This window comes from Carassius auratus, chromosome 9, assembly GCF_003368295.1.
Source record: "Carassius auratus strain Wakin chromosome 9, ASM336829v1, whole genome shotgun sequence".
NCBI lineage: Eukaryota > Metazoa > Chordata > Actinopteri > Cypriniformes > Cyprinidae > Carassius > Carassius auratus.
Window position 1 is genome coordinate 34,544,486 of NC_039251.1, and position 140,078 is coordinate 34,684,563.

The 140,078-nt window shown below is 41.1% G+C and overlaps 1 protein-coding gene and 3 long non-coding RNA genes across 5 annotated transcripts; 1 reads left to right on the forward strand and 3 right to left on the reverse strand.

The window, feature by feature from the left end:
* The first annotated feature begins 14,650 nt into the window (after window positions 1–14,650).
* On the forward strand, window positions 14,651–17,362 carry LOC113109396 (uncharacterized). Of its 2 annotated transcripts, none has more exons than XR_003292963.1 (4): window positions 14,651–14,793; window positions 15,659–15,728; window positions 16,558–16,732; window positions 16,829–17,360. It is a non-coding gene; the product is annotated as an uncharacterized LOC113109396 (long non-coding RNA). The 2 variants fall into 2 exon arrangements; XR_003292964.1 differs by having other exon boundaries at window positions 14,661–14,995; window positions 16,829–17,362.
* An 11,503-nt stretch (window positions 17,363–28,865) lies between these two features.
* Window positions 28,866–30,326, reverse strand: LOC113109133 (uncharacterized). The gene is made up of 3 exons (XR_003292848.1): window positions 29,643–30,326; window positions 29,510–29,572; window positions 28,866–29,428 (listed from the first exon to the last, which is right to left on the reverse strand). It is a non-coding gene; the product is annotated as an uncharacterized LOC113109133 (long non-coding RNA).
* Window positions 30,327–53,553: 23,227 nt separating this feature from the next.
* Window positions 53,554–113,368, reverse strand: LOC113109134 (interferon alpha/beta receptor 1a-like). Its single transcript, XM_026272703.1, has 7 exons — window positions 113,207–113,368; window positions 107,500–107,629; window positions 98,666–98,856; window positions 89,118–89,281; window positions 64,808–64,955; window positions 64,304–64,452; window positions 53,554–55,546 (listed from the first exon to the last, which is right to left on the reverse strand). Exons 1-7 carry the CDS (start codon window positions 113,262–113,264, stop codon window positions 55,250–55,252), a joined length of 1,137 nt encoding a protein of 378 aa, XP_026128488.1. The 5' UTR covers window positions 113,265–113,368; the 3' UTR covers window positions 53,554–55,249.
* On the reverse strand, window positions 80,274–82,952 carry LOC113109135 (uncharacterized). Its single transcript, XR_003292849.1, has 2 exons — window positions 82,646–82,952; window positions 80,274–82,560 (listed from the first exon to the last, which is right to left on the reverse strand). It is a non-coding gene; the product is annotated as an uncharacterized LOC113109135 (long non-coding RNA).
* Window positions 113,369–140,078: the final 26,710 nt, after the last annotated feature.

Consider the following 140,078-nt stretch of genomic DNA (forward strand, 5'->3'; position numbering starts at 1 on the left):
CACCATGTTTCCTAATGATATCTCCCAAGGGTAATATATATAGCGTGAAGAGTAGCGGCCCTAGTACTGAGCCTTGAGGTTATCCATACTGCACTTGTAACACCTGATGGACTTGCTACATCATTAGATGAATGGCATCTACGTTAATATTAGTCTGTTTCTCTCTTATTCCGAGGTCACCGTAGCCACCAGATCCAGTATGTATCCAGATCAGAGGGTAACTACAGTCACCCAGATCCAGACCGGACCTCTACAGCCCTGAATGACAGTGGAGACCAGGACAACTACAGCGCCAGATACAGATCCCCTGTAAAGACCTTGTCTCAGATGACCACCAGGACAAGACCACAGGAAACAGATGATTCTTCTGCACAATCTGACTTTGCTGCAGCCTGGAATTGAACTACTGGTTTCGTCTGGTCAGAGGAGAACTGGCCCCCCAACTGAGCCTGGTTTCTCCCAAGGTTTTTTTCTCCATTCTGTCACCAATGGAGTTTTGGTTCCTTGCCGCTGTCGCCTCTGGCTTGCTTAGTTGGGGTCACTTCATCTACAGAGATGAAGTGACCCCAGGTTGCTGACTTCAAAACTCTGCTCGCCTCATTTGATCTCAAGCAAGTGTCTACTGCAGAGACTCACAAATCAGGCAAACCAACTGGACCTCATCTACACGTGCTGTTGCTCTGTAGAAACCTCTTCAGTTGCTCCACTGCACACCTCAGACCACTTCCTCATTACTGCTAACCTATCACTTTCTCCTGAAGTGGCTCACACTCCAACGCAGGTCACCTTTTCGATGGAACCTATGCTCAATCTCTCCATCTCGCCTTTCTTCTGTGGTTTCATCCTTGCTTCCTGCACTCTCTCAGTTTTCAGCTCTGGACACAAACAGCGCTACGGACACTATTTGCTCCACTTTAACATCTTGCTTGGACAACTTTTGCCCACTGTTGTCTAGACCAGCACGCACCACCCCATCTGCCCCCTGGCTGTCCGAGGTTCTCCGTGAACATCGCTCTAAACTCAGGGCTGCAGAGAGGAAATGGTAGAAATCAAGAAACGCTACCGACCTCAGTGTGTATCAGTCTCTCCTCTCTTCCTTCTCTGCAAATGTCTTCACAGCCAAAACATCCTACTACCACAACAAAATTAACAGCTGTTGTGACGCTCGGACACTCAAGACTTTCTCTTGTCTTGTTAATTCACCGCCACCACCTCCTCCATCGACTCTTACAGCGGACAACTTTGCAGTTTTCTTCACAAATAAGACAAGAACCATCAGTGACCAATTCTCCACACTGCAGACTGAGGACAACTTCACAATGAACGACGCACACTCTATCCTCCTTCTCCCCACTCTCAGAGATGGACGTTTCCAAACTTCTCCTGTCCAATCAACCTTCTACTTGTCCACTTGATCCGATCCCCACTCACCTCCTTCAAGCGATCTCTTCTTTAGTCGTACCGTCACTTACTCACATTATCAACTCCTCTCTTCACTCTGGAACATTTCCCTCAGCATTCAAGCAGGCTCGGGTAAGCCCACTGCTCAAGAAACCATCTATAAATCCAGCACTTCTTGAAAACTACAGACCGGTATCCCTTCTTCCATTCATTGCAAAGACACTTGAGCGAGCTGTGTTCAACCAGCTTTCTATGTTCCTTGTACAGAACAACCTCCTGGACAGCAACCAATCTGGCTTCAAAAGTGGCCACTCAACTTGAGACTGCTCTGCTCTCAGTTACTGAAGCCCTGCGACTAGCAAGAGCAGCTTCAAAATCCTCAGTACTCATCTTACTGGACCTGTCTGCTGCTGCTTTTGACACCCTTTAATCACCAGATTCTCCTGTCCACCCTCAGAAAGATGGGCATCTCTGGAACCGCACTCCTGTGGGTCAAGTCATACCTCTCTGACAGATCCTTTCAGTGTGTCTTGGAGGGGTGATGTTTCTAAGTCACAAACCCTTGCTACTGGGGTTCCTCAAGGCTCAGTACTTGGACCACTTCTCTTTTTCATCTACATGACGTCATTAGGATCTGTCATTCAGAAGCATGGCTTTTCTTACCACTGCTACGCTGATGACACACAACTCTACTTCTCATTCCAACCAGATGATCCGATGGTAGCTGCTCGCATTTCAGCTGTCTGAGTGACATTTCTAGCTTGATCAATGACCATCACCTTCAGCTTAACCTAACGAAGACAGAACTCCTGGTGATTCCAGCTCACCCATTGGTTCATCAGAATTTCTCTGTACAGCTGGGTTCGTCAACTATTACTCCTTCGAGGACAGCCAGAAACCTAGGAGTTGTGATGGATCACCAGTTAAGCTTCACAGACCACATTGCTACAACGACCCGGTCCTGCAGGTTTGCCTTATACAACATCACGAAGATTAGACCCTTCTTGTCAGAGCAAGCCATCCAACTTCTTGTCCAAGCTCTAGTTTTCCCTTACGAAAAATAAGTTTATTCAAGTGCGCTATTAGTATACTTCTTTTAAACTAAAAATAGGAAATTATACTTTTAGTTTACTTTTTATGTACTTCTCAGAAATATACTTAAAATTAAGTTTAAGTATGCTTGACTTATACTTACAAAAAGTTTAAATATATTTACGCTATACTCCTAGAATCTGTGTTTTCATTGTTTTATGGTAGAGGCATCTTCTGTACAAAATTTTCAAAAATACACAAGTAAAAAATAAAAAGAAACACCACCCAGCAGGCACAGTACATCAATGTGACGTCAGGAAGACGTTGGACTCCAACTAATCAAACGCCAGTCAGATGTCATATTTTGGTTGAAAATTAAAGTTGGGTTGATATCTAAACCCAACTTTGTTTGACGTCAAACTCGGACATCAGACAGACATAGAATTTTGGTTGGAATAAGCACCACACTGCAACAATAGGTGAAATGCATGGCAGCACATTAAATATCTCAAGATCTCAGCAGAGGAGGATTAAACAACTCCACAAACAGCATTACCAGCTTCACTTATTACTAACCAGACTGACTTTATTTCTGTCAGATGTCTACAAAAATTAACAGAGGTTTAACTCTAATGTGTTTAATTTCCATAACAGCATTACAGTTAAACACCATAACAGTGATTAGTGTTTCCATTAGTTGGGCTCTTAACACTTATTATATATTTTGGCTATTGTGGCTGCTGTGACAGTTTGTTTGTCAAGCACATTTGCAGCATCAAAGAAAGCTAAAGTGACATGAGATCAGATGATGGCTGTTACCTGTTAATGGTTTTGTAATCATCATGAAATAACCTGATTCGCTGATGTTTTTTAACATTCTTGATTTGTTCCGACAGCACTTAACCAACTTATACTAGCACTTTTCCTTTTCTTGTCTTTCCATTTATTAAAAAAAAAAAAAAAAAAAAAAAAAACCTGGCTATGCGTTCTATACTAGACTAACTGAGACTTGTCATGGCACTTATATACCGTTGTTGTTCTCTTGTTGACCTGACTGCTTATATTGTTCTCATTTGGAAGTCGCTTTGGATAAAAGCGTCTGCTAAATGATTAAATGTAAATGTAATGTAAATGTACAGCGATATCGTTGACTTGATTGCAAATAAATGCACAGACACTATTTAAACTGAACAGAGATGACATCACTGAATTCAATGATGAACTGCCTTTAACTATCATTTTGCATTATTGACATACTGTTTTCCTAATGAATGTTGTTCAGTTTCTTTGACACAATGTATTTTGTTTAAAAGCACTATATAAATAAAGGTGACTTGACTTGACGTTCTCAGGAGAGATCTCTTTGTTTTTTTTGTTTTGTTTTTTTGATGAACTCAGAATTGAAGGGGTTCTGGTTTTGAAAGATTTAATAGCATGTCTAACACAATGGTCTGCTATTGTTGAATATGGTATATTTAATGTTTCAAAAGCCTCCAGAAACTCGTGCCATGCTGTTGGTCTTCATTCATCTGCATTCTTCTGTGGAGCTGTTACACTTTTAACTAAGTCCAGTATATGTGAAACTTCGATTGTTCTACCTTTAAACACGAACTCTCCCGAGTCAGTCCATGAAGCGATGTTTTATGTTTTAGACATTTTATCTAAAATGTAATGAATATTTTTTAATCTCCTCTGTGGAAAATTCTTTAAAACTTCATCCACAACAAAATCTATAGCATCATGGCTATCTGTGCTAGTAGGTGAGAGTTGTACTTTATCACCCCCATTTGGTGTTGGAAAGCTTAGTGTTAATGTATTTGTTTCCTTGTCCCCCAGCCTAGCCAATGTTAAATACCTCTGCAAAACAGAGGTGTACATCTTGGCTTTCTCATATGCCTCCAGATCATTATTGTACAAAATATTTCTTATAGTCATATCCAGATCATTCTCCACAACCTGCTGTAAAGACTTGTGGTGGTTGAATGTTCTCAACCTATACAACTGGTGTTGTGGAACAATATACATATCCTCTGCATAATTCATCCCAGACATTATTTAGATGCAATCAAACTTGATAAAAAGGGAAACCCACCTTGCTGGTTAATCATCTGCCTCTTTCTCCTTAGCCCAATCTTTTTATTTGCGACAAATGTGATCTCTGCTTTTCTCCTCTTGAGCTTCTGGTATTGCTGTGTAGTGAGTGGTATATTACCATGGATGATGTTGAGAGCTAGTTCACGCATTGTAGCTATGAACTCATCTGAAGCTGACTTTAAAATAACATGTCTTTGTTTCGGTGTTCCACCAGGGCACCATACAGACTTTAAAGAGTTTGGTGATTTTACATCCAAGTTAGTTCTGGCTGCAGATAAAGATTTAAAAGTTGGTGATTTTAATATCCATGTTGATAATGGAAAAAGATGCATTGGGATCAGGATTTATAGACATTCTGAACTCTACTGGGGTTAGACAACACGTTTCAGGACCTACTCATTGTAGAAATCATACTCTAGATTAAATACTGTCACATGGAATTGATGTTGATAGTGTTGAAATTATGCAGAAAAGTGGTGAAATCTCAGACCATTATTTAGTTTTGTGCAAACTTCATATAGCCAAAATTGTAAATTCTATTTCTTGTTACAAGTATGGAAGAACCATCACTTCTACCACAAAAGACTGCTTTTTAAGTTATCTTACTGATGTATCCAAATTCCTTAGCATATCCAAAACCTCAGAACAACTTGATGATGTAACAGAAACTACGGACTCTCTCTTTTCTAGCATTTTAAATAGAGTTGCTCCTTTACACTTGAGGAAGGTTAAAGAAACCAGTATGACACCATGGTATAATGAGCATACTCGCACCCTAAAGACAGCAGCCTGAAAAATGGAGCGCAGCTGGAGGAAAACAAAACTAGAGGTATTTGTGACGACAGATTACCTGGAAGATTTGTTCCACCTGGTTCACCACTGATTGAAGGAGGAGGAGTTTCACCACTGAGGAGCTGAGGAGTTGTAGTGTTGTAGTGTTGTCTGAAGCTCGCTGTAGCTGAGGCCAGTGTTGTTGCCCAGGCTCTGCAGTGCCTTATTGAGAATGCGGACAGCGGCTTCAGCAGCCCCATTGCGGTGAGGTGAGTCAGCAGGGTGAATTGTCCACTCCCCCATTTGGTACCTTTTTTAGCCGACATCTCTTCCATTGAAGTCCTATTCTGAGCATCCAGGAACTGGTACAGCTCTCTTAGGACAGGTTTGGCGCCGATGAAGTTCCAGATCTTTCTTGGGTGCCCTCTTATTGCAGTAAAGCATTGGTAAGCCATCATAAAGCTCTCTGTCGACATTGTGTTGACCAGGTCTGCATGAATTGCCCTGCTGGCCATACAACTGAAGACGACACCCCACACTTTCATGGAGACCCGTTTCTTGATGTCATCTTTGACAAGGTACGGTCCAAAGAGGTCGACTGTAGTGAACTCGAATGGAGCTGCAGGTGTGGTTCTTTCAGGAGGTAGGTCAGCCATTACCTGTTTGCTCCTTCTTGCTCTTGACTTTTTGCAGAAAAGGCAGTTCTCCACTACATTTTGGGCAGTTTTCCTCCCTTGGATGACCCAGGCTTTCCTCCTCATTTTCAGCAAGGTTGCAGCCACACCTTCATGACCCTCATTGTGTGCCTCCCGTGCCACTAAAGTAGAGACCCATGCATTGAAAGGCAAAAGGGGAACTGGCATCCTCCCTGAAGCCATGGATTCTCCCACCACAGACTAGTAGCCCAGATTCTGGCTCCCTGTACACAACCAAGCGGTCCGTAGTAGTGACTGGAAATGTTACCCCTTCTTGAGCAGCAAGATAGATGTCTCTTATTGCCTCTTGACATTCTGTGACGTTGATAACTCCTTTTGTTGGAATCGCCTCCCACTTTGGGGTCTCAATGGACTTTGTTGCAGATGTAAACCTTTTGGCGGCTCTCCAGATAAAAGCAACTGTCTTGATTAGACACTTTAGACTACTAAAGCGCCTCTCATCTACTAGGTTTAGGACAGCTGCACCAGCAGGAAGTCGTCCCGCAAGACTTGGAAGACTTTTCACTTGAGCTCTGGTGAGTGCAGCCACAAACGACTTCTTTTGCATATTGTTAATACTTTTTCAAGCTGTTACAGACACATCATTTGATGACATAATTGGCCACTTGCTCTCTGGAAGATGTAGAAACTCTGGCCCTTGCTGCCACTCTGAATGCGCATCAAGTTCCTTTGGCCCAGCTCCTCGAGTGATAATGTCGGCTATGTTGAGTGGTCCAGGGATCCACCACCAGTCCTGTAGCTGTGTGCTCTCTTGGATCTCTCCAATTCTATTAGCGAAGAAAGTCTGAAATCCATAGCTTTCACGCTGGATAGCTCCAAGAACAGTCTGACTGTCTAACAAATGGTACCACCTTTTTATCTGGATCTGGGTATGCTGTTCAAAGTACTTTTTCAGGCGACTTGCAAAAACTGCACCACAAAGTTCTGCTTTGACCGCATCCCCCTTCTGGTCTAGAGGTGTCAGCTTTGCTTTTGACTCCACTAGTCGAATTGTTAATTGTTTGTTGCAGTTCCACCGCAGGTAGAGGACAGCACCATAGGAGCTTTCACTACCATCTGAAAAAGTGACAGCCACTGGTTCAGTTGTTACCTTTGGTGGAGTAAGGGCTCTTGGGAACATTACTTTGCTTAGCTGGACGTACTCCTCAAAAATTCCAATTGCATCTTTGTGGAGCTCATCCGACAGGGGAAGGTCCCATGTGTCCTTGACCATGCTGCACTTTGGTTTTGCCTCTTGGAATGCACTTCCGACCAAGATAGCCCCTTTTTGCTTTAATGGTGTTGTAAGGCCAACTGGGTCATACAAGCCAGCAACTTGACTCAGCAGTTCATGTCTTGTCAGCGGGTCTGGTGTCTGTGCTCGTACTTCTTCTAGCAGCAGGTTTTGTCCAAGTCTCATCTTTTTCCTCCGCCTGGAGAAGTTGACCCTCACCATGACATGCAACATGTCTTGATCCACAATGATGCTGAGACCGAGTGCCTTGTTCTCTTCCTCCTTAAGCTGGTTCGGCAGGACAACAATATTTGGTGATGCCTTTTCTCTTTCTCCTTTACTTTGGCCTGAGAAGACCCAAGGCTTCAATGCAAACCCTCCTGCTTTTAGAATCAGCTCCACATTCTTTGCAATGACTTTGAGCCTTTCACGGCAGTTATGGGATGTCAAGATGTCATCAACATAGCTGTGCTCATGTAATACTTGACATTCCTCTGTGAGGTGGCTGAATTGAGGCAGGTTAGCGGTCTCCCTCATAGCAAGTTGTGCTATGCATCCTGCTGGCTTGTCCCCGATATTCACTCTGGTTATGGCGTATTGTTCTAGCTCATCGTCCTCTGAATCACGCCACAAGAACCGGTGTAGATGGACTTCCCTCTCCTCAAGCCACACAGAATTATACATTTTTCTGACATCTCCTAGAGCGGCGAAGGAGCCTTGGTGGAACTTGAGGAGGACAGCTCGAATCGAGTTGAGAACGTCAGGACCTTTCATCAAAAGGTCATTAAGACTTTGGCCTTTGTACTTCTGACTGCTGTTCCAGACAAGTCTTACCGGAGTTGTAACAGAATGGGGGTTGGGTGCAGTAAGATGACTAATATACCAGACAGGTCCATTCCAGTTGGTTAGATCCTCCTTGGTCCACTTCTTTGCAGCCCGGCGGTCAACCATTTCGTGGACTTGAGCTCCATAGGCTTTTTTCCACTGCGGTTGTTTGGCGAACTGTCTCTCTGTTCTGAGGAAGGTTGCCTCCACTGCTTTTCTGTTGTTTGGCAATGTAGATGGGTCCATGAGCCAAGGATTTCTTGCATGCCAATGTGGACTATCACTGTGGTCATCAGCACCAACATAAGTCAGGCCACCCCTTACAACTTCCAGCTCCCTTTCTTCAGCCAGAGTCATTTCTTTGCCACCAGGTTGACAACTGCCGCAGCGACATCCTCCACATTTTGGAGTGCAGGGGGCGCCAATGCTATCCCATCGCCACCACTCAATAAAATCCCGAGTGGTAATAGCAGAATAAGACGACTTGATGGTAGGTTTGGTGCAGATAGACCTGGCGAAGTGCGCTCTGGACTGGTGTGCTGTAACTGTAACCTCTTCAAATAGACCAGGGTGTGTCCCTGCAATTGTCTTTCCCAATGGCCCATCCCATAGTACAAGGTCCCCAACGGTTCGTATTTTCTGTGGGACCAGTCGCCCTTCTTTATGGCTTATCAAAAGCTGTATCTGTCTTGGTCTCACCAGTTCAGTTTGGGGGACATCTGGAAAGAACTTTTGGAGTCTTTTGGCTGTCACATGTTTATGGATATCTGCAATGCTGTCTAAACAAGGGTTATGGCTTCACTTCTAAGCTTCAAACGATCAGCTGCATTATGAGTTATGTAGTTTGTATCCGATTGCCAGGTCGATCAAAGTCCCAACTTTTTGTCCTGCATTGGCCGTGACCTCTAAGAGCATCATGATGACTGGCCACTCCACTATTCCATTCTCTGCTAGAAGACTGCTTTGGTTGGACAAATGAGAGCTACTGACTACGGTGTTGCAAAAGGCATTGCGACACTTCTCTGCAAGTTCAGGTGAGAGACTTTTAACAAATTCTTCTTGAGCTTGGGTGTAACACTCTCTTGTGTCACCTCCCACTTTGCCGTTGTTATTGGACCCCTGGACAACATTCCCTTTGAACGTACCAGCTCTTGGGCAAAGGTAATAGTGGTGTTCTGCAGCACACTGTTCTATGCAGTCTGGCCTCCTGCACAGAAACTCTGATTTACAGTAGTCACCTTCATTGTGAATCTCCAGGCATTTTTTGCAGCATTTCTTTTCTCTGACAACTTAAGAGTGCGAAACTTCTGGCAGAAATATAGCCTTTTCTTATGCTTGCCATCTCCGCAGACCACACATCCTTGAGCCTTGTTGCTTAATTGGGTGGAGGTTCTGGTTCGAGCTTGCTGAGGTTCAGATTTTGGTTTTGGTTCCTCCTCTCTCAGTTGGTCCAGCTTCTCATAGATGGCTTCTTGACCTTGAAGAAACTTGAGGAGGTAGTCAAATCGCTTGTCCTCCTCTGCTTCATCATCTTTGCCAGCTACATGAAGAAGCCATTCCTTCTTCAGACCATCAGGAAGTTTACTCTCTATCGTTTTTGTTACAAGAGGGTTCTTTATTGCGCTGGTCTTGCCAAGCTCGTTCAGATCGACCAGGGCTTTTTCTACAGATTGTATTAGCTCAACAATCCTACTAGGCTGGTTACCTTTAACTGCTTGGAGTCTTTGGAGTTCTTCTACTATTTCAAGGGCTAAAGTTGTCTTATTACCAAAGCGGTTCTCCAAGACCCGGAAAATGTCCTCAGCAGTTATGCAAGTTGTAAGGCAGAGGTCTCGTATTATCTTCTCATCCACACTGTCGAGAAGTTGGAACTTTGGGGGGGGGGGGGGTGGAAAGTTTATGCACCTCCTTCGCAGTCTTCACAAATTTCTCTAGCTGTCCGATCATGAAGTGATATGCATCTGGGTTTCAACTTGGGTCCACAGCTCCCACGTTTTCTGCTTGCGACTCTGCTGTTGTAATTGATTGTGTCAGTTCATATTCCCCGAAATTTGCCCAGAATGTCTTTTGTATGAGGTCCTTTAGCTCTTGCAATATTTCTTCTCACACTCATTAGCTGTTTTGACCAAGTCCCTCTTTTGCTGCTCACTCAACTACTCTGCATCAGAGCTTTCTTCAATACATTGCCCCTCTACATCATCGTTGGCTTCCTGGACTTTGCCAGCTTCTTCAGAGATCTTCTTAAAATTGTCTCGAAGCTCCTCTTCCGACATCATTGTATGCATTCGTAGCACATTATTGGCCAACCTAGAAAACTGACGTTTCGCTGATGTCCTTGTGGTCTTTAGCTGTTCTACCAGTAATGAATCAGCAATTTCAAATCACAGCAACAGGACGGGAACATTCTTTGTCTCTTTGGACACGTGTGGTCACTCTTCTGGTCCTTCTCCAGTCTTCAGAGACGGTTTTTCACTGTCAAGTTCTGATCTATTCCTTGTGCAATTCCCCACTTGAAAAGGACAATCAATCAATCAATCACCTTTATTTATATAGTGCTTTAAACAAAATACATTGCGCCAAAGCACTGAACAACATTCATTTGGAAAACAGTGTCTCAATAATGCAAAATGATAGTTAAAGGCAGTTCATCATTGAATTCAGTTATGTCATCTCTGTTCAGTTGAAATAGTGTCTGTGCATTTATTTGCAATCAAGTCAATGATATCGCTGTAGATGAAGTGACCCCAACTAAGCAAGCCAGAGGCGACAGCGGCAAGGAACCGAAACTCCATCGGTGACAGAATGGAGAAAAAAACCTTGGGAGAAACCAGGCTCAGTTGGGGGGCCAGTTCTCCTCTGACCAGACGAAACCAGTAGTTCAATTCCAGGCTGCAGCAAAGTCAGATTGTGCAGAAGAATCATCTGTTTCCTGTGGTCTTGTCCTGGTGCTCCTCTGAGACAAGGTCTTTACAGGGGATCTGTATCTGGGGCTCTAGTTGTCCTGGTCTCCGCTGTCTTTCAGGGCAGTAGAGGTCCTTTCTAGGTGCTGATCCACCATCTGGTCTGGATACGTACTGGATCCGGGTGACTGCAGTGACCCTCTGATCTGGACACAGACTGGATCTGGTGGCCACGGTGACCTCGGAACAAGAGAGAAACAGACAAATATTAGCGTAGATGCCATTCTTCTAATGATGTAGCAAGTACATAGGGTGTTATGTGAAGTGTTTCGGTTCCAGTTTACCTAATTAATGCAGCCTAAAAATCCTTTAACGGATTTGGATATTAAAAGCATATTAGTATGTTATGTGTATGCCAGGTTAAAGAGATGGGTCTTTAATCTAGATTTAAACTGCAAGAGTTGTTCCCAAAATACTGTTAAGTACTGTTTTCTTTCCTTCGAGCAATAAATACGGTAAAATAACGTTAAATTTTATCTAGGTCATTTCACCGAACGTAAATAAACAGGTAAGCACTGCTTTTTAAAATAACGGGTTTATACTGTTAAAATTTTGACGTAAATTAACAGCCATTTTTAACAGTGTAGGGTGCTAATACAAGACGTTACGCAACATTACAAAAGTTTTTATTTTTTGAATGCCTCCAGATTGCCCAATTCTCAATGATGTAAATGCTTTTACTATATTTTAATGTAAAATATTGCATTTATTAAAAAATATTAAATAAATAAAGAGATTAAAAAATAATAATTCTAATGGAGAAATAGCTCATTAAAAGTGTATAAAATATTGCATAGTATCATAAAATTCCTGGAGAAAAAAAAGTTACATTTCAAGGCTTCGGTCACTTTTGACTGCGAAGAAGGTAAGTGTGGCTCCTAAACGAATAGGGCCAGAGGGTTAAGAAACCTGTCCCTTTTGAAGCTATTATTAAAAGTCAAGTCACCTTTATTTATATAGCGCTTTAATCAAAATACATTGCGTCAATGCAACTGAACAACATTCATTAGGAAAACAGTGTGTCAATAATGCAAAATGATAGTTAAAGGCAGTTCATCATTGAATTCAGTGATGTCATCTCTGTTCAGTTGAAATAGTGTCTGTGCATTTATTTGCAATCAAGTCAACAATATCGCTGTAGATGAAGTGACCCCAACTAAGCAAGCCAGAGGCAACAGCGGCAAGGAACCGAAACTCCATCGGTGACAGAATGGAGAAAAAAACCTTGGGAGAAACCAGGCTCAGTTGGGGTCAGTTCTCCTCTGACCAGACGAAACCAGTAGTTCAATTCCAGACTGCAGCAAAGTCAGATTGTGCAGAAGAATCATCTGTTTCCTGTGGTCTTGTCCTGGTGCTCCTCTGAGACAAGGTCTTTACAGGGGAAGTGTTTGTAAATTATTTATAATGTTTATTGAGATAACAGTACAATGTTGACATTTCAATGATTTATAAGTGATTAATAATATATTAACTAGTAACTATTAACCATTAAGGATTTTGTTTGATTCAGTTGTTTACTGAAGGCCCTGACTGAAACCCCAGGGTACTCAGGGTACTTACTGTCTGACAGCAGGTTCACTCAGACTCTGCTCATCATCACTGAAGAGTCCAGGAACAAAACAAGCAATCTGACACAGAGACAACAATATTTACTCTGCAGTTCCAGGTTCATTAGAAGGAAACAAGATAGAGCAGAGGTAAAATGCAGATAAAAGACAGAATAATATATATAACAACAATAATAACATATGTAATATACAAATTCTACTACTAATAATATAATCTTAAAATAACAGAATCTATATTTTTAATTTTAGGATGAGTGTGACTTATGTTTTGATGTCAGGGACTTCTTAAATTTGGCGAAATATATTCTGAAAAAGGCATATTAATGTATTTCATGAGCTTCTTTCATGAGCTTCTTTTCATGAGTTCACCTGTATTTCTAAGTCAGTATCTCCCTTCAGCCACATTTCTGAAGGGAGATACTGACTTAGAAATACAGATTTACTGAAGAAGCTCATGAAATACATTAATATGCCTTTTTCAGAATATATTTCACCAATTTTCTTTTCAAAAATCTTGGAGTTTCACTTTGTTCTGTATAGTTTCTTTCTGTCCACCTGAAATCACAGAACAATTTGTATTAATATCTGTTTATCATGAAATATCAAAACTCATGTGAACTTGTTTTCAGCCGATTAACGTTACACTCTCAGTGTAAGTGACGTCATCGATTCAGTAAATCAGCCTTTTCTAAAAAAAAAAAAAACACTGACAAATCACCAGCAAAACATTCAGAGCCATCAAAATATCTCATACACACACGACGATTTGATGAAAAGCCCAGAGTTTCATCAAAAAGAGCTCAAAATTAGCCTAACATTACCTGAAAACTGCTAAGATAGATGCTAACGGACTTTTTCGAAGACACTAAACCATTTCTATAAAATAAATTTAATTGAAATGTCAATAACAAGTAAGAAACGTGTCAGAAACATTTGTATATCATATTTGTGTGATTTTAGCGACTAAACTTACCTAAAACAGCGTAAACCGCAGCGAGAGACGGAGATTACTGCTTGCCAGTAACGTTTTTTGTGTTGACGCCCCGTTTCCATGGCAACTCTGCTCCCCGCACGCGCAGAACTCACCGCACACACAGCATTCACACAAACAAACATCTAGAGTTAAAACATTACATTTATAATGTACAGCCTCATTCAATAATCACTCACTATAGTAAGATTAATATAGTAGAATATAGTAGATTCTTTCTGGCAGCCTGTAAAAGAGTGAAAAACACGACGATAAAGCAGTCAGGACTTCTCTTTAATAAACTGCTTTTACATTTTCCCTCCGAGAAACTGCTGGACACGAAAGGCTTTAATATTAATTTACCGTGACCGTTGTCTAAACAAGTTAACGGTAACATTATTTGAAAATGAGCCAGTCTCTTCAGCTGCCCACAGACTGTATAAAAACACACCGCGTGCCTGTGCTGTCTGGATTCATATCGAACATTAAGCAAGCTTACCTGTACTTGTGCCAAGGGTCCAGAAATGAGCTGTGTCCGGTGCAGTACGTTGGGTATACCACCCGTTGATCTCCCGGTCAACCAAAAATCGATGGATTTTCAATCATATTTCCCGGTCAACTATATTTCGATGCATTTTCTATCATATTTCCCGGTCAACTATATTTCGATGCATTTTCTATCATATTTCCCGGTCAACTATATTTTGATGACTTTTCAACAACCGCATCGTTTCTCTGTCCACTATAAATCAATTACTTTTCAACACATTCAGGGATCACCCGGTAACCAAATATCAATGCTTAATCAATCATAAAGATAACTATGGATCAATGTTGTTCCAATATTGTTGCCATCAACATTAATAACATCAGGTTTTCATCGATATGATAATGGTGATTCAACATTTATTTTGCATTGAAATTTCAATATCAACCATAATGATGATTCAGATGGAAAAACCATGTTTATTCAATGTTGGCTTGCTGTCTGGGAAAGCTGCAGCGAGCACATGTGGATTTTCATCCGTCTTTATATTGTGATTTAACTGGTGAGTGCACCTTTGCCTTGCTCCTTTCACACAAAATACACGTCTGCAATTGCAAATAACTGTGCAAATAACTTTGATAAGTGGATGCTGAGGCTGTAACTGTTTAATATGTCCATTTCAGTGCTAAAATCGTCAACGTTCCAACGGCATCATAGATTGGAGCTGGATAGATTCAGATATCCCCCGATTACAAGGTGAGTTTAATCAAACATGATATAAATTCTGCAAAGTAAGCCTTTAACACAATAGCAACGAAGTAATATTGATGTATCTGTAACACGCTGAAATTATCGTCTTCTCGTTTGCTAATTTTAGCTTGCTATCTTTTCATTTAATGCCTAATAGTGTATATTAGACAAAACGTTGATTTCAATAACGTTGTGCTTGCGAATTTGGGTAAGCTTGTTCTTCTAATTTGTACATAACTGTATTCCGAGGGAAGTTTTTCTTAATAGTGTTGTCGTTTTGTTACTTTATTGTTGGCTGTATTTTGGATTGCTTCGATCCAAGTTGGCTTGATAGAATAAGTTACGCGATATAATAATCAGTAAGAATAATTCATGTTGATTTATTTTGCGTTGTTGGTTTGTATTGCAATGTTACTTTACCCAGTACAGTAGGCCAATGGCAGTTTTATTTTTGTGGAGATTTTCTTTTGTTATTGTTGAGATTGTTTGAGTTACGTTTTTTCGTGCCTAAAGACTGTCCATTTTGACTTGTCAGCATGTTTGGGTGTCAGTTATGCGGCAACAATGCAGTACTCCAGTGGTCTATGTGAAGTACATGAGGATTCACAGCAATACCCCTAACTTGTTTCTTCATTGTTGCATCCAGGACTTTAACAGGAAAATTTGCTAAATTAGCAGCTTTAAAATCACATCTTTACAGACAACACAATGACAAATGTGATACACTAACTCAGTTTTATTCCCATCTTAAAGTCCACATCATTGCACCATTGAAGTCCACTATATGCAGATAATTCCTTCAATATTTTTCATCAAAAATATTGTTAGTGTATTTTGTCTCTGTGTCCTCATCATTGTTACTATTTCTTAGGCATCTTCCACTGCAGCTGATGTAGAAAGGACACTTGAACTACCTTCAACTCCTCGACTGATACTCTTTGGTATGTATAGAACTATATGAATGTATAGTCTATTTTATTACATAAGCCATTAAGAATGTTTTTTCTGTATTTCAAAAAACATGGTAAATGCTTCTGTACAACACTGAAAGGGACAGGTCACACAAAATAAATATTCTGCTATCTTTTACCCAAACTCATGTCATTCCAAGCCCTTAAGACTTTTATTCATCTTTGGAAAACAAATGAATATATTAATACAATTCTTTCAGCATTTTTGTTAATCAATTGAAAAAAAAAAACTTTGATGCTTCAAAATGTTTCATACATTTTTGTAAATGTATGAATTTTATTTGTTTATTCGTGTATAAACATTCATCATTGAGCATACAGCAAATAAGCTCAAACATGCTTGCTTGACGTGAAGTTTGTTCTGGTCTGTCAGGCTAGCGCGTTTGAGTTTCCATTTAACCTGGATTTGACTGGACTTTTAATGAACAGAAATGATGAAAGAATATTAAAAATAGTTTCATTTGTGTTTTGAAAATGAAAACTCTTTGAAAGTGAGGGGGACTAATTAATTACTTTTTTTTAACCCTTCAACTGTACTGAGCAAAAATATTGAGTTAAATAAATCATAAAAATTGCAGCAACTATTTCACAATACACAGTATAATGCACATGTTGACTTCAGTGTCTATCCAGACCAGTCAACAATCAGCATTTTGAAATGCATATGTTATGTTAAAAGAACAGGGCTTTGTGACTAGGTAAAATCATTTCAGTTTCCCTTGCATTTGTTTGCAATCTGGCAGTAGAAAATTAGTGTTATATGACTGTCTGACATTGTTTTTTCTTTGAAATGTTTTAGGTGAAAAACCAGGAAGCTGCATTCATAAATGGATGATTAGTTTTGAGGGGCAAATAATCTGTGAGGGCATCCAGCCAAGTTTTCTGTCTGGACTTGCTGCTGTGTTTTCAACTTTCTACAATTTCAATGTGGAGTACCAAGCTGAGGCTGCATCCACGTTGGAATTTATTCAGAGGTTAGATGCTTAGAATCATATGATTATTTCTATTCACATTCTCGTTATGTAAAATTTTACCCACACTAATTCTGAATGTATGCATTTGTTTTTCAGGTGCTTCATTGGAATAAATCCTGAAAAAGGCACCAAGGGTGGACAAGTCCTATCAAAGCGGACAGGGAAGGTCGGCCACAAAAAGAAATCAGTCAACACTCGGGTTGCCAGTCTACTTAAGAAGCTAATGGACTTTGAGTGGGACTTCATATAAGTGAACTCACTCATCCACTGACATACCACACACACACACACCGTACACATACTCTTCACACATGATAAAAACATGTTTTTAGTGTGTTTAGTCGCACAATTTTTTCAGGTGTTCATTCTTGAATACCTACATTTTGACTTCATTCATCATTGAATTATTTCTTCATTCAGTAACTCTTATTCACTAATAATTTAGTAATTCTTATTCTCTCAGCAGTTCGCTTAAGTCACTCATTTAGTTTTTTCTAATGTTATGTAAATTATTTGTTTATTCAGTTAAACGAAAGTTTACTCTGAGGCTTAAGTTTTAGTCATTCCACTTGCATCAGCCACTAATTTTGAGAATATTTTGTGATTTAAAGTGGCTTTTTTTTTTCAAGTCTTAATAAAACAAATTTGAAGTTACACTTTGTGTTGAATTTTTAATGTTTCAAAGGCTATATCTGTATGTTGTATTAAAACATGGTTTTATAGCAAGACTTCAAAGGGTTAATTCATAAAATTAAAGAAATATCTAGAAAAATAATTCCACCTTTTTTTCTTAGCAGTGTGTAGTTTGTAGTTTACAGTTAAAAAAAAAAAAAAAAACATCAACTAACTGTTAATGCTTTTGACAGTAATTTATTGTTAATTTATAAAATAACAGCTTTATGCTGTATTTCCAAAAACAGTAACAAACTGTAAATTTCAACAACAGCAAGACACTGTTAATTTAACAGTAACTTGCTGGCAACTGTGCTGCCAGTTACTTACTGTTTTTTAACTTGACAATTTTTAAGAGTGTATATAGATATATAAAGAGGTTTTTGGATTTCCATAGTTTTTTAGACCTCATCTCTTCATTTTTTAAGGTTTTGTATTTATTTCATTGCATTTTGCAATGTTTCGATGTGAGGTAAACGTCAACAGATTTCCCCTGCTCAGGGAGTAGGGAGCAATGAACAGTTGGAACACAGTTCATGCACGGAGTTCATTTCTAACGAGCTGATTATCTGAATCAGGTGCGTTAACAAAGAGAAACTTGCAAAATATGCAGAGCAGTGGGGCGCGAGGACTGGAATTGAGAACCACTGATTTAACCCATCCGAAGTGCACACACACAGAGCAGTGAACACACACTGTGATCAGCAGTGGTCATCATTTACGCTGCGGCACCCGGGGAGCAGTTGGGGGTTCAGTGCCTTGCTCAAGGGCATCTAAGTCGTGGTATTGAAGGTGGAGAGAGAACTGTACATGCACTCCCCCCACCCACAATTCCTGCCGGCCCGAGACTCAAACTCACAACCTTTCGATTGGGAGTCCGACTCTCTAACCATTAGGCCATGACTTCCCATTCTAGACATTCTAAAAGATTACTTTTTGTCAAGGTTTAGATATTTTTGGTTAGATAAGTATCAGGGGGCTGTTCCATAAACCAAAATTAGAGTACAAGGCAGGCTTATTTCGGTTAGTCAGGCTTATTTTTGGTAGATTCGGTTTCATAAATCAAACTTAAAAAAGTTCAAACTCAGTTACCCCGGCAACTTATGCTGGCAAATTCACCTGGTCCGGGGCAGGCTAACTGTCAGGCTAAGTCTGAGTTCAGGCTTAACGAGCATACCATTTATAGTCACCTGCTGGTATTTTGATGTCATTTTATTTTACTTAACCACTATTAATAAAAAAAATAAAATAATAATAAATAAAGAAAGAAAGAAATGTACTTTACTAATAAATGTAAGAAATTATAAGGTATAAATACACTAAGAAATGTTCAGAATTTGTGTGTTTAATTGGTGAGTTTGGTTAATGAGTTTGGTAATGAATTAATTAAAAGTATATAAATAGGGAGCTGAACTCCTCTACAAACTTAACCATGGCGTGTCCTTTCATAGATGAGGTGGTGGATGAGGGAGCTATTTCAGAGACATGTCAGACCCATTGGCTTCTAATGACAGCTACCTGTATGAGCGATATAGGTTCTCAAGAGATGGGATTGCATATATTTGTAGATTACGAAGCCCATACATTGCAAATAATACACGCCACAAGAGCGCTCACAGTCCCACAGATGGTGTGCATTGCACTGCACTTTTTTGCCAGTGGAACATTTTTGTACACAGTTGGAGATGCAGAGAATATCAGCAAAGCATCAGTTTGCCACTCTGTACGAACTGTGTACCTTTCTTTAAGAAGACTACTCAATGTGTTCATCACATTCCCTGGCCACAAAGCTATTCGTACCATTAAACATGCCTTTTATGGAATAGCTGGTAAGTTCAAATAACTATAAAACAAGGAAATATTTTTTGACTGTTGATTTTACATGGGACATATTTAAAACAAACAAATAATTTTCCTAGGTTTCCCAAATGTTATCAGTGCATTGGCCTGCACCCATGTGTGTATTAAGTGTCCGTCTGGTCCACATGAAGCGGACTTTGTGAATAGGAAATCAGTACACAGCATCAATGTACATGTACGGTCCCACTGAGATGATATTGAAGGCTATGCTCTAGCACTGAGTGTTGTGTACTAAGCTGGGCACCAGTGTTTAGTTCATTGCAATTAAAATGTAGAGACCTACAGGTTTAATTTATTTTAGATGATTAGTGATGCAGATTCCATCATCACAAATGTAAAGGCCAAATGGCCAGGCTCTCTGCATGACACTAGAATCTTTAGAGCCTCATCTCTCTACCAGCAACTAGCAAGAGGTGTGCTAGTAATCACTTAAATCACAAAACGTCTTAAAAGAAGAAAAAAACCCTACATTTTGTATAATATATATATATATATTCATTCTGTCTATGCAGGAGAATTTTCAGGAGTTTTGCTGGGAGACCAGGGATACCCATGCCTGCCTTACCTCTTGACTCCCTATCAGGAGCCCCAGACAGAGCACCGCACCGCTACAACATTGCCCATGCACGCACAATAAGAGGTCGTATAGAGATGGCATTTGGGCTGATAAAGTCAAGGTTTCAGTGCCTGAAGCACCTCAGAGTGACTCCACCTAGGGCATGTGACATTGTAGTTGCTTGTGTAGTGCTCCATAACATTGCTTGTCTGAGGAGAGAGAGGCAACCAATGAATGAAGAGGAAGACTGGGGCAATGGAGCAGTATTGGAAGAAAACGAAACAGGCAGACTTATGTCACACCCAGGGGCGGGCTATGCTTTGCCCTTCTCAACTTCCACCTCGGGGAGGTCCCCAAAGCCAACCCAATGGCCAAACAACACGAGAACAAGTAAGTGATAAAACAAATCTTTATTTAAATATTTAAAAATAGCTTGGGGAATAGGGAAAGGGCAATTTAAAACTAAACTCTGACTCGGCCCTCCAGATGGGCTATGGCCGGGAAGAGGTCAGGGAGCAAGGGGGCCACGGGGATCCGGGGCGTGGGACTCGGGGCCCGGCCAGAGTCTTAGGTATCCGTAGCGCCCTCCTTCTTCCTCCTCTTCGCTGAATACAACTCACGGTAAGTACTGGTTCACACAGTTCGTTCTCGGGGTGCTCACTCTCTTTCTCTTCCTCCACAGGCAACGGCTGGGACGCAAAGGCACAGTTAATTCGGCTTGGTTTTGCTCTCACCTCTTCGCTGATTGCAGCTCACAGTAAGTACTGGTTCACACAGTTCGTTCCTTGGGTGCTCACTCGCTTTCTCTTTCTCCACAGGCAGCGGCGTAAGTACAGGTTTCCTCGGTCTCTCCTCGTGTTACCCACTCTCTCTCCTTTTCTCTCCACAGGTATCAACTTGGGCACAATAGCACAGTTAGTTTAATTTGAATGGCTCTCACCTCTGGGCTGGACACAGCGTACTGTAAGTACAGGTTTCGCTCTATTTCTCCTCGCGTTATCCACTCTCACTCCTCCTCTCTACAGGTATCAACTTGGACACAAAACACAGTTACTCTGCTTTGGATGGCTTTCACCTCTGGGCTGGACACAACGTACTGTAAGTACAGGGTTCGCTCTATTCCTCCTCGTGTTATTCACTCTCTCTCCTTTTCTCTCCACAGGTATCAACTTGGGCACAATAGCACAGTTAGTTTGCTTTGAATGTCTCTCACCTCTGGGCTGAACACAGCGTACTGTAAGTACAGGTTTCCTCTGTTTCTCCTTGTGTTACTCACTCTCTCTTTCCTTCACTCTCCACAGGTATCAACTTGGGCACAATAGCACAGTTAGTTTGCTTTGAATGGCTCTCACCTCTGGGCTGGACACAGCGTACTGTAAGTACAGGTTTCGCTCTATTTCTCCTCGCGTTATCCACTCTCTCTCCTCCTCTCTACAGGTATCAACTTGGACACAAAACACAGTGTACCGTGCTATCTCCGGAGATCTGAAGCACGCTCACAACATATACTGTACTGAACTAGGCTAGAACCAGCAGTCTCCTTGTCCTCCCGCGACGAAGTGCGTGAAGGCGGGGGTTTATCTGACAGGACACACGGCAATACACAGCAACCCACAGCAATATACAGCACCACGTCAAAATTATAGGTTTTCACAGCACGAAGACTCACCCACCACACTCAGTGTACGAAAAGGACACCCGTCTTCCTTCACTTCGCTTAGTTCGGATCTGGCGATGGAATATGCGGCCTAGCTAGTGATGTCGTCGTTGTGACTACTTCAATAAGTATTCCTTCGGCTCTCCCACCACGCTATATTAGGGGTAGGGCCGCCCTCCTCCTCCTGGGGAGATCTACACAACGCCAGGTCAATATACAGGGCACTTTCGGCTTGCTCTTAGTACTCACATCAATGCCGCTTCCAATCCCCCTTTTCACGTCGTCTCAATTCGCCGAATAATCCGTTCACTTCTCAACCTTTAAGGTTCGCGATGTCTTCACAATCATACAATTCCAGCCTGAGGGAGAGAGAGAGTTAGACAGCCACCAGCAGCGCACCAAGACGGGCACGACACAGTGCTTCACACACACCAGAAAGAGCTCCCAGACTGTGAAATAACTTGGCCTTAAGTACTGCCTTGTCCAGCGTATCCTCCAATCACCAACCGCTGTCCCTAACGAGGCACAGGTGCATCGAATTCCCTGATTTTCCCTCTTACGGCGCTACCGGAAGTTCCGGTGTTCTGTTTTTCCGGTCCGGGCGGAAACACTTTCTAGTCCCTAGAACGTCCTCGGGCTGTCCACTCACCATAGCGGGCAGGGGGTCGGCCTCGGTTCTCTCGCTGGGATCGTCTCACGGGTGAATCGGGCTCAGCTTGTTCAGGGGCTGCTTCTGGTTCTCTCGGGGCGATCGGGGGTGGTGCCACCACGGGTCTCCCCGGTACCACAGCCCAACCTTCAATCCAGGGGGCCGCTGGTACAGGTTCCGTGGGGACTTCTTCCACGGCTTCAGGGTAGTTAGGGCATGGGCGAATCATGTTCCGGTGCACCACACGGTCGGGGCCTGACTTCCCTTCTGGCCGGATGGTATAGACCGGCTGTCCCGGCCTCTGCTGCCGGCAGACTACATAAGGGGTGGCCTCCCAACGGTCACTCAGTTTCCCCTTCCCCTGCCGCCGATTATCTCTCACCAACACCCTCTCTCCTGGCAGTAGAGGGGCTTCTCTAGCAGTCCGATCATACAACCGCTTACTTTTCTCTCCTGCCGTCTGTATCCTTTTCGACACCTGCTCGTAGGCGAAATGCAAGCGCTGGTGATGGCGCCCCACCCACCCCGTTACACTTGCTTCCTCTTGGTCGGCTGTCACTCCTAGGACCAGGTCAGTAGGCATTCGTATGTGTCTGCCAAACATCAGGTACGTGGGGGCGTAACCCGTAGTACTATGTATACTGTTGTTATAGGCCTGTAGGAGGTTTGGCAATGCACTCACCCAATTGTCCTGCCGTTGTTGGTCCAAGGTCCCCAGCAGCCCCAATAGGGTCTGATTGAATCTCTCACAGCCGCCGTTCCCCTGAGGATGATACGAAGTGGTGTGAGTTTTCGTGCAACCGTACAACTGGCATAGTTCTCTAATTACCCTGGACTCAAAGTTGGCTCCTTGATCGGAGTGCAGAAACTCCGGGCATCCGAACGTCTGGAAGACGGCCCGCCATAAAACTGTAGCGGTGGTGGTTGCAGTCTGGTCGAGGATGGGGATAGCCCAAGCGTACTTTGTGAACAAATCCGTTATTACCAAGATGTTCTGGTAGCGATCTCGTGGTCGGCCCAGTGTCAAGAAGTCCATAGCCATGATAGGAAGGGGGGCCTTCGCATGGATGGGTACCATTGGCGCTCGGACCTCCCGTCTGGACTTAAACAATATGCATCTCGGGCAAGCTTGAATTAGGGCGTGCACCGATGCCTCTAGCCCAGGCCAAAAGAAGAATCTCCTAAGCAGGGACACGGTCCTCTCCTGTCCCTGGTGCCCCAACTGGTTGTGGTACGCCAAAACTAACGCCGTTACCTCATCTGCGGGTACCACGATCTGGCGTACTTCTTCGCCCAACTTCGGGTCACTGACCCTTCTGCACAGAACGCCATCTCTCAGCTCCAGCCTGTCCCATTGCCCCAGCAGCCTCCTCCCAGTATCCGTCTGGGCTAACCTCTCCGCTGGCGTCAGCCGTCGGCCCTGTTCCAGCCATTCTCTTACCAGCCGCACATCTTGATCCCTGGCCTGTCTCTCCCTCCACCGACGGGGATCCCATCCCCAGTTCTCAGGCACGGCCTCTTGTCTGCTGCCTGGTGCCTCTACTGCTCCTACCATATAGCCCTCCTCCGGGCTGGCCCCTCCGGGGCTTTCCGCTTCGGGCAGCCTTGAGAGGACATCCGCGTTCGTGTGTTCACGCCCTGGTCGGTACTGTAGTTGATAGTCAAAGTTGGCCAGTTGGGCCACCCACCGCTGCTCCACGGCTCCCAGCTTCGCCGTCTGTAAGTGTACTAATGGGTTATTGTCTGTAATGATCGTCACCTTGGCACCCCAGAGGTAGTCTTTAAATTTCTCACTTAGGGCCCACTTCAATGCCAGCAGCTCCAATTTGAAAGAACTATAGTTTGCATCGTTCCTCTCGGCTGGGTGGAGGCTCCGGCTGGCGTACGCGATGACCCTCTCGACTCCGTCCTGCCGTTGAGCCAACACCGCTCCCAGCCCGAGATTGCTGGCATCTGTATACAAAAGGAATGGTTTTGTGAAATCTGCGTATGCCAAGATAGGGGCCTGTAGCAGCTCCTGCTTCAATGTCTGGAACGCCGACTCACAATTTGCATCCCAGTCTACGTTGGGCGACCCCCGGGCCCGGTTACGACCTGTGCCAACCAGCAACTGATTAAGGGGTTTAGCAATTTTTGAAAAGTCCTTTATGAAACGCCTATAGTATCCCACAAATCCTAAAAAGGATCGCACTTGCCTCACTGTCCTCGGGGCCTTCCAGTCTTTCACGGCCGATACCTTTCCAGGATCTACGGACACTCCAGCCGCACTGACCACGTGGCCCAGAAAGTTGACTTCTCTCCGTAGTAAGTGACACTTATTGGGCTGTACTTTCAATCCGTACTTCTCCATGGCCTGAAAGACTTCCTCGAGGTGCCTCAGGTGTGAATCAAAATCTGGGGAGTAGACAATCACATCATCCAAGTAAACTAGTACTGACTCCATTAACTGACCTCCCAAGCACCGCTGCATCAGCCGCTGGAAGGTGGCCGGATCGTTACAGAGCCCAAAAGGCATCCGGTCCCATTCAAATAGTCCAAACGGGGTTGTAAAGGCAGTCTTCTCCCGGTCTGCTTCGGCCACCTGCACCTGCCAGTAGCCACTGGCCAAATCTAGGGTAGAGTACCATGCCGACTGCGTGAGGCTGGCAAGCGAATCTTCGATCCGCGGCAAAGGGAAAGCGTCTTTCTTAGTCACGAGGTTCAGCTTACGGTAGTCCACGCAGAATCTCCAAGCCCCCGTCTTCTTTTGCACCAGCACTATGGGGGCCGCCCACGGGCTGCTGCTTTCCCTGACAACTCCTTGCTTCAGCATGCCTTGCAGGAGTGTACGTACCTCGGTATACAAAGTGGGCGGAATTGGGCGATACCTCTCCCGGCTGGGCCCTGCATCCCCGGTAGGTATATGATGTTGTACCACCTGGGTGCATCCGTAGTCTTCATCGTGGGTGGCGAACACATGCTGCCATCTCCGAAGGAGGGCCTGTAACTTCTGTGTCTGTGCTTGTTCTAAATCCTCCCCTTGTAAGGACTCACCCGCCAGGTGGCTCGGCACACTCCTCTCCATACCACCCCATGGGGTGTCTACTTGTGTCAGGGCCACCTCGATGACAGTGGGGCACACCTGACGAAAACTAATATCCCTCTCTTCCCTTACTTGGTGGGGTGTAACCGTTGTCAGACGGGCTAATCGTTGGTGCCGATGTAGTTGCACCGCGTATGGGTGTACATTCCGTATCCTCACGGGGACTCTCCCCCGCCGGACCGTCGCTAGTCCTCGTGCCACTTCCACTTGTGGACAATCCACATGGGGCTCCACCAGCACCCACTCTTCTGGGCCCGCTCTTCGGGGCGGTACTCGCGCCCACACAACAGCCTCACTTTTTGCGGGGACAGACAAAGCAAAACGACACATCACTCTTCCTACCTCTTCCTGTTCTCTGCGGACTTGGCTCATTTGCACCCTTCGACAGTCAGCTACCACACACTCCCACTTGGGCCTCTCTGCAGGTGGTATCTTCGATACGGGCCTAGCCCGAAATAGCTCTTCCCAGCAATCAGCGAGGACATTCATGCCCAACAGGGCTCGATGTGCACCCAGACAATAGTCTTGCACGATAATCACACCTTTCTGGGGGACCATCACTCCGTGAACCTCTAGGTCCGTCAATCGGTAGCCAATATATGGGATGTCGAGGCCGTTTGCGCCCTTCAGAGTAAGCCAGGGGGCCTCCGCCCCTGGTGCCCCTTGTTTCCCAAACACTTCTTCGGATAAACTCTCAGCAAATAACGTCACTTGGGAGCCTGTGTCTACCAGGCATTGAATCTCCTTGCCGCACACTCTCACCTTCGCCACGGGGCTACGCCCAATCATCTGGCTCCTAGAGCCATATCCTCTTCCAGGGTCTTCTCGAGGGGTCCCGGCCGACCTAAAAACCCCCTTCTGACGCCCTGCGGGGCCCACACTGGCGGCTATAGTGACCTGGTTTGCCACAGCGGTTGCAGATGGGTCGCCCTTGCTCGTCCCATTCAAAACGGGGCCGATTAAAGTGGTTCGGGCGCCTGAACGGCTCTCGGCCTCCCTCTGAGTACACTCGGTCTCGGGGCGCCGGCCGTGGTTCCTCCCGCGCCTGTCCTTGGCGCAATTCTCCTACGAGGGCTTTACACAGTTCAGACATCTGATCGCGGACATCTTTCAAAAGTTCAGCCTTCAGTGCTTGCTTCCAGTCAGGGCCTCCGGGTTGTGCTGGTGCTACTTCACTGACGGCCGCACACACTGGGGGACCACTCACCTCAGTCTCATCACCTTCCAGGGCCAGTGCCTCTTTCTTCAGATCTTCGAACGTAAGACCCGGGTCCCTTCGAAACTGGATACGTAGGCTCTGTCTCACCGGACCCTCCTTCAGCCCCAGAAGAAACTGGTCCCGCAATAGAGTCTCTCCATCTCCCAACCCGTGGTCCTGACGGGTCTGTAGTCGGGCGAATTGCTCTCGCAACCTCAGGGCGAAAGCTCTAATCGGTTGACGGGGGCCCTGCTTACAATTGAAGAACTGGGAGCGAAGGACAGCTACGGGGGTGTGGTCACCATACTGTTCAGTGAGGAACTGGAACACGGTTTGGGCGTTGGCTCTAACGGCTTCGGGGGCGGCATGCACCTCTCGCCGCGCTTCTCCATCCAGGGAGTTTAACACAAATTGAAGCCGCTGGGCTGCACTAAGGCCCTGTAGGTCGGCCAGGTACTCTAGTTGGGCCTTCCATTCAGACAATCGTACCTCGGATTCTGTCCCCCCATACTTTTGGATCCAGGGGCTCCCCATAAAAACGGGCATAGCACGAGGTTGGGCTGAAGGCCCCGCGTCATCGGTCATTGGACGGCCTTGGTTACTCAACTCGAGGTGGAAAACCCTGCCGACTACGCCAAATCTGTCACACCCAGGGGCGGGCTATGCTTTGACTAAGCCACACCCCTTCTCAACTTTCACCTCGAGGAGGTCCCCAAAGCCAACCCAATGGCCAAACAACACGAGAACAAGTAAGTGATAAAACAAATCTTTATTTAAATATTTAAAAATAGCTTGGGGAATAGGGAAAGGGCAATTTAAAACTAAACTCTGACTCGGCCCTCCAGATGGGCTATGGCCGGGAAGAGGTCAGGGAGCAAGGGGGCCACGGGGATCCGGGGCGTGGGACTCGGGGCCCGGCCAGAGTCTTAGGTATCCGTAGCGCCCTCCTTCTTCCTCCTCTTCGCTGAATACAACTCACGGTAAGTACTGGTTCACACAGTTCGTTCTCGGGGTGCTCACTCTCTTTCTCTTCCTCCACAGGCAACGGCTGGGACGCAAAGGCACAGTTAATTCGGCTTGGTTTTGCTCTCACCTCTTCGCTGATTGCAGCTCACAGTAAGTACTGGTTCACACAGTTCGTTCCTTGGGTGCTCACTCGCTTTCTCTTTCTCCACAGGCAGCGGCGTAAGTACAGGTTTCCTCGGTCTCTCCTCGTGTTACCCACTCTCTCTCCTTTTCTCTCCACAGGTATCAACTTGGGCACAATAGCACAGTTAGTTTGCTTTGAATGGCTCTCACCTCTGGACTGGACACAGCGTACTGTAAGTACAGGTTTCGCTCTATTTCTCCTCGCGTTATCCACTCTCTCTCCTCCTCTCTACAGGTATCAACTTGGACACAAAACACAGTTACTCTGCTTTGGATGGCTTTCACCTCTGGGCTGGACACAACGTACTGTAAGTACAGGGTTCGCTCTATTCCTCCTCGTGTTATTCACTCTCTCTCCTTTTCTCTCCACAGGTATCAACTTGGGCACAATAGCACAGTTAGTTTGCTTTGAATAACTCTCACCTCTGGGCTGAACACAGCGTACTGTAAGTACAGGTTTCGCTCTATTTCTCCTCGCGTTATCCACTCTCTCTCCTCCTCTCTACAGGTATCAACTTGGACACAAAACACAGTGTACCGTGCTATCTCCGGAGATCTGAAGCACGCTCACAACATATACTGTACTGAACTAGGCTAGAACCAGCAGTCTCCTTGTCCTCCCGCGACGAAGTGCGTGAAGGCGGGGGTTTATCTGACAGGACACACGGCAATACACAGCAACCCACAGCAATATACAGCACCACGTCAAAATTATAGGTTTTCACAGCACGAAGACTCACCCACCACACTCAGTGTACGAAAAGGACACCCGTCTTCCTTCACTTCGCTTAGTTCGGATCTGGCGATGGAATATGCGGCCTAGCTAGTGATGTCGTCGTTGTGACTACTTCAATAAGTATTCCTTCGGCTCTCCCACCACGCTATATTAGGGGTAGGGCCGCCCTCCTCCTCCTGGGGAGATCTACACAACGCCAGGTCAATATACAGGGCACTTTCGGCTTGCTCTTAGTACTCACATCAATGCCGCTTCCAATCCCCCTTTTCACGTCGTCTCAATTCGCCGAATAATCCGTTCACTTCTCAACCTTTAAGGTTCGCGATGTCTTCACAATCATACAATTCCAGCCTGAGGGAGAGAGAGAGTTAGACAGCCACCAGCAGCGCACCAAGACGGGCACGACACAGTGCTTCACACACACCAGAAAGAGCTCCCAGACTGTGAAATAACTTGGCCTTAAGTACTGCCTTGTCCAGCGTATCCTCCAATCACCAACCGCTTTCCCTAACGAGGCACAGGTGCATCGAATTCCCTGATTTTCCCTCTTACGGCGCTACCGGAAGTTCCGGTGTTCTGTTTTTCCGGTCCGGAAGCAAACTTCCCGAATTTTGGTTCCGCCCCTAAAGATCGTCACCTTGTGACACTTATACGAGACACATATGCAAATGATTATTTTGCTTAATATGGTCTAAACCATGTGTAGCCTTTAAAATGTTCCACTGGCCCCTCAACTTCCTCCTTAGTTGAACAAACACACAGAAGTCAAAGTATTTAATGTGATTTGTCTTTATTCAGAGTGAATCTGCCTGTTAGGGGTGAAAACACACAAATAAATGTTGTGGAAAGTGATCAAAAAGGTAATGTTTTTTTTCTTTTTTTTTTTTTTTTTCTTTTTTAAACTTCCAGCTCCAACTTCCTCATCTTCAGTTTTTTATACTGGATGTCGATATCAATTGCTTCCATTTGTTTAAAGAGGTAGCGTTTATACACTCCTTTTATTTTTTTCTGGGTTCTGTAGCAACATAGATTGAAGTTATTTCATTGAATACTCTTGTCACATTGTTTTCATTTCTTAATACTCACTTTGTCACATGTGGTCCCAGACTGAGAGGGCTCTAGAACAGTGTCAGCATCCTGAAAACACATTATGATCATTTTATCACACAAGTACAGTTTATAATATTCAATACAGTATCAGATGGAACCTGTGACTACCTCAGGCCTCCTTGAACATACAGACACAGTCTCCTCATCCTCCTCAACTCCCATCACTTCTCCCTGTGACCACTGATTAAACTCAGTTAAACTCATTAGCTTACATGACTGATTTAAAAGGTCTCATACTCACAGGCAACATGATGTCTGGTGGATCCATACAGCATACAGAATCTTGATAGAAAAACATTTTTTTTTTTTTTTTTACCAAAATGCACCATTACAGTAGCACAAGTACCTCTACGTGACATTACTGCTATGATGTACTTAGGCTTACAATGCCTGAGGAAGGAGGAAATCAGTTAGTCAGGAGGAATAATGATAATAAAACACACACACACACACACACACCTTTTATATGCTCACTATACTACGTGATATCATTTTAGATGATGTCCCCCCCTCTATTCCCTCAAGGACGGCCCTCCCTTTATTAATTTCCAAAGCCAGCGCCTCTGCAGGAGTGAAGATGCTGGTGGTGGCCCTCCCCCAGTGCCAGCAACATCAGGCTTCTTTTTGGTCGCTGCAATTAAAAAAATACATAAAAAAAACTGAATAGTTGTAACTTCAAGCTGGCATTACATTTATACATACCATTAGATTTACTTACCATTCTGAACTATATTTTTATATTTTATTTTCACCTGCTGCCAGATTCTTTTTCCTTCACTTAAGTTGCTGCTGTTTGAAAGCAATTAACGTTAATGTTATTCACACACAAACTTTGCAATGTATTTTTACACACATTATGACACACATTCAATGTTGATAAAGTATTTTAAAGAGCTTACACCACTACTTACACATTGAGACGATCAGCAATTTCCTGCAAACCTTTCTCTCTTGCTTTATTTATTGCCGCTGTCTTGCCTTTTTTGGTGATGACATCTTTAAATTCTTGATATGTTTCCAATAGCAAATGCTGTTCTGTTGCCATGGTAGCCCACAGTAAATCGATTGACCCATGCTCGACTTTTCAGGACTTTTAAACAATGGCGTGCACGGGGAATTATCTAGAATTTTAAACCTGACTCAAATTAGTAAGATCACATGATCCTCAACTTACTGTTATGGAACCAATTTAAGCGCGGATGTTTAGCTCGGCTCATTCAAGTTAGGTTTTGGACTTTAATCCCCGCTTTTCTAAGTGGCTTTTATGGAACAGCCCCCAGGTTTTACATTATGATTACAGTCAAACATTAAAATCTTGTTAGAAAGGGAACACATAGAAAGCATTTTTGTTACTCAGTATTTAATAATTAAAAAATCCAACAAAATACGGAATGAAAAGTGATCATTCAAAACACTATACAAACATTTTGTAACCAATTAATATTTTATTCAATGTACTTCAATAAATGTTAGAGAAAGAGAATGGGAATCTCTTTTGATATATATTTTTGATATATGATTTATTGATTTTATAAAAAAACAAACAAACAAAAAAAAACATTTTACTCTGATGCAGTCTTGCCAGTTCATTTGTGTGTATGTGTGTGAGTGTGTGTGTGAGAGAGAGAAAGCAAGCCTTTTGTTTTTTTGTTTTCATTTATTGATTTCACATATTCTCACAATGTGCTCTCTTGCAGTCTTACCGGTTCATTTCTGTGTGTGTGTGTGTGTGTGTGTGAGAGAGAGAGAGAGAGAGAGAGAGAGAGAGAGAGAGAGAGAGAGAGAGACCCTTTTGTATTTTTTCCATTTATTGATTTGGTGTCTATTTTGCACTCCTGATATTCTGGAGAGTCACCCCTTGACTGCTGCACACTTTTTTCCTGACCAGTGGCTGATTCGTAGTTTTTACCACCAAAATATTGTCCTGCTTCTTCAATAAACAAGCTACAGGTCGTCCAAAATGCAGCAGCTAGAGTCCTTACGAGGTCAAGAAAATATGATCATATTACCCCAATTTTACAGTCTCTGCACTGGCTACCTATTAAGTTCTGTATCAGTTAAAAATAATCATTACTTACCTATAAGGCCCTAAATGGTTTAGCTCCTGCGTACCTAACTAGCCTTCTACCACACTACAACCCATCACGCTCCCTAAGGTCACAAAACGCTGGACTTTTGGTCGTTCCTAGGATAGCGAAGTCCTCTAAAGGAGGTAGAGCTTTCTCACATTTGGCTCCCAAACTCTGGAATAGCCTTCCTGATAATGTTCGGGGTTCAGACACACTCTCTCTGTTTAAATCTAGATTAAAAACACATCTCTTTCGTCAAGCATTCGAATAATGTATCTTTTTAATTGTGAGTGTAGTTGCATCTGATCAAATGTGCCTTTTTATTCATTAGCTTGTGTGGCAAAGTAGGTAATCTCCCTCCCCTGGTACTTAGAGACGGCCTATCAGGGCTCAGTCATTGCTTTATAAAGGCTGTGATTAGGCTACCTGGGATGCGTCATTGTTGGCCCCGCCCATCCGGTACGTGTGTGCTTCCGCCTAACAAAGGTATGTTTGTAGCTGGTCTGGCTAATGCTGCAATGAGCTCTTGGACCTCGGCTAACTATATTAATTTATTGTAGCTGGAGTCGCCTTTTTGCAGCTTGAATAGCCAATTATTCCTGGCTTCGCTGTGGTTTTTAGGCTGTTTTTGCCACCTGGTTAGACTGATTTCATTCAAGTAATCTTCTGAGACTTGTGCTGTGAGCAACTGTATGAGGTGTGTGTAACGCTGTAGTCAATACCTGGTATGTATAGATACACATGTATATGCATTTCTTTTTAATGAACACTTGTGTTTTAAATTTAACTAATGGGTTGTTTTTAGTAGGACAAAGTTTTGGGAACATCCGCCTGTTTGCGGGTGGGGAAGATCGCCTCCTGCATAATAGCAGATTAAAGACTGTTTTGCTGTTTTGCTGTTTTGATGTTTAATTAAGTTTTGTTGTGCTCGTATCATTGTATGGTTTTTGGTTATTGTTTGTTTTCGTTACAATTGATTTTTTTTTGATTTTGTAGTGATTTGTTAAAACTTTTGCTTTAAATATATATTTCTTTCCTTTTCATTTCAGTTTTCTTTAAGTGACCATTGTTCATTTTTTACATTTTGTTGTGTGTTTTGGTAATTGTTTCAGTCAATCAGGCTTTAGATTAATTTCGTTTTGTACATTTGAGTAATTTGTGTTCTTTGTGTTTTAGGCCCCTGAGTCGGGTGGCTAGCTGTCCTAGTATCCTGGTGGTGGTGGTGGTGTTTGGAGCACGGAGTGTGGATTGTCGTTTGTAGTCACTCACCTCACTGTGTGTGTGTGTGTGTGTGTGCTTTTACGAATAGCCACTTTTGCAGCTAGCCTACCCTGCTAGGGGTAAGCCTTCGTAAAACTGATTAATGTATGCCTGGTCGAATCATATCTTTGCCTGATCTTTTAAAAGGTGTATTTTCTACTTTGTGAATTTAATAAATAGTTTATACGCTAGTGCCTCTGTCTCTGCCTCCTATGGTAACGAACCTGTGTGTCTAAATTCCATCAAGTATTTAGTTCCCCTCACTTTAGAGGGGTGGCGTAGTCGGTAGTTATATCATAATTAATTAACTTCAAGTTGCCACGCCACATTCTGGCGTAGTCGGCAGGGTACCGTGTTTGGCGGAGACACTGGTATTAGTGGTTGTATTTTTTTGTTTGTTATTTTTCTTTTATTTTTCTGTTGCAGTGAGATTGGTAAAGAGTAGCAGCAAAACAGCAGCGCACGTCTGGTGGATTCTGATTCTTTGTGAGTCTACTCCCTCTTGTTGGTAAGTGTTACGGCCGTCAAAATTATGGAAGAAGAGTTACAGGAATTGAGGGAAGTAGTAGCTCAGTTGCGGGCAGAAAATGAGAGGTTGCGTCAAGAACACTTTCTTGCGCTTCCTGGCCCTAGTGATGCCCCTTCTATTGTTCCTGGTCCTACTGTTGCTGCCCCCCTCAGCCAAGTAGTGCACAGGCAGTCCTGCCAGAACGATTTGTTTTTGTACCTCGAGACAGGAAATGTCAAAAATTCAATGGCAGGGTTGGTCTGAGCATTGATGAGTGGGTTGAAGAGGCCAAAGCTTGTATGCAGGCTCGTCACCTGTCTGTTTCTGATCAAGCTTTCTTCTTGTTTGACCACTTGGAGGGGGAGGCAAGGGAAGAGATTAGGTACCGTTCGGAGATTGAGCGAAATGATCCAGATAAAATTATTTTGGTGTTACGGGAATTATATGGTTGCTCACAGTCATATGTCTCATTACAGGAGGCATTTTTTTCTAGAAAGCAGCAGGAGGGTGAATCATTGTTGGAGTTTTCCCTAGCTTTGATGGGTCTCCTAGAACGTGTGACGCAGCGATCGCCATATGTTATGCCAAATTCACAAGTTTTGCTACGCGATCAGTTCATTGAACATGTTTGTGACGTGGCCCTTCGCCGAGAATTAAAACAGTTAATACGTCGTCAGCCAATGTTAACATTGTTGGAAGTTCGAAGCGAAGCTCTTAGATGGGAAAGGGAGGGAATGTTGGGGAGTACGAGAGGACGAAGCAATTCCGTTCCATCCGCCTATGGGATTCAGTATGGTGTACAAGGTGAGTCACGGGTGGGTAGATTTCCTCAGCGCTCTGAACTAGGTGAACTGAGGGAAATGCTGAGATCACAGCAAGAGCAATTAAATAAGCTAACTCAAAATTTTGCTCGCTTGCAGGCCCCTCAGTCACGTAGTCAGCCTCCTCACCGCGGCCCCATTATATGTAGGAGGTGCCAACGACTTGGCCACTTTGCTAGAGAGTGCGATGGGGAGCGTGTTCCCCCTCGTCCGCAACCCCCTTTGCCCACTGCGTCGTCATCTGAGGGTAGACAGCCTGGTCCATCTGCGTTGTCGGGAAACTAGTCCCCACCGTGTCGCCGAGCCAAGGCGCGGTTGGGGAATTGACCGGCTCTAGTGTTTCAAGTATGTCTCATTTTATGTCTTCATGCCCGCACCTTACTATTCGAATGGGTGGGGTCCAAATTTCATGTTTGGTCGATACTGGCTCCATGGTGTCCACAATAACGGAAAGTTGGTTTCGTAAATATTTTGAACCATGGGGTCTGGATCGACTTAAGTCGTGCCAGTGGCTACAACTTCGGGCTGCAAACGGTCTTTCGATTCCATATATTGGCTACATGGAACTGGATGTCAAATTGTGTGGGCAAGTGATTTCGGAGTGTGGAGTGCTTGTTGTCCGGGATCTTCCTGGTGGGATTTGTGACCAAGTCCCAGGGGTACTCGGGATGAATGTCCTGAGCCGTTGTTACCAGGAGTTATTTGGACAACATGGCCCTGCTCTTTTCGAGTCTGCTGTAACCGTTGAGGCCCCTAGCTTTGTCATGCAGGCACTTCAATATTGTCACCGTTTGGAAGACCAGGGTTCAGCAAGGCACCCTGGTCCAGTTAGGTTACGGGGTCGTGAGTCATGTCGCATCCCAGGTGGCACGATGAAGTTTGTAGCAGCGACTTGTTCTGAACAATATGCAGCGGGGTTAGTACTGTTTGAGCCCCCAGAGTCTGGGTTGCCTGCGGGATTGTTGGCTTCTCCAGCGCTGGTACAGGTCATAAGAGGCACTGCCTACTTGCCTATGGTAAATGTGGGAACTGCGGATGTTATGCTGCATTCTAAAACCATTTTGGGAGTGCTAAATAGTGTTTGTATGGTAAGTCTGCCTGCTGGGGTAACTGAAGTGAAATCTGTTGTAGCCACCGTAGGTTCCCAAGCCTTAGCTGCGACTGCCACTGTACAGGAACAGATTGAAACAGTTGATTTGTCTGTTTTGCCAGAAGTAGAACAGGGCCAGGTCAGGGCTCTTTTATATAAGTTCCAGTCAGTATTCTCATGCCATGATGGTGATGTAGGATGTACCAACTTGATTTCTCATGACATTCCCTTGCTGGATTCTGTCCCTGTTAGGCAGCGGTACCGGCGTATTCCACCTTCGGAATATGAGGGGGTGAAGTCCCACATTAACCAGTTGTTGGAGGCCAGCATTATTAGGGAGAGCTGTAGCCCCTACGCTTCTCCAATTGTTCTTGTCAAAAAGAAAGACTGTACTTTGCGCATGTGCGTTGACTACCGTCAGCTCAATGCGAAAACAAGAAAAGATGCCTTCCCGCTCCCGCGCATTGAGGAATCATTGGACTCTCTGACAGGGGCCTGTTGGTTTTCCACTATGGATTTGGCTAGTGGGTACAACCAGGTCCCTGTCACTGACCAAGATAGACCCAAGACTGCTTTTTGCACCCCTTTCGGGTTGTTTGAATGGAATCGGATGCCCTTTGGGCTTTGTAATGCCCCAAGTACCTTCCAGCGCCTAATGGAACGGGTGTTTGGCGATCAGCAGTGCAGTTCCTTACTACTGTATCTGGATGACATCATAGTGTTTTCTTCCTCAGTGTCTCAGCACCTAGAGCGGCTAGAAGTTGTCTTGAGTCGTCTGGAGCGGGAGGGGCTAAAGGCCAAATTGAGTAAATGTGCATTTTTTCAACGGGAAGTCAGATATTTGGGACATGTCATTTCGGCGCAGGGAGTGTCTACTGACCCTCGGAAAATTGAGGCTGTAGCTAAATGGCCATGCCCCACCAGTGTGTCAGAATTGCGCTCATTCTTGGGTTTTAGTAGTTATTACCGCCGCTTTGTGGAAGGGTTCGCAAAATTGGCGGCCCCGCTGCATAAGTTGGTGGCCGAATGGACTGCCGGTAAGTCCAGGACTCGAAGGAGTCATGGTTTTTCTGATGCCTGGACTGAACAGTGCCAGCTGAGCTTTGCTGAGTTGAAGGTTAGACTTTCTACTGCTCCAGTGCTTGCTTACGCTGATTTTTCCCAGCCTTTCATCTTAGAGGTAGATGCTAGTTATGGGGGATTGGGGGCGGTTCTATCTCAGGAGCAAGGGGGTAGGGTACGACCAATCGCGTATGCTAGCCGCGGTCTACGGCCCACTGAGCGCAATATGTCCAACTATAGCTCCATGAAGTTGGAGTTTTTGGCACTCAAGTGGGCCATGACCGAGAAGTTTAGGGAATATCTTTTAGGGCATAAGTGTATTGTCTTTACAGACAATAATCCCCTCAGTCATTTGACCACCGCTAAGCTTGGGGCTACCGAGCAACGTTGGGCTTCCGAGCTCGCCGTTTTTGATTTTGACCTCAGGTATCGGTCAGGTAGAAGTAACAAGAACGCCGATGCATTGTCGAGACAGAACACCCCTGCCCCATTGGAAGTAAGAGAATGGCTGCCTGGGACTGAGGTTCCAGCTGGTGTGGGGCAAGTACTGGTGGCAGAGAAAGCGGCACCGGTGACCCAGTCTGTGGTTTTGGCCTTGCCTAGTTTTGCAGGTGATCTGAGGGTTTTGCAGGAGGCGGATCCGGTTATAGGGGAGATTTTGCCTTTTTGGAAGCAGGGGATACGGCCAACATTGAAGGAGCGTAAACTGCTATCTAAGCCTGGCTTAGTCCTACTGCGTCAGTGGGATCGGTTGTTGGAAAGGCAAGGAATTTTACATCGACGTATTTTCCGTCCGGATGGTGGTGAGGAGATTTTTCAGCTAGTCCTTCCATCTGTCTTGCGGGGAGAGGTTCTGACTCAAATGCATCAAGGTCATGGGCACCAAGGTGTCGACCGTACCACCGAATTGGTGCAGCAACGTTGTTATTGGCCAGGCCTGACATCAGATGTAGTTCAGTGGTGTCGAGACTGTGAAAGATGTCAGGCTGCCAAAGATTCACAACCTGTTGCTCAGAGCTTTATGGGCCATTTGTTGGCATCTAGACCGAATGAAATCTTGGCAATTGATTTTACTCTGTTGGAGCCTTCCCGTTTGGGGCTGGAGAATGTCTTGGTGATGACTGATGTCTTCACCAAGTATACGTTGGCAGTCCCCACCCGGGACCAACGGGCAGAAACGGTGGCCCAGGTCTTAGTGACCGAGTGGTTCTTCAAGTTTGGCGTCCCTGTTCGTATTCATTCCGATCAAGGTCGGAATTTTGAGTCTTCCCTCATCCAACAACTGTGTAGCCTTTATCAGATTGAAAAGTCCCATACGACCCCTTATCATCCGGCTGGTAACGGGCAATGCGAGCGCTTTAATAGAACCTTGCACGGTCTTTTGCGCACTTTGCCCAATCCCAGAAAGGTGGACTGGCCCTCTGCGTTGCCTCAGTTACTCTTTTGTTACAACACCACTCCTCATCAATCCACTGGTGAGTCTCCTTATTTTTTAATGTTTGGCCAAGAGCCTCGGCTCCCTGTTGATGTCTTATTGGGTAGGGGCCAGGAAAGGGGGTCTAGTGGTGTGAATGACTGGGTTTTGGAGCATCAAACCCGATTGCAGGTGGCGTTTGAAGGAGCTAGACAACACTTAAAGGCAGCTGCAAATCGTCGTAAGGAAAGGCATGACTTGCATGTTCGGGATGTCCCACTGAGAGAAGGGCAGCTGGTCTACCTCCGTAATTATGGCGTGAGAGGCCGCCGTAAGATCCAGGATATCTGGAGCCCGGTGGTATATCAGGTTGTGAGAGCACCTGAAACAGGAGGTTCCGTTTATACCATAGCACCTGTGGATGATTCGAGTAGGGTAAAGCATGTCCACCATTCCTTGTTAAAAATTAGGATACAAAAAGATTCTCCTATTTCTGGCGTTTCAGAAATACCAGAGGTAGTTGAGGCACCACCATTGGAGGAGTCCTCATCATTGGACGAAATGGATTTGTGGGCCTTGGTCCCTAAAACTCCCCAAGTAGGGGGTAGGCCAGTAATGCAGGACCTGGTGTCGTCGGGTCCCTCTGCAATGCAGAGAATAGCAGAGTCTACTGAACCAATTCTCTTGGGGGCCGCTGGACAATCTGGTGTAAAGCCGGCGACCTCATTGGTTGTAGAGCCCCTGCCAGCAGATGAGCCTAATCCTGGTGCCGGTCCTGTGCGACGTACAGGGAGGGCTAACGCTGGGCAGCATCCTAACCGTTATCATCTCCCACGGGCAGTAGGTGAAGTAGTACAGCCAAGGGCTACTGTATCCAATTCGGTTTCTGCCCTGTTTAGACCTTGGAATTGAGTAGTATGGTCAGTGGTTAGAGTTGTTTTATCGTCGGGGCGACGATAAAATGGCTGGGGCAGATTGTGGCAAAGTAGGTAATCTCCCTCCCCTGGTACTTAAAAACGGCCTATCAGGGCTCAGTCATTGCTTTATAAAGGCTGTGATTAGGCTACCTGGGATGCGTCATTGTTGGCCCCGCCCATCCGGTACGTGTGCGCTTCCGCCTAACAAAGGTATGTTTGTAGCTGGTCTGGCTAATGCTGCAATGAGCTCTTGGACCTCGGCTAACTATATTAATTTATTGTAGCTGGAGTCGCCTTTTTGCAGCTTGAATAGCCAATTATTCCTGGCTTCGCTGTGGTTTTTAGGCTGTTTTTGCCACCTGGTTAGACTGATTTCATTCAAGTAATCTTCTGAGACTTGTGCTGTGAGCAACTGTATGAGGTGTGTGTAACGCTGTAGTCAATACCTGGTATGTATAGATACACATGTATATGCATTTCTTTTTAATGAACACTTGTGTTTTAAATTTAACTAATGGGTTGTTTTTAGTAGGACAAAGTTTTGGGAACATCCGCCTGTTTGCGGGTGGGGAAGATCGCCTCCTGCATAATAGCAGATTAAAGACTGTTTTGCTGTTTTGCTGTTTAATTAAGTTTTGTTGTGCTCGTATCATTGTATGGTTTTTGGTTATTGTTTGTTTTCGTTACAATTGATTTTTTTTTGATTTTGTAGTGATTGTTAAAACTTTTGCTTTAAATATATATTTCTTTCCTTTTCATTTCAGTTTTCTTTAAGTGACCATTGTTCATTTTTTACATTTTGTTGTGTGTTTTGGTAATTGTTTCAGTCAATCAGGCTTTAGATTAATTTCGTTTTGTACATTTGAGTAATTTGTGTTCTTTGTGTTTTAGGCCCCTGAGTCGGGTGGCTAGCTGTCCTAGTATCCTGGTGGTGGTGGTGGTGTTTGGAGCACGGAGTGTGGATTGTCGTTTGTAGTCACTCACCTCACTGTGTGTGTGTGTGTGTGTGTGTGTGTGTGTGTGTGTGTGTGTGTGTGCTTTTACGAATAGCCACTTTTGCAGCTAGCCTACCCTGCTAGGGGTAAGCCTTCGTAAAACTGATTAATGTATGCCTGGTCGAATCATATCTTTGCCTGATCTTTTAAAAGGTGTATTTTCTACTTTGTGAATTTAATAAATAGTTTATACGCTAGTGCCTCTGTCTCTGCCTCCTATGGTAACGAACCTGTGTGTCTAAATTCCATCAAGTATTTAGTTCCCCTCACTTTAGAGGGGTGGCGTAGTCGGTAGTTATATCATAATTAATTAACTTCAAGTTGCCACGCCACACTTGGGTTAAACTAATTTTACTTTGTTGGAACAGCAGCTATGCTAATGATGTCTCTATGTGTTTCTCTGTTTCTGCTGGGATTTACATCCCGTGGTAACTAGGATTTACACAAGCTCCAGTCTGGATCCAGAACACCTGAGAAGAGATGATGCTGACCCTCAGAGGACCTCAGATGATGCTAACCCTGAATCAACAACAGAACTAACTAATATTGCTACAAGTGTGACTGCATCATATAATAATTATTAATTAATAATATTAATAATGTTCATCGTCTAGCTGACTACGTCTTGTATTAATTTTTTCTAAAAATCCTGTCAAACGTGCACAAACTGACAGTCACCACCATAACCTACTACTAAATATTGTAGAAACATTATTTTCTGTAAAGTTGCTTTGTAACGATTGTATTGTAAAAAGCGCTATACAAATAAACTTGAATTGAAAAAAAAAAAGATTCACTGAGTTTTCACATTTTTTTTCATATTTCCCATTCATTTCCTATGAAAGCAGTTCTGAGACGATACTGCTCAGGTGTTTTAGCTTTATAATCAATCATAAGGTCAAGTCAAGTCACCTTTATTTATATAGCGCTTTAAACAAAATACATTGCGTCAAAGCAATTGAACAACATTCATTAGGAAAATCATTCAGTTTGATCATTGAATTCAGTGATGTCATCTCTGTTCAGTTTAAATAGTGTCTGTGCATTTATTTGCAATAAAGTCAATGATATCGCTGTAGATGAAGTGTCCCATAATGTAACTATTAGGTTCACTAGTTGCATCTTGATATCATTCCATGAAAAATGTTATGTTTGAGTTTACATTTGGTTTGCTAATATATTAATTTTGGTAACATCTCTGGGATTTTACCAGATTTTTAAACCCCAAATAATTTGTGTTCAAGCTAATGGTCCTACTGGACTTACCCTGAAAAAATGAATTTTTGACAATATACAGGGCACTCAAATTTTTGTGATGAACATATTGTTTGAAAACTCATTCAACCTCAGAATTACTGCTAGCATGTTTCATAATATCATCTAATATCTAAATATTCATTTTATTGAGTGGGAACAAATGGTCATCATTCAGGTTATGTGGGATACTTTCGATAAATTTAATATCATACATTTTCAACAATTCACCATACAGTGGTTGACAAAAACCAAAAATGCACACAATGCTTTCAACATCTTTATAAAAAATGTTTTTCTCGAGAGCACGAAGGACCACTGCTATGGGATTATTTTCCCGCCAAATGTATTGCAGTCACAGGGCGAAAAATAACAAGCAAAGATCAAATATTTAAAAACGTGTAAAATAATAACGCACAAAACCAAAAAACAAATGCAGTTTTTTTAATAACAAAAAGCGCAGTCGTGGCTCGAACAATAATAAGCGTAAATCAAAAATGTAAATGCATTTAAAATTCTATTGCACAAAACTGAAGCATGAATTCAACATTTTCCAAATCTCAAGCAAAATCAGGTTTCCTGCTCATATGTTATTTTTTTGTGTGCTTGTGGTTTTTTCCCCTTTGCTTTTGTTTCCACGTTCTGCGCTTGCGTTTCTAAAAGTTGCAGTTTGAGTTTCATGTAAATCAAGGGAGGCTTCAGCGTCACCATTAGCTGCAAGTTCTAGATTGACAGCTGCGCCACTAGCCAATCAGTCCAAGGGGGAGTTGACGTCACTCCAATGCGACTCGTGGCTGCTGTGGCAGGTGTGTGTGTGTTTGTGTGTGTGTGTGTGTGTGAAGTAGAGTGTGATGGTGACACGGGAGTGGATTTTCAAATCTCTCCCGTCCCCCTCCCGCAAAAAAAGATCCCTTCCTATCCCAATCCCACGAAAAAAACTGGTAGAAATTTCCATCCCATTTCCCAGAATGACTCACGATCTCTCCCTCTCCCATGTTGTATTTATTTATTTTTTCAGACGGAATCTTTCAGTTAAAGTGAAAAAATACAGCACAGATCACAGCATGCCCACTTTAGGCTAAATAAAGCCTCAACAAGTGTTGACATTTCCCAACACCACAGCAGTAATGACTTTATGAACTACTTTACTTCTAAAATCGATACTATTAGAGATAAAATTGCAACCATTCAGCCGTCAGCTACAGTTTCGCATCAGACAGTGCACTATAGACCCCCTGAGGAACAGTTCCACTCATTCTCTACTATAGGAGAGGAAGAATTGTATAAACTTGTTAAATCATCTAAACCAACAACATGTATGTTAGACCCTATACCATCTAAGCTCTTAAAAGAGGTGCTTCCAGAAGTCATAGGTCCTCTTCTGACTATTATTAATTCCTCATTGTCATTAGGATATGTCCCCAAAACCTTCAAACTGGCTGTTATTAAGCCTCTCATAAAAAAGCCACAACTTGACCCCAGAGAACTAGTTAATTATAGACCAATCTCGAATCTCCCTTTTCTGTCCAAGATACTAGAAAAGGTGGTATCCTCACAATTATATTCCTTCTTAGAGAAAAATGGTATATGTGAGGATTTCCAGTCAGGATTTAGACCGTATCATAGTACTGAAACTGCTCTCCTTAGAGTTACAAATGATCTGCTCTTATCATCTGATCGTGGGTGTATCTCTCTATTAGTTTTATTGGATCTTAGTGCTGCGTTTGACACAATTGACCACAACATTCTTTTGCATAGACTTGAACACTTTGTTGGCATCAGTGGAAGTGCATTAGCATGGTTTAAATCGTACTTATATGGCCGCCATCAGTTCGTAGCAGTGAATGAAGATGTATCATATCGATCACAAGTGCAGTATGGAGTACCTCAAGGCTCAGTTCTAGGGCCGCTACTCTTCACGCTTTATATGTTACCCTTGGGAGATATCATCAGGAAACATGGTGTTAGCTTTCACTGTTATGCTGATGATACGCAGCTCTATATTTCCTCGCAGCCCGGTGAAACACACCAATTTGAAAAACTAATGGAATGCATAGTCGATATAAAAAATTGGATGACGAGTAATTTCTTACTGCTAAATTCAGAAAAAACAGAGGTGTTAATCATAGGGCCTAAAAACTCTACTTGTAATAACCTAGAACACTGTCTAAGACTTGATGGTTGCTCTGTCAATTCTTCGTCATCAGTTAGGAACCTAGGTGTGCTACTTGATCGCAATCTTTCCTTAGAAAGCCACGTTTCTAGCATTTGTAAAACTGCAGTTTTCCATCTCAAAAATATATCTAAATTACGGCCTATGCTCTCAATGTCAAATGCAGAAATGTTAATCCATGCATTTATGACTTCAAGGTTAGACTATTGTAATGCTTTATTGGGTGGTTGTTCTGCACGCTTAGTAAACAAACTACAGCTAGTCCAAAATGCAGCAGCAAGAGTTCTTACTAGAACCAGGAAGTATGACCATATTAGCCCGGTCCTGTCCACACTGCACTGGCTCCCTATCAAACATCGTATAGATTTTAAAATATTGCTTATTACTTATAAAGCCCTGAATGGTTTAGCACCTCAGTATTTGAATGAGCTCCTTTTACATTATACTCCTCTACGTCCGCTACGTTCTCAAAACTCAGGCAATTTGATAATACCTAGAATATCAAAATCAACTGCGGGCGGCAGATCCTTTTCCTATTTGGCGCCTAAACTCTGGAATAACCTACCTAACATTGTTCGGGAGGCAGACACACTCTTGCAGTTTAAATCTAGATTAAAGACCCATCTCTTTAACCTGGCATACACATAACATACTAATATGCTTTTAATATCCAAATCCGTTAAAGGATTTTTAGGCTGCATTAATTAGGTAAACTGGAACCGGAACACTTCACATAACACCGTACTTTCTACATCATTAGAAGAATGGCATCTACGCTAATATTTGTCTGTTTCTCTCTTGTTCCGAGGTCACCGTGGCCACCAGATCCAGTCTGTGTCCAGATCAGAGGGTCACTGCAGTCACCCGGATCCAGTACGTATCCAGACCAGATGGTGGATCAGCACCTAGAAAGGACCTCTACTGCCCTGAAAGACAGCGGAGACCAGGACAACTAGAGCCCCAGATACAGATCCCCTGTAAAGACCTTGTCTCAGAGGAGCACCAGGACAAGACCACAGGAAACAGATGATTCTTCTGCACAATCTGACTTTGCTGCAGCCTGGAATTGAACTACTGGTTTCGTCTGGTCAGAGGAGAACTGGCCCCCCAACTGAGCCTGGTTTCTCCCAAGGTTTTTTTCTCCATTCTGTCACCGATGGAGTTTCGGTTCCTTGCCGCTGTCGCCTCTGGCTTGCTTAGTTGGGGTCACTTCATCTACAGCGATATCATTGACTTGATTGAAAATTAAAACAGACACTATTTCAACTGAACAGAGATTACATAACTGAATTCAATGATGAACTGCCTTTAACTATCATTTTGCATTATTGAGACACTGTTTTCCAAATGAATGTTGTTCAGTGCTTTGGCGCAATGTATTTTGTTTAAAGCACTATATAAATAAAGGTGATTGATTGATTGATTGATTTAGTTAAATACTTTTTTTTTTCTTTTTTTTCCTTTTTATTATTGAACTGAAAGCAATCTTAATGCACATTGTGCATTTCACACACGTTTTCTTTTTTTTTTTTTTTTATTTGAGCATAGACATTGCTCTCTACACCTAGAGTGGCACTCTCAGTAGATTTATTTTTCATACATGGAGTTTCTCGCTCAAGTTCACAGTTTAAGAGCAAGTGAGAGCACAGCCTCCATCTGTCCTGCTGTTCAGTGTCCACACACACTTCAATAGCGCACATTTCTGTAGGTCAACATTAGATTGAACGGCCATAAAAAGTTATTACTACATATGTCTTTTCAATGAAAAGCTATATTTGAGGTCTATGAATGATAGATGGGCTTCTGGATGTACTGCCCGATGTAGGCTACTGTACCACATAGACCAGCCGTTAATGATCTGTCCTTCACCAGCCACATTAAAGCAAACAGGAAAGCATAAAGACACAGGGCGAGTACAATTGAGTTCAAAATTAAAATATAAAACTACAGTTTATACTTTATTTTTTTAAAAGGCAGGCCATATTTGTGTAGAAAGTTGGGGATCAAAGTGTTATTACGATTCCAGGTCCCACCAAAATTTTTTCCCGTCCCGTCTCAACCCCAATCCTGTGATAGTGATTTTGTTTTCAATCAATGTCAGCCTCTAGTGTGAAGATGGATAACCAGCGTCAGCAGGCAAATCCCGGACGATCTCAGGTAATTGGTCTTAAATATTTTGTTAGTGGGTGACAGAAACATTCCCTTTGTGTGATATTTAATGCGCTTCTTGTCAGCAAAGCTGGTTGTGTAATCAGCTGTAAATCTCAATCACCGTATGACATATGAGAATGATCACTGTATGACATGAAAGTACCGCACGAGCGACCCGAATGCATTGGATCCGTATGCTCTCTTATTGCTCTCTCTCGCGGTACTTTGATGTCATACAGTGATCATTCTGTGCAGCTGCTTCAAGTCGAACGCTAATGCTGCTCCTTGTGAAAGCGCGCAGGTGATGGAGATTTACCGCTGATTACACAACCAGTTTTACTGACAGGATAAATTAAATATCGCGTGTGATTTATCGTGCAGCCCAACTGCCTAAAATATAAAGTATTGGTAAATAAACCAAACTAACAAGACACGTGTTAACAGGCTAGATATCGGCCTATTCGGACTACATAGTGCTTGCAGAAAACAACATAATACACTAAGGAAATGTTTCTGTCACCCACTAACAAAATATTTATGTCTTATTACCTGAGATCATTACCTGAGATTTGTCTGCTGACGCTGGTTATCCATCTTCACACACCTGCCACAGCAGCCACGAGTCACATTGGAGTGACGTTAACTCCCCCTTGGACTGATTGGCTAGAGGCGCAGCTGTCAATCTACAACTTGCAGCTAATGGTGACGCTGAAGCCTCCCCTGATTTACATGAAACTCAAACTGCAACTTTTAAAAACGCAAGCACACAAAAAAATTGTTTTTAAATATTTTATTTATGCGCATTATTTTTCGATCTGTGACTGCAATACATTTGGCAGGAAAATAATCCCATACACTGCGGACCATTGAAAAAGGGTTTTGAAACCGCAGATCAAACCCATGTGTATCCTTTACCCCTCTATAACCGAGAATTTTATCAGTAGCCATAAGGTAATGTTCTAAAATCAGAGAGAAGTACTCTCTTTTTATACACAACCTTGATGTGTTATGCAATGTGAGCATCTTTTTTTTCTCACAATGTTGTCTGTGCGGGCCAGTATGTGTTGAGTGCTGTCAGATGAATTTACATAGCTGTGAACAAGACTGATCAATGGGTCCAATCTGATAACTTTGGAATTTTCCAAATTCAATGTTATCCCCTTTGCCTTTAAACACACTTTTCCTTTTGCAGTTCTGTACCCACATGTTTTAGGTCCAACAGTATTCTGTGATATATTAATCACTGCCAATCTCATCTGTCAGCTCACCCAGATATGGACCTAGTGGGCTTCCCAGTCTCCTTCTCTAGACACATAGATGACACTATCAGTATCACTATAGAGAAGCTTATCCCTCAACTTGTCCATTAGATCGTAACTCTAGTCGAGCATGAGCTGTTGTAAAAGCACCTATAAAGACATTAACATCTCGAGTCTCGTAAAAAAGACCATGCTGCATGTTTGTCCTATACCAGTGCATCGCTGTCAGATAAAAAAAATAATAAAGTACTTAATCTCGTACTGGCATCCAAAGATGAAATGAGCAAAATCTTCTGGGTTTTTTCAAAGTTTAGAATTAGTGAGATTTTCTCTTAAACAGAATAACCCCCAAAGACTGTTCAAATGTAATTTCATAACTGTCCGTTATGGCAGGGTTATGAGTTACTATTAGGGATAAAATTGCAACCATTCAGCCATCAGCTACAGTATCACATCAGACGGTGCACTATAGACCCCCTGAGGAACAGTTCCACTCATTCTCTACTATAGGAGAGGAAGAATTGTATAAACTTGTTAAATCATCTAAACCAACAACATGTATGTTATACCCTATACCATCTAAGCTCCTAAAAGAGGTGCTTCCAGAAGTCATAGGTCCTCTTCTGACTATTATTAATTCCTCATTATCATAAGGATATGCCCCCAAAACCTTCAAACTGGCTTCTAAAGAACTAGTTAATTATAGACCGATCTCGAATCTCCCTTTTCTGTCCAAGATACTAGAAAAGGTGGTATCCTCACAATTATATTCCTTCTTAGAGAAAAATGGTATATGTGAGGATTTCCAGTCAGGATTTTGACCGTATCATAGTACTGAGACTGCTCTCCTTAGAGTTACAAATGATCTGCTCTTATCATCTGATCGTGGGTGTATCTCTCTATTAGTTTTATTGGATCTTAGTGCTGCGTTTGACACAGTTGACCACAAAATGCTTTTGCATAGACTTGAACACTTTGTTGGCATTAATGGAAGTGCATTAGCAAGGTTTTAATCATACTTACAGTATTGTTCAAAATAATAGCAGTACAATGTGACTAACCAGAATAATCAAGGTTTTTCGTATATTTTTTTATTGCTACGTGGCAAACAAGTTACCAGTAGGTTCAGTAGATTCTCAGAAAACAAATGAGACCCAGCATTCATGATATGCACGCTCTTAAGGCTGTGCAATTGGGCAATTAGTTGAATTAGTTGAAAGGGGTGTGTTCAAAAAAATAGCAGTGTGGCATTCAATCACTGAGGTCATCAATTTTGTGAAGAAACAGGTGTGAATCAGGTGGCCCCTATTTAAGGATGAAGCCAACACTTGTTTAACATGCATTTGAAAGCTGAGGAAAATGGGTCGTTCAAGACATTGTTCAGAAGAACAGCGTACTTTGATTAAAAAGTTGATTAGAGAGGGGAAAACCTATAAAGAGGTGCAAAAAATGATAGGTTGTTCAGCAAAAAGGATCTCCAATGCCTTAAAATGGAGAGCAAAACCAGAGAGACGTGGAAGAAAACGGAAGACAACCATCAAAATGGATAGAAGAATAACCAGAATGGCAAAGGCTCAGCCAATGATCACCTCCAGGATGATCAAAGACAGTCTGGAGTTACCTGTAAGTACTGTGACAGTTAGAAGACGTCTGTGTGAAGCTAATCTATTTTCAAGAATCCCCCGCAAAGTCCCTCTGTTAAAAAAAAGGCATGTGCAGAAGAGGTTACAATTTGCCAAAGAACACATCAACTGGCCTAAAGAGAAATGGAGGAACATTTTGTGGACTGATGAGAGTAAAATTGTTCTTTTTGGGTCCAAGGGCCACAGGCAGTTTGTGAGACGACCCCCAAACTCTGAATTCAAGCCACAGTACACAGTGAAGACAGTGAAGCATGGAGGTGCAAGCATCATGATATGGGCATGTTTCTCCTACTATGGTGTTGGGCCTATTTATCGCATACCAGGGATCATGGATCAGTTTGCATATGTTAAAATACTTGAAGAGGTCATGTTGCCCTATGCTGAAGAGGACATGCCCTTGAAATGGTTGTTTCAACAAGACAATGACCCAAAACACACTAGTAAACGGGCAAAGTCTTGGTTCCAAACCAACAAAATTAATGTTATGGAGTGGCCAGCCCAATCTCCAGACCTTAATCCAATTGAGAACTTGTGGGGTGATATCAAAAATGCTGTTTCTGAAGCAAAACCAAGAAATGTGAATGAATTGTGGAATGTTGTTAAAGAATCATGGAGTGGAATAACAGCTGAGAGGTGCCACAAGTTGGTTGACTCCATGCCACACAGATGTCAAGCAGTTTTAAAAAACTGTGGTCATACAACTAAATATTAGTTTAGTGATTCACAGGATTGCTAAATCCCAGAAAAAAAAAATGTTTGTACAAAATAGTTTTGAGTTTGTACAGTCAAAGGTAGACACTGCTATTTTTTTGAACACACCCCTTTCAACTAATTGCCCAATTGCACAGCCTTAAGAGCGTGCATATCATGAATGCTGGGTCTTGTTTGTTTTCTGACAATCTACTGAACCTACTGGTAACTTGTTTGCCACGTAACAATAAAAAATATACTAAAAACCTTGATTATTCTGGTTAGTCACATTGTACTGCTATTATTTTGAACAATACTGTATATGACCGCCATCAGTTCGTAGCAGTGAATGAAGATGTATCATATCGATCACAAGTGCAGTATGGAGTACCTCTAGGCTCAGTACTAGGGCCGCTACTCTTCACGCTTTATATGTTACCCTTGGGAGATACCATCAGGAAACATGGTGTTAGCTTTCACTGTTATGCTGATGATACTCCGCTCTATATTTCTTCACGGCCCGGTGAAACACACAAATTTGAAAAACGAATGGAATGCATAGTCGATATAAAAAATTGGATGACGAGTAATTTCTTACTGCTAATTCTGAAAAAAACATAGATGTTAATTACAGGACCAAAAAACTCTGCATGTAATAACCTAGAACACTGTCTAAGACTTAACAGAGATGGCTGCTCGGTCAATTCTTCGTCATCAGTTAGGAACCTAGGTGTGCTATTTGATCGGAATCTTTCCTTAGAAAGCCACGTTTCAAGCATTTGTAAAACTGCATTTTTCCATCTCAAAAATATATCTATATTACGGCCTATCCCTGCATTTATGACCTCAGGGTTAGATTATTGTAATGCTTTATTGGGTGGTTGTTCTGCACGCTTAGTAAACAAACTCCAGCTAGTCCAAAATGCAGCAGCAAAAGTTCTTACTAGAACCAGGAAGTATGACCATATTAGCCCGGTCCTGTCCACACTGCACTGGCTCCCTATCAAACATCGTATGGATTTTAATATACTGCTTATTGCTTATAAAGCCCTGAATGGTTTAGCACCTCAGTATTTGAATGAGCTCCTTTTACATTATACTCCTCTACGTCCGCTACGTTCTCAAAACTCAGGCAATTTGATAATACCTAGAATATCAAAATCAGCAGATCCTTTTCCTATTTGGCGCCTAAACTCTGACCTTGTCTCAGAGGAGCACCAGGACAAGACCACAGGAAACAGATGATTGTTCTGCACAGTCTGACTTTGCTGCAGCCTGGAATTGAACTACTGGTTTCGTCTGGTCAGAGGAGAACTGACCCCAACTGAGCCTGGTTTCTCCCAAGGTTTCTTCTCCATTCTGTCATCGATGGAGTTTCGATTCCTTGCCGCTGTCGCCTCTGGCTTGCTTAGTTGGGGTCACTTCATCTACAGCGATATCATTGACTTGATTGCAAATAAATGCACAGACACTATTTAAACTGAACAGAGATGGCATCACTGAATTCAATGATGAACTGCCTTTAACTATCATTTTGCATTATTGACATACTGTTTTCCTAATGAATGTTGTTCAGTTGCTTTGACGCAATGTATTTTGTTTAAAGCGCTATATAAATAAAGGTGATTAAGATTTTAAATGTAGATTAAGTCAAATTAAGTCACATTTATTTATTTAGCACTTTAAACAATACAGATTGTGTCAATGCATTTTTACAGTGTTAAATAGAAAAAAATAATCATTTATTTCATTGTCCTGCACTTTTTCTACGTCTCCCTTATCTAACACCCTTAATTCAACTCATCAGCTTATTAGTAGAGACTGAAAACATAAATTGGGCATGTCTGATAAGGGAGACAATACAAACTGTGCAGAGCAGGGGGTCCTCCAGCCCCTCCATGACAAGCCCCAAGCTCCATAATGGAGCCCAGACCAAGAATTCAGTGCATAAATTAGCATACTTTAAAGAACTTGAACTTTTCTGTTTTGAAAATGTTTTTTTTTTTTATTGATCTAAGGAAATATTCTAATATTATATATATATATATATATATATATATATATATATATATATATACAGTATTGTTCAAAATAATAGCAGTACAATGTGACTAACCAGAATAATCAAGGTTTTTCGTATATTTTTTTATTGCTACGTGGCAAACAAGTTACCAGTAGGTTCAGTAGATTCTCAGAAAACAAATGAGACCCAGCATTCATGATATGCACGCTCTTAAGGCTGTGCAATTGGGCAATTAGTTGAATTAGTTGAAAGGGGTGTGTTCAAAAAAATAGCAGTGTGGCATTCAATCACTGAGGTCATCAATTTTGTGAAGAAACAGGTGTGAATCAGGTGGCCCCTATTTAAGGATGAAGCCAACACTTGTTGAACATGCATTTGAAAGCTGAGGAAAATGGGTCGTTCAAGACATTGTTCAGAAGAACAGCGTACTTTGATTAAAAAGTTGATTAGAGAGGGGAAAACCTATAAAGAGGTGCAAAAAATGATAGGCTGTTCAGCTAAAATGATCTCCAATGCCTTAAAATGGAGAGCAAAACCAGAGAGACGTGGAAGAAAACGGAAGACAACCATCAAAATGGATAGAAGAATAACCAGAATGGCAAAGGCTCAGCCAATGATCACCTCCAGGATGATCAAAGACAGTCTGGAGTTACCTGTAAGTACTGTGACAGTTAGAAGACGTCTGTGTGAAGCTAATCTATTTTCAAGAATCCCCCGCAAAGTCCCTCTGTTAAAAAAAAGGCATGTGCAGAAGAGGTTACAATTTGCCAAAGAACACATCAACTGGCCTAAAGAGAAATGGAGGAACATTTTGTGGACTGATGAGAGTAAAATTGTTCTTTTTGGGTCCAAGGGCCACAGGCAGTTTGTGAGACGACCCCCAAACTCTGAATTCAAGCCACAGTACACAGTGAAGACAGTGAAGCATGGAGGTGCAAGCATCATGATATGGGCATGTTTCTCCTACTATGGTGTTGGGCCTATTTATCGCATACCAGGGATCATGGATCAGTTTGCATATGTTAAAATACTTGAAGAGGTCATGTTGCCCTATGCTGAAGAGGACATGCCCTTGAAATGGTTGTTTCAACAAGACAATGACCCAAAACACACTAGTAAACGGGCAAAGTCTTGGTTCCAAAACAACAAAATTAATGTTATGGAGTGGCCAGCCCAATCTCCAGACCTTAATCCAATTGAGAACTTGTGGGGTGATATCAAAAATGCTGTTTCTGAAGCAAAACCAAGAAATGTGAATGAATTGTGGAATGTTGTTAAAGAATCATGGAGTGGAATAACAGCTGAGAGGTGCCACAAGTTGGTTGACTCCATGCCACACAGATGTCAAGCAGTTTTAAAAAACTGTGGTCATACAACTAAATATTAGTTTAGTGATTCACAGGATTGCTAAATCCCAGAAAAAAAAAATGTTTGTACAAAATAGTTTTGAGTTTGTACAGTCAAAGGTAGACACTGCTATTTTTTTGAACACACCCCTTTCAACTAATTCAACTAATTGCCCAATTGCACAGCCTTAAGAGCGTGCATATCATGAATGCTGGGTCTTGTTTGTTTTCTGACAATCTACTCAACCTACTGGTAACTTGTTTGCCACGTAGCAATAAAAAATATACTAAAAACCTTGATTATTCTGGTTAGTCACATTGTACTGCTATTATTTTGAACAATACTGTATATATATATATATATATATATATATATATATATATATATATATATATATATATATTGGATTTAGCTGTAAGGTTTAAGGTCTAATCATCAAAACTTATGACATATTTTACATGCATTGAATCTAAAATACATGCAAGTTTAAATTTTCCAAGTGTAAAAAACAACAAAAAAAAACTTTCATGATTTTCAAAATTATTCAAATGTTTTGAGATGCATATAAATATATATATATATATATATATATATATATATATATATATATATATATAAATAATGTGACGAGCACTCCCAGAGGAATCAGCGTCGCCCTGGAAACCAAAGCAAAACACCTGCACGTCCTCGTCACCGGCTGATCGGTCACAGCTGCTCCCCATCAGCCAGCACACTCAAAAGGAGCACATGCTGCACTCAGAAGATGGTCTCGAACTGAATGCAACGCTGGTCTAATCCCTCTCTCATTTCTTCACAGAAAGCAGCGAGTGACCAACAGCCCACACACTTTGGAGCACGTCAGGACACCCAATTTCACTTTGATTGGCACCGGAGAGCACACGGGAAGCACCAACCAGCAGAAAGCGGATCCGGACACTTCACCAGGCACCCTTCACTTGTCAATAAATCCACCCTCCGGGGCACTTAATTCACGCACCTCTTGTCGAGTGATTTTTCACCCTGTGACAAAATATATATATATATATAAGCATAAATATTGATGTAAACAAATCAGGTGTTAAACACACAGAAGTGCTGTTTTCACTGACTGATTGCTTCTGACAGTTGAAGCACTGGGTGTACAAATACAGCACAGAAAAATGAGTATAACCTTATAGGAAATATGACCATTAAAAGACACTGTCACGATTACATTTAGTTAAGTTCCTGTCTTGTCTATTATGAACTCATTAATTTCCATGGTTTCTTATTAGTTAATCCTTGTCCAGCTGTTCCTCCTTAGTTTTCTAATTTATCATGTGTGTACTTATAGTCCTATTTCTGTTCTATCAGTTGTTGGTTATTTTAGTTGTGATATGTGCTATATCTAGTCTAAGTAAAGTCTATTTTGAATTAGATGTCTTTGTTTACTGTTCTCTTTCCTCTACGGTGTGTTACAGAAACAAGAACAAGTCATTTACATATGATAGTGGTGATTTTAATATTACACAGAGGAGATTGAGGAAACAATCAAACTAACGAATGACAGTTAATTCTCTTTTAAACCCTGCTGTTGTTAAAGCTAACAAAGAAAGACATCAAGTGACAACTAGACAAAAAAAGGTTGTTGAGACAAACTTTAAATTAGCTTGAGAAAGCCTGACCAGAAAGTTAGAAGTTTAAAGTAGTTCAAAGTTTAAAGTAATTTAAAGTTAGATTGATAGATTAGTTGAAAGATATATTAGTTCAAAAGAAAGAATGATAGATTAGTTTGAAAGAATAATAGATTAGTTAGAAAGATATTAGTTAGAATGATAGATTAGTTAGTGAAAGATAGATGAGTTCAAAAGAAAGAATGATAGATAAATGAGTTCAAAAGAAAGAATGATAGATTAGTTTGAAAGAGAATGATAGATAGATTAGTTTGAAAGAATGATGGATTAGTTAGAGTGATAGATGAGTTCAAAAGAAAGAATGATAGATAAATGAGTTCAAAAGAAAGAATGATAGATTAGTTTGAAAGAATAATAGATAGATTAGTTAGAAAGATATTAGTTAGAATGATAGATTAGTTAGTGATAGATGAGTTCAAAAGAAAGAATGATAGATAAATGAGTTCAAAAGAAAGAATAATAGATTAGTTTGAAAGAGAATGATAGATTAGTTAGATTACTTAGAGAGATAGAAGTTAGAAGCATGTTGCTAGCATGATAAGCATGTTAATAGCATGTTGCTAACATTTTGATAACATGATTGGCATGTTGCTAGCATGACTAGCATGCAACTAGCATTTTGTTAGCATGATTAACATGTTGCTAGTATGTTTTAGAATGGATTAGCATGTCGCTAGAATGTTTCTAGCATGATTAACATTACTAGCATGATTAGCATTTCGGTAGCATGTTTTTAGCATGATTAGCATGCGACTAGCATGTTTTTAACATGAATAGCATGTCACTAGTATGTTTCTGGCATGATTAGCATGTTGCTAGCATGATTGACATGTTGCTAGCATGTTTCTAGCATGATTAGCGTTTCACTGGCATGTTTCTAGCATAATTAACATGTTTCTAACATGATTAACATGTTGCTAGCATGTTTCTAGCATGACTAACATGCGACTAGCATGTTCCTAGCATGATTAACATGTTGCTAGCATGTTGCTAGTGTATTTCTAGCATGTTTAATATCCGACTAACATGTAGCTAGCATGTTTCTAGCATGACTAACATGCGGCAAGCATTTTGCTAGCATGTTTCTAGCATGACTAGCATCTGAGTAGCATGTTTCTAACATTATTAGCATGCTGCTAGGATAGATAGATAGATAGATAGACAGACATAGAGTAGTAATTTAATTGACTCTACGGCTTCAGGGAGTTTAGATTTGAATTTTTGGCTTGTGCACTAATGGGTCACCGTAGTCCTGGCTCAATTTGAGCACTCTGCAATGTAAGTCTATGGGTTTTTTATGATTTTTAATATTAATTTTTAAGAAAACTGAATGTCAAATCTTTCTCAAGCCAACTTAATGAATTAAGATTCTATAAGAATCATAAGAAATCTGAGTGTTAAAACACAGATATGACAAATATGGCTAAATGTACACAATAAGTGGACAGATGTTGGAAGAGAGAAAAGGCGAAGCTGCAAAAAGCCAGAGTCCTGTTGTCTCAAGCACAGAGCTCCAGCAGCGTCCCATCATGCAGCTTTTCTCTGTGCTTTTGGCTGCTCATCTGTAGGTCAGTGTGTGTGGTGGATCTGTGACTGGAGTCCTCCTCTGTGGAGTAAATGCCTGAGTCTCCACTGCTGTGTTGGCTGTGTGTACTGGAGTCCTGTTCTCCAGCGTTTGATTCCTCATTCACTGCCACTGCATCCAGCTCAGTCCTGACCAAGACCAGCGGCACACACACAGACACTGGATACTCTGGAGACAGCAGCTGTGGCTTCTCGGACTCACTGAACAACAGCTGAAGAGACACAGAGAGAGAAAAGTCAGTCCTGTTTGTAGATTCATATTCAAGAGCACCAAACAAAGAGCCTGGATCTGTTTGCACCTGCTATTCACCCAGTTATGATCATATACTCCCTCCCTCCTTGGTTCCACCTATTGGCTGTTGACTGCCAAAAGCCAATAAAATATGTTAAAAAAAAAACAGCCAATAATATCCAGAGTATCTAGGCAAATTATATATATATATATATATATATATATATATATATATATATATATATATATATATATATATATATATGAGAGAGAGATCTTGTATTTCTGTCTTGACAACTCTCAGGGGCGAATGTCATGGTAATGTACATGACAATAGCTGGGTTTCCATCACCCTGCTTTTATGCGCATTTTGAAGTGTCGCTTCAGAATTGAGTGATGGAAATGCTGAATTTTGAAAAAAAAAAAATGCCTTAATTTGCAAAAACTTGTTTTTTTACTTGTGACTTGTGAAAAATAATTATTACGAATAATGGGAGATGCAAATGCATTTTGCGAATAAATTCCTTCAAGTGCATCAAAACAAATCATGTGACTGCGCTATGGTACGGTAAATCCTGACTAACCAGTGGAGCGATCTTGTTCCACAGCATATGTAACATTGTTATATGGTCATTCGGAATTGACAGAGTGAAGTCTATCATCAAAGTATTTCTGTATGATTCCCTCCCAGAACTGTTAAATGACTGCGTTCCCAAACAGTAGCATCCAATGTTTCTTCTCCTCGTTCTGAGGTGCAAGTAATTTATCATATTGGAAAAATTGTATATTCAGTAGCTTCTCCTACTTTTCTTAGTGATGTATAGTGAAAGTTTATCAGAAAGTGATGATTTTGTTCATTTTGACTCGTTGGATGAAAACTGTGCTTGTTTCCAATTTTTTTTTTTTGCGATATTTCAATTTTGCGTATAAGCTAAATTTGCATCTTTGGATGGAAAACCGGCTAATGTTAATGTATTTGGTCTTGGTGGAGGAGATCTGCTACGCTGCTGCTGTCAATACGTCCACGACATGCTGCTGTGAGAAACACTGTTGCTGCACATATAACATAAATGAAATAACCCCATAGAGTTTACATGAACACCTCAGAGCTGATCTATACAGGTGGAGCTGGGGAAGGTGGAGGGTTTCTGATAGGGATGCAACAATACCACTTTTTCAGAACCAATCATGAAAAGTAGCTGCCGATACCAATTCAATCCGATACCACACGGTTTAGTTTTTTTTTAAATTAATGTACAATTTCTATACTTCTCTGTGTTGACCTGATCATCACTCTTTTTTTTTTTTGTTAAACAGTCTACTACATATACACAACATTTTCATTAAAAAAAAAAAAAATCAAAATAAAATAATAATCATAATCTATGACAAAAATACTATTATAAACTAGGTTAGTAGATAATGCAGCAGCAAAATATACTCTAGATTCTAGAAAAATGACGGGTACACAATCATTTTATAAAATCTAGTGAAATAATTTACTTACAAATAAAAGTGAATAAGTCTAAAAACTGGAAAAATGTACACATGGCTCTTTTTATTGTAAAACAGGTATATACATTTATAAAGAATACCGGACAGCGCGCTCCATCTGCTGGACTTTCAGCTGTTTAGAGCAGATCTCAACGCAGAATCAAGAGGGAAATCACGCGGCGGCGGGACATGCTTTAACATTAATGAACGCTGGTATACAGATGTAACTGTGTTAAAGAAGATGTGGTGTCCTGATCTAGAAATCCTGTTTGTCAACTTCAAGCCATTCTATTCACCACAGGAGTTTCATTCGTTCATTCTGGTCAGTGTTTACCAGAGATGTATAAAGTACTAGAGACCCATACTTGAGTAAAAGTACAAGTGCTCTATCAAAAAAGTGACTTGAGTAGAAGTTGAAGTGCTCTTTAAGCACCACACTTAAGTAGAAGTACTAAAGTATTCAACATTTTTTCTACTTAAGTATTGCAAGTAGTCTATTTTAAAATTTACTACTCAAGTACTGAAAGTAAAAGTAGAAGTATTGTGTTATGTAGCTATTAAAGAAAATAGTCAAAAGTTTGAACATATTGTTTTTACTATTTCAAATGATTAACCTAAAGAACAATCACAATTCCTTTGACTGTAACTTCTTGTAAACAAAAAACGGTTACTAGGGTTAGTTAGCCCAATTTGCAAAATGATGTCATTAATAACTTACCCTCATGTTGTTTCAAACCCCTAAGACATCAGAGGGTCATTTAGAATTTTTTGAAGCATCAAAAATACATTTTGGTCCAAAAATAGCAAAAACTACGACTTTATTCAGCATTGTCTTCTCTTCCGTGTCTGTTGTAAGACAGTTAAAAACAAAGCAGTTTGTGATATCTGGTTCGCGAACGAATCATTCGATGTAACCGGATCTTTTTGAAACAGTTCACCAAATCGAACTGAATCGTTTTAAACAGTTCGCGTCTCCAATACGCATTAATCCACAGATGAATTAAGCTGTTAACTTGTTTAATGTGTCTGACACTCCCTCTGAGTTAAAACAAACCAATATCCCGGAGTAATTCATTGAATCAAACAGTACACTGACTGAACTGATGTGAAGAGAGAACTGAAGATGAACACCGAGCCGAGCCAGATAACGAACAAAAGACTGACTCGTTCACGAGTCAAGAACCGTTTCTGTCCGATTCGTGAACCGAGGAGCTGATGATACTGCGCATGTGTGATTTAGCGTGAAGCAAACCGAAACACAGAGCGTCTGAACCGAACTGATTCTTTTGGTGATTGATTCTGAACTGATTCTGTGTTAATGTTATGACCCCATGTGCAGTCAACGCCAATGACGCCATTGCGTCGAGCGCAAAAGAATCGGTGAACTGTTTTCTTCAACTGGTTTATTGAATCGAACTGTCAGAAAGAACTAACGTTACTGGTCATCCGAGAACCGATGCAACCGGTTCTTGACTTGTGAACGAGTCATTATCTGGCTCGGCTCGGTGTTCATCTCTCTCTTCACAGCAGTTCATTCAGCACGCGCAGTCTCGCTTGATTCGCTTAATGATGTGCCAGCTTCATCAAACCTCTCATCTACAGTTCTGGCAGTGGTGTAATGGAATGATTCGTAACATTATTATAATTGTAACGAGTAACGATGCAGCACATAAAAAAATATCGGAGTAAAAGTATTAAACTCAGCGAAAATATGTACCGAAGTAAAAGTAGGAGAAAAAAATAATACTCTAGTAAAGTACAGATACCGCCTTTTAGTACTTAAGTACAGTAGTGAAGTAGTTCTACTTCGTTACTATACATCTCTGGTGTTTACATCACTCCACAAGCGCATGTGAGCTCAGCTTTACAGAAACTCACTGATCAGATCACAGACACAGAACAACAACACCCGGACTCTGTTTTAATCATTCTTGGGGACTTCAACAAAGCCAATCTCTCTCGTGAACAGCCTGTTACTTGTCCCACCAGAGACAGTAATATATTGGATCACTGTTACACCACAATAAAGGATGATATCACTCCGTTCCACGAGCAGCTTTGGGAAATTCTGATCACTGTATGGTTCATCTTATACCGTCCTTTATACCGTTTCTGTGAGGATATATGCATTCCTACCAGGACTTATTTAACATTCAACAATGATAAGCCATGGTTTACAGTAAAACTCAGACATCTTCGTCAGGCCAAAGAGGATGCCTACAGAAATGGGGACAGGGTCTTGTACAATCAGGCCAGGAACACACTGAACAAAGAGATTGGAGCGGCTAAAAAGACCTACGCTAAAAAGTTGGAAGACCAGTTTACTTCCAACGACTCAACTTCAGTGTGGAGAGGTCGAAGAAACATCACAAACTACAAGACACCATCCCCTTGCACTGAGGCTAATCAACGACTTGCTAACGACCTGAATGAGTTTTATTGCAGATTTGAAACCCCCAACACCCATTCTGACCATCTCCCTACACAACCATTAACACCTCCTGCTCTTCAAATCTGTGAAGATGATGTGCACCAGGTCTTCAGGAAGAACAAAAGAAGAAAAGCACCAGGCCCAGATGGTGTTACACCAGCCTGTCTGAAAACCTGTGCTGACCAGCTGGCCCCCATCTTTTCACAGATCTTCAACAGATCCCTGGAGTTGTGTGAAGTACCTTCCTGCTTCAAACGCTCCACCATCATCCCCATCCCAAAGAAACCCAAGATAACAGGACCTAACGAATACAGACCTGTGGCATCATGAAGTCATTTGAAAAACTGGTTCTGGGTTATCTGAAGGACATCACTGGACCCTTACTGGACCCCCTGCAGTTTGCTTAGCGAGCAAACAGATCCGTGGATGATGCAATCAACTTAGGATTGCACTTCATCCTGCAACATCTGGACAAAACAGGGACTTTTGTGAGGATCCTGTTTGTGAACTTTAGTTCGGCTTTCAACACCATCATCCCAAAAACCCTCCAGATCAAACTGACCCAGCTCTCTGTCCCTAGCTCTATCTGTCAGTGGATCACAGGCTTTCTGACAGATAGGCAACAGTTAGTGAGACTGGGGAAATTCACATCAAACAGCTGCTCCACCAACACTGGTGAAGGGGATGTGTTCATTACATCGAATGATTCGTTCGCAAACCGGATATCACAAACTGCTGTGTTTTGAACACTTTCACAACAGACACCGAAGAGAAGACAATGATGAATAAAGTCGTAGTTTTTAATATTTTTGGACCAAAATTTATTTTCGATGCTTCTAACGGACCCTCTGATGTCACATGGACTACTTTGATGATGTTTTTCTTACCTTTCTGGACATGGACAGTAGACCGTACACACAGCTTCAATGGAGGGACTGAGAGCTCTCGGACTAAATCTAAAATATCTTAAACTGTGTCCCGAAGATAAACGGTGAGGGTGAGGTATTAATAACAATTATGATTTATCGACGAACTAACCCTTTAATGTGGCCTGACAATTTCAGCATTTATAGACTATTTAATGGACTGTGTAACTTTGTGAATAATTTGTTTTCTCAATTTTTGTCTTTAAAAAGGGATGGAGAAACTGTCCATTTATCACTTATTCAACCCCTCTCATGAACAAACTAATGTTTTTTTCATATTTTCATTTTAATTTTTAATAATTTATTGCTTTTGTTGTAATTATATTTGTGCATTAGAGTAAAATGTGAAGAAAACAAAACCAAAATGTAAAACTTTTCTTCCTCCTCTTTGTTTTTCTGTTTCATTAAAGGGATACTCCACCGCAAAATGAAAATGATCTCATTAATCATTTACCCCCATGTCGTTCCAAACCTGTAAAAGTTTTGTTTGTCTTCAGAACACAATTTAAGATAGTTTGGATAAAAATTGGGAGGCTTTAGTCTGTTCCATAAACTGCCAAATAAATAACAGTGTCTTGGTCCAGGAAACTATGTAAGACATCATCAGAATAGTTAATCTGCCATCAGTGATTCATCCGTAAGGTTACGGGAATAGTTTTTGTACATGAAGAAAACAAAAAATAATGACTTTATTCAACAATTCCTCTCCTCTGTGTACTTTCCTGGACCTTAACACTGTTATTAACTTGGAAGTCTATGGGACAGTCTCAAAGCTTCTGATTTTCATCCAAAATATCTTAAATTGCACTCCAAAGATGAACAAAGCTTTTACAGGTTTGGAACGACATTTTTGGGGCGGAGTATCCCTTTAAAGTAATCTGGGTCCCAATTGAGGCGTAGCTAATGAAAATATTGTGAACAAATCAGAAACCACCCTGCTTTAACAAGCTCAAGTATTTAAAATGGCAGACATTTTGAACGTTGAACGGAACATTATTGTCTGCTGGTGTGGATGTAACAAAATTATCATGAAAGTCATTATTCTTGAACAGGCCTTTAGCCAGGTGTGTGATCTGAACTAATTTGTCATGGTTACACATAAAGCTTGCCACAAACCACCACCAGACTAATACTATTTTGGTTGAGCCCTCCTAACAGAAAAATAAAATTTTGCAAGATGGCGCCATCGTGTTTATCAACGAGCCATCACCTGGTGTTCGTGTTTGTCCTTTTATTACTCTTTTGTCTATCTGTAGAAAGAGTACTTGCTTAGTATTCAGAACTTTGGTGCCGTTCGGTTGGAAACTGTATTCTTGGTGCATCTACTAGCTAACATCTACTGCACTGGATACAATTGCAGGATTGTTCAATTCATCTGAAAAAAAATGGCACAGGAATTGGGAGAAGAGAGGCAGTGCTTGTGTGGGACTCAAAGAATCAGCCAAAGTCTTTCTTTTTATCAGAATCATCAGCTGTGGATGGCATTTCCTAGGGCGAATCATCTGGTCTTATTTATCTAAAAACTCTCTAACCACTCAATCTGGTAGTGCTGGAGTGGTTGGCACTATATTTGAGGATCGTTTTAAATGCTGTTTATTAGTAGTACAAATGTATTCTAGCTTTGAGCAGCATCAGGTTAAAACTCAGTTAAATGGGTATCTGTTCACCTACATACAGACCACCCATAATATAACTAATGATCTATGGGAAAGGAGTTTTACATCTTACTGATTCATTTGATTTTAAGTTCTACTCATAAACTTGGTCATTACTTTGGATCTGGTTTTATCTCTAGATGTACCTGGTTTATAATGTGAATAATGAGGATGCTTATTTCTCTCATTACAATCAAATAGTTTTTAATATCTCTGTTTCTAATTCCTCTTTAATCTGTAAGACACTATCTCTGTGTGCCTGTTCCATTAAAACATTTACATGCCAGTGAGTTTTCAAAGGGCTATACATGATCTCCAGTACTGTGTAACTCCAGGTCAAGAGTCAATGTTCAATTCCATCTTGTAATGAAATCCTGGACACTTGCGCTCCTTTCACAATCTTTGGTGCAACATCTAATCTACAGCCATGGCTTAATAATGAGACTGGTGATCTCTGACAAGTGTGGAGAAGAGTGGCAATGATTTCCCCACCACTTGCTACGTCGTAATCATGTCACTAGCAAGCTCCTGACTGGTTAACGCGGCATGAAATTTCACCAAAGTTCAGATTTTTCAACTCTAGCATTTTGTGTGAATCACGTATTTTGCACGTCGAAATGCTCAGTTCGCACTTTCTTCCGTGCCACCTCATTCATGCAAATCACACTGCAGGCGGTGCTCGTTCACTGAAGTTTAGTGGAGAATAGGGCTGAAAGACTTTGGGAAAATAATCTAATTGCAATTTTTTGTTTTTTACCAATAATGTGATTGTGATTTAATATATGGTTATTTTTTAAAGCTCTTTATGTTCTGTATTATTCATCAAAGAAGAGCTAATAATCATTGTATAGTATGACCAACACAATATTAGATAGATTAAACATAAATGTTGTTTTCTGTAGACCAGGCCTATGTAACAATAAAATTAGGTGAGGGATAAATTGATATGAATGACATTTTTAAACAACTACAATCACAGTAGTATATTGACTGATTTGTTGAACTTCCAACCTTGAAAGCATTAGTAATAATTATGACAACATAAAGCACTGACAAATAAAACTGGTGTAAACATTAATATACAAATCAAACAAATGGAAGAAGATTGCAGAAATATAAAAACAAATCTGTTGTTTTACCACACTACTTTAGGTAATTCAAAGTCACTGTAATAAACACATGTAAACATTCACTGCACTTTTTAAAAACTGTTAACTTTATACAAGTGATTCTCAAACCTTTTTGGTCGGCCAAATAATTTCACTAAATATTATGAACAATTAATGCTTTATTTAAAAAACCTACAGGGAAAAACACCTGCATCACTTGAAACATAGAATAGAGAGAATAACTGTTGTTATTATCATTCTTTCTGTTATTTATTTATAGTGGGCTTCATGCTGTCATGCTGCAGGCTTTTCCGCTTGACCAAAGACATTAAACAATGAGTCTACACCAGACTCGAGCGGCATGAATAGATATATATAGGCCGAACTTTAAGTCTTCAGTAATGAAATGCATCGTAACACTGCCTGAGTAATTTCAATGTGGCGTTTTGAAGTACATTCATATTATATACACTTTCAAACATTTCAGCTCATAGCGTGCCTGGGTTGCCTGGATTTCACAAGATCCACCCAACTGCGACTCAAAACTAGACCAATCGAGTTTTGAGGGGGGTCCATCAGTATTCCAGGCAGTAAAATACATTTTATGGAGGGGTTTCCCAAACCGCAGACTTGGAAACACTGTAGCGTGTCAACTTGATGCTTCCTCTGAAGACTTGAAGCAGCGCTGATTAGACCGATCGGTGTGTGACATCAAAGTACCGTGAGAGCTAGGAGAGAGCGGACGTCTCCTTTTTCTTTCTCTCGCCGTACTTTGATGTCATTAGCAACCTAAAAGAGGTGGAACACACCTCTTTACTCTCGCATCACGTGACCAAGTTTAGTTGCAGCTTCTGCGATTTAAAAATTTCGTTTTTTTTTTTGCGTATAATAATACTATCACAAATGTAATTAAACATTCATCCCTACCAGAGAATCCCAGAACAGAAGCCTCATACACTTCTGAAAAATATTTAAATATTTCCATGGCTTTCTAACATTTCTGTCTGAGCATATGATGGACCGAGCCTCTTAAACTACCGCGAAACCAAACTATAAACTATGTCTTACCAGTTTTTTAAGTCTCTAATATGAAGCTTGTCACAGAGTATAAATGTTCTGTACCTCCTGAATGTGATCCGGGAGTTGAATGGCTGGGTAGAAGGTGTTCTTGAGGAGCGTGAACATCTTGTAAAAGCAGAAGTACAACAGCAGGAAGAACAACAGCAGACCGATCAGGACGTACAGAAATGTCTCCCAGTACGGCATCTGACCTGAAATCACACACAGCGTTCAGTCGTAATGTCACCGTATGCCACACTGTTCATCTGACAGAAGAATCACTTGTCATCATGAGCACTGCCTCTGCCTTATGAAAGCCATACATGCAGGCTATAAATGCTCATTAATGTGGATGAAAAACCATGTAAAGTATTTAAAAGAACTCACAGGTATGAGTGATACATTTATTAAATTAATCATTCTCCCAAAACAGAAGCCTTTACTAGGTACAGTTTGAGGTTAAACTGTGTCACTGGAGCACTGTTTGTTTTTTATTCTATTGGCTGTGAGTGTTACATATATTTGATTCAGTCTGACATGACTTGTGTGTGTGATGGAGCTGCTGACCTTCAGTGTGTGTGCACTGTGTGTCGCTGAAGACACTGCTCTTGTTATTGAAGACATCACGGCTCTGAACTCTCACACAGTACCACGTCTGTCTGTCCAGCTCAGTCAACATTACCAGATTGTTCTTCGTCTCCAGAACTTTAGCCTTCTGCAGGGATAGAGCAGGAAATGATGTCACTCAGCAGTGTTATTTATTCAGTAATACTGCATTAAAAACAAAACACATCAGTCATGGCCATAAAATAAGAAGGTCCGTTAACACGACTGAATGCATCAGGTTTTCTGAAATGTGGTAAAGTGAAAAAATGCATGCAATGAATAAGTTCAAGCTCCACTCAATCTTTAGTTGACAAAATTAACAGACTGAGTGAAAAATTGGACAGTGGAGATCCCACTTTGAAAACCGTCAAAACTGATTATCCCCCTCAAATAAATAAACTGCCTGAGATCACAATAGGGAGGGAATTTAAAATATGTGGTCAGATAGGGGAAAGCGGTCAAAAGGAGAAACTTTCATATACCAATTTAATGCCCCAATTTATACATGTCAGAATAGTAATGAGAGGCAGAGGTAAGTGAATCAAACCACAGTGTTTATTTACAGAATAACAAGTGCAAGGTAGGTAATCACTGATTTCAGGTGCGGGTTTGGTGCAAATCACTCTGAAAGCAGGTGAGTACGTTCTTTGAAGATATGTCAATGCCAAACAGTCACAGTTTGTTAATACTTGTCTTTCTCTTTCAGAAACAGAGGTTATCAAGTGAGCCCAGAGGAAACACAGAAAACACGGGAGATTGTTGGACTTTAGGTATCAGGTGATTATTCAGGAATCCTGGGGGCAATAGAACAAGGACAGAGGTTATTGTTTCAAAGGTGCATATACGATACATCTTCAAATGCACGATGCATCAGATAATCAAGAGACAACAGATTATGGTCTGTTCCTGTTGGAGGCTTGACCTCGAACTGGGGCTGAGATGAGTGCTTTATAGTGCTTTGATGAGGTCACTGATGGTGAGCAGGTGTGGGTGATTAGAGCTTGACAGGTCCCTGACAATATGGTGTTCAGTGTGGCGTGGCAACTTGAAGTTAATTAATTATGATATAACTACCGACTACGCCACCCCTCTAAAGTGAGGGGAACTAAATACTTGATGGAATTTAGACACACAGGTTCGTTACCATAGGAGGCAGAGACAGAGGCACTAGCGTATACAATATTTATTAAATTCACAAAGTAGAAAATACACCTTTTAAAAGATCAGGCAAAGATATGATTCGACCAGGCATACATTAATCAGTTTTACGAAGGCTTACCCCTAGCAGGGTAGGCTAGCTGCAAAAATGGCTATTCGTAAAGCACACACACACACACACACACACAGTGAGGTGAGTGACTACAAACGACAATCCACACTCCGTGCTCCAAACACCACCACCACCAGGATACTAGGACAGCTAGCCACCCGACTCAGGGGCCTAAAACACAAAGAAAACAAATTACTAAAATGTACAAAACGAAATTAATCTAAAGCCTGATTGACTGAAACAATTACCAAAACACACACCAAAATGTAAAAAATGAACAATGGTCACTTAAAGAAAACTGAAATGAAATATATATATATATATATATATATATATATATATATATATATATATATATATATATATATATATATATATATAAAGCAAAAGTTTTAACAATCACTACAAAATCAAAATCAAACAAAAATCAATTGTAACGAAAACAAACAATAACCAAAAACCATACAATGATACGAGCAAAACAAAACTTAATTAAATGTAAAGAATATAAAGAACAGCCGGGTTTCGAGTCCAAAAGGAGTTATAGCAATAAACTTACAATTAGTAATTGTAAGAATGAAAGGTGGGCCAAAACACACAGCCACCACCTATAGCGGTAACAAAATCAAACCGCTATTTCCCCTAATCACCGGCGTTCATATAAGAACACAAGAAAATACAACGATAAACACAACAAAACACAACAAAACAGCAACGCCGTCTTTATTCTGCTATTATGCAGGAGGCGATCTTCCCCACCCGCAAACAGGCGGACATTCCCAAAACTTTGTCCTACTCATACAGTCTCAGAAGATTACTTGAAATGAAATCAGTCTAACCAGGTGGCAAGAACAGCCTGAAAACCACAGCGAAGCCAGGAATAATGGGCTATTCAAGCTGCAAAAAGGCGACTCCAGCTACAATAAATTAATATAGTTAGCCGATGTCCAAGAGCTCATTGCAGCATTAGCCAGACCAGCTACAAACATACCTTTGTTAGGCGGAAGCGCACACGTACTGGATGGGCGGGGCCAACAATGACGCATCCCAGGTAGCCTAATCACAGCCTTTATAAAGCAATGACTGAGCCCTGATAGGCCGTCTCTAAGTACCAGGGGAGGGAGATTACCTACTTTGCTACAATCTGCCCCAGTCGCCCCGACGATAAAACAACTCTAACCACTGACCATACTACTCAATTTCAAGGTCTAAACAGGGCAGAAACAGAATTGGATACAGTAGCCCTTGGCTGTACTACTTCACCTACTGCCCGTGGGAGATGGTAATGGTTAGGATGCTGCCCAGCGTTAGCCCTCCCTGTACGTCGCACAGGACCGGCACCAGGATTAGGCTCATCTGCTGGCAGGGGCTCTACAACCAATGAGGTCGCCGGCTTTACACCAGATTGTCCAGCGGCCCCCAAGAGAATTGGTTCAGTAGACTCTGCTATTCTCTGCATTGCAGAGGGAGCCGACGACACCAGGTCCTGCGTTACTGGCCTACCCCCTACTTGGGGAGTTTTAGGGACCAAGGCCCACAAATCCATTTCGTCCAACGATGAGGACTCCTCCAATGGTGGTGCCTCAACTACCTCTGGTATTTCTGAAACGCCAGAAATAGGAGAATCTTTTTGTATCCTAATTTTTAACAAGGAACGGTGGACATGCTTTACCCTACTCGAATCATCCACAGGTGCTATGGTATAAATGGAACCTCCTGTTTCAGGTGCCCTCACAACCTGATATACCACCGGGCTCCAGATATCCTGGATCTTACGGCGGCCTCTCACGCCATAATTACGGAGGTAGACCAGCTGCCCTTCTCTCAGTGGTACATCCCGAACATGCAAGTCATGCCTTTCCTTACGACGATTTGCAGCTGCCTTTAAGTGTTGTCTAGCTCCTTCAAACGCCACCTGCAATCGAGTTTGATGCTCCAAAACCCAGTCATTCACACCACTAGACCCCCTCTCCTGGCCCCTACCCAATAAGACATCAACAGGGAGCCGAGGCTCTTGGCCAAACATTAAAAAATAAGGAGACTCACTAGTGGATTGATGAGGAGTGGTGTTGTAACAAAAGAGTAACTGAGGCAACGCAGAGGGCCAGTCCACCTTTCTGGGATTGGGCAAAGTGCGCAAAAGACCGTGCAAGGTCCTATTAAAGCGCTCGCATTGCCCGTTACCGGCCGGATGATAAGGGGTCGTATGGGACTTTTCAATCTGATAAAGGCTACACAGTTGTTGGATGAGGGAAGACTCAAAATTCCGACCTTGATCGGAATGAATACGAACAGGGACGCCAAACTTGAAGAACCACTCGGTCACTAAGACCTGGGCCACCGTTTCTGCCCGTTGGTCCCGGGTGGGGACTGCCAACGTATACTTGGTGAAGACATCAGTCATCACCAAGACATTCTCCAGCCCCAAACGGGAAGGCTCCAACAGAGTAAAATCAATTGCCAAGATTTCATTCGGTCTAGATGCCAACAAATGGCCCATAAAGCTCTGAGCAACAGGTTGTGAATCTTTGGCAGCCTGACATCTTTCACAGTCTCGACACCACTGAACTACATCTGATGTCAGGCCTGGCCAATAACAACGTTGCTGCACCAATTCGGTGGTACGGTCGACACCTTGGTGCCCATGACCTTGATGCATTTGAGTCAGAACCTCTCCCCGCAAGACAGATGGAAGGACTAGCTGAAAAATCTCCTCACCACCATCCGGACGGAAAATACGTCGATGTAAAATTCCTTGCCTTTCCAACAACCGATCCCACTGACGCAGTAGGACTAAGCCAGGCTTAGATAGCAGTTTACGCTCCTTCAATGTTGGCCGTATCCCCTGCTTCCAAAAAGCCAAAATCTCCCCTATAACCGGATCCGCCTCCTGCAAAACCCTCAGATCACCTGCAAAACTAGGCAAGGCCAAAACCACAGACTGAGTCACCGGTGCCGCTTTCTCTGCCACCAGTACTTGCCCCACACCAGCTGGAACCTCAGTCCCAGGCAGCCATTCTCTTACTTCCAATGGGACAGGGGTGTTCTGTCTCGACAATGCATCGGCGTTCTTGTTACTTCTACCTGACCGATACCTGAGGTCAAAATCAAAAACGGCGAGCTCGGAAGCCCAACGTTGCTCGGTAGCCCCAAGCTTAGCGGTGGTCAAATGACTGAGGGGATTATTGTCTGTAAAGACAATTCACTTATGCCCTAAAAGATATTCCCTAAACTTCTCGGTCATGGCCCAGTTGAGCGCCAAAAACTCCAACTTCATGGAGCTATAGTTGGACATATTGTACTCAATGGGCCGTAGACCGCGGCTAGCATACGCGATTGGTCGTACCCTACCCCCTTGCTCCTGAGATAGAACCGCCCCCAATCCCCCATAACTAGCATCTACCTCTAAGATGAAAGGCTGGGAAAAATCAGCATAAGCAAGCACTGGAGCAGTAGAAAGTCTGCCCTTCAACTCAGCAAAGCTCAGCTGGCACTGTTCAGTCCAGGCATCAGAAAAACCATGACTCCTTCGAGTCCTGGACTTACCGGCAGTCCATTCTGCCACCAACTTATGCAGCGGGGCCGCCAATTTTGCGAACCCTTCCACAAAGCGGCGGTAATAACTACTAAAACCCAAGAATGAATGCAATTCTGACACACTGGTGGGGCATGGCCATTTAGCTACAGCCTCAATTTTCCGAGGGTCAGTAGACACTCCCTGCGCCGAAATGACATGTCCCAAATATCTGACTTCCCGTTGAAAAAATGCACATTTACTCAATTTGGCCTTTAGCCCCTCCCGCTCCAGACGACTCAAGACAACTTCTAGCCGCTCTAGGTGCTGAGACACTGAGGAAGAAAACACTATGATGTCATCCAGATACAGTATTAAGGAACTGCACTGCTGATCGCCAAACACCCGTTCCATTAGGCGCTGGAAGGTACTTGGGGCATTACAAAGCCCAAAGGGCATCCGATTCCATTCAAACAACCCGAAAGGGGTGCAAAAAGCAGTCTTGGGTCTATCTTGGTCAGTGACAGGGACCTGGTTGTACCCACTAGCCAAATCCATAGTGGAAAACCAACAGGCCCCTGTCAGAGAGTCCAATGATTCCTCAATGCGCAGGAGCGGGAAGGCATCTTTTCTTGTTTTCGCATTGAGCTGACGGTAGTCAACGCACATGCGCAAAGTACCGTCTTTCTTTTTGACAAGAACAATTGGAGAAGCGTAGGGGCTACAGCTCTCCCTAATAATGCTGGCCTCCAACAACTGGTTAATGTGGGACTTCACCACCTCATATTCCGAAGGTGGAATACGCCGGTACCGCTGCCTAACAGGGACAGAATCCAGCAAGGGAATGTCATGAGAAATCAAGTTGGTACATCCTATATCACCATCATGGCATGAGAACACTGACTGGAACTTATATAAAAGAGCCCTGACCTGGCCCTGTTCTACTTCTGGCAAAACAGACAAATCAACTGTTTCAATCTGTTCCTGTACAGTGACAGTCGCAGCTAAGGCTTGGGAACCTACGGTGGCTACAACAGATTTCATTTCAGTTACCCCAGCAGGCAGACTTACCATACAAACACTATTTAGCACTCCCAAAATGGTTTTAGAATGCAGCATAACATCCGCAGTTCCCACATTTACCATAGGCAAGTAGGCAGTGCCTCTTATGACCTGTACCAGCGCTGGAGAAGCCAACAAACCCGCGGGCAACCCAGACTCTGGGGGCTCAAACAGTACCACCCCCGCTGCATATTGTTCAGAACAAGTCGCTGCTACAAACTTCATCGTGCCACCTGGGATGCGACATGACTCACGACCCCGTAACCTAACCGGACCAAGGTGCCTTGCTGAACCCTGGTCTTCCAAACGGTGACAATATTGAAGTGCCTGCATGACAAAGCTAGGGGCCTCAACGGTTACAGCAGACTCGAAAAGAGCAGGGCCATGTTGTCCAAATAACTCCTGGTAACAACGGCTCAGGACATTCATCCCGAGTACCCCTGGGACTTGGTCACAAATCCCACCAGGAGGATCCCGGACAACATGCACTCCACACTCCGAAATCACTTGCCCACACAATTCGACATCCAGTTCCATGTAGCCAATATATGGAATCGAAAGACCGTTTGCAGCCCGAAGTTGTAGCCACTGGCACGACTTAAGTCGATCCGGACCCCATGGTTCAAAATATTTACGAAACCAACTTTCCGTTATTGTGGACACCATGGAGCCAGTATCGACCAAACATGAAATTTGGACCCCACCCATTCGAATAGCAAGGTGCGGGCATGAAGACATTAAATGAGACATACTTGAAACACTAGAGCCGGTCAATTCCCCAACCGCGCCTTGGCTCGGCGACACGGTGGGGACTAGTTTCCCGACAACGCAGATGGACCAGGCTGTCTACCCTCAGATGACGACGCAGTGGGCAAAGGGGGTTGCGGACGAGGGGGAACACGCTCCCCATCGCACTCTCTAGCAAAGTGGCCAAGTCGTTGGCACCTCCTACATATAATGGGGCTGCGGTGAGGAGGCTGACTACGTGACTGAGGGGCCTGCAAGCGAGCAAAATTTTGAGTTAGCTTATTTAATTGCTCTTGCTGTGATCTCAGCATTTCCCTCAGTTCACCTAGTTCAGAGCGCTGAGGAAATCTACCCACCCGTGACTCACCTTGTACACCATACTGAATCCCATAGGCGGATGGAACGGAATTGCTTCGTCCTCTCGTACTCCCCAACATCCCCTCCCTTTCCCATCTAAGAGCTTCGCTTCGAACTTCCAACAGTGTTAACACTGGCTGACGACGTATTAACTGTTTTAATTCTCGGCGAAGGGCCACGTCACAAACATGTTCAATGAACTGATCGCGTAGCAAAACTTGTGAATTTGGCATAACATACGGCGATCGCTGCGTCACACGTTCTAGGAGACCCATCAAAGCTAGGGAAAACTCCAACAATGATTCACCCTCCTGCTGCTTTCTAGAAAAAAATGCCTCCTGTAATGAGACATATGACTGTGAGCAACCATATAATTCCCGTAACACCAAAATAATTTTATCTGGATCATTTCGCTCAATCTCCGAACGGTACCTAATCTCTTCCCTTGCCTCCCCCTCCAAGTGGTCAAACAAGAAGAAAGCTTGATCAGAAACAGACAGGTGACGAGCCTGCATACAAGCTTTGGCCTCTTCAACCCACTCATCAATGCTCAGACCAACCCTGCCATTGAATTTTTGACATTTCCTGTCTCGAGGTACAAAAACGAATCGTTCTGGCAGGACTGCCTGTGCACTACTTGGCTGAGGGGGGGCAGCAACAGAAGGACCAGGAACAATAGAAGGTGCATCACTAGGGCCAGGAAGCGCAAGAAAGTGGTCTTGACGCAACCTCTCATTTTCTGCCCGCAACTGAGCTACTACTTCCCTCAATTCCTGTAACTCTTCTTCCATAATTTTGACGGCCGTAACACTTACCAACAAGAGGGAGTAGACTCACAAAGAATCAGAATCCACCAGACATGCGCTGCTGTTTTGCTGCTACTCTTTACCAATCTCACTGCAACAGAAAAATAAAAGAAAAACAAACAAAAAAATACAACCACTAATACCAGTGTCTCGGCCAAACACGGTACCCTGCCGACTACGCCAGAATGTGGCGTGGCAACTTGAAGTTAATTAATTATGATATAACTACCGACTACGCCACCCCTCTAAAGTGAGGGGAACTAAATACTTGATGGAATTTAGACACACAGGTTCGTTACCATAGGAGGCAGAGACAGAGGCACTAGCGTATAAAATATTTATTAAATTCACAAAGTAGAAAATACACCTTTTAAAAGATCAGGCACCACCAGGATACTAGGACAGCTAGCCACCCGACTCAGGGGCCTAAAACACAAAGAAAACAAATTACTAAAATGTACAAAACGAAATTAATCTAAAGCCTGATTGACTGAAACAATTACCAAAACACACAACAAAATGTAAAAAATGAACAATGGTCACTTAAAGAAAACTGAAATGAAATATATAAAGCAAAAGTTTTAACAATCACTACAAAATCAAAATCAAACAAAAATAAATTGTAACGAAAACAAACAATAACCAAAAACCATACAATGATACGAGCAAAACAAAACTTAATTAAATGTAAAGAATATAAAGAACAGCCGGGTTCGAGTCCAAAAGGAGTTATAGCAATAAACTTACAATTAGTAATTGTAAGAATGAAAGGTGGGCCAAAACACACAGCCACCACCTATAGCGGTAACAAAATCAAACCGCTATTTCCCCTAATCACCGGCGTTCATATAAGAACACAAGAAAATACAACGATAAACACAACAAAACACAACAAAACAGCAACGCCGTCTTTAATCTGCTATTATGCAGGAGGCAATCTTCCCCACCCGCAAACAGGCGGACGTTCCCAAAACTTTGTCCTACTCATACAGTTGCTCACAGCACAAGTCTCAGAAGATTACTTGAAATGAAATCAGTCTAACCAGGTGGCAAGAACAGCCTGAAAACCACAGCGAAGCCAGGAATAATGGGCTATTCAAGCTGCAAAAAGGCGACTCCAGCTACAATAAATTAATATAGTTAGCCGATGTCCAAGAGCTCATTGCAGCATTAGCAAGACCAGCTACAAACATACCTTTGTTAGGCGGAAGCGCACACGTACCGGATGGGCGGGGCCAACAATGACGCATCCCAGGTAGCCTAATCACAGCCTTTATAAAGCAATGACTGAGCCCTGATAGGCCGTCTCTAAGTACCAGGGGAGGGAGATTACCTACTTTGCCACATCAGCAAGGGCTATAATGAGTCTGAAGTGATTGATGGATTGGTACAAGCTATTAGCCCTGGCCTCAGTTAACGCAACATCCTTGAGATAAAAAGTAACCTCACCCTTACCTAACTGAAAACAATCTAAAAGGGGCATTTTAAAGGAGGACAGTTCCACTGATCTTAATCACAAATTGTATGGCATTATTTCCCTGTCAAATGTTGAGAGCGCATAATTGTAGCGCGAAAATACATTAATATGATGCGCGAGCGTGAATCTCTCTGCTCACGCGAGTAATATAATGTGCAGAGCGCGAATCTCTCTGCTCGCGCGCAGAATATAATGTACGGAGCGCGAATCTCTCTGCTCACGCGTGGAATATAATGTGCAGAGCACGAATCTCTCTGCTCGCGCGCAGAATATAATGTGCAGAGCGCGAATCTCTCTGCTCGCGCGCAGAATATAATGTACGGAGCGCGAATCTCTCTGCTCGCGAGGAATATAATGTGCGGAGTGCGAATCTCTCTGCTCGCGTGCGGAATATAATGTACGGAGCGCGAATCTCTCTGCTCGCGATGGAACTCGGCTGGAGCCGCACATGGAACACATGGAATAAGTTCACTAAAGTTCAATCAAGACGATACATTTGACATATTTAACATCAAAACAAATAAAACTGGTTACCTGAGATCGTAAATTCGGTGGATCCATCTCGGCTCGTCTTGATTGAACGTCAGTGAATTTATTCCATGTTATGATCGATGATCAGCGGACTTTCTCAGACCACATAAAACTGATCCTGCAGATTTGCTTTATTCAACATCAAGAAGATCAAGCCCTTTCTTTCAGAACATGCTGCACAACTCCTTGTTCAAGCTCTTGTTCTGTCCAGGCTGGACTATTGCAATGCCCTCTTGGCAGGTCTTCCAGCCAATTCTATCAAACCTTTACAATTAATTCAGAATGCGGCAGCAAGATTAATTTTTAATGAGCCAAAAAGAAACACTTCACACCTCTGTTTATCAATTTGCACTGGCTTCCAATAGCTGCTCGCATAAAATTCAAGGCATTGATGTTTGCCTACAAAACTACCACTGGCTCTGCACCCATTTACCTAAATTTGTTACTTCAGACTTATGTGCCCTCTAGAAGCTTACATTCTGCAAGTGAACACTCACTATTCTAATTCTATTCTTAAAAAAAGAAAAAATCTAACTACTTTTCTAATATTTTTGTATTCTATTTTCTTTTCATTTATTTATCATGCAATTGTGTATGTATGTATGTGTATGTATATGTGTATGTATATACATATACGTGTGTGTGTGTGTATATATATATATATATATATATATATATATATATATATATACACACACACACACATACATGCATATATACATATTTATGTGTGTATGTAAAGACCTCGAACAAAGCATACTCTATTCTTTTTTTTATTCTATTGGTTTTCTTTTTATTTATTATATTATTTAAAAGCCCATGCTTCGTGTACAGTGTTAACCTAACTGAGACTTGTTATAGCACTTATATTTCATTGGTTCAATATCAACCAATAAGATTCCATGTACTATGTCGCGTTTTCAGTCAGTCGTTGAAGTCTATTTCTGATTGGTTGTTGCCGTTTTGACAGCGTTTATGCCAAGAGCAAAGAGGAAAGAAATAAAAGAGAAGAGTACTGAGAAACCTGAGCTAGCCCAGGGAAAATTCTTACAAGAGTAACGTGTATCTGAGAGCGTGCGCCGAGTTCCAGCACACGAACAGAGAGCTTCGCGCTACGCACATTATATTCCGCGCACGAGCAGAGAGATTCACGCTTGCGCATCATTTTAATGTACTTTCGCGCTACAATTATGCGCTCTCGACATTTGACAGGGAAATAACGCCATAAAATTGGTGAATATTAGTCAAGACCTTCGTGAATCCCCTCAAAACTTTCTGTTTCATTCTATTGAACTGAAAGAAAGGCTGTTGCTTGCATCCTTCTATAGAGGTTGACCGATATTGGATTTTGCCAATACCGATAGCAAGATTGGTCCACACTGGCCAAAAATACAGATTAATTAACCGATAGTTTTTAAAATGGATACTGAAAAAAAAAAAGTTCTTTATTTATATATATATGTATATATATATATATATATATATATATATATATATATATATATATATATATAAAAAAAAAAAAAAAAACGGTACTGAACCATACTAATTGTAGTAGTGGTAGTAGTAATAATTTACATTTACATTTAATCATTTAGCAGGCACTTTTATCCAAAGCGACTTACAAATAAGAACAATAGAAGCAGTCAGGTCAACAAGAGAACAACAACAGTATACAAGTGCCATGACATGTCTCAGTTAGTTCAGTAAAGAAAGTATAGCCAGGTTTTTTTTTTTTTTTTTTTTTTATAAATGAAAAGACAAGAAAAGGAAAAGTGCTGTCGAAAAAGATGAGTCTTTAGATGTTTCTTGAAAATGAGTAAAGACTTTTACGAACTGAGATTGGGAGATTATTCCACCAGCTGGGCACAGTCCAGAAAAAGGTTCGTTAGAGTGATTTTGAATTTCTTTGGGATGGCACCACAAGGTGTCGTTCACTTGCACAGTGCAAACTTCTGGAGAGCACATAAGATTTAACCAGTGAGTTTAGGTATGTTGGTGCCGTGCCAGTGGTCGTCTTGTAGACAAGCATCAGTACCTTGAATTTGATGCGAGCGGCTATTGGTAGCCAGTGTAACCTGATGAGGAGAGGAGTAACGTGAGCTTTTTTTGGCTCATTGAAGACAACCCTCTGCAGAGGCTTGACAGTACATGCAGGAAGAGCCAGGAGAGCATTACAATAGTCCAGTCTGGAGAGAACAAGAGCTTGGACAAGAAGTTGGGTGGCTTGCTCTGACAGGAAGGGTCTAATCTTCCTAATGTTGTATAAGGCAAACCTGCAGGACCGGGTCGTTGTAGCAATGTGGTCTGTGAAGCTTAACTGATGATCCATCACAACTCCTAGGTTTCTCGCTGTCCTGGAAGGAGTAATGGTTGATGAACCCAGCTGTATAGAGAAGTTGTGATTAAGCAATGGGTTAGCTGGAATCACCAGTAGTTCTGTCTTCGTAAGGTTAAGCTGAAGGTTGTAACCTTCCAACCGAGAACTTCATCTTCAGATTCCTGTTTACTCGTTCAGTGAGGTTTGTCTGGGGGTGATAAGCAGTAGTTAAGTTTTGCACAACTCCCCATTGTTTGCACACTGAATTAATTAACTGAGAGGTAAATTGTGTTCCTCTATCTGACACTAGATATGCAGGAGTTCCCCATCTAGTAAAGATTTCCTCTATCAGTATTTTGGCAATATTAGGTGCCTTGGCGGTCTACCCACTTTGAGCAATAATCCACCACCACAAGCAAATATTCATTTTGCTTGCTACTCCTAGGGAAAGGACCCATGAGATCAATCCCAAGCATGTATCCTGGTTCTACAATTTGGGTGCTTTGTAATAGACCAGACGGCTTCAAAAGGTATGAATTTTTGGCAGGTGTGGCAGTTCTTACAATACTTCCATACATCCCCTCTAATACTGGGCCAATATACAGTCTCCAACAGTCTTAGTAGAGTTTTTAACTTTCCCAAGTGCCCGCTAAGAGGATTGTCGTGTGCATAGTGTAAGAACACTTGTCGATGGAGTTCAGGTATAACCAGCTGGAGCTTCTGGCCTACTATCAGGAACACTATGAAACAGTAATTCGTTTTCTATCACATACTGCACTCGAGTAACATCCACTAATGGGTGCTTTGCAGCTTTAGATCTCAGCTCTTGAATTTCACTGTCACTGCTTTGTGATGCTGCAATTTGAGTAAGGTCTACTGTCAAATAACATCATTGAGCAGTGATGTTGGCAACGGTGGTAAGAAAAAGTGAGTCAAATGGGTTAATGGGTACTTGGTTTCGAGACAACATATCTGGAACTACGTTACACTGCCCTCTTCTGTACCTCACCGTAAAATAGAAGCCTTGCAAACGAATTGTCCAACGAATATATCGTGATGATGGTTTCGGATGTTGAAAGGCCCATGTTAAGGCAGCATGATCCGTTATAACTTCAAATGGACTTCCTTCCAAGTATGGTCTCCACTTTTCCACCGCCCATACCACAGCTAGACATTCTTTTACTGAGACAGAGTATGCCTTCTCAGCTCCTCTGAGTAAGCGAGAGGCATATGCAATGACATATTCCTCTACTTCCATCTCTTGAGTGATCACTGCTCTTAGACCAATGTCACTGGCATCAGTCTGAACATGAAAAGGTTTAGTGAAATCGGGGGTTACCAATACAGGTGCTTTTACCAAGTCTTGCTTGAGAATGTCAAATGCCTTTTGACATTGATCATCCCAAGACCACTTGACATTCTTTTGTTTCAAGTGCAAAGTGCAAGGGAGCAGCTTTCTCTGAAAACTGGGGTATGAACCTGTGATACCAGCCTGCTAATCCCAAAAATCTTTGCACATCTTTGACATTTTGTGGTACTGGAAAAGTCTTTACTGCAGCAACCTTAGTTGGGTCTGTCGTCACTCCTTTTTCCGATACGACATGCCCAAGAAACCTTAGGGAATTCTGAATAAGGTGGCATTTCTTTAGGTTGAGAGTGAGGCCAGCTTTGTGGAGACATGCAAGAACTTGATGCAGATGTTGAAGATGTTCAGAGATGGATTTGGAATACACAACAATATCGTCGATGTACACCATGCAACATTTTCCTTTGATTTCTCATAGCACATGTTCCATTAATCTCTGAAATGAAGCTGCAGTATTTGTCAGCCCAAAAGGAAGACACAAGAATTCATATAACCCTGTTGATGTTATGAACGCAGTCTTCTGCTTACTGCCTGACTCCATCTCCAGTTGGCAGTAGCCACTCTTAACGTCGATAGTGCTAAATTCTTTTGCTCCATGCAATGACTCGAGGATATCTTGAATTTGAGGCATACGATAGGCGTCTAAGTGAGTTTTAGACTTCTATAATCAATGCAGAATCTGGAGCCACCATCCTTTTTCGGAACGACAACTACAGGAGCAGCCCAAGGAGAGGTGGATGGTTGGATAACTCTCCGTTTTAGAAGCTCCTGTATTTCTGACTCAATAAACTGTTGTTTTTCTCTAGAAACCCGGTAAGCACGCCATCTCACTGGTACCTCATCCCTAGTTATAATATGGTGCTTCACTATACTAGTCCGCCCAATCTCCTGGGTACACACTGACGGCCAGCTTAACAACAATTCTTCCAACTGTTTCTTCACATGGGTTTCAGTGTCTGCTGCTTGGGCAAGTTGTTGTATTTGCTGTCTGGATTTGTAATTCCCACCAGAAAAAGGTATTGCTAGGTAAAAGTGCAGTGAAGGATACACATTGTGATGAAGGGGGTGATAAAAGTTTGCTTCATCAGTTCCTTCTTCAGTGCGTAAGCTGTACTGAGCCTTACTAAAATCTAGTATCATCCTGCTCTCAAGTAGAAAATCAATTCCTAGGATAATCGGTACAGTCAGATCAACATCCCGCATGATGTAAAGGGACAAAGGCACTGTCACAGACTGACTGTGACCTAGGACTTTTATTGTGAAGGGATTGAGTATGGGCATGTGCACACAACAAACATTTTCCACCATTACACATACAAACGAAATGCCGGCAAAAATATACCATCCTTATATAGTTGTATGTGTGTAGCGCTAATTTTGGTGTTGTGACATCCCAGTTTTCATCTCAAGTAGTTAGTTTTGTTTTTGTCTGTTAAATGTTATTTGTTTAAATGTTTAGTGTTCAGCACAAGAAAAGAAGACCAGAATACTTTACATAAGTGTTTATTTCATTTAATTTAATTATCAAGGTAACTTCAATACATTTCAAACAGCTAGACATACCTTCTGTTGCACCCCTCACTTTGGCAAACTTGTCCACATGGGAAGTAGCCATATTTAAGCTAACATTTGCTCATGGCAGATTTCTCCATCCGGTTTTGACCTCATAGGGGAGGGAGAACACCATGTATGTAAGTGTTTCCTTGTAAGTCATATCTTTATTGTCTTTGAGCATTTTAAACTGTTATAGATATAGGTGATGTATGTTGTAAAGCCAAACTATAATGATGTTATTATGGTTTTATCTTATCACCTGATTGTAAATTATAGAATTCCCCCCCTTAACATGGTATGTTCCAAATATAGGAGGAGCCAAAGCTTTAAAAGGCAGCCATTTCAGGGGAGAGGTGGGTTGTATGGAGAGGCTGAATTACACCTGTATTTTTGGGCCTAGATATCGGCATAGCCAAATTTACATTTGTTTGAATATTGTAAATAACTTTTTTTTTTTTTTGCTATTTTTTGCTTTGTTTTTGACTATTGCTACATTGCACACTCTGGAGAACTATTTTTGCACCCTGGGGATTAAAACCACTCTGAACTGTGCAATTTGTTCCCTATTGTCTTATTGACACCTGGCGGCCGGTACATCCTAACAGGCACTACTTGTTCTTACACTTCAGATTTCCAATTAACCTTTCCCACTGCAGTTTGTCTTTGTCCATTTGCCAACAGAAAAGATTGGCCTTCGCTTGATTGATACGGTTCTTGCCAGCACAACTGTTTCAATAAGGACTCTTTGATCAACGAGAGGGTACTTCCTGTATCAATAATGGAAACAACATACCTGCCTTGTATTGGAATGGCGATGTTCTTATTATTTTGTAGTGATACTGGTTCCTGGCAGGCTTGCATCACTTGATTACTTGCATAGGGGAATTTTCGTTGACGCTCGGCAGCGGCCATTTTCTTCCTCTGCTCCTCACCATTAGCTTGACACCAGAACTTCTTAGACTCATCGAAAACACGCTCGATTTGAGTTCCTATCCGAACCAGCTCCTCAACATCTTTGATAGTTCCTCTTAACAGGCTAGCAAGTCGGGGATTGCGGTTTCTTAGAATTGCTTGAACTATCTCCTTTTCCGTCATTTCTTTTCTCCATCTCAGGCATAAAGCTCGGTAATGAAAAGAAAAATCCTGGATGCTCTCCTTAACACCTTGCTTTCTTTCCAGTAACTTCCTAGCTGCTATCTCCTTGTGGACTTCTCTTAAAAAAGAACTCCGGAATCTTTGCTTAAACTGTTTCCAGTTGCTCACTTTTCTTCGCTCAGCCCTCCACCAATCCTTGGCAGTTCCTTTTAGCACAGCTGTAAGCGAGGCTAAAATCTCTTCTTCATTCAAAGGACGTACAGCAAAATACTAATCACACTGTTCTATGAACACAACAGGATCATCTTCTTGGGAATTAGAGAAACTAGGGAATTCAATTTTTACTGGAGGATTGTATTGTAATGAAGACTGGTTGCCTTGAACAGATTGCTCAATATAGGTAGAGTGGCTGGGTTTTGCACATTGGATGTTAGCTAGAGGGTTCTGGCTTGTAACAATCAGTGTAGATGAAGGAGGTATCATGGCTTGAAACTAATGATCCAATTGCCGATCTCTTCTCTTTAAACAGTCAAACATCTCCAGCTGTTGTTTGACCCTTTCACATTCGCGTTGCACCAGATACGATATCTTATCCTCCAGCTTCCTGCATTGTTTCTCCAACTCCACCAACGAAACTTTTTCACTTACCCCCTTCTCTAGATCCATTAAGTGTGCTTCTAAAGAGGTGACCCGTGCATTTAGCATAGAGTTTACAGCCGGTGATTGATCATCAGATTCAACGGTCAATTGGGGTGGTGGTGGTGGAAAATGGAGCTCTTCATCTGGATCATTATCTTCAGCTCTCTCACTCTCTTCATCAGAGTTAATATATAAATCACTAAAAGTGGTAATCAGGTCTCTTATTGGCTCTCTTCGAGAATGAAAGGACCCTGCTGTGAAATCTGTTTGGGAAGTGACTATATCCCCATCCATGATAGACTGAATGTATATTGCAAAAATAAAGGACTTAATTTTTTTTTCTCTTTCTTTTAGTGTTTTTCTTAGGGTTTGGAATTCTGGCCAAATAGTCTTAGAGTCCCTGTTCGGGCACCATTTTGTAACCTTCCAACCGAGAACTCTCAGAAGGACTCATCACAAATAAATTTATAAGGGAGGACTTCATCGACTATTATGGAATTAACCAGACTCAGAAACACAAACCAAGTACAAACACCTAAGTAATTGCATAAATGTTTATATTAAATATGTCCCACAAAACCATCAAAACAGTGAATCAACAATTGAAGATATGCATGCATGGTTTCTGAGTTGACATAGTGAAAAAGGATAAATGGTAACAAACATATCTGGTCATTGTCCATACCACAAATGCAGATGAAGAAAGTGGATTTGTCAGACAAGAAAATAGCAAAAAAGTCCAGTAGTTCATTTCAGATTCTAACTTCAGTCAATCCAGGCTTCAATTCAGCTTACATTGCAATAATGGTGTCCTTGTAAACCTCAACCATCTCAAATCTCAGTTGATCCAAGTCATCAAATGATGATACTGGCATGACTAATTCGTGTCCATTAAGAGCCAGTACAGCATAGGATGGAAGCATCAAGTAGAATAAGAAGGATAAATCTGTAGATGAAGTATCTATGAGAAGTCCTTCTAAATAAAAACATACAGGCTAACATTAACACCAAACATAATTACATGAAATAACGTAACCCAGCAAAACAATGAAAACACTTACTTGGATGAGCTTAAAACCACATTTTCTCAACCCAGACTCTATACATAAGGTTAGCAGAAGAAGGCCATGCTTCTCTCCAACCAAACAATACTCCTACTCTACTTCTTCCTGCCTTTTATCCAAAAAAAGAATCGTCTGGAGAGCCCCCTAGAGCATGGTAGTGGTACTATTGTTCAAAAACCAAAGTAGCTGCTCTAAAGGCCGTTACAAGGTGATGGTCATTCATCCAGCTAGAAATGTCACTCATACAGGCTGTAATGCAAGCAGCTACCATCGGATCATCTGGCTGGAATGAGAAGTAGAGTTGGGTGTCATCAGCATAGCAGTGATAAGAAAAGCCATGCTTCTGAATGACAGATCCTAATGACGTCGTGTAGATGGAGAAGAGAAGTGGTCCAAGTACTGAGCCTTGAGGAACCCAAGTAGCAAGGTGTTGTGACTTAGAAATCACCCATCCAAGACACCCTGAAGGATCTGTCAGAGAGGTAGGACTTGACCCACAGGAGTGCGGTTCCAGAGATGCCCATCTTTCTGAGGGTGGACAGGAGAATCTGGTTATTAACGATGTCAAAAGCAGCAGACAGGTCCAGTAAGATGAGTACTGAGGATTTTGAAGCTGCTCGTGCTAGTCGCAGGGCTTCAGTAACAGAGCAGATCAGTCTCAATCTCAGCTGGCAGATGGGGCGGTGCGTGCTGGTCTATTCTGTTTTTTTATTTTTTTATATATTTCTGGATTCAGTTTTTTCCATTTTAATTATACTCCACTCTTTCTTAATAGTTACATTAAAGATTATTAATCAAAGTCTAATTAAATAAAATTATGAAACTTGTACATTTTCAAATCAATTTAATAAAAGTTTAACAAAAATTACATGATTAGGGGCCTATGAAATATTTTATTTTCTCTCACCATATATTTTTTTTGTTACCAAATTTTAGTTTTAGCATGTCTAATTATTTGAACACATAAAACAACTTAATGTATTTATTGTTTCTTAAAGACGCCTAATGACATTTTCCCTTCAAAAATTCTGTGTATTTCAATTTTTACTGTTATCAAATCAAGGCATGAAAATTCCTTTTATTTGTCTTTTAATTACTTAAAATTAAGAAAACATTTTTTGGCAAACAAAGGGGATTTACTATTAAAATTAAAACATGGAAGAAATGTTGTGTGATTATTCCTTTAAAAATAATGTTTGTTTCATTTTAGTAGTGGTAGTAGGTTATGTACATTCTACTGAACAATAAACTTCAAAACCTGACTTTTAGTTTAACGGGTTGCAAAATAAATGAATACCTTTACAATTCTGTGCATGTGATATGATGCTTTTGCTCAAATCAAACGGTCAGATTCTCATGAAGTGAGCAGTTCTGGAGATGTTCTTCATTCTCATTTTTTGTTCTCGTGTTTTCTGCATCACGGAAAACATAGAGCCCTAAATTATATCAGCACAATGTTTACTCTCGCATTTAACTGCTTCTATTATTTAGCACTTAATGATTGTCTAATCAATATAAAAGAGCATCGCTGAGTCTAGGAGAACTCACCGTTATCACACACACTCCGGACAGCGATCTATATTATAGCTCTATAACGCTCTATAAATGAGGCATGCAGACTTTATTAGAGCCACAGAAAGACAACCGTTTCATTGGGAATGCTCAATATACAATTCATTATGTACATTAACAACAATTCGGGGCGAATATAATATAATTTTCTTTAAGGATTTTCTGTCTGAAGTTTCTCTATCTGTTCAGCATGCAGCATCGCGTGTCTAAACAAATAGCATGTGCTGTCAGTGATTTCAGCCACTAGAGGCCACTCTCACAATGTATAATGAAAACAGAACCTTCTCAGCTGCTCTAACAATGGACTCAACCCGGGAAACTATCTGCTAATCCATCAAAGGACGAAACACTGAAAACTATCGGCATGGATTCTTGCCGATAACCGATTGTTCCAGCAATCAACTATCGGTGCCATGTCACATCAAGGTGGGGAAATAAGCAGTGAAGTTGAGATACGTAGTAGCATTGAGGCACTTCCCATCAGCGGAAACAGTTTCATAGATTTGGTGCCAACCTAAGCATTGTGGGACTCAGGATCATAAGTTTGTTTGATTAATGAGGAATGGCGAGCAGAACATCTCCCACACGCTGCAGTGCACAGCATGGAAGAAATTCTAGAATGTGGAACATTGGAAGGGAAAACATTTAACCAAGCATCTATCCCCTTTATAGGCTGGGTGGAAGTCAAATTCCAGCTGGTCGAAGAGGAGGCCCAATTGTCTGAATAACTGGTGCCAACGAGACAGTGGAAGGGATAGTTAGAGCAGACAGATTTAGAACAGTGATTCCTGGAGCTCATACTAAAGAAGTAAAGTGCCAAGTACGAACTGCCCTTAACTCCAGTAAACACGAAGTGGTTTTTGAACCAATGAAAAGCCAGGTATTACCAAAGGGATTAAATGCCGGGGGGGGGGGGGGGGTGTATCATCCAGCTGCGAAAGGGAATCTGAGTCAGTATTCCTATAACAAATAACAATGGTCATGATGTCACTCTTCTCCCCTCATTGGATGGATTACATTGAGCATGTGAAAGCAGTATATCCAGTGGAAGCCAGACCAATTCAGTCATCTTTTTACAAAGGGGTGAGATCTGAAGGAGGAGTCAAAACTAATCCAAAATAAATGTCAGAAATCACTGATGGGGAAGATGTGACACCAATTCTGAGGGCAGCGGAGAGGTCTGGCACACTTGAGCTCAGACCAACAAGCTAAAGTAAAGCAGCTACTCAGAGGGGAGTATGGCACATTATCAAAGGATGATAACAATGTAAGCTGCATTCCTTCACTCCAACTTAAGATTTGGCTAAACGATAACATTCCCATAAAGTGGACCTCCATCCCCAGACCACTGCACAATGGTAAAGGGGTATCTCGAAGATTTATTGAACCAAGGGTGGATCAAGAAATCCAGGTCAGCATACGCATTGCCAATAGTGTGTGTACGAAAAAAAGATGGGAGTCTAAGGCTTTGCTGTGATTACCGGGAGCTGAATCGGAAGTCAATTCCAGGTCGTCACCTAATACCTAGTGTGCAGGATGTGCTGAACAGCTTGAGTGGGAGTGCGTGGTTTTCATTAGTGGATCAAAGCAATAGTATCATCAGGGGTTCATGGAGGAGATCAGCCAGCCACTCACAGCATTTAAAGCTCCCTGGGGATTATATGAGTGGATTAGGATCCCCTTCGGTCTTTCCTCCACTCCAGTGGATCCCCTTCGGTCTTTCCTCCACTCCACTACACCGTTATCAAAGGCATGGAGTGGAACTGACACCAAGGAAGTGTGAGGCGTTCAAAAACAGTGTAAAATACCTGAGTAAAATCGTATCCAAGGAGGGATACACTATAGATCCAGCTGAGCTTGCTCCTGTACAGGCTTTAAAAGACAGAAAACCATCAACTGTGGGAGACCAGAGAAAAATCCCGGGCTTTGTTTTTTACTATCGACCATACATACCAAACTTCTTAAGAATAGCAAAGCCCCTGTACAGGCTGCTGTCAAGTGAGAAAGTACCTGGCAAGGAAATCAAATAGAGAAGTAGAAAGTCACAAGGTAAAAGTAAAAACACTGCTCAGTTGTCACCCAGTCATCCAATTACATGGACACCACAACATCAGGAGGTTATATGTCAGTTGATTGACTTCCTATTGCAACCACCAGTTCTTGGTTATCCCGATTTTGAAAAACCATTCACACTTCACACGGACGGTTCGCAGGAGGGATTAGGAGCAGTCCTTTATCAGCATCAGTCAGACAGGCTGGTTATCATTGGCTTTGGTTCAAGAACTCTAACAGCCCCAGAAAAAAATTACAACAAGCATTCAGGGAAGCTTGAATTCTCTACTCTCAAATGGGTGATCACTGAGAGGTTCAGGGAGTACTTGTATCATGTCTGAGTTCAAGTACCATCCAGGGAAAAGCAGTGGAGATGCTGATGGGCTCTCAAGAATGCCACTTGACATGGAGCAGTTCATGCAGACCTGCTCGCAGGAAGTACAGCCTGAGGTGATAACCAGCATCACGCACACCTTCAGTCTCCAGGACCAAGAGCAGGATCTATGGATGTGTCTACTGAGCATGGCCACCTACACTGAAGAAAATCAGGAACGCATCACATCTCCTGTCAAAGAACTCTCTAAATATCAACTATGTGAAGCCCAGCAAGAAGATCTGCTGCTGGGAAAAGTCAAGAGAATATTTGATGAAGGACAAATGGCCGAACCTGAAAGGAAAAGAGATGCATGAGGACATAAGGATCATGGACAGGTAGAAAAAAAAGTTGTGTAAATGAAGATGGTGTACTGTACCAAAAGAGTTTTGCGTTACCAAAAAGTTTGTCCGTTGATCTATAAAGAGCTACATGAGGATATGAGGCACTTAAAGGGTCAATTCACCCAAAAATAAAAATTATGCCATTTATAACTCACCCTCATGTCGTTCCAAACCAGTGAGACCTCCGTTCATCTACAGAACACAGTTTAAGATATTTTTGATTTAGTCCAGAAAGGTAAGAAAAACATCATCAAAGTAGTCCATGTGACATCAGAGGGTTGGTTAGAATATTTTGAAGCATCGAAAATACATTTTGGTCCAAAAATAGCAAAAACTATGACTTTATTCTGCATTGTCTTCTCTTCCGGGTCTGTCGTGAGATCTCAAAACACTGTAGTTTAGTGATATCCGGTTCGCGAACGAATCACTTGAGGTAACTGTATCTTCTTGAACTAGTTCACCAAATCGAACTGAATCGTTTGAATCGGCTCGCGTCTCCAATAAGCATTAATCTACAAATAACTTAAGCTGTTAACTTTAATGTGGCTGACACTCCCTTCTGTGAAGGGAGAACTGAAGATGAACACAGAGCCGAGCCAGATAACTAACAAAAGATTGACTCGTTCTCGAGTCAGAACAGCAAAAACAAAAAGAAGGATTTAATGTAGATGTATAATGTGTATAGCAGCATGTGGTAAGGAAAATTCTTCTGTTCATGACATTTCATACATCATATCTGAGAGATAAGTCAGCTAATTTTAGTAAAATCACAGGATTTGCTTATCCCGTGCAAATGCGCCACACAAAATTCAGATATTGGGCAGTAATTTCTAAATCACTTGAAGTCCCCAGATAGTACTTATCCCATGCATATAGGGCTTAAGCAGCATAAATGGACACAAGAGCCCTGCATGGACCTCAAATATAGGCCCTAGCCCAGCCCTTATCCTACAGATTATCACAATTCTTGGCCTAAGATGACCCGAGCCCACATTTTTTACCCCTTCTCCCTAAATGGCTTATAATACTATTTCAGCTATTAAAATAGTTCCGTTCTGTAAGTAAAGATGAGCTAAAGCTAGCTCTATAGGACTTGGAGGCGCCAGTCCAAACACTTGAATTGGAAACAACTAAAAATATGCTGTCATTTCTGCTCATAAAGGTAAGAGTAATTAATCTTTCAGAACTGTAAAGGGGTTGTGCTTTAATAAAATAAAAAACAAATAAAAAAAAAACAGATGCCCTTTCTGCCGTCTTGGTATTGAACAGGATCCCTTCACAAAAATGAACGGAAACTCAGCGAATACTTGCCTCACAGGTTTGATAAATACATCAATAGAAAGCGTTAAATTACTATTTTAAAACAAATTCGCTTAAATAGAAAACAAAAGGTCTTTTAATATAAAATCCATAAAGATGCATTTCTCTGTAAAGGTGCATCCAGTGAGGAGATGGCGAGTCAGGATCAACTTCATCTTTGAAACACTGACTCAGAAAACGCTAGTTTATTAATAAATAATTAAAATATCTCCTTACAATGACCCCCCAACACATTAATGTTAATTACTTTTGCGGAGGTTTTGCAGCAAGCTTTAGCAAATTGCATGCATTTGCACACAGAACTCTTGCAGCTACGCTGAAGACACTTGCGTTTGCTGCTGCTACAGGACACTAAACACCGTCCAAGCCAATCTTGACAGTCTCGGGGGCCTGGTTTTTTGTTGTTTCCGCCAGCATGTCAAATTGTTTTCATCACCATAATTTATGAATGTCTAAAATATTATAATTTCGGAGAAGCCTAAACAAGGCCCAAGGCCCGGCCCCTGTTGAGGCCCAAAACTTAATTTACTTTATACACTTATTGAAAACCGGGAATATGTAAATGTCATAATCATTATGACTACACAAAAATATGAACTTAAATTTCTTAAGTAGAAAATGACAATTAAAAAAATACTTCGTTTTATATTTTTCAAAGTCTCAATTTGTATTGGAGCCCGGTGTGTGTAAAACACTTCAAGATATCTTCAGTCACAATCTCAGAAATGCTGCTGTGTTCACAGCTTCTTCTACTCTCAGCAGTCACCACATACAGACAGTATCCACAAGCAGCTGTGTGCACAGATACCTGAGGCTCTTCAGAGCGTCTCCAGTACTGGATGAGGTAGCCCATGTTGTCGTTTAGCAAAGTTTTCATGGACTGGTTAGTGCTGCTCAGAGGGTCGGTGATGATGATCTCTAGATCTCCTTTAACCGGGCTCAGCTTCACGCTGGAGGGAGGACCTAAAGCAGCTGAGAACATTAGAAAAGAGCCGGGGTCAGCATCACAGAATCAAACGCCAGTGCCAGGAACAGAGAGACTAACAGACAGACTACTAACAGACAGAGTACTGACAGAGAGACTACTAACAGACAAACTGACTGACACAGACAGGCAGAAAGAAAGACAGACAGACTACTGACAGACAGTCAAAAAAAATTAAACTGAACTGAGCTGGATGATAAAAATTTTGCATTTTGCATTATTGACACACTGTTTTACTAATTGATGTTGTTCAGTTGCTGTGACACAATATGTTTTGTTTAAAGCACTATATATATAAAGGTGACTTGACAAGTAAGCCTACAGACAGACTACGAACAGACAGACAGACAGACAGAGAGAGAGAAAAACCGACAGAAAGACAGACAGACTACAGACCGACATACAGACACATAAAAAGAGAGAGACAGACTACTGACAGAAAGATAGACTACTAACAGACAGACTGACAGACAGACATATATATTACATTACATTTATTCATTTAGCAGACGCTTTTATCCGAAGCAACTTACAAATGAGGACAGTGGAAGCAATCAAAATCAACGAAAGAGCAATGATATATAAGTGCTATAACAAGTCTCAGTTATCTTAATGCAGTACACATAGCAAGGACTTTTAAAAAAAAAATTTTTTTCATTTTTCTTTTTAAGAATATAATTAGAGAGGGAGTTCTGGTTCCACTAGCGACAGAATGAGAGCCTGAGGTGCGACATCCTGATGGTTTTTCTTGTATTTTTTCTAAAATAACACCCAATGGTAATAAAAATTGAAGTTTGTTTATGGAGATGGAGAAGGGGGTCGTCACAAGAAGTATGAAATCGACAATTTTGACAGAAGAAGATTTGAAGGACAGCCAGAAGGACCGAGGCCAAGCATCTGTGCTAAATTTAGCCGCGAAGGGCGTGGAAACACCTGAACCCACGCTGCTAAATATTTTAAAAGAGCTCCGAGATTTCAGAAAAGATAACAACGATCAATACTCAGACATTAAGCATGAGCTAAAGAGGGTAAACGATCGAGTGGAAGAGGCAGAAGTTCGGATTGAGGAGTCCGAAACCGTACTACAAGCAGTGTCGGGGCTAATCACGAGGTTAACAGAACGCCAGGTTGGCCTAGAGGCGAGGCTGGTCGAGCAGGAAGGCCGAGCGTGCAGGGACAATCTTCGAATATACGGAATAGCAGAAGATAAAGAGGGAACTGATATGGTGAGATTTCTGGACAACATGTTGAAAATCGTGCTTGGCTTTTCCAACGACTTGTCACTTGGGTTTGAAAGAGCACATCGCACTCTGACTGCAAAACCAGATGCCCAAGCTAAGCCCAGATCCATCGTGGTGAAGTTTGGGAGTTATCGAATGAAAGAGGAGGTTCTTCGAAGAGCGTGGCAAAAGAAAGAGGTTTTTTGTGAAGGTGTGCGCTTCTTCGTGGATCACGACTACCCTATTGAAGTGCTCAAAAAACGTAATGAATATAGAGAGGCCAAGAAGATACTTTGAGAGAAACGCATCAAGTTTCAGACCCCGTATCCGTATAAAATGCGGGTCTTTTACGATAATGGCACTCGTCTATACAAGGATGCCGCCGAGGCAAGAAGAGATATGGCAGCGCGAGGGTTACCCATCACTGTGGTGAAACCTGCAGCCGACCCGGATCAAGAGGAACTACAGTTGTTGTCTTCTTGGCGCACGGCTCGCAGACATCACTCCGAGAGAGGAGTCCATCACTCCGGTGTGACGAATGATTCCACGCAAGATAGCCACCGCTCTCGCTTCAGGGATAAGCTTCAGGTTTTTAGGAGAGACACTGATGTCTGAGGATTCCTTTTTGCTTCACTTATTGGATACTTGTGGTAAGACTGACTCTAACCTTCTTGGTTATGGCGACACTGTTTTTTTTAAATATTTTTTCATTTTCTTTAATAAGTTTTCATTTAAGAAGTCGGGACTGAGTTGTGATCTCATTCAGACTGAATTTTGCTAGTGTGTGGACATTTAATAGGGCCCTCCCTCAACAACGAGGTGAGACATCTCCCTATTGGGGCCTAACCAACATAAGGCCATGCAGGGCTCCTTGGTTACAAGCCTCTACCTTGGAAGGACCTTTTTTTGTTTCTCTTTTTATTTTTTGTTTTTTTGTTCACTGTTCGAGTTCTTTATTTGTTCTTCGGGAGAGAATCTAATTGTGCACAGGGCAGAAGTGGGGAAGACGTGTATATTTTTATGTTTGTTCTATTCTTACATTACATTGTTTAGGATATTAGGATCATGCAGGACATTAAGATAGTTTCATTTAATGTGAAGGGGATTTCAAATCCAGTAAAAAGAAGTAAAATACTTTCAAAAGTAAAACGGGCAGGAGCGCAAATTGTATTATTACAGGAGACACATCTCTCAGTAACAGAACATGAAAAGCTAAGAAGAATGGGTTATACAAGGGCATATTTTTCATCTTATAAAAATGGACGAAGGAGGGGAGTTACAACATTAATATCACAAAAAGTACCATTTGAGTTTATTTCAGAGGAGGCTGATGAAGAAGGGAGGTATATAGTAGTTTCAGGGAAGATCAACAATGAAATAATAACCATTTGTAATGTGTACGTTCCACCTGGAAGTAATTTTGTCTTTTATAGAAAGGTCTTTGACTTGATGATTGGCGCAACAGGAATTGTAATTTGGGGAGGTGATTTAAACCTTCGTCTTAACCCTAACCTTGACGCATCGAAAAATGTACCTATGACTACAACACGATCGATGATCGAACTGGGGATATTGGATTTGTGGAGAGATTTTTACCCTCCAGGTCGATACTATACATTTATTCTCACTCACATAATACATACTCTCGAATAGATTATTTTTTTTGTGTTCTCGAGAGACCGCTACAGATTTACCAGTTGTGATATTGGTTCTATTGATTTATCTGACCATGCCCCTATCTATTGTACAATACAAATAGAGGGTTCTCCACGAAACACACTTTGGAGACTCAACACAAGTGCTCTAAACAACCCCCAGTTTGTGGCTTTGATGAGAAAGGAGATTAAACAATTTCTAGATATTAATGATACTGGTGAGGTTGATTCATCAATTATATGGGACACTTTAAAAGCTGTAATTCGGGGGAAAAATTATATCATGGTGTGCATATAATAAGAAAGAAAAACAATTAAGATGGTTAGACCTTAATAAAAAATAGCAGAATTTAGAAACGCAACAGAAGAAGCAATGCCCTAATTTACTCAGTGAGATTAAGAAAACACGAAATGAAATAAATCTGATGAGTACACAGGAAATTGAGAAGAAATTTGTTTTTTTAAAACAAAAATATTATGAAGCCGGCCCTAAAGTTTAAAAAATTCTCGCTAGAAGACTTCAAAAAGAAAGAGCAGATTGCACAATTTACAAAATTTAAAATCCAGATTCGGGAATTATACGGTATAAACAAGAAGAATTGCAAAAAGCATTTGAGAAGTATTATAAAAGTCTATATACTCAACCATTTTCAGAAAGTGAATCCCAAATGGAGGGTTTTCTTAACTCACTTAACTTACCTACTCTATCAGAAGAACACAATAACATATTAACAGCTGAAATATCAGAGAAGGAAATAAATGCAGCCATTTCTAGACTGAAAGCTAATAAGACTCCAGGCCCAGACGGCTTTCCCTCAGTTTGGTACAGAACATTTCGTAATGAGTTATTGCCGAGCCTTCTAAGGGCTTCTAATACAGTTCTAAAAAAATCAAAAATGCCACCTTCATGGAGTGAAGCAGTTATATCAGTTATCCCTAAGGAGGGAAAAGATAAAACCGAGTGTGGTTCTTACAGGCCAATTTCAGTGTTGAATGTTGATTATAAACTGTTCACAGCTATCCTTGCTAAAAGATTAGAGAAGTTACTTCCGCATATTGTACACACAGATCAAACTGGTTTCGTTATGGAGAGACAAACTCATGATAACATTACACGCTCTTTACATATTCAACAGAACAAATTGGAGGCTCTTTTGGTGAGCCTTGACGCTGAAAAGGCCTTTGACTCAGTCAGCTGGGCTTTTCTTTACAAAGTACTGGGAAAACTAGGGGTACATACCGAATTTGTTCAAGTTATTCGTACACTATATAGTAAACCATCTGCAAGAATAAAAAATAATGGACACCTGTCAGAATCTATTGTACTACAGCGGGGTTCTAGGCAGGGCGGTCCTATTTCACCACTCCTTTTCCCTTTATATATTGAACCACTTGCGCAATGGTTGAGACAAACTTCAAGTATCAAAGGCATTTCTATAAATGGGGAAGTCCATAAAGTTGCTTTGTACGCAGATGATGTCTTGGTATATATTTCGGAGCCTACTGTCACGTTTCCTGAGTTGATGAACATTTTGAGGAAATTTGGTCGTTACTCTGGCTATAAATTAAACATACAAAAGACCCAACTCTTAACATTTAATTACTCCCCTCCTAAACAGCTTTGTGAAACTTTTCCTCGTAAATGGGACCAACAATCTCTGAAGTACTTGGGTATTTCTCTATTAATTAATTATGGCCCCTTATTAACTAAAATTAAGGCGGATATTACAAGATGGAATACAATCTCATTTCTGACTTTGTGTCAAAGAATCGATAGTATCAAAATGAATGTGCTTCCACGGTATCTGTTTTTGTTTCAGGCTCTTCCAGTGGAAATTTCCCAGAAAGAATTATCAGAAATTGATCAAATTATTTCTAGATTTATTTGGCAGGGTAAAAGACCCAGGGTCAAATATAAAACATTACAGCTTCCAAAAGAAATGGGAGGCATTGCATTACCGTATTTCAAAGGATATTTTTATGCAGCTCAGATCAAGCCACTCATTTATATGTGCTCATCAAAATTTCATGCTAGATGGAAAGACATTGAGCTCTCAATAATGAAGGATCCACCAATCTATGCTGTTCTTGCTCATACAAATTTGGATAAACATATCAAAATGATTCAAAACCCTTGGATTAATAGACAATTGAAAATATGGCGTAAAGTCAAGAGAGAATATAATTTGGATGACAAAATACAGATATTGCAGTGGTGTGCATTTGACCCTGGGTTCAGCCCCAACCAGATAGACAGCACATTCAAATACTGGATTTCAAAGGGTGTGACGACCTTTTACTCACTCACTCATAATGGGAATATGAAAGATTTTGACAGTCTTAAGAGCGATTTTAAGCTTAACAATTTAGATTTTTTTTTCGATATCTCCAATTGCGGAACTATTTCCAGCAGAACATTATCCCCAAAACTGAGATAGATGACCCAATTTTTAACATTTTTCTGAAGGCTTTTAAAAACACTATAGTTAAAGGTGCTATCGGCAAGTTCTATAAAGGGTTTCTGACAATAAGGTCCCACTCAATGGACTACATCAAAGAAAAATGGGAAATGGAAGGACATTTCTCAATAACTAATGAAGAATGGTACAAAGTATGTGAATCCTCATGGAAATTTACGAACTCCCATAAATGGCGAGAGTTTAGCTGGAAATGTTTAGTGCGCTTTTTCCAACACCAAGGCAAAAGGTACACTTTGGCCCAGGCACGGCCTGCTGTTGGAGGTTATGTGGGGCTCGGGATGCAGGGCATTGGCATATATTTTGGGAATGTCCAAAGATTAAACTCTTTTGGCTTGAATTTCAAAAAGCTTTAATTAGTATATTCAAGGTTAACAACATACCATTACAGTTTTCTTCAGTTTTTTGGGGACATTTTGACAATATGCATAGACATGAAGATAAATACCTGTATTCTATTTTGACAGTAGCAGCCAAAAAGGCAATTACCAGATGCTGGCTCCTTCCCGAGCCCCCCGCGATGACTGAGTGGATAAACATAGTGAATGAGATTTATGTAATGGAATCCATAACATTTTCAATTCGCATTAAAAGGAGCACTTTTGTTAAATTATGGAGCAAATGGGTTAGATATATTCAACCCTTACGACCAGATTTTGTAGAGGTTAGAATATAAAAAATAATCCTCTTTTCATTCATTTATTTATTTTTATTATTATTATTATTTTTTTGTCTTCCTTTTTATCCCCTTTTGTACTTTGTGTCAGATATGTGCATGTTTTTTATCTCTCCCTAATTGTTCAGTTTTTTACTTTTTTGTAAAAAACATTTTGTCATGCTCCACTTTTTGAAAAAAAAAAAGAACAATAAAAAAAAAAGAATATAATTAGAATAGAGAGCACTCAATGTAGAAGGGGCAAATAAAGATGGAAGAGATGTGTTTTTTGGATTGAGTTGGGGAGTTCATTCCACCAGGAGGAACATTTAATTTAAAAGTCCGTAAAAGTGACTTTGTGCTTCTTTGGGATGGCACAATCAAGCGACGTTCACTTGCAGAACACAAGCTTCTAGAGGCACATAAGTCTGAAGTAATGAATTTAGGTAAATGGGTGCAGAGCCAGTGGTAGTTTTGTAGGCAAACATCAATGCCTTGAATTTTATGCGAGCAGCTATTGGAAGCCAGTGCAAATTGATAAACAGAGGTGTGACGTGTATTCTTTTTGGTTCATTAAAAATTAAACTTGCTGCCCTGTTCTGGATTAATTGTAAAGGTTTGATAGAACTGACTGCAAAACCTGCCAAGAGAGCACACAGACTACTGACAGACAAAGAGATAGATGACAAACAGACAGATTGATCGATAGAAAGACAGACAGAGACTACTGACAGACAGACAGACAGACAGAAAGACTGACTGACGGAGGGAGAGGTGTGTGTGTGCGTGTGTGTGTTTATTAAGAACTCTTGGTGCGGAGACATACAGACTGTTTTAAGCACTGCTTGCCAGACGTGGAGTTTATATTGCTGAAATACCATTTTTATTGCAGCTGGGGACTTTAATCAGTGCAAATTGCGGACTGTTCTTCCCAAATATCACCAAAATGTGGACCCATCCACGATAAAAACACACTGGACAATGTTTACAGCAACATACACAATGCATACAGGGCTGCACCCCACTTTGGATACTCAGACCACATCTCTTTGTTCATGAACCTGGGAAACTGAGGGCATCTAAGTGCGGACTGAGAAAAGCCATTACAGCGGCCAAGAGACAGCACAGAGAGAAGCTGCAGTTTCTACTCTAATGCTGATGCTAGGCGGATTTGGCAAGGCATGCAGCACATCACAGACTACAGGACCACTACTACCATCACTACTACACAGAGTGCTGAAGAAAATCATCCCTGGACGGGCCCTCAGAGCTTGAGCTGACTGATGTACGTACTTCCATCTTCAATCTCCCATCCTTTACACACTGTTCACACATGTCTGTGTTGTATCCCACAAAGACAACGTTATACTGAAGTTCGCTAATGACACCGCAGTGATAGGACGGATCACTGGCAGGGATGAAGTGGCCTACAGGAGGGAGGTGGCCAGTCTTCTTGAGGAAAGAGAGGAAACTCACCAGCCACTGTTTACCCAAGAGCCTGAAGTGGACAGGGTGAGCAGTTTTAAATACCTGGGGGTCCACATCAGTGAGGACATCACCTGGACAGTCTACACCATCCAGCTGGCACAACAGCAGCTGTACTTCCTGAGGAGGCTGAGGAAGTTTGGCATGTCACCTAAGATCCTGGTGTTCCTGAAGCTCAAGTGGTAGGGCAAGGTTGGGGGTTCGATTCCCCGGGAACACATGACAAGTAAAAATTGAATGCACTGTAAGTGGCTTTGGATAAAAGCGCCTGCTAAATGCATAGATTTAAGATCCTCAATAACCTCTACTGCTGTGTAGCTGAGAGCGTCTTGACCAGCTGCATCAGTGCGTGATATGGCAACACTACTGTAAAGGAGCGCAAACGTCTTCAGAGAGTGGTGAACACTACTGAGAGTCCACAGAAGAGCTGCATCTATCATTAAAGACAATATAGTTTTAATAGTCTATATTCCTACTTCTGCAGGATAGTTTTTATCTTGTTTCTTACATTGTACATGTATGTTTGTAGTGTATAGTTTGTGTATGTGTGTGCATAGTTTGAACTGTCTTGGCATTCACTGCGGACAGCAAAGAATTTCATTGCTCAGGGAAACTTGTTTTCCTCACTGGGCATATAAAAATAAATGCTTTAAATCATTGAATCCTACTAACAGACAGATAGACTACTGACAGACAGACAGAGACTACAGACAGACAGTAGACTGACAGACTACTAACAGACAGATGGCCATACTACTAACAGAGAGACAGAAAGACTGATAAGATAGACTACTAAAAGACAGACTGACAGACATTATAGACAAAGACAGATAAACAGACTACCGACAGACAGAGAGAGAGACAGACAGACTACTGACAGACAGACAAAAAGAAAGACTGACAGACTACTGAAAGACAAGACAGACAAATGACCAACAGACAGACCAACAGACAGACTATTAACAAAGAAACAGACTGACAGACTACAGACTGATATACAGACAGTTAGAACGATAGAAAGACTGACAAGACAGAGAGATAGACTTCTAACGGACAGACTGACAAACAGAAAGACAGACTACAGGCAGACAGACATTATAGACTGACTGACAGACAAACGGATATACTACTATGGATATAGGGCTCCACGATTAATTGAAATTAAATTGTAAAGACGATAAATCACGATCAGGCAGAAGCTGTGGTTGTAATGTGTTTCTCTGAGTGAAGCACAGTTCTGTGATCAACAGTAAATCTCTATCTGAAGGCCAGAGGGCGCTCTTGTGCAGATGCTCCAAGTACACTTTGTGGTTGAAACACAAGAAATCCCTATAGCGGTTGCTGAATAAACAGAAGATTTAACTGCTTTCATTAATTCAACATGGCTAATAAACACATGACTACGACAATATAGGGTATATCTGAGTTCATCTTTTTATAATTTTCATTATAATAAAGTATATAATAATGCAATGCTATTCATCATGGCCCTTTTCACGGTTTAGAAATATGTCTTATTCTGTGTAAGAAGCCACATCAACTCACAGAAGGATTTATTTCTAACACTAGACTTACATTATGAAGTGAGTTCCACCAGAATTTTTTTTATTAAAAACATTTCATTAAATGTGGTATTTTAACATGCTTTCAGATAAAACATAATTTACTACACAAAATCGTCTGCCATTATGAGCACAATTTTGTGTAGCTTGTCAGAGAACTACGGCTCGGTGTACTAAATGCTGCTCCATTTAAAAGCACGTGCTGGAGATTTACTACTATAAGAGAACCGGCTTTACTAACAAGATGTGCATGACCACAGCATTCGATTAATCGTGCAGCCCTAGACAGACAGACTACAGACAGACAGACAGCTTACCCTGTTCATCAGGACAGAATCTGATCTGGACCCAGCTGGAGGACTGCTGTGATGTGTTGGCCTGCACTCGCAGCAGAAATAAGCCATTGTAATGCAGTTCAGCTCCAGAGAAATCACAGTAATGCTCCCGAACATTGACACACACTGATGTCCAGTACTGCTCATAATTGGCCTTCCGGGACTGATACTCCCTGTTGGAGGAAAGGACAACATGAGTGCACTTTATCTGACAGTACAGCAGTGCTTCCCGAGCCTGTTCCTGAAGCCCCAGTAAATATAAGAAAGTAGGGGTGTAACGGTACGAAAAAAAAAAAAAAAAAAAAAAAATTAAAGTCACGGTTCAGTTCATTTTCGGTACAGTAAGGGAAAAAAATTACAAACATTAAACTGCAGGTTGTTTATTACTATTAACTTTTGTTTACACTTTTTTTAAAATACTTTTTTAATAAAATATATATAAAATAAAAAAAGAATAAGAAATAAAACACTGCTGCAAAGTTCTCCACTAAATAAAATACTCTCAGTCTCAAACCAATATCATATAATAAAATATAATGAAAAATATAAATAAATAACTATGATTACAGTGCAGCATTACCAATCCCAGCTTGTAGGCCTGCTCATATTTAAATTATATATATATATAAATAACTTTTCCAAAGTGTAAAGTGCAGCATCAACAGTTTCAGTTTTTAGACCTGCTCAGATTTCGTTATTGCATTGGACCGAATTAAGAGCAAAGGTCTGTTTAAATGCCGACGGGAGCTGCGTTTCAATTACAATCGTTTTTTTTTTCGTAGTTGTAGTGATGTTCACACTCGTGTGATGCCTTTTGAAAACCTTAGGCCGGTGACACACTGGCATATTACTGCACCTGTCAAACAGTCTATTGTGTCCTTTATCAGTAGGCTTTATATTTATGCTCAACATGAAGTATAGATATTGTTGTCGTGAAGACAAGATCCTGGTCTGTCGGCGGTCTCCCTCTGTCACCTACAGTAACAGCAGCGCGCCAGCGCCGCGTCAGGCACGATTCTGGTGTGTAAAGACACAGAAAACGCGAAGCAGGTGTCACGCAACTGACACGCAGCAGAAACGCCACGCTCACGCCACGCATCCAGTGTGTCACCGGCCTCAGAATCAGCTGCAGGGCGGGATTTGCGCTGAACGCGGAGACTTCCGCCACTTAATATGTTCGTTTGGAAACACGAAAATGTACCTATGTTCCGCACACAAAATATTACATTCAGTACCGAAAGCCCTGTACCGAATGGTCCGGTACGAATACACGTACCGTTACACCCCTATAACAAAATTACAGTTTCCAATTAATAGGTTAAGGTATTATTTATACACAAAAAATGCAATGGATTATTTGATTCGGGACTCATTTCAATCACGAGAATTTGCTATAAATAATGATGCGTCACTTTAAATGATCAGACCATGTTTCAAGAAATGACGAGTGTAAAAACATTGAGAAAGTTATAACATGCGCCTTTGGGGTTCCTCGATGAGGAATATCTGTACATCTAAATTAAAGATCATTGTAAGAGCAGTGGTCAGATTGTAAAAAAAATAATAAATTCAGGAGTATGGTGTGGTCCATTTCGTTTGGGTTTGTCCTGTTGCTAATTTTAACCCAATGATTACAAAATTAGTCTAAAAAGGTTAAAATTTTGCCTTTTTAAACCAACTACTATTTTTAAGCTTTTTTTCCCTTCTTGAGCCAGAAATGGAGGAATTTGGGTCAGTTCTGCTAATTAAACAATATTTTGCTGAATGTGTTTATGTGCTGCCACCTTGGCTGGTTTCGGACTGTCATGGATAAATAAAGATGACAATAAAACTGCCGTTAAATGGAAGCAAATCCCTGTTTTAATAAATGATTTGTTGAATCATTCAAATCAAACGATTCTTTCAAACAGCTGATTAAATTAGAAACGAAAGTGAAATAGCATATTCATGTGCTGATATTCAAAAAAGCACATTGCTTATGCAATGAATATAAAAACCTAACTCAAACATGGGCATTTTTTCTTTCATTTGAAAGATTGTGTGTCTTTAGTCAGATGCATTTAAATGTGACTGTGTTTCAGATGCCATTAACTCAAACTTTTGACAAAAGTGTGGCCTAAATGGCCCTTGTTATCCCGTTAGGTTGGCATTAGGTCAATGCATCATGGACTCTCCATGGGAGAGGTGCTATCAGGTCATCACCAGGTTTCACCATCATTGGCTCTCCATGGGGTGTTATTGTACTATTGGTACCACATTTGTTACCAGGTATAAAGGTCGGGTCTTACAGACAGTGCTTTGGGTTAAGATTGTTTGAAGGATGACATGCTAACATCACTGCTGAAGAACTGCTACACTTCTACCTTCAACTTATTTTATGTATTAAGAGAAATCTAGTACATTGGCGAGCCACCTAAACTACTGATTACACTCGAAGTGATTACATTTCTGGATCTTCTGTATGTGTATGTGGTGTTTACCTGTTGTGCTACCTGTGTGTTTACCTGGCTGTAAGACAAGTTTCCCTTAGGGGACAATAAACTGAAACTGAACTGAACTGGTACTGCCCAGCCAAATATAGCAAAATCTAACACATAGCTTGAATTAGAAGGGCATTTTGACTGCATTCTAATAGGCCTCGTCGCGCAGTGAATGCTTTCTGGACTCTCAAGATGTGTTTTGAAATGTTTTTTACTCGATAATTTCATCTCTCCTATCGTCTCCCAGTCACACAAACAGCACAATGACAATGTCAGGGCAATGTCTTTAAATTCTAATCAAGGAAAAATCATACCTACAGTATTGTTCAAAATAATAGCAGTACAATGTGACTAACCAGAATAATCAAGGTTTTTCGTATATTTTTTATTGCTACGTGGCAAACAAGTTACCAGTAGGTTCAGTAGATTCTCAGAAAACAAATGAGACCCAGCATTCATGATATGCACGCTCTTAAGGCTGTGCAATTGGGCAATTAGTTGAATTAGTTGAAAGGGGTGTGTTCAAAAAAATAGCAGTGTGGCATTCAATCACTGAGGTCATCAATTTTGTGAAGAAACCGGTGTGAATCAGGTGGCCCCTATTTAAGGATGAAGCCAACACTTGTTGAACATGCATTTGAAAGCTGAGGAAAATGGGTCGTTCAAGACATTGTTCAGAAGAACAGCGTACTTTGATTCAAAAGTTGATTAGAGAGGGGAAAACCTATAAAGAGGTGCAAAAAATGATAGGCTGTTCAGCTAAAATGATCTCCAATGCCTTAAAATGGAGAGCAAAACCAGAGAGACGTGGAAGAAAACGGAAGACAACCATCAAAATGGATAGAAGAATAACCAGAATGGCAAAGGCTCAGCCAATGATCACCTCCAGGATGATCAAAGACAGTCTGGAGTTACCTGTAAGTACTGTGACAGTTAGAAGACGTCTGTGTGAAGCTAATCTATTTTCAAGAATCCCCCGCAAAGTCCCTCTGTTAAAAAAAAGGCATGTGCAGAAGAGGTTACAATTTGCCAAAGAACACATCAACTGGCCTAAAGAGAAATGGAGGAACATTTTGTGGACTGATGAGAGTAAAATTGTTCTTTTTGGGTCCAAGGGCCACAGGCAGTTTGTGAGACGACCCCCAAACTCTGAATTCAAGCCACAGTACACAGTGAAGACAGTGAAGCATGGAGGTGCAAGCATCATGATATGGGCATGTTTCTCCTACTATGGTGTTGGGCCTATTTATCGCATACCAGGGATCATGGATCAGTTTGCATATGTTAAAATACTTGAAGAGGTCATGTTGCCCTATGCTGAAGAGGACATGCCCTTGAAATGGTTGTTTCAACAAGACAATGACCCAAAACACACTAGTAAACGGGCAAAGTCTTGGTTCCAAACCAACAAAATTAATGTTATGGAGTGGCCAGCCCAATCTCCAGACCTTAATCCAATTGAGAACTTGTGGGGTGATATCAAAAATGCTGTTTCTGAAGCAAAACCAAGAAATGTGAATGAATTGTGGAATGTTGTTAAAGAATCATGGAGTGGAATAACAGCTGAGAGGTGCCACAAGTTGGTTGACTCCATGCCACACAGATGTCAAGCAGTTTTAAAAAACTGTGGTCATACAACTAAATATTAGTTTAGTGATTCACAGGATTGCTAAATCCCAGAAAAAAAAAAATGTTTGTACAAAATAGTTTTGAGTTTGTACAGTCAAAGGTAGACACTGCTATTTTTTTGAACACACCCCTTTCAACTAATTGCCCAATTGCACAGCCTTAAGAGCGTGCATATCATGAATGCTGGGTCTCATTTGTTTTCTGAGAATCTACTGAACCTACTGGTAACTTGTTTGCCACGTAGCAATAAAAAAATATACTAAAAACCTTGATTATTCTGGTTAGTCACATTGTACTGCTATTATTTTGAACAATACTGTATTTTAAAGAACATTTCATTTGCACAATAGATTTTACATAACACACAACATTACTAATCTAAAGGGGATGGTTGGGGGGATGCTTTTTGTCATTTTTTATCCACCAGGGGGATACCATCCCCGTTTGGGCTCCTTTTAATCAGGAGAATTCTGAAAAAACAAACAAACATAAAAAACATGCAATTTTCCACGATCTATGGATGTTTCATGAAGTTATGAACAAAAGCGTGAAGTGAAATGTTTCTTCTGCTGTGCCTCAAGTGTCCCCGTTGGGTTTTATGTGTTATAGCTATGAGCAATATCGTTGGATCTCCGATTATGACAGGGGAATATATAATCGGGAGAATTTTCCGAAAATAATACTATGCAATTTTGTTTCGTAAACAATGTTATTCTGGGACAAAATATTACTATAGAAGTACTATAAGACTACTATAGAAATACTATAGCGGCTCTAGGATATTATAGAGGTATTGCAGAACATAACATACTTCTGTGATGTTGTTATACCTCTATAATATTTTTAAGCTGCTATAGTATTTCTATAGTACTCTTATCGTAATTCTGTAGTATGTCCCAGATTACTATAGGCCTAGTTTATTATTAGATTACTATAATATTTTGTCCCAAAATAATATAAGATTCCTATAGTACTTTTTCGTAAGAGTATGTCCCCCACCGAATCGGCTTCATTAGCCTACCACTTTAGGTTCGCAAAGATACAATTATAAAATTACTGCAAACCTTTAATCTATCAATATTTATGTTCTATTATGCATTGTCCTTGTTATATGAATAACAGAAACTCATGAAATAATATATATAGGCAGACACACAGTAATAAGATTTATTCAAATGTTGATTTTGACATTAGTGGACATCACCATATATATGATTTGGAAAAATAAATAAATAAATAAATAATAAATGAGCATTTCTAAAGACAGTTCATCTTTTACATAGAATTTCACAAAAATATTAACTTTTTTTTTTCAACATCTTCAGTGAAAGTGCACACAGTGAACGTTTCAATGGCAAGAACAAAAACAATCTGTGAATGTCCTGTTACAGACAGAAAGGTACAACAAAAGATGTGCAATCTAGCAAGTGCACACATGAACTATAAACAGTACTAAAATGGAAGTGGTGCCATAAGATCTCAGTAATTAATCAGACACAACCATCTATTGTGTGTGCATTTGTGTATGAGAAGTTTGTATTTTTTTCGTTTTGTGAGAGAAGAGGCATTGACATAGAATGGAAGCATTAGTCAAAAAGGTGTATAATCTAGCAAATGCACACAAGAACAAAAAATAACTCTGACCATCTTTCAGAAACTAGTGTACTACTAGCCAGTTCAAGTTTTGTATAGATTTCTAAAAATGAACAATAACTGATTGGAAGAACTGATTGAAAGAACTGATGAAATTCATTCATTAGTTTATAAGGCAAACTTGACAGAGATGCACTAGCCTAGCCTAACATTCATGCAGATTTACCAACGCTAACAATGCTGTCATTCACGTTCAACATTCAAGTTAAATCACGACATCATTAAAATATTTCCACTTAAATGAGTTATACCTTTGTGCATCCTTTGGAAATCCATGAAATGCCAAATTGCTTTTGGTGGACTGGTAATTTTTGCAATTTATTGCAGAACACTGCTTGCGTTTTGACCACTTGCTCATCTTCTTCACAGTTTGGTTGTGTGGCACGCAAACTGGCGCTAACGATTTCAGCAGCTTTCAGTCCATAACGTCGGCCGCGCCTCCGCAGCGCCATCTACAGACTGTTACCCATAACACAACAGAGTTTCGCCTCTTGGGCTTCTATACTCTTTGCCTCGGGTTAAAAGGGTTAATAATCCTGCGCACATTTAAACATCATTTTTTACAGCAGTAATGCAAAAGAAATATTAATATTAGATTACTATAAATATAATTCTCTCGGTAGTATTTGTTGTTCTGTCTTTCATTTATGCAGATTTTCCTTCACTCATTTTTACATTACAGTAACAGTGAGAATAAAAACAAAATGGAAGGGAATGGAAATTATTTTATTTGAAACAGGGACATGCACAAATAAACATCAAACTTGTTAAACAAGAGAATATGTCTTGGGCCAGGTTATAGCTACAATTGCTAATTTCCACCTGTAGTCCCTGGTGTGACAAAGCAGGTATGACAAATTTTAAAAAAATAACAATTTTAAATTTCATAGAATTATAGATAAAATGATGTCCATTGAGATTACAGACAAACAAGTTTGCAAAAAACAGAACCAGGGAGGCCATCAACCCATTTACTCTGTCTCCTCTCTCTCAAGCAAACATACCACTTATCAAAGCTAAGTATATCATATTTGACGAGTATTTGACAGTGATGATAATAACATGTTTTTTTTTTATCATGGATCTTGAGAAGATTCTAAAGGTTGTACGACTGTTTTACATGCATGAGACCAGGATGTAATGCAGTACAAAAAGTGGGGGATGATCAATGCATTTAAGTAAGTACTGGATGCTTCAGTGGTGAGAGAGTTTCTTATACATCTAAAATTTACTAAATTAAATTTCAATTTGTTACACAATTTCTTAACGTGAGCTTTAAAACTAAGTGTGGAATCTAGAACTACCCCGAAATATTTAAATGTATTTACATGTTTTATAAGTTGGCCGTTTACTAAAATTTCTGGATAAGTTTTAAGTATAAACTGGTGTGTAAAAAACATAGTTACAGTTTTCTCCACATTTAATGTGAGACAGGAGTCATGTAACCAGTGGTTAACCTTGCTCATGACACTTGATAATTTTTCGGCTACGTCTGTTGCACTTCTTCCATGGGTACATAATACTGTATCATCAGCGTACATAACAATATTTATGCCCTTGCAGACCGAAGGCAGGTCATTAATATATAAGCAAAACAACAGTGGCCCTAGAATTGACCCCTGTGGTACTCCCATAGTAGAGACAAGAGACATAGACAATGTGCCATTTATTTGCACACATTGTTTTTGATTTATCAAGTATGATTTTATCCAATTTTGGACGTTAGTGGAAATTTCATTTTTGGCCAATTTGTGTATCAGTACCTCATGGTTAACTGTATCAAAGGCTTTGCGTAAATCTAAGAAGACAGCTCCCACCACTCCTCTTTGATCTAAGCTAGTTTTAATCTCTTCAAGGAAGTAGCAACATCCAGTTTAAGTGGAATGTTTTTTTCTGAAACCAAATTGCATAGGATGGAAAAAGGACTTCGAGTCTAGATGTGCTATAAGTTGTTCTGCCACAACCTTTTCGATTACCTTTGATGCAGCTGGGAGAATACTGATGGGTCGATAATTAGAGACCACTTGAGTATCCCCAGATTTATGTACAGGGGTGACAATGGCAGGCTTAAATACACCGGGAAAAATATTTTCGTTAAAGGACTTGTTTATAATCATCACTAGGGGTATCATAATAGATGTCTTGTGTTGTTTGAGAAAAGCTGTATCACAACCATATATATCTTTAGCTTTACTATTAGATAGAAGTGAGATTACATTTTCAACTTTCTCTGTGTTGATTAGGGAAAACTTAAAAGCAGAATCATTACAGGTTAAAGCTTGTGTGAGTTGAATTTTTGGTGAACTTAGACTAATTTCTCGTAGCGAATTTATAAAATGATCATTAAAACATTCCGCAATAATCTTATCATCATGCTGGATAGAGCCATCCACCATCCACCGCGAGTTTTAAATGTTTATTTGCTGATTTTTCCCTTCCAAGTAATTTGTCAATGCTCTTCCATAACTTTTTTAAGAGTTTCCTTTTGCTTCACTAATAACATTGAGGAAAAAAAAATTCTCCAGCCTATCTAAGTTGTTGTGTGACTTTATTTCGTAAACTTTTAAAAATTAGATGATCATTTTGATCATTTTGTATTCAATTTTGATTTTAAAAACTTTTTCAGAGAAGCATCCCGTTTTTTCATTAACTCCCAGAGATTTATGTTAAACCAGGGTAGATTCTATATATATTTTTTTTCTTGCACCTTTTAGACATCTAGACAAAATAATAAACAGAAATTTGGAGGAAAAGACTGTCGATATTCCAAAAAGGTGCAGGCCTAATTTTCTTTATGCTAAATATAATTTAGCAGTTATTTTCCTTGGCATTTTGAGATGAAAACTAAGCCCGACCTTAAGAAGCATTTACGCATTGTGTCACACATTAGACCTTGGTCATATCCTTAGTCTACATCTCCTCAAACAGTCTATTACAGTGTCTGTTAGGTCTTATGACCTTTTCTTCACTTTAACAGTAGATTCAATCACAAGCCCAAATAAGCATGTACACGCTGGTCATGTGCATGAAGCAAACACATATAAAGGCTCTTACAGTATATACTGTGCAGTGAAGGTGACGGTCTGGTTGATGGCGGTCTCATGAGGCCAGTCCCACCGCAGCACATAACGGGTGTTGAGTGAGTCCATGCTGACGTTCTCAGGACGCCTCAGATCTCCAAATCCTGCCAGACACACAGAGACACACACACACACACACGGTTTCTGTTTCTGCAGGGTTGAGCATTATAACTGTACTCTGCTCCACAGCTCTCCAGACTCATCTTCATAACCAGCAGTGTGCAGACAATGTGCAGGGTGGACAGCTTCACTGATGTAATCACACAGCCATGAACCTAATTACACTTTCACTTATGATAACATAGATTGCATTTAGTGTGAAATACAGCATCTTTTCAAGAAAAGACAGAGAAGTTTAAAACAAGAGCAACGGAGTGCATTTGTAAATGTAACAAAAGCACATTTACAGTTACAGATTCTTATAATCCATGTGTGGCAATTTTTTATTTCTTAAATGCATAACTGCAGTGTTTTAAATCACTGTATGCCTTTATGACCAGTCTACATAAAGTGATTAAAGCTTGCAGAAGCATTTTTATTGCATGTTTTACTGTGTTTAACCACAGTAGTTCTCTGTGTGTCGGGCCACAACAAATTCAGGTTTAAGCTCAGCATCTCAACTCAGGAAGCTCCCTGAAACAAACACCCATCTCTACAGCACATCTGAAGTAATGTTCATATAGAAACATCTTGTTCCTGAAGGCCCAAATATACTTCAAACGAAATCAAAGAACGAACTTATATGACCTAATTTTGCACAAAATCAAGCCAAAGCATTTTAAGTTTGTTTCAGCAGTTAGGAACAGCTGACCAAAACAAACTTTCTGGGGGAGTTAGTTTTGGCTCCTAAACATCTTTGAGTTTCCATTGGTCTGTGGCATTTACGCAATCAGGGAGTGTGTTCTGAAACTCCACCTTCTTTGGCATGAGAGTTTTTTCCAATTTTTTTTGTTTTATTCAGCGGAGGTGAGGCAAGAGAGAACAATAACTCCGGCCTAGTCACAAGTAACATGAATACACTGGAATGTCGAATAGCTGAGCAGCACAGATTTATCCGCACCTGTACGATCTCTCGCAGGGAGACTTTAAAGATTAAGGGAAAGCATGTACCTCCTAGAAACAAATTGCAACGAATCTTGCTGCTGACCGACCCAGAGTTATGCAAAAAGTGACAAACAAGCATCCGAGACAAGCTTTTCAAAACCATGGAAAGAATTAAATGAAAGAGTAAAGATGTAAGGTAGCAAGTACCAGATACACATTTTAGATGATAGCGCATTGTATTTGTTGTAGATGTGTGTGACAGCTTGGCGCTGCACAGCTTACCCTGAACTGTATTTTCATCGTTTTTCTCAAAAGGAAGCCAGCCAACACTGTGTGACTTTGTATTTGCTTAGCGGTTTTGGAAAATGACTAAGTTCCACTTTATGTCGTCTTTTTTTTTTTTTTAAGCTGTACATGTGGAAAGTGCAGTTTGATGACAACATCGCATGTTGTTTACTTGATGTGCTTAACATTACGCGCCGATAGCTAAGTTAACAACACAGAGATATTTGAAGCAGTTTTACTCACCGCCTGCGGTTCCAACACACGATCGTGACCCTTTTTCGTTGGGATTGCATCATCCTTAAGAAATAAACGATACGCAAATCCGTAGACCCATACTCGAAAAAAACTTTCCAAAACTTGTGACAAACGGGAAGTAGTATTTTGGGAACAGAAATACTCCTTCAAACGTACAACTTAATTTTTGAAACTTTGTCCAAGTTTAGCATGGGAATCCAACTCTTTAACAGTGTAAAAAACTCAGTATGCATGAAATAGCATTTCACCCCCCCTTTAAAATAATTTAGTTTAAACACAGATATCAACGTGTGCTCTTTGGGTCCAATATGTGCGCGCGCGCGCCATCAGCTCCCGGGTGATGATGGAATAAATGACAGCTCAGATTCCAGTTTTACATATTCTCCGATCATAGACGTCACATTTTAAATCCTACCTGTTGCCTTTCACCAATCACTTTAGCTGCTGTCGCATCCCTTGACATGCCATCTCCTTTGCCCTCTTTCTTTTTCTATTTTTAGCCCCCGAGAGCTTTTTTGTTTTATCCATTTCAACGACAACGCACTAACGTTACTGCTGCTCACTCAGCGCTCACGGCCCCCCACCTACTCGCGAGGTACTGTGTCTAAATTCTATGATGGAATATTATGAGGGCACTGGCGCCTGTTAGTCCTCTAAAATTTATATATTTTATATATATATATATTAGTGCTGTCACTTTTGTGAAAAAATCATTTTCGATTTTTAAGACATAAGTGTTCATTGAATCGATCATAAAATCGATTTTCCATGTCTAAAAAAAACCTAAAAAAACACGTTTCCTTTTTCAATGTCAAATAACAGACGGATGTAAAGACAGCGCTGGAAACGCACAAGTCAGCAATATTTCTTATTTATTGGCATTAAGTTTCGTGCAGAATAACAAACAGCAACAGGAGTGCAACATTCTCGAAAAGATATATATGCAGAAGGGACGGCTGCAATAACACAATAACAACATCACTGCAGGCTTCAACCCGGCTGCATTTATGATTTAGGCAATTCAAAAATATCCAAGATTACTTTAAATAATGATTTAATCCATTTCAAACAACTGTTCAAAAAACTAAATTTTAAATGGACTTGAGAACAAGCCATGTGTGTTTTTTATTGAACGTAACCGACACTTAGGCTAGGGGCACTAGACAGGCTTAAGGAAATGCACCAAATGGCTAGGACCATTACAAACAGGAAAACAAGTCGATCAGCATTTCGGGATCCAGAGCAGAGAGTTATTTATTCACTGTATGTCCAGCTGTTGAGAAGACGTGCTCTGACCGCACTGATGTCCAGGGACACTCCGGTCCAGCTGCACAAGGTGTGGGTATTACCGGTCACTGTCAGCTTGCAATGGTTCTTCTCATAACTCAGAATCTCCTGTAACTAGATGCTGAATGAAGAGAATTCACGTCTACCATGCTGCGAGACCTCCAGACGCATGTAAACGTGTCTTTACAGTGACTTAACATTGAAATCATTCGCCCCAGACGCTATATTCACGTTGTTATGAAAGCAGAGAGGTCGCTTTCGACGTCACTTGGTCTTATAGGTGTAAAATTGCTGGTATTTTATATCTAGCTGTCGCAGCACATACTGCACTTTCTGAATTCTTTATTTTTTCTGCTTGTTTGTGAGTTTTGTTATATCTATATTTTTTAATTGTTTAATTCTTTTTAAATTAATACTGTACGTATTTGGTTAAAATCGATTCCCTATTTTCATTTTCAAAACTTTTTTGGGTTGGTCCGATTGATTGTGCAATCGATTTTCGAACTAAAAGTGACAGCCCTAATATATATATATATATATATATATATATATATATATATATATATATATATATATATATATATATATATATACACACACACAACTTTTAATGTACATTTTTATTTTTTATTATAAAAAAAAAAAAAAAAATCGCTTTGGCGCGCATACCCACTTTTTGCACCACTGCTCCGCAGGAACAGATGTTGCAGGAACAGCCAGGTACCACTGGACAATTAAACCTTCTCTGTCCCTGAAGCTAATGGGCAGCAAATATTTCACCACCATTTCAGCGAATAGCTTTGTCGTCTTCTCGGTTCTGCTTGGGTTGCATTTAGGTCTTACGGCAAGTGATTCAGTGCTCGTCTGAGTTGCCGCTCTGTTATCGCCAGATATTTTATATACACATTTTAGATGATAGCGCATTGTATTTGTTGTAGATGTGTGTGACAGCTTGGTGCTGCACAGCTTACCCTGAACTGTATTTTCATTGTTTTTCTCAAAAGGAAGCCAGCCAAAACTGTGTGACTTTGAGGCCATGATTATCGGTCTTCTTATGTCTTTTGAGGCATCAAGTGGGAAGCCAACCAATCAGAGAAAAAGTGCTACCTCACAGCATGGACTTTCTGAGGGGCATTTGTTTTTACCTGGAACTTTATTTAGTTCCTGCGGTGGAGTACCAAAGTCCCAAAGTCCCTAGTTCCTGGGTAAAGTTCCTGCAGTGACGCAGCTTATGACATGCATGCGCATTAACATGGTGACAACACATGCATGTATAATTTGCATTGCGTGATGACGTTAGGTGTTTGTGCATACCTAACAAAATACTCTATTAAAATGTAAAAATCTAAAAGTTGAATGTAAAAATGTAAAAGTCATTAAAGTATTAAAGAGCGCTGAGGTGGAAAAGAGAATGGAAAAACAATAGTAAAATGGAATACAACACATATCCATGATTTCAACCATGTTTAATCCGAAGTAATATTATACTGAATTACAGAGATTATTCTGTAATATCTGTGTAGTATTTTGTTTACAATATATTAACATTCTGTTGCACTTTATTTCACTGTGTATATTGTAATACTATACTTTATTGGCACCTTGGGTGGGTTTTGTGAGAACCATGTCTGGGGGAAGCACTGGACCCACAGGACATGTTGTCATGGAATGTCGGAATCTGATTGGCTGATGAATCTGTCACTAATGCTCGTTACAAATCTGATTCGACGTCTTTCAACAAAAGGCAAGCACTTTCTGTAGAGCAGACTTTATGTAGGATACTCCAGTTCCCTCAACAAAACTGATCATAGACCATTCTGTGGACTACACAAATGAGAATGATATCTAAATAATAATAATAAAAACATTTTTCATACAACTAATTGTTTTATAGGGCCATCAGAGAATGCCCTGACGGCCCACCACTGGATTACTGAAACACATCGGAGCCAAACATGAGAAGTAGACCAGAATAGTTCACTGAGTCCCTGGACACAACACAACACAATACTCGTTATAAATCATAGCTGGCCATTATGCTAATTGTGAATAAGTGTACTATCTATCTAATGCTGTAGATTACAGAGGAAATCACCTGCTGAAGGACGATGAATGTCCAATGTCAATAAGCTAGAGAGTATTTCTGATTCATAATAAAATAATAATACAAATCTGAAATCCGCGCCTACAGACCAATGTGAAAACCATCCCTTAAAACAGCAAACTTGCAGAACTGTAAATATTAAAGTCAATGTGTCTTCTAAAAGTTCAAACAATTAAGACTGTAAGTTACTTTGATTTATAGCTAAAATATAGCTACATTTGCTATTTTTTCACACCAATAAATAAATAAATAAAACACAACAACAAAAACAAAACGTGATTAGGTTTTCCTTTTATGTCACTGTCCTCTTATGTTCAGAAATAAATCACCTGACTGGTCACTCCCAAGTGGTTTCATTATCAGCATCGATTCCGAGTATGATTCAGTGGGCTTTATAACACTTTTAATTGTCACGAAATCACTTTAACAGTTTTGGTTCAACATAGCGTTGCTTCAAACACAGAGCGTTGCGTCATCGCCTGACACTGAACCATGCGGTTATTTAAACATAAGTGAAGTCTCGGTGCGAATTTACAGCGAATCTCGGTGATTCCGGTCTTATTGAGCGGAAATGATCGCACTCTCCAAGCAGCAGCAGACTCGTTCAAGGTGGTCTAAACTTGTTTTACAGTCGCGCAGTGAAACCGTTCTGTGGCAGATGATGAGAAGTAGTTAGAGTGAGTACAGAGTCAGAAGATGAACTCACCCGTGGACACTTTCAGCAGAAGCAGAGAACAGACGCAGAAGCAGCGGAGCGACTTCATGTCCCCATCGAGCTGCGGCTCTGGGTTTGTGCTCGAGGCCCCAACAAACACAGAAGTAACAGTAACGCTTCCGTCATGCGGAAGTGATGTTCAGGCTCCGCTATTACGAAACTTCAGGGTGTGTTCTCCCCAAAACTGAAGAAATAAGCTTGCGGTGCCCAAAGGAGGCACAAGAAGTGTAGCCTACATAACACTTGTCTCATAGTGTCGGATGAATGACTTAAATGGGAAATATGTTCACAGGTTATATTATTTCAGTATTGCGTGGGGTTCGTTTCGTCTGGGAAGCGTGCAATCTGTGATCGAGAGCATTTGCTTAAGTTGGCGAAAGTGTGCAATCACTTTCTTATGCACGCTGTTTTTTTTCAGGTTTCACTTTCAACACGTTTCCAAGATTGGTAATAGAAGGAGGCAGAGCCGATCTTAATTCAAAAGACAAGTTGGTGTCTAATATAACACCCAGATTTTTGACTGTAGAGGAAGAAGCGCATCCGTCTAGTTGCAATTTTTAATCTACAAGATTCTGTGTAGTGTTTTTGGTCCAATATCTCTGTCTTATCCGAATAAAAGAAAATTTTTGGTCATCCAATCTTTTAAATATTAAACACACTCTCTTTAACACACTTTCTAGCATGCACACGTTTTCCGTGCGGCTCGAGCCACGCCTGAGAGTCGGGTGTCACGCGGGCAGTCTGCAAGCTCTAACCTGTTAACATGGGAGCCGGATTAAAAACTGACACCCCACGCAGCTGAGACGCTTACACCACGAATCCAGTGTGTCACCGCCCTTCTTCTACTTCTTCTTCTTTTAACTTTTTATGGCGGATGGCAAACCAACTTTTTGGTGCATTTACCGCCACCGACTGGACTGGAGTGTGAAGCACTGATAGACAAATGTCACCGGCCTTACCAAGGGGCAACATGTATATAGAGTCTGGGAACATGACGTCAGCAACGCAATGCATTCTGGGACATTAGGACACGGACGTAATTAACTGCCATACTCGTAATCATGACCGGCATGGAAAAATAATTTGAATGGAGTGCGATTTTTCAGCTTTCCCGCTGGAAAACCGCACCTTGATCTCAGGTCTCCGAGTTAACAAAGCGGCGTCACATAGCTTGGTTAGCAGCAGTAAGAAGGAAAAGAAGGATTGTCCCTTTGGTCTGATATATACACACGTATGTATGTGCATTTATATTTATATATATATATATATATATATATATATATATATATATATATATATATATATATAAATATACAGAAATGTACGTTATATAAACAACTTTTTTTGGATGTGATTAATCGATTTGACAGACTTAATGTTACATTAAATTTAATTTTATGTTACCTATGCATGAACCACATCTCCTGCATTATCAGTGTTATGCATATTGCATACCACCTGTTACAGTAATAAACGGCAAAATTGATCAATTCTGTATCTCTTTATTTGTGCATCATAACACACTGAGGTTAATTTGTACAGTTTACAATAACACATATTAAAAAGTAAAGGGGCCATGTAACTCGCTCGTTGACGCGGAAAATGTGTAGGTGCTGCACCCATCCATTTGTAAATTGCAGGTGAGACTCAAGAGATTTATCATTTTTAAACTGAACAGAGGTGTACGCTCTGACACTACAAACAAGGTTAGAAAATACATTGGGGAAGGTTACGAGCGGCAGCTCTTTAAGATCATCCGACCACTCTTTGTGTTCGTGCAGATTGAGTTCGGTAATTGTCTTGATTTTTTTTCTAAATACCGCATCTTTGCTTCCTCGTTGAGTTTTTCTTTATGTGTAATCTTACACTTGATCTGTATGTCATGTCACTTTCACTTTTACTGATAAGCGTGTCCCAAAAAATGTCCGCGACTACCCAGAATGCAATACGCCGTGACGTAGTTTCCCAAGCTCTATTGAAAATAGAAGGGGACCTAGGACGGATCCTTGTGGAACTCCATATTTTGCTGGTAATAAATGAGATCTGATCCAATCCAATCCACTTTATTTCTATAGCACATTTTACAAACAGAAAGTTTCCAAAGTGCTGCACAAAATATTCAGAACATACAAAGCAACTAAAATATATAGAATTCAAAAGATAAAAATAATAAATACCACAAAGGACCACACTACTCACATGCAGTTAAAAGCCAAAGAATAAAAATGAGTCTTTATACGAACCTTAAAACACTCAATTGTAGGGGCATAGTTCCATAGTTAAGGTCCAACCACAGAAAATGCCCTCTCCCCCCGAGCCTTAAGTCTTGACTTAGGGACTGCAAGCTGTAGCTGGCCCTCTGACCTCAGTGTCCACGCTGACGTATACATTGGGATGAGGTCCGCGATATATACTGGGGCCAGTTCATTCACAGCTTTAAAAACAAACAATAAATACTTAAAATCAATCCTTAAACGAACAGGAAGCAAGTGCAATAAAGCAAGAATTCGAGTTATATGAACGCGCTTTTTGGTTCCTGTTAAAAGTAGTGCTGCAGAATTTTGGACTAACTGTAAGCGTGAAAGTGCCTTTTGATTTATACCAATATAAATTGCATTACAGTAGTCTAAATGAGAAGAAATAAAGGTATGTGTAACTTGTTCAAAACTGTTAACAGGCAAAAACGGTTTAACTTTGGCTAAAAGGTGAAGATGATAAAAACTACATTTCACTGCTGCATTTATTTGTTTGTTTAGTTTAAAATGACTGTCTATTTTTACCCCAAGGTTAGTTACAACAGGATGCACAAAATCATTGAGGGTGCCCAAATCTATCATGGGAGTAGTGGGGCCAAACTGGATAATCTCTTTTACTCTCATTTAGTTTAAAAAAATGTTGAGCCAACCCCGCTTTGACGTCATTTAAAATAATCAAGAAGGGGTGTCAGGGGGCTGCCTTCATGCTTTCTGATTGGCATATAAATTTGATAATAAGTTTAAAGGCACAGTTGATGAAGTAGAGTTCCCCATTTTAACAAAAAAGCATCTCCCTGAAATATATGATTGAAACCACTTTAGGGCAGTCCCCCTGACTCCCACACAGTTTTCCAGATGAGATAAAAGAATTTTGTGGTCAACTGTTTCAAAAGCAGCAGTGAGATCTAAAAGCACTAAAATGGCTGAATCACCAGAATCTGTCATTAAAAACAGGTTATTAAAAACCTTTAAAAGTGCAGACTCGGTGCTATGATATACGTTAAAACCTGACTGAAAAGTATCTAGGATGCCATGTACTTCCAGAAAAGACTGTAGTTGCAAAAATACAAATTTTTCCAATATTTTCGATAAAAAAGGTAGCTTTTTGAATATGATAATTTGAAACATTTGTGGACTCAAGTCCAGCTTTCATAATCAGTGGCCCAATCACTGTATTTTTACAAAATGCAGGCACATTTCCAGAAGACAGGCTTTTATTTATAATTTCCTCAACATAAGAGCCAATCATTTCCCACACATCCTAAAATTGTGGAGGGACAGGGTCCGTAGAGGATGTGGAGGGTTTAATTTGATTGATTAATCTTTGTAAGACATAAAAATGAAACTGACTGAAACTGTCAAAAAATAGCTGAACATTGCATGTTTAAGGAAAAGTTTAAAGAAAGGGGCAATATATTGTCTCTGATATTCAAAACTTTTCTGTAAAAATTTTTTTTTTCCCACAAATATCAGATGAAAATTCAATAGAAGTGGATTGTGCAGGGTTCAACACAGACCCAATAGTTTTAAAAAGAACACGTGGATTTTTGACATTTTGAGAAACTATTTCTGTAAAATATTGTGTTTGTTTAACTTTAAATTTTTTTGATAGTTTCTCCAGCTGTCCTGTAAAATCTGATAGAACACCTGCAGTCCTCCTTTTTCCACCGATGCTCTGCCCTTCTACACTCTCGCCTGACTGCGCACGTGGCTTCACAGGACTAATTGCTCTTATTGGAGTTACAGTGTCCAGGACCTCAGAACAAGTTGACAGAAAAACATTTGTTAATTACTCTGTATCATAGGCACCGGAACTACTGTTTGCTTGCACATGAGCAGCAAAAAAGGAAGAAAAACACGAGGATGTGTCGGGCTTAAAAGTGCGGCCATGACGCAGAGGAGCAGGTGGCTTTGCTAAATCGTTAAAAACAAAATCAAACATGACAGGGCAATGATCCGAAAAAATAGCATCAGACACTAATACATTATCAATAGGCAACCCATAGGACGATACAAGATCCAATAAATGGCCATGTACAGCATTTGTGTGGATCCTGCAACATGTTGAATTAAATTAAAACCATCAATCAAATCTAAAAACTCTTTCACCAAAGCTTTTAAAGGGCAAAAGACATGTACATTAAAATCACCAACAATTAGAATCTTATCATAATTTGTCCTCATAACAGCAATAAAATCAGGAAAAATCCTTAATAAACTCCTGATTATGCTTTGGTAACCGATATATCACCGCACACAGAACAGGATTTCGCGCACCCAGTTCAAAACAGCTTAGCTCAAATTAAGTAAAAGCCATCGACAATGGCTTACAATGTAAGCGACACTTTAATATTGTGGGAATTCCACCTCCACGTCCAATCGTACGCAGTGTGTTTATAAAAGTACACTCTGGAGGTAACAGTTCCGAAAAGGCAATGGATTGGGTTCACTCCACGTAGCCGAGATCGGCAATGGCTCACAGTAAAACACTCATCCAGTTTACCGACAACAGGGACCAGATAGCTGCCAACAGGAGCGAAAAAGGCTGAGATATCAGGTGATAAAAACAAGTACTCTTGAGGGATACTTGCGTAAGACAACGCCAAATTTGGAGAAAGTGCTAACCAGGATTTCAGCCTGACTAGCCTACTGCTGCGTACTCCTCTGCACCGGCGTTTCCTAGGAAGCAGAGCCTTCAGGTGGAGCAGGTGCTCTGGTATATCAGCCAGATAAAAAGGGGGCGACTTTGAAGATCCCTTGTTGTTATATTCAGCACACGAATCCACCAAAACTTTAATATTTAAGAGCTCTATACGATCATACGTCCGCAGAGAGTCAGTGGTCCTGATGATATTTAATAAAAACAGTATAAAACTTACAACAGCCAGGAGAGCCAAAGGACGAGCTAGCCACGCCGGTGCCATTACAGTTCCTTTTCCTTTTATGACGGAATGGGGAGATGACTCCCCATTTAAATAAACAAATTGGTAGAAATCGGACAGGTAGGATCTAAACCATCTTAGAGCCTGCCCTTGAATACCTGTATAGTTTTGTAATTGTTCTATGAGTATGTCATGATCTAAGGTGTCGAACGCTGCACTAAGATCAAGTAAAAATATAGCTGCAAGAAGCAATTACGGGGCCAAGCACTCCAACGGCAAATGTAGGAGCTAAGCATGGCATGGAGCATCACACCAAATGCATTAATGAGCAATAACAGCAATTTTAGGATTATTGTAATTGAAATGGCTAAAAAAAAAATCATAAATACCACCTCTAGTAGCATGATTACTTGGTTTATCAAGTTTGACCAATAGGCGGCGCTGTTATAAAATCAATTTGGTGTACTCTGTGTGACTTTTCAATGACACACACAAAGTTTGGTGTTAATATGCCAAAGCATTCCAGAGATACAGCCTCAAGTGTCATTTTGTCATTGTGCCTCAACTTCGTCGCTGTGGTATGTGAAAACGGTTTTGTCTATCAACACAAAATCTATGACTTTGAGTTAGCATCATCTGAAGATCATCTGATTCGAATTTGGTGAAAATCAGACCTACGGTTGATGAGGAGTTCGAAAAAGTAGGTTTTCAACATAAATCAAAATGGCGGACCGGAACTTCAGTAAACACTGGCATATTTAGTATCTATGTTATCGGCATAAGCCAGGGAATATTTTGAGCCCAGGTTCATTCAAATAGGGTAATGCAATAAAAGTTATTAGCATTTTTTAAAGTGTAATTATTCATGGTTAATGAATGGTTTATTACTCTTGACCAATAGGTGACGCTGTTACCAAATTTATGTGGCATAGTCAGTGTGAGGTGTTGATGACACATATAAAGTTTGGTGCAAATATGTCAAAGCTTTGTGGAGATACAGCCTCAAATGCATTTTGGCACCCTTCAAGCAAATTCGTTGATGAGCTAAATAAGAACCGTTTCGTATATCGATACGAAATCCATAACTTTTTGCCAACATGGTCTGAAGATGATCCACGTCAAATTTGGTGAAAATCGGACTAACGGTCTAGGAGGAGTTAGAAAAAGTAGGTTTTCAACATTAATCAAAATGGCAGACAGGAAGTATGGCCAATTTTCGCAGAATTGGTATCAATGCTCTCGACATCACCCACAGAATATATGTAGACCATTTTCATTTTAATAGTCTAATGTATTCATAAGTTATTAGCATTTTTGTGATATTTCATTATAACTCTGAGATTTTTGTAATATTTTCATAACGATACGATAATGCATTCAAAAAATACAGCATTTTGAAACATAATTCAAAATGGCAGACGCCTAAAATGGCCGACACAAGAAAATTTGATATCATTCGACTCGACATGACTCACTGAATCTAAAAAGACCAGTTGTGTGATTTTTGGCCAAACCATTCAGAAGTTATAAGCCAAAATATGCATTTTTCATATCTCCTGAACACTAGGTGGCGCTGTTTCGAAACACTGCAGGTAGTCTCGGGTCATGCTTATTATAACACACACCAAGTTTGGTCTCAATATGCCAAACCGTTGCCGAGATATAGCCTCACGTGTATTTTTGCGTGCTTTTCTGAAATTCTTCATACAGATCTTTTTTTTTTTTTGCAGGAAGGAGCTCAATTGAGCAGACACAACTTTCTCTAAAATTTTAGACATAAATGGAAGATTTGAAATGGGCCTATAATTTGCCAGTTCACTAGGATCTAGTTTTGGTTTCTTAATAAGAGGCTTGATAACCGCCAGCTTGAATGGTTTTGGGACGAGTCTTAAAGATAACGACGAGTTAATGATATTGAGAAGCGGTTCTTAGGCTACAGGTAACAGCTCTTTCAGTAATTTAGTGGGTACAGGATCTAATAAACATGGTGTTGGTTTAGATACAGTGATAAGTTTATTTAGCTCTTCCTGTCCTATAGTTGTAAAGCACTGCAGTTTATCTTTGGGTGCGATGGATGAAACTGAAGTGTTAGACGCTGTAGAATCTACATTCGCTATTGTATTTCTAATGTTATCTATTTTATCAGTGAAGAAATTCATAAAGTCATTACTATTAAACGTTGGTGGAATATTTGAATCAGGTGGCGTCTGGTAATTTGTTAACTTAGCCACTGTGCTAAATAAAAACCTTGGATTGTTTTGGTTATTTTCAATGAGTTTGTGTATATGCTCTGCCCTAGCAGTTTTCAGAGCCTGTCTATAGCTGGACATACTGTTTTTCCATGCAATTCTAAAAACTTCTAAGTTAGTTTTTCTCCATTTGCGTTCAAGACTACGAGTTTCTTTCTCGAGAGAGTGAGTATTACTGTTATACCATGGCACAGTACGTTTTTCTCTAACCTTTTTCAATTTGATCGGGGCAACAGCTTCTAATGTATTAGAGAAAATAGTGCCCATGTTGTCAGTCCTTTCATCTAATTCATGTGTATTTTTGGGTACAGATAGCAGTTGAGATAGATCAGGCAGGTTATTTGCGAATCTTTCTTTGGTGGCTGGAACAATAGTTCTGCCCAGACGGTAACGCTGAGACATATAGTTAATATCAGTTATACGCAGCATGCACGATACAAGGAAATGGTCTGTAATATCATCACTTTGAGATACAATATCTATAGCAGTTAGATCGATTCCATGCGATATAATTAAATCTACTAGTGTTTCATTGTATTATCAACGTGAATATAAAATCTCCCATGATTAGCTATTTATCAATTGTAACCAGAAGGTCTGAGAGGAAATCTGCAAATTCTTTCAGGAATTCTGTATACGGCCCTGGTGGTCTATACACAGTAGCCAGAGCAAGAGATACATTAGATTTCTTTTGCATGTCTGACAGAGTAACATTTAGCAGAAGTATTTCAAAAGAGTTAAACCTGTATCCTGTTATCTGGGTAACATTGAGAATATCACTATATATTGTTGACCAGTCTGACGGGGCTCATGCTTATAATAGTAGTTTGGTGGAGTCGACTCATTTAGACCAAAATAATCATTTGGTTTTAGCCAGGTTTCAGTCAAGCAGAGTACATCAAAACTATTATCTATGATCGTTCTATTTACAATAACTGCTTTTGGTGTGAGTGATCTAATATTTATGAGCCCAAACTTTAAAAATTGTTTTTGTTCATTTACTTTACATTTTTCTGGTTTAATTACGATAAGATTTTTTTCTAGATCCTACATTAAATGTATGTTTTGACCTCACTATTCGGGGAACAGACACAGTCTTAATAGTTTTTACAGCGCAAGTACTTTTAGCATTTAAGCGGGTGGAACAAAACTCATCCTAATGGTTATTTGAGAATTGTCTTACTAGTCACATGGAGCGAAGTGTCCTGGAGATGTTGTCAGAGAGAAGCTCCGCTCCGACTCTGCTGGGGTGTAATCCATCAGCGCGAAACAGCCTAGGACGCTCCCAGAAAAGATTCCAGTTATTAACAAATAGCAGTTTCTGTTCTTTACACCATGACAACAACCATTCATTTAAAGCAAAAAGTCTACTGAACCTTTCGTGTCCTCGTCGATACGTGGGCAGTGGTCCTGACACGACGATCGTCGCCGCGGGCGTCGTGCTGCGAACCGTCTCGATCAGGCTCCTGAAGTCCCTCTTCAGCGTCTCCGTCTGCCGCAGCGTGGTGTCGTTAACTCCGGCGTGAAGCACGACCGCTCTGGGGCTCTCGTCGTCCTTCAGGATCGCGGGTATCTGCGCAGAAACATCGAGAACACGAGCACCAGGCAAACAATGAGTGTGCACTTTACTTTCGGTTAACGTAGCACTTACGTGTCGGACGATGGAGTCTCCGATGATCACAGCATCACGTCCTGTCTCGCGGAGGGGAGCGAAGCGGTTCTGGATGGAGATCTCGAAGGCAGGAGGGGGAGAAGTCGTCGCCCGGGGCCCGGCTCGCGTCCTCCGCTGTGGATGCACCCAGGGTCTGTGGTGTCCCGCCGTCGCAGTGAAGGACATCTGGGAGGATCGTGCCCTGGGTGCACCGGGCCTGCGCAGAGAAACACACGGAGTAGACGTGCTGGGACTGTTAGCAGCACGCTGTATACTTCCAGCGCGGCTCTCCGCTCTCTCAGCTGGGCCTGCCTCTCTTCCAGGTCGCGAATCTGCTTCCCCACGGCCTCGAGCTCGAGCTGCACAGAGTGGAGACATTCATCCGCCATTAAAGCAAGTAACAGTGAGTACAGCAGTGGTAATGTGTGTGAATAGAGTATTAGCAATGTAAGCTCAGTTAGCAGCAACCACGCTTGCTGATGCTAACTGGCTAAAAGCTAATAGCGGACCCGGGAGATCAAAATAAAACTAGTGATAGCGAGGCGCTCTGATTGTTTTTGTTGTAGAATATGATAGAGGCTATATTCACACGTTACGACACCTGCTCGACCCACCGGTCTCGAGTCCCATGGAGGACATTGAGGGATATAAAACCAGAGTGACGACAGTAATGGATGAGAGCATTCTCGATGAGAGAGGACCAGGCCTGGATTTTAGTTGTGTTTGTGCACAGCAGTCGGCCGCGAGGGGCTGTTGCGCTGTTTTGTATTTATTTTGATTATTAAAGTTTCTGTTTGATTGTCTGCCGGTTCCCGCCTCCTTTTTCCTGATGATTACGAAGGTTCTATTGTTACAATAGTGAATTTAGAGAGTAAGAATTCAGGAGATATGTTTGAAAATGAAGGAGAGGAAGAAAGTGATGATTTGTCAGATGTATCAGATATGTCACATTTATTTCAGATGGGAAGTGAAGGATTACTTTACTGACACTAAGAAATTTGAAAGTTCTGTATTATACCGGATGAAACGAGTTGGAGAGGACAAATTAAAGCTGCAGTAGGGAACTTTTGCCGCTCTAGCGGTTAATAAACAGAACTGCTTGCGTCTTGCAGAAGAACATCGTAGCCGGAACTACTTCTATCTGTTTATGTCTATGAAGAATCCAAAGGTACTGGGTTACTCCGCCGTGGTACCCCCGAAGCAATCTAAAATAGTCCGAATATAAACACTTATTATAGGTGCACCCTAGTGATTCAGGACAAGCTAAAAACACGGTTTGGAAAATGGATTCATGGTGTACTCGCTTATTATGTTAATTTTTCTACATTTTGAACACAAACAAAGTTACGGACCGCAGCTCTGATTGGTTATTTTTTACCGGGAGCGATGGAGTTTCTGCAAATGGCAATAGGACACTGGGAGGAGCCAGAGGAGCTTGATTTATACACAGATTATCTGTCTCATATTCTACTGTCAGGACATAATGACAGGTTTAACAAATATGTAAAAAATATTTTTTTTACAAAAGTTCCCTACTGCACCTTTAAGTAGGAGGAAGAGATATCGATTAAGAAAGTTTGTCACGAAAAAAAAAAAACCCAGAAAAAAGGAAATTTAAATGATGTATAATTCACTAAGGGTGGTTTTATTTCTTCTTTTCTCTCTGTCTTTCTTTTCCCGCCATTGGAACCTTATTATGGAGTTTGTAAGAGTGGGATCCTTAAACATCAATGGAGGAAGAGATAGGGTCAAAAGAGCACTGATTTCTGAATGTATTAAATTAAATGATGTCAAAGTAACTTTTTTACAAGAAACACATTCCGATAGTAATAATGAATTGGAGTGGTATAGATGGTGGGAAGGAGAGTATAAATTAACTCATTGAACAATTTTAAGTATGGGTGTTGTAATTCTCTTCTCAAAACATTTGGATTGCATCGTGAAATAACATATCAAAAATTAAATGATGCAATAAAACAACACCTTTTTATAAGTCAATGATAACTGCTTGGAAAAGGACATTTATTATACATAGATATTTTACAACCTGAGGACTGGATAAGGGTTCCATAACCCATGAATTAGAACAAGGATTTTGTCCTCTGTGAAAAGCTGTTTTGTGAAGGCTGGGTATGTCAAGCTGGGGTATCTGAGAAGTGGTGACAGCTGGAAAAGTCTTTGCTGTTACGGAGTGTTACGGGGTTGAGATCTCTTCGACTCATGAGGTGAATAATGGAGGAGGTGTGGGCGGCTCTATCGGGGACCTGCAGAGAGGCACTGTCACAGGACTGGGATGGGCTTTATACATTTCCACCCATCAAGTATCTGCTGCTGTGCAATTAATTCTGAAATGGTACTAAAAGGGATGACAACTGCTAGAATCAAGATAGAGTATACATATAAATTGTTCAGTAGCATTGTAATGTTTTCTGAAATGTGGTCAGTAGGGGGGTACTTTGTCAAATTGGAGAAAATGAAATGTTGGTTTTAAATGTGTAGAAATAGAAATTTAATTTACGAAATGAAATTTTTTGTAAGCAAATTGCATTGAGGTAAAAGGACAAATGGTCTAAGCCTCTCTCTCTCTGTCTCTCCCTCTCTGTCTCACTCATTTCCGGTCAGCGTGAGTGTTTCGGAGCAGCTTTATTTTTCTGTTTCATTGTCTTTTTCTTTTTTCTCTTGGTTCTGTTGTTTGTTTGATTTGGAGCCGCGGGGGGTTTTCCCCTTTTTGTGGCTGTGGTGGAGGCGCGAGCTGGTTTTTTCAATAATCTCACGTGATGTCATTGTGTTAAAGTGCTGCCCGCGGTGAGTGTCGAAGATTGCTGTTTGGCTATGGGAGAGGTTGCTGGGCATGATAGTATTTTGTCAGCGTCCAAAATTAATAGTGCTGTTGTTGTTGTTTTTTAGGGCAGTGGAAAAGGCAATTGAATTAGTGGAGATGGGTATTGTTGTGAACAACCTCTTCACACCTGTTCTTCCACTTTCAGTGCCTTCAAAAAAGGTTACTTTGTCTAATATTCCACATTTTGTTTCCGATGATATGCTGCTTAAGATTTTGTCCCGCTATGGAAAGCTGGTTTCACCCTTTAAGAAGATTCTTTTAGGTACCACTTCACAACTGTTAAAACGTGATCTCGTTTAGGAGATTTGTCTATATGATCTTGAAAGGCAGCGAAGAACTTGACTTGACTCTTAACATTAAGGTTGACAACATTAAGATAAGATAAGATGACATACTGTAATTGTGGCTGGAGGGATGGAAAGTGGCAAGGAATCTTCTGATTCAAGTTTCAGTTTTTCTCAAAGTGATTTATCCAGTCATAGTTACAAGGTAGAAGACATTACACTCTTCCTTAGGGCAACAAAAAATAAGAGAGGAGTATGTACCTCTGAATATTTTCCGGACATCAAACAATTTGTTGATAAAGCCAGCTTGTTTAGGGCTGATAATGTATTCACAAATAAGGAGATTTATCAGTTAAAGAAAATTGTACGAAATTTAAACTCTGATCTTGTTAATGGAAATAGATAAAAAGCCTCAAGCGAATAGTTATGGGTTTCTAGTTTTGTTTTTAACAGTATTTGCTTTACTTCTTTCAGAAATGAATGAAATCAATATTGCCTCCTTACATATTTATGGGGCGAGATAATTTAAGAAAAGAACTGGAATTTATGAATTTGTGAAGCAAAATAAATTAGATGTGATAATGTTGCATGAAACTCATAGTGATTCAAATAATGCTTCTGATTGGGCTAAAGAATGGGGTGGTTTTTCATTTTTAAGACACAGTACTTTACTTAGTGGAGTAGCCGTTCCTTTTGCTAAAAATTTCAACCCACATTTTTTTTAAGTAGAATAAATAGTAAAGGGTAGACTTTTAAAAATAAGAGCAAGCTATGAAAAGAATGTTATTGTATTTATTTGTGTGTACTGACCAGTCTCAGCTATAGAGAGAATGGTATTTTTCTTATGCACTGTTTTACAAAAATGTAATCAAGAAGACTTTTTATTCTTGGGAGGTGATTTCAATTGTACTGAACCTAATCTAGATAGAAATCACTTAGAGCCTCATATGCCTTCTAGAAATCGATTGATTCAAATTGTTAAGATGCATGACTTATGTGATGCTTGGAGACCTTTTAAGGGTACACAAAAACAATATACTTGGACTCATGTGCATGATAAAGTAATTTCTATGACAAGGTTGTTTATGATTTTAAACATCACTGCAATATCATAAGGGACTGTCACATTGTACCTGCTAGTTTTTCTGATCATTGTATGGTCAAATGTTCATTGTTTATTAATCTTTTGAAACCAAAAAGTGATTATTTAAAAGACCTTGTCTCAGATGAGCACCAGGACAAGACCACAGGAAACAGATGATTCTTCTGCACAATCTGACTTTGCTGCAGCCTGGAATTGAACTACTGGTTTCGTCTGGTCAGAGGAGAACTGACCCCAACTGAGCCTGGTTTCTCCCAAGATTTTTTTCTCCATTCTGTCACCGATGGAGTTTCGGTTCCTTGCTGTCCAGGGATGTCGTTAGGCCTATTTTAGGGGGGCTGAAGCCACCGCAAAATGTTCCTAAGCCCCACTAAATGATAATAACAACAGTCAATAACAATGGGTCTCATTCACTAAATATGCGTAGGCACAGGTTTTTGCGTGAAATGTGCGTACGGACGTTTTCACGAATAAATCATGATTCATCAAAAACTTTTGTACTAAAATGTATTCTAAATGTACGAAAAGATTCAAGAACAACTTATACCACACGTATGCAATAATCATGTACAACCGGGGCCTTATAAGCGTGTGTTAAGAACCCTATATAATTAGATGTTATTGATAAACTATAATTACAGTTCCAATATATATATATATATATTTATTAGAGGTCCAAACAACAATCACCTGATCTATCCTTATATAAACGGTGGTTAGTGTGTCTCATCTTGTCTTTAGAGGCATGGTCTCTAAATAGTCCTCTTTGATTTATGCAACTCACTGGAACCACACCTAAGCCACATCACCAACTGCTCTCACCCTATACCACCTTATCTCCAAGCCTGTGTTATAAGCCATGCTTCCTTTTTACCTGTGCACGTTATGCCAGTGGATACACTTTTAAATAACGAATTTTTCCTGGCTTCCACCTCCGACAGCAAAACCTCACGTTCATTATTGTTAAAGTTATTTTTCTTTTTTTTTTGTTTTCGGTGCCATAATTGTCTTTCTCTGTACAAGTGCCTCGTTGTGGAAACCCCTTATATGGAGCTGGTTTGGGCGTGAATTATGCTAATTACTGACCTCTTGCACGCAGGCGCTCATTTAGAAGACTCCAAATTCACTAACAGAAGAACGAGTTTAAGAACAAGCTCATGTGCGTTCGCACGTGTTGTGAATTAGGCGGAAAGTTCTTGTGAGAAGTTCAAATGTGCGTATAAATAAGAAGATTGTACGCAAAAATTAGTGAATGAGACCCAATAACCATATCCTCATTCATATTTGGACACAACAAATGATATATATCCAGCTACAAAAAATAGGCAAAAAGTCAAAAGTTGGACAGAAGTATAAAGAGTCGTTTTGCTATTGTGGTGGAAAAATTCATTTACATTGCTTCTACAGGCCCTCATATGCATGTGTTTTCTTAGAATTGCTGTGTGGACACCGTGAGATGGGTTCAGGCTCTAAGAGTAATGGCAAGCAGGTGGTTCACTGAGCCATGTGGGTACAGAAGGGCGACAGCTGTGGGGAAACAGATGTCTGAGAATGACCTGAGAGGGTCATTGGGCCATAGAATGGGGGGACAATGTATGAGGATGACTTGGGGGGAGGGGGGGTCACCTAAGTCCTAAATGTGTGAGAAAAACCTACAGAAGAGTGTGTTTTATGTTATTCATGGAAAAGCACAGCTGTTAAGATTTTGTAACCTTGATGCAGCAGAGGGATATAAGGTGGAGGACTCCCCTCGTCTATCGCACTCTGCAGGAACTAGTGTTACTATATGACTGTCGGACCTTCTTTGCAAATAATGAAAGCTTTCTTTTTAATTATAACTGAGAGTGAGCCTGTCTCTTATGCTGATGAGAGTTGATTTAATTTTGCCCCAACACTATCAAGATGATGCACCGCACCGTCTCGTTGCATTGGTGTGAACTGGCAGCTTTCAGAGGGCTGCTAGTAACTGGAGGATTCATCGTGTCTCATCGTTACTCTAGTTTGGTCTGAACTCACTATGCACCCTCCCGCCCAGTATTGCCAACTTAGCGAGTTTTTCGGTAGATTTAGCATAGCAGAGCTCGCTCTCTCCCAACGAACACACCTCTCTCTGCATCTGTCCTGTTCAGCGAGCGCAGAGAGGAGCAGCAGTTTCAGTAAAAAAAAGACCACATTTCAGTTATTATAATATTCATTCCATTGTCTGACAACAGAAACATTAAAATTTAGTAATTAAAACAGCTTTATTGAGAATTTGGCTGCATTAAAATAGAGTATGTGAGCACAGGGAAACAATACAATGCGAGGCACTTCCGTCATAAATATGCTAATTAGCTAATCTTGTGACATTTTAGCCACCTTCCCTTGAAAGACGTTGGCAAGACAGATACACACACTAATGGTGAAAGGATACAGAGTCGAATTGTACGTTGTTTTTAATTACCTGCTTACCTTTAGCTACATTTTCTTGAGGTAAAGGAGTCTAGTGAACAAGCAAAATACAAGGTCCTTCTCAAAAAATTAGCATATTGTGATAAAAGTTCATTATTTTCCATAATGTAATGATAAATATTAAACTTTCATATATTTTATATTCATTGCACACCAACTGATATATTTCAGGTCTTTTATTGTTTTAATACTGATGATTTTGGCATACAGCTCATGAAAACCCAAAATTCCTATATCAAAAAATTAGCATATCATGAAAAGGTTCTCTAAACGAGCTATTAACCTAATCATCTGAATCAACTAATTAACTCTAAACACCTGCAAAAGATTCCTGGGGCTATTAAAAACTCCCAGCCTGGTTCATTACTCAAAACCGTACGGCCCATTACCATTTCAAGGCTCGTGAATTCTAAGGAGACAGGCCGAACATATAACAAAGAATCACAACCCCTGATGTGAGTTCCAAGACCATTCCATTTATGAGAAAGAAAACAATCTAATGGATGATAAAGAGAACAATCAGTTCACGGGTAGGGAAACTAAGAAAACTGTTCCCTAACTACACCTGTTCTCGGAGTAAAGTTCTTACCTGACTACCGAAAAATAAAAACAGGCGAGTCTTCCAGACATCTGCTTCCCTCACCTGGAGCAACGAAGAGAAAGAGAGCACCGCCATTGCCGTCTCGGAGCCTTTTATCCGGTACCCCCGATGACGTCACATAATTCTCGCGTAAGAAATCCTCCCACAACGCCACCTACGGACTCGGAAATAAATAAATCACACAGATACACATAACACCCTCACCCTTAAGTGAATAAATTGTAGAAATAATCTTTCTTACCCTTTTTTTGCTTTTACCCTCTTTTTAACAAAAGGGGGGAAAAAAAACTATTTATTCCTATTAGACACGTGATAAAGCGTCAGCGATAACATTATCTTTACCACGAATGTGTCGAATCTCTAGGTCAAACGTCTGTAAAAACAAACTCCAACGCATCAGACGTTGGTTGTTTTTTTTCATTCGGGCCAGGAAGACTAATGGGTCAACATCATCCTCCAGTGTGGTCAGGACGGCGGCACTATCAGAGGTATCGGAGAACAATAGACAGGGCAAAGGTTCAGCAGGTAGATCAGCACTGGACAGCGCCTGCAGCATGTTAATATGACACAGACACAGAGTTTTTTTCTTTCTATCGGAGGTCATTATCACATAATCAAGCTCACTCACCTTCTCCTTCACCTGGTAAGGACCATGATAACGAGCCTGCAGTGCAGATCCAGGTACTGGCAACAGCACTAGCACTTTATTACCAGGAGAAAAGCTAAGAAGTTTAGCACCACGATCGAAATGTGTTTTCATTCGGTGTTGTGACATCTTCAAATTTTCTTTGGCTAACTCACATGCACGGTGCAGTTTCAAACGGAACTCTGAAACATAATCAAGAACATTGTTTGTTCTCAGATCATTAGTCCAGTGATCTTTGATCAGCTTTAGTGGGCCACGAACAGTATGACCAAACACTAACTCGGCCAGACTAAAACCTAACGATTCCTGTACTACCTCCCTCACTGCAAACATTACCATAGGCACTCCTTCATCCCAGTCTTTCTGGAACTCTAGACAAAACGCACAAAGCATTGATTTTAAAGTCTGGTGGAACTGTTCGAGTGCCCCTTGGCTTTCTGGATGGTAACAACTTGATGTGCAGTGTTTGATGTGTAGCTGATCTAGAGCCTGTTTAAACACACGCGACATGAACTTTGTACCTTGGTCAGACTGAATAGTACGCGGAAGACCAAACAATGAAAAAAACTTGAAGTGATTTACGATCACCGGTGCAGTAATTTTCTGCAAAGTAATTGCCTCCGGAAAACGCATAGATGTACACATTATTGTCCATAAGTACTGATTACCAGACTTCGTTCGAGGCAAGGGACAGACACAGTCAACCATAACACGCTCAAATGGTTCACCAATGGCTGGAATTGGATATAACGGAGCAGGTGGAATATTTTGATTCAGTTTCCCAATCTTTTGACACACATGACAACTTCGGCAATAACTTGCTACATCTTTTTTTAAGCCAGGACAGAAAAAATGTCGGATCACGCGATCATATGTTTTGTTTACTCCTAAATGGCCAGCGAACGGACCGTCATGCGCAAGTCTCAAGATTTCAGGACGATATGAGGAAGGAACTACTACCGGTTTAACAATCTGCCATTCGTCAGCAGCAGCAGCATTTGATGGTCTCCACTTCCTCATCAGCACACCATCTTCAACAAAGTATCCTTGCGATACACACTCGAGTTGCTCAACAGGAACACCAGCTTCAAAGAGGGATGACATTTTTTCATCTTTCCTCTGTTCAACAATAAGCTGCTCATGTGACAGAGACAATTTATCAAGCTCCATGGAATGTTCATCTCGTTTCTTGATGGCGATGTCTAAACCATCAATAGAGTTTGAACACGTCATTTCACCAAAATCTGAATTCACGAGTTCACACTTACATATAATTAGCTGAAGTATTATAATGCATATTTGGCGTGCTGTCTGGGGAAGGGGCTCCGAGCTCGGGAATGGCCCGAACCTAGAGTACCCCCCGTATATGTAAAAGTGCAAAATGAACTCTAGTGGAGGAGATGGGGTGGAGGGGGGATGATAAACCGTCAATGGCGACAGGTAGGCTAATTCAGCTGTATTTATACCCTAAGGTTGATTATCTTAAGTGGCTCCACCTGTGCTAATTAGGCTAAGTATCTGACGTGCTCCTCCCAAAAAGCAATAGCGGAAAGGACAGCCGCCAGACTAAGGACCCCCCACAATAGCTTTGATATGTGGCGGGGACTGATATTTAAAAAAGGCAGGTCGGAAGAGCCTATGTACTCCAGTGATTGCAACATTACCTATTGGAGAAATAGGCACCACCGGCTGCTTGTGTCGGACTATGTGATTTGGGGCGCCCGGTCGGGGGGCTTCAAGCCGTTGCACAACCGGAGCACCTCACTGCATTGGAATGGATGAGCCCCACCGGCCGATAGCGGAGGAGCGACGTGATTGGATTGCCCAACCAGGAGGGCTCGAGTTGTCTACCAGAATAGGTCACGGTGTTGGCGTATGGGCCCTACTGGCTGATGAGCCCCTGCTAGTCAGTGGGCAACCAGGGCAGATACCTGACCGAGAGGACCCATGAAGCAGATAAACAGGCTTTGGGCCGCCGACAAAGAGGACTCTTGCTACACCCGACGGGAGATCAATACTCACGGCATCGGATGGATAAGACCTGTTTGTGGGCAGCAAGTAAAGAAAACCCGACCGGGAGCACTCTCGCCGACATCTGACACGAGCACAATACTCAACGGCATCAGACGGGTAAGCCTCGCCGGCCGGGGAACGAGAAAAGGAAAACCCGACTGCGTGGGCTCTCGCAGCATCCGATGGGAGATCAGGACTCAGAACATCGAATGGGTAAGCCTCACCAGACGGGGGGGGGGGGGGATTTGGACAGAGGCGGGAAGGGGAGACTCTTGTCGTCGTATGCGAGCACCGCCACCCGTCAAACAGGAACGAACAGGTAAGTCTCGCCAACCATAGAAAGGAAAAGGTAAGGTTGTCTAGCCGGGAGGCTCTCGCCGACATCCGATGGGAGCTCAATACTCAAGGCATCGAACGGGTAAGCCTCTCCGGACGTAAGACAGAAAGGTAAAGTTGTGTTGCCAGGAGGCTCTCGCAGGCATCCGATGGGAGCTCAATACTCAAGGCATCGAACGGATAAGCCTCGCTGACTGTAGGAGGAAAAGGTAAGGGTGTGTGGCCTGGAGGCTCAAGCCAGCATCCCAAAGGAGCTTAATACTGACAGCGTCGGATGGGTAAGCCTTTTTGACCAAAGGATGAAAAAAGTTGTCTGGCCGGGAGACTTAGCAACCATCTGACGGGAGCTCAATACTCACGGTGTCGAATGGGTAAGCCTCGTTGACCGTAGAAAGGAAAAGTAATGTGGTCTAGGCGGAAGGCTCTCACCGACATCTGATGGGAGGTAATTACTCGCGGCATCAGACGGGAAAGCCTCTCCGAACGTAAGACAGAAAGGTAAAGTTGTATGGCCAGTATTTTTATTTATTTAACCTTTATTTAACCAGATAAAAAAAACTCATTGAGATTAAAAATCTCTTTTTCAAGAGTGACCTGGCCAAGACAACAGCATTTACATTTTCCAAGTTCATTGAGTTCACGCTTCTTTAGAATAGATTTAAATTCTCCCAATGTCACAAGTTCAGAAAGATTTAGGTCCTTTTGCAGTTCATTCCATGCACGGGGGGCAGTGTACTGAAATGCTGCCTTACCCAACTCTGTTCTCACTCTGGGAACCACCATCAGTATGTTCCTCTGAGAACGCAGAGCATACTGTTGTTGGTTTTTTCGCATGTATTTGCAGAGGTAAGATGGAAGGAGCCCAAGAATACATTTATAAATGAAAGTCAACAAATGAGACCACCTGCGAACATACAGGGACGGAAACTCAGCTGCAGCATACAGTGTACAATGGTGAACACGATTTCCACAGCCAGTCATAAAACGTAAAGCACAATGATAAACAGTATCCAGCTTTTTTAAAAGATGGTCCGATGCATTCATAAAAAGGAGATCTCCGTAATCCAATAAAGGTAAAAAAGTTGCAGAAATCAAACGTTTCCTTGTATGAACAGAGAAGCATGATTTATTTCTGAAAAGAAAACTGAGCTTTAGCTTCAGTTTACGTACAAGATGCTCAATATGCTGTTTAAAGGACAAATTTTCATCAATAACAAAGCCTAAATACTTATAAGAAGAGACCATTTGGATTTCTTTTCCATCAGCTGTTTTTATTTTAGGAAGCTGAGAGGGTAGCTGTTTACTGTTTGAGAAAACCATAGCTTTAGATTTGTCCGCATTTAACACTAGTCTCAGCTGATTTAGATGAGACTGAACAGCATCAAATGCAGACTGTAAGAAATCAAAGGCTTGTTCAATTGAAGGAGACGAACAATAGATAACTGTGTCATCAGCATAAAAGTGAAAAAAAGCATTTGACACCTTTTTACCAAGATCATTCACATAAATAGAAAACAGCAATGGCCCCAGAACAGAACTCTGGGGTACTCCTTTAGTTATTGAAAGAAAGGAGGAAGACATGCCAACTAGGTGTACACACTGAGTTCTACCTGATAAATAGTTAGAAAACCAGCCAATAGCATTGTCAGACAGACCAATTTTATGAAGCCGATTTAACAGGGTGACATGATCGACGGTGTCAAAGGCCTTTGACAAGTCAATAAACAACACTGTACAGAACTTTTTACAATCAAGAGCATCAATGATATCATTAACTACTTTAACTGCATCAGTTATTGTACTGTGTAATTTTCGAAAACCAGATTGATTGTTTGATAAAATTTCATGAGCCTCAATAAATTTTCTAAGCTGTTCTGCAACAATTTTCTCAAAGACCTTTGCCAGGATACATAACTTTGATATCGGCCTATAGTTATTAAGATTGGCCGAGTCCCCTCCTTTCAACAAGGGAAGAACAAAAGCAGACTTCCAGACCATAGGGATGACATTGTTTAAAAGGCTTGAGTTAAAAAGATATGTCAAAGGTTCAGTTATAAAATCTTTTGACATTTTAAGAAAAAAAGGATCAAGATTGTCTGTACCTGCAGATTTGTCTGTTTCCAGCTCTTTAAGAGCTCTGTAGACCTCTGCCTCAGTCACTGGTCTGAAAACAAACGAGCCTATTGAGGAAGCTAATAGAAGGGGCGATGAAATCCCTTTTTGTTCAAAAATTTTGGTAGTTGGATTCAATGTCTCATATAGACAACCTGATGAAACAAAATGTTTGTTAAAACAATTTAGTATTTCAGATTTATCTGTGAGAATAAGTGAATTTTCCATAATGCATGTTGGGAGTTCATTGGTCTGTGTGTTTCCGTAGGACGATTTAATAACTTTCCAAAAATTTTTGGGATCATTAAGATTACTTGTGGTTTTAGACAAGTAATATTCAGATTTGCTCTTTTTAATAAGGGAAGTACAACGATTTCTGAGTTGTCTAAAACTCAGCCAGTCAACCTGAGACTTTGTTTTTCTGGCCTTAGCCCAAGCATGATCTCTTTCCTTCAAAAGTTCAGACAGCTCACAAGAGAACCAGGGATTGTTGCGACCCTTCACTCTAAATTTGCGAGACGGTGCATGTTTGTTGATAATTTCAGACAAGGCATCATAAAAAAATTTCCAAGCTAGTTCTACATCATTAATAAGAAAAATCTTTTTCCATTCAGAGATCCACAAGTCATGATAAAAAGCTTGTTCACAGAAATGTTTAAAATCCCGTTTAAACACAATTTGAGGTCTTCTTTTAATAAGTTTTGTTTGTCTGACAGTGGTGACAACACAATGGTCACTTAAATCATTGGCAAATATTCCCACAGCAGTATATTTATGTGGAACATTTGTAAAAATTAGATCAAGGATGGAGGATTTTTTTGGCTGTTTAAGATTTGGCCGTGTTGGATCACTGATCAGCTGTGTAAGATTAAAAGAATCACAAATTACTTTGAAATGATCAGAAACAGACGTAAGCCAATCCAGATTAAAATCCCCGACAAGAAAAATCTCATTAAAATTTAACATTGCTAGCTGTTCAGTCAATAAGGACAAAGCATCATTTGTTGCTGAAGGAGGTCTGTAACAGCCTACAACTGTGATAGAATGGCCCTCATAAAGTTCTACTTTCAATGCAAGACATTCAAGCTTTTTACTAATAGACAACGATGACAGAACAGTTACCAAAAATCTGTTCCTTACGTAAAGAGCAACACCACCGCCTTTTCTGGGACGGTCACAGCGAAAAACATTGTAACCCCTGATAGCAATGTCATTATCTATAATTGATTTTGTCAGCCATGTTTCAGACAAAACCAGAATATCAGTGTTCAATCTGTCAACCCAGATTTTTATCAAATCTAATTTAGGGAGAAGACTTCTGACATTTAGATGAGCAATTCCAAAGCCACACTTAGCTTTAAAATCATCAGGAGTACTCAAACATGAAGGTTCTGGACCAGGGTTGGATTCAACATTCCCTGACAGTAAAAGCAGCAATAAAATAACACACCATTAATTTGGAGCTCGACGTTGGGAGTAATACAAGTACTTTCTCTCCCGGTGCAAATTTGCGTAACCTAGTTCCCCTGTTATAAAGCTGGCTCTGGCGGTCCTGGGCTTGTAACAAATTCTCCATTGATAGCCGCCCCAATGTGTGGAGTTTTGTTCTCAAGTCCAGCACATACTGAATTTCGTTTTTGCCCTGAGATGGTCCCTCCTCCCAAGTTTCTCTCAGTACGTCGAGCACCCCCCGGGGCTGGCGTCCATAGAGAAGCTCGAAGGGGGAAAACCCCGTGGAGGCTTGCGGGACCTCTCGCACAGCGAATAACAAGGGCTCTAGCCACCTATCCCAATTTTTGGCATCTTCGTGAACAAACTTACGGATCATGGATTTAAGTGTGCGACCAGGCCGTCGGTTTGTGGGTGATAGACGCTAGTTCGAATCGATTTAATGCCCAACAATCCATACAGTTCGCGTAACGTACGTGACATAAACGCCGTGCCCTGATCGGTGAGGATTTCTTTTGGAACCCCCACCTGGGAGATAAGACGAAACAGGGCATCCGCAACACTTTTAGCGGAAATGTTGCGGAGGGCCACCGCTTCAGGATATCGCGTTGCATAATCAACTATGACTAATGCAAAGCGATGTCCTCGTGCCGATCGCTCTAATGGCCCGATGAGGTCCATACCAATTCTTTCGAAGGGGACTGAGAGAAACTTGAATCAGGCTTTGATGGATTGAGGTTTGGTTACACCCTGAATCCACCAAGGCCGGATACGTACCCCCTTGATACTCACTGGTATTTGGTACTCGCCAGCCTGACCGGGGGTGACCTGTGGGACGTCCGGGACCCGGATCAACGTCCCCACCTCCATCATTGGACACCTGTCCACGAAATGCTCCGGGTCCCCGCAACGCCAACAGGCCAGCCCAGACCTACCCGCTGCCCCAGTGGCAGGGAGTGGATTGGAGAATTGGCGCAGAGAGAGCGGAGAAACGGAAGCACTGTCCCCTCCGGCTAGTAGCCACTTGCGGCAGGAGTCCCGGAGCTGCTGGGCCATCGCGAAGGGTCGACCGGCTTCGCCCAAGTCCAGGGATCGGAACCGCTGGCGGTGTTGTTCGGGCGACCGGCCGACCCGCTGGATGACGGCCCTCTTTAGGTCATCGAAGACCAGGAGGTTCGCCACCGGAAGTTGTTGGGCGGCCACCTGGGCTTCTCCGGAGAGCAGGGGAATGAGGCGCACCAGCCACTGCTCTCGGGGCCACCCGCAGGCTTCAGTGTAGCAAAGTTCGTGGGGTGGAAGGAAGAGGACAAAGGGGTCGGCTGGACTGCTGACAGGTTTATTTAAACAAAAAGAACTAAAAAGATTGCAAACACCTAAACGGTGACTTTTATTCTGCCACTTCAACACGGCTTCCGTTTTACTCTTTCCGGTTTCTGTTTCGGTTTCCGGCTCGGGTCAGCAGTCCGTCTCTCTCTCGCTTGCTTCTGTCTCTCCTGGCGTTTTATACTCTCTCCACGCCAATTACTAGAACAAGAAACAGGTGATGATAATTTTTGCCCAAACCACTCACTTACCGCTCGTCTCCTGATTCTCTCTCCCGCTGCAGACTTCGCTAAACCACGCCCCCCCTGCCACAAGGCATAAAATTTATTTTCTTGTGCTTCGTCCAGATAGAGGACCTACTGTAAAAAGTCAGTAACCAGTTGTATGGTTCATACAAGACACAAGAGTGCACAGTCAGAATATTTTCTGTAACCAGTAAAAGATAGTTTGCAGGACTCCTATTAAAAATCAATTCATTAAAAAAAGAGTGATCCCAGTCAGTGACTTTAGAAGCAGAAAAAACATAAGGACAACTTTGATATCCATGTTTGACTTCTACCTCACATGGACATAATACAGCCAAAAAGAGGAAAAGAGGAAAAATAGACGGATACATGCTGACCTTAGTGGCAGTTTCCATACCGTACAGATCTCAGTTTATCCAAGGCCCAAAATAGCGCTGCAGACTCCAGCAGCAGCACAGACTCGGTGCGATGCAGCAGGCCCAAGCGGCAGCACAGGCTCGGTGCGATGTAGCAGGCCCAAGCGTCAGCACAGGCTTTACTCAGTTTTCAGTTGAAATCTGTTGACTGCAAAGCAGAGCTGTATAGTATCACGCTGGGGGAGAAGTAGACAGCGGCGGGACAAACACGCTCCCGCCGCTCTCAGCGCACCTGCCGTCGGTTGTGCTTCTTCAGTTCCCGAGCATGAGCAGTTCCATGGAATTTTCTGAAGAATAGCAGCTCCTGTTCGATTCCACATTCACCAGACACAGATCTGAAGATCCACCGAAGAACTTCGAAGGCCACGGACTTCACAGACCGGTCTCCGTGCACGAAGGGCCCTCCGAAGTTTATCCATAAATCCTCAGTTTGGAATACTCAGATACTCCAGGCTGGTTAGCTGCAAGAGGCTGAAGCAGACTCACATCCAGGACGGTTAGCTACAAGAAGCTGCAGCAGGCTCAGGCTCAGGCCTGTTAGCCCTAGGGGATATAATCTTCCAATTTCAGGAACATCCACAATCCACATATGTTTGTCAAACAATGCATGAAATACTGACTGCCGTGTTCAAAAAGATAATAAAATGTTATAAAATCCTTTAAAAACATCAAAACAGAGACAAACTCCTAACTAACAAACAAACAAAGGACATGCTGCCATCTTGGATTTGGCCAGACAGTGAAGGAGTTTTTTTTTTTTTTTTTTTATGGAAAAGGCAAAGGTTGGATCAAGCTGGGAGCACTCTTGCAGTGCCTGACAGGGGTTCAATACTAAGAACAATTTGGTTGTCTAAAGGGTAGATGATATGAGGATACTGCATAATTGTTTACAGATCCAATGAGCTGCTTCCGATATAAAGTCAGAAAATCTTGGTGCAGTCATTGTATTTGAAAAATTAAGTGTACAAAAAATAAATAGAATTTCCTGTGCCAGTGTACCTCAGATGAGTGCCATTAATCAGCGATATGGCCATTGTCAATAGTCATCTTGTCAGTGCGTGAGATCGATGATACGGATACGTATGTAATCATGCTTGGGTGGAGGAAGAGAGAGACACTGTTCTTGTCATGGCATGACTTTTTGCTGTTTTAAACCATGCAGGTGAAAGAAAGAGAGCCTATGGAATCACCCATAGTCTAAAAGAATATACTTTCAGATGCACTGATAAACTGATGTTAAATATGAAATTATTATATTTAAAACAGCTAGTTCATATAATCGGGTACTACGGTCATCTCACTTGTCTTGTGAAAAATTTGCCGCATCTGCACACGGAAGTTATCTATCTAAATGATCTGGAAATCGGTCAATGGTGAAACAATAGAGGATTTCATTTAAAGTTCAACAATTATAGTATTCAAAACCGGTAAATACATTTGGAGTAAGGTTTAGTTGAAACTGATGCATTGGTCGTACGCGCTCCGGACCATGTCCCTCATGATGAGACCGACACAACACCACAGAAACAAAAGAATGAGATACATTCTAACATAGCTGAGGCATTAAACTTAGTTAGTGAGGCTTGTTTAAAATATTGCGCATACAAGATTACTTGTTAAAGTGCAATGAAATGCCTTGTATCTGCAGACGATGTACGTCTGTTTGTGGATTGAGACTTCTTCATCGCCTACAGGCTCGAATCATCCTTGCAAGCACGGGCAAGCGTGAAATGGAATAACGGAGCAGTTTGGTAGCTGAATTATAGTGGCCACCTAATAATGATAATAAAATACAATAAAAGGAGAATGAGTCTAATATCGTCTTGACTATAATCGAAACGTAATACTATCTCCACCACCTAGGATGAATAGGCATAACTTGGAAGCGGAGGTGATGTCGACTTTTGCCAGAAGAGAACCAACGACCCATTGAATAATGAAAACATTTTTTTTTTTTTTTGAGGAGATACAGAAAAGGCTCATGCGGGAGCAGACACTGCTGCGGC

Bases quoted from the DNA above. Each gene is read 5' to 3' on its own strand.
- LOC113109134 (XM_026272703.1), bottom strand. From the start codon at position 113,264: ATGAAGTCGCTCCGCTGCTTCTGCGTCTGTTCTCTGCTTCTGCTGAAA. The intron at 98,857-107,499 runs GTAAGAGCCTTT...TTCCTCCAACAG, and splicing joins TTCACTGCACAGTATATACT to GGAGTATCAGTCCCGGAAGG. The intron at 64,956-89,117 runs GTATCTGTGCAC...CTATCCCTGCAG, and splicing joins GACGCTCTGAAGAGCCTCAG to AAGGCTAAAGTTCTGGAGAC.